This window comes from Sarcophilus harrisii, chromosome 2 (genome assembly GCF_902635505.1).
Source record: "Sarcophilus harrisii chromosome 2, mSarHar1.11, whole genome shotgun sequence".
Lineage (NCBI taxonomy): Eukaryota > Metazoa > Chordata > Mammalia > Dasyuromorphia > Dasyuridae > Sarcophilus > Sarcophilus harrisii.
In genome coordinates, this window is record NC_045427.1 from 219,420,503 (window position 1) to 219,542,398 (window position 121,896).

General features: G+C 37.3%; 1 protein-coding gene across 4 annotated transcripts; it reads right to left on the minus strand.

Annotated features, from left to right (window-relative positions):
- Positions 1-15,886: 15,886 nt before the first annotated feature.
- OGDH (oxoglutarate dehydrogenase) lies at positions 15,887-111,353 on the minus strand. Of its 4 annotated transcripts, none has more exons than XM_031951513.1 (24): positions 111,273-111,353; positions 91,170-91,418; positions 69,856-70,044; positions 66,994-67,096; positions 56,450-56,494; positions 49,495-49,610; positions 45,656-45,810; positions 45,044-45,190; positions 43,770-43,860; positions 42,381-42,560; positions 36,982-37,110; positions 32,469-32,648; positions 29,536-29,688; positions 27,373-27,475; positions 26,138-26,266; positions 25,418-25,568; positions 24,839-24,966; positions 24,515-24,693; positions 23,575-23,646; positions 21,475-21,597; positions 20,148-20,220; positions 17,970-18,133; positions 16,919-17,073; positions 15,887-16,421 (listed from the first exon to the last, which is right to left on the minus strand). In XM_031951513.1, exons 2-24 carry the CDS (start codon positions 91,389-91,391, stop codon positions 16,301-16,303), a joined length of 3,108 nt encoding a protein of 1,035 aa, XP_031807373.1. In that variant the 5' UTR covers positions 91,392-91,418; positions 111,273-111,353; the 3' UTR covers positions 15,887-16,300. The 4 variants fall into 4 exon arrangements, with proteins under 4 accessions (XP_031807373.1, XP_031807374.1, XP_003757785.1 ...); XM_031951514.1 differs by lacking the exon at positions 66,994-67,096 and adding an exon at positions 67,220-67,310; XM_003757737.4 differs by lacking the exon at positions 56,450-56,494.
- Positions 111,354-121,896: the final 10,543 nt, after the last annotated feature.

The following is a 121,896-nucleotide window of genomic DNA, read 5'->3' on the forward strand; positions in this document are numbered from 1 at the left end:
ACCAGAGAGTTAGAAAATAAAGTACTTTAAGAGATCTGAGAAAGAACTTTTCTTTCACTTGAGAGATCTGAAAAGGCTTCAAAGAAAAGCCTTGGATTTGGTAGGAAATCAACAGGTGAAGAGGAGGGAGGAAATAAAATTCAAATAATTGAATATGTTAGCTGCCATCAAACTAAAACATTTCAGACTGTCGATTCAACCAATGCTAGATCCACTACAGATTATTTTTCAGTAGATTAAGTATCATGCCATCTACATTTCTGCTTAACCTGTGAATATATATAGTAGTAGACATTATAAAACAGTAAAGAGCTCTCTAGATTTCAGGTCAGAAGAAATAGAACTGAATGCCAGTTCTCCTGAATCTTCCATCCCAATGACCTGTTTTGATCTTGGACTCACCACCTCTCTAGGCCTCATTTGTAAACTGAGGAGGTTGGACTAGATGACCTCTAAGATCCCTTTGTATAGCTCTAAGTTTTATAAAGAATTCAGTTTTGAATCTCTGGAGCTTGAAGGGACAGTAGTATATCCACATGGAAATGTCTAAGTAGGCCACTGGGGATAATAATAACCAATACTCATGAGAGAGGGCAGGGTTGGAGATGTAATTTGAATAGTCTTCTGCTAGAAGTGATAAATGTAGTCATAAAACTCAATGAGATCTCTAAGGGAGATAGGATAGAGAAGAACAGAGGGTTAAGAACTTAACCTTGGGGATATACTCACATTTAGGTGTAAAGGGGAAGAGGAGCCAGTAAAAAAGATAAAGGGATGGCCCACACTCAAAAGATTAGAACCAGGACAATGTAATATCACTGAAGATAGGGTATATTGTGGTCACAGAACTACTGATCTGAAGGAACACGAAGAGATAAGCTAGTCAAACCCTTTCATTTTATAGATGAAGAATTAGTTGTAGGACAAAAACTTCGGTCCCCTGACTTCAGGACTAGATGTTTTCTAATGTTTTCTAATAATGTAGTATAATGGAACAAATGTCAGGTTTGGCAACCTGGATCACAATGCTGGCTTTTTTACTTAATAGCAATATGAATTAACCTCTTTAGACATAGCTCTCTTATCTGTACGTGGGGGGTAGAGAAGATGGTGGTGTGGTGTGTGTGGATTAGATAATTTCTAAAGTCTTTCTAACTCTAACATTCTGTAATTCTGTGGGGTCAGGGAAAATGAGAATTGAGAAAAGCAAATGTAATCACCTACATATACTTATCCATTTACCTGTGTAATGTGTCACTTAGCTCCATCTACCTCTGATCTCATATTCTTTTTCCAGTTCACTAAAAAAAAATAATTTTCTAAGACACCTGTACGCCAATCTCCCTTTGGCAACAAGATACTTCCAGGTATTCACTTATTTCCAGATTTCCCACCACTATCTGTCAATAGTATTTCTACCTTCCAGGTTCTCCAGGTTTCTGACTGTGTAGTTACCTTTTATCTCTGTTCAATTCACCTGGACTCCCTGATCCCTAAGATTCTTTTCAGCTCTAAATCCATGATTCTTTTACTTCCTATTCCTGGGCCATCTAGTAAAAATTTCATCTATTACTAGAGTCTATTTATTTTCAATACTATTTATTATCTTTTTTCTTTCTGCATTTCCATACTAGTAATAAATTTAAACTTCTATGTACTTTATGTACTTTAAGACCTTTCTCATCATCTGAACCCTCTCCCTTATCTAATTGCCTTCATCTCCTCTTACATGCCAGTCTGTGCTCTCTGAGCCAGCCAAACAATCTGCTTATTGTTCATTGCACACAACTCTGCTTCTGAACCATCATTAATGTTATTCCTCCTGCCTAGAATGTTTTGCCCAAACCATGTCCCTTGCCTCATTTAAAACTATATTAAACATTTACCTCTTCCATAAAGTCTCCTTTGCCTAAACGCTGCATTTTAGTCACTCTGATCTTTCCAGTAATGCTTTAGGAGTCATATTTATGTTTAATATTCAACTGATATTTTTTGCTTACATTATGCATCTAATATATATTTGTCTATATTCTTGGATCCTTAAAGATAAGGGCTATGCTGCCTTCATTTTATTTACCAACATTGTGGTAGGTACTCAAAAATATTAATAACAGAATAAGTCACTAAATAGGTTGGTAGCTATCAAGTAACACTTCTTATTTACTAAAATTATATATTCAAATAAAAATGACATATACAGTGGAATAATATACATATACCAAGAAATAAGTAATTAAGGAAAAAGTTATTCTATAAATATTTATCAAGAATAGTAATAAATGCAGTTATAGTTCAAAAAGCCATTGAATTTAATCAGGTAAAGTCAGTAGAAAATAGAACACATAGGAGTTAAAAAAAAAATTTTATAGTGTTAGGCTGAAAGCTTAAGGAGTCAAAATTTCAGCTTCTAAGAAGTATTCATTATTTTAGTCCACATAGTCTTGAGAAGTGATAGCTTTTATGAAATAATATTTGGAAACAGGGAGTTCAGGTAACCCCTGAAGTGGGATCCTATATAATAGCTTCCAGAGTTAGGAAAAGGTGTAGTAGGGTACTTCCAAATATGTGCAAGAATCTGTTGAGCCTTTACTTTGTCTTTTGCAACTATTTGCAAAAATCTCCATGTTCAGAGGTTAAGTACCAAGGATATGATGCTAACTACTGAATGAATATTCCCAAATGTAACCTTAAAGTGAGTTTAGAAATATCTAAGCAAGACCTTACATTAGCCAATCACAGGAAAGTTTTGACATTTGAACTGGAGAGGAAGGATTAAATAGTAATGGATTGCTGCAAATTTTTCTAGCTGGTTAATATCCATTTTTCTCCTCCCTTCTGTTGTCTTTTGCTCATTTTTCATTAATCATTAGCAACTCCACTAAAGGGAAAATAAATCGAGGGAGTTGAAACAAGCCAGTTACTTCTGATTTTTGTTAGCAACTATAATAAAAATTTTGGTGGGCAAAGAAATAGAATCTATTGGCCAAAAATTATATTTCGTTGAATTTATGTACTTCAATTTCCCATGCTATCTCTGTTGCCTGCTATTGTAAGAAGTCATTTGTATAATTGACACTTTTTGCCAACTGTAGCCATAATTTATCCTAGCCCATTTTCCATAAATCCTAATCATGATCTGATTGGGAAATTTAACTTAATAGATAAAAATTATTCAATATATTTGATACTTATTTAAGTTTTTGGTATAGAGGAATAAAACACACCTGGAAAGAAAGAATCAGAATTAAAAATGGAGTATAATAGAACCAAGCACAAGATGGTACTTTTGAGAAAGAAAAGCAAATTGGTCTCACTCATAGCTGTAGCCTGTACTATACTGATAGGGGCATTCAAGTCACAGTGACCTTTTAGTTCTTATTATCATCTTTTGAGGTGTGGGAAGAAAATTATTTTGGATGACCTTATAGTTATAGTATAGAAAAATACCAAGGGACTGTTAGTATTATAAGAATCAAAGAATTCTCTGGTTAGAAGGGCCAGAGGAGTCACTGACAATTACAGACCATTCTGACCCTTCACCTGGGTAGAAATGGATTTACCTTGGACTAGCCAAGATTATACATCTATTTTCTTTAGAATAATCACATTTGAAAATGAAGAAATCATCAAGTTAGTTGAAAAGTAAAGAATTTTTCAATCACAGAAACTAAAACCATCTACTGAGTTGTAAAGGGGTTATCTATTTCTTATGAACTCATTTGATCTGATGTATTATGCATTATAATTAAAGTATATGGTTCTGAGGTCATCAGATCAAAAATTTAAAGCTGGAAGGGATCTTAGAAGTCACCTAACTCAACATTCTCTTTTTACTCATCAAGTGAGGCAGAGAAGTGAAATGGTTTACCCAACTTCACATAGTTCTAAAGTCCAGATGCCAGGATGCAGAAACAGGTTATATATAAAGTTGAGATTAGAATAACTCTGTTGGCCTCTTGTTAGGTTAGGACTTCAAACCTTACTAGAAAATGAAAAGTAATTCAAGGATTCCCAACTCAAAAGTTGGAGGGAGCAAATTTGGAGAAAAGAATAGAGATAACATTTCCATTGCAAAATTCTCTGGGGAGTGCCTTACTAGAGAAAATGCCTATTATATGTCAGGCACTTCTATATGTCAGGCACTAGTGATATAAACAAAAATAGTTCCTGCCCTTTGTTAGGATTATAGTATTATTACTTTGAAGAACAATAGAGATCATTTGGTCTAATCATCTCATTTTGAATATGATAAAACTGAAGCCCAGAGTATTGACATGTCTTAGATCACATAAGCAAGTATCTAAGAGCTGGATTGGAAGTCAAAATCTCTGATTCTAAAGTCAGTGCCACGGAAAACCACAGACAGGTATTTGTACATACATAAATCCATACATTTACACATAGGTTTAAAAAAAATAGTTGTAAGGTGATTTTCATAGGAATGGTAAGTACTGGCAGCCAGAGGGTCAGGAAAACCTTCATATAGGTGGTGCCATTCATTGTTTCTTTGTTTTATAACTTAATAGTATTTTACTTTATTATTTTTCCCAAATTACATGTAAAAATAGCTTTCAATACTCATTTTTGTAAGATTTTGAGTTCCAAATTTTTCTCCCTCCCTCCCGAGACAGTAAGCAATTTGATATAGGCTATACATATACAATCATGTTAAACATATTTCCATATTAGTCATGTTGTGAAAGAAGAATCAGAACAAAAGAGAAAACCATAGGAAAGAAAAAACAAAATTTTAAAAAAAGTTAAAATTAATGTATGCTTCAATCTGTATTCATACTCCATAGTTTCTTCTCTGGAGGTGGATATTTTCCATCACAAGTCTTTGGAATCATTATTGCAGAGAAAAGCTAAGTCTATCATAGTTGATCATCACATAATGTTGCTTATATGTACAATGTTCTCCTGGTTCTGCTCACTTCACTCAGCATTGGTCTTTTCAGGTTTTTCTGAAATCTGCCTGCTCATTTCTTATAGAAAAATAGTATTCATTACATTCATATACTACAACTTTTTAAGCATTCTCCAATTGATGGGTATTCCTAGTGCCATTCAGTCTGGAAGGAAATTGGACTCTAAGATATTTATTGGTTGTGTGAACTTGGACAAATCACTTAACCTCTCTGCATCGGTTTGTTCATCTGTAAAAATAGGGATAATAATAGTATCTACCTCCAGAGATGTTGTGAAGATAAAGTGAAATAATTGTAAAGTGGTTAGTACAGTGATTGGCAGATGCTTTATAAATGCTAACTATTATAAATATAGCTTCAGAGATGGCCAATACAAAATCACAGTGAATAGAAATAGAATGCCCATACGTGGGTATGGCCAGTACAACTGGAGTTCCAGTTTTGATATGATAATGGGACTCCTTGAACTTGATCTCTTAAGTCTTTTTGGGCTCTGCAGCCATTTTGGGTAATTCTGGCTTCCAATTTTGAGAGAGAGAAAATAGAAGATATCGCCCCCTTTTTAAGTGCTAAAGGAAAAGACTCTGGGAAGAAGCTGACATAAGAACAATTAGCTGTGTCCGTCATGTGTCTGTCCCAAGATTGCTATAAGAGACTTTTGGACACTTCCCCTTAGGGGAGATATAGGATTCTTTTAAGTTATCTTGCTCCCAATAAAAAAGCTCCTTCATTCTATATTGAGATATAATCTCCTATGTACACTTTCTCTGATTTCTGTTTTATAATACAGTTGGATTCATGGGTTTCCTTTCTACTACCTATACGAATTCATTATGGAACTGGTATTTGATGGGGAAGGGGTCCAAGCCTTGGATATGAAGCTTGGGGTCCTGCTTCCCCTTTAATGAAACAATAATCAGAAGTTAGCTTAAACCTGAAATCCACATGCCCTAGAGTAATAATATTTAAGAGAGTACATATAATTCTAGCCCAGTACTCCCATTCTCTGAGGTGAGCAGAATGTCCAAACATTTAGTCCCAATCTCATTTCCCTTGGATAGGAAATGTCTTCCTTTAAGCCACACAATGGCTTGTGGCATGCGAAAGAAAGCCCATGATACTTGAGTTAGAAGACCAGACTGATGAACTAGAAGTGGGTAAAAGGCAAAATGTATAAGAAAGCTGAAAAAGTAGGTTGGGACCAGGCTGTAAAGGGCTTTAAACTTCTAATGAATTAATATTTGACCCTATAAGAGGAAGTGCTGGGATATATTGAGAAGGACAGTGACACTGGAAAATCCTTAGACAGTTTTGTAGAGGATAGATGAAGTAATTGTAATAGTCTAAGTCGTAGGAGATAAGAACCTGACTTAGGGTTATGGCTATGAGTAGAAAGAAGGATACAGACAGGGGAAAGGGTTACTAGGGAGAAATTCAAGATTTTGCAGGCCAATTTGGCTACTCCAACTCAAGTCAGTGGGAGTTTTAGATGAATGATTTCAAGGCTAGTGAAAGAGGCTGGAAAATGAAGGGTCTGGCAGTCACTCAATAAGCATTTAATGCCATCTAAGTGCCAGAACCTATGCCGATTGTCGGGGAGGCAAAAAAGGACAAAACCCAGTCTTTGTCCTCAAGTATTTCATACTGTAATGGAGGAAACAACATATGAATAGTTATTAATAAACAACATGGATACAGGATAATTTGGAATTGACCTCTAGAAGGCAGGCGCTGGTATTAAAGTGAACTGGAAAGATTTCTTGTAAAAGATAAGATTTTACCTGGGACTTGAATCGACAGAGATGAGGAAGGGAATTCGGTGCATGGGGACAGCCAGTGAATATGTAGAGTCAGAATGAAGTGTTTTGCTCGAGAGGAAGAGGAAAGAGGCTAGTGTCACTTGATGGGGGGAGGGGAGAGAGGAAAAGATTAAGGAATGATTCTAGAGGGGTAGGAGGGAGCCAGGCTGTGAAGGGGTTTGTTTTGTAGGGATCCTGGAAGTGACGGGAGCCACTGGAGCTTATTGGATAAGGGCGTGACGGAATGTTTGGGAGATCCCTTTGACAGGTGTAAGGAGAACGGATGGCTTTGGGGGTGAGACTTGGGCAGCAGAGCCACCGGCGGGTTCTGGCAGGATTCCAAGGGCTGAGGGCCGGAACCAGGAGCAAGTAAAGATGTAGAGGATGGGGAAAATCCTTCTTTGGGTAGTTAATGGCAGGAGCTGTCCAGGAAGGCCTTGGTCTTGGGGAGGGCGCCGGCGGCTTTACTCGCCCCCCCTCCCTCCCCCAACGGGCACGGCTGGGCCGCCTCGAGGGTCAGCGGGTTTGGGGACAGGAGAGGCTGCCGGATGTGTGGCTGGGCAGGAAGCAGGCTGGGCTGGGCCCGGCTCTTCCCTTTCCCTTTTCCCGAGCTCAGGCCGAACCGGGCCGGGTCGGGCAGGTCTCGGGCCACGCGAGGGAGCTGGCCCACGCCCGCAGGAAACAGCCGCGACGACGGGAAGCGGCCTCGGGAGGGGTGCGAGCCGAGGGGATGGGCGAGGCGAGGCGTCCCCGCTGGCAGCCACCGCGCTCGGTTCGGTCCAGAAGGGGCCTGACTTGGCTCGGCTGACAAGGTGCCGAGGCGGGAGCAGGGGACCTGGGGGAGGGAGGGAGGTCTGCAAGAGGGCCGCGTGGACGCGGCGGGAGAAGCGTTAGGGAAGGGGTAAAGAACGCTCAGGCCCGGGTCTCCTGTGTCTCCTTCTCTCACTCCCGGGCCCCTCCCCTAGCCAGAGAGTCCGGGGGAGGGGGACGACGACAGGAAGGAAGGGGTTAACCTCAGGCAAGCATCCCGCCTGCCCTTCCCCCCTCCCGGGACCTGGGATCGTGTTTCCATGGCAACCTCGCTCGGGTGGCTCACCCGCCTTCTCTGGGCGAACACGTGCTACACGCAGCCGCAGTCCAGCCGACCTCCCCCACCCTCTCTGGGGAGCTGCATTCTTTAACCCTTCGCTGAGCGGCCTGGGAGACGCCGTCTTTGCTAAGGGTGGCTCGTTACTCTTTACTGGCCCCCGCTGACCTTGGGTTCTGGTCCTGATTGGGGCCCCTCATTCGGGACCAAACCTGGGGAACAAGGGGGACACCTGGTGGATACGGAGGGAAGCACACAGTTCAGGCTCCGGAGCTCCCCAGGAGAGGATGATGCTGCGGGAGACAGCCCTCACTTCTTAGAACTCCCATTATCCATCTTACTTCGCTCAGCTTCCAGCGAGCGCGGGGCCTCAGGGTTAAGCCGAGCAAGCAGGACTTGGGAGGAGGTGGGGAAGCTAGGCTGAAATACAGGGGCCAAGAAAAAGGTGGAGGGAGCCAGGTGGTAGATCCGGCCGCGCGCCTGGACTGCTTTGGCATAGAGAACTCTTTGGAACCCTCGCCACTCCCCCCTCCCCCCATCATCCTCATTTCTCTCTTGGCAGAATCACAGTTTCCCAGAAGGGGGCTTAGAGGTCACCCAGTCTAGCTTCCCATCCAGTGGAGAGCTCCTCCCTGCAGCATCCCTGACAAGTGGTGCTTCCGTGTGGCACGTACAGATTCCTGATATTTTAAGTCAAGGCCCTTCTCCCGGGCTTGCCGGACAAACCCATATATTTTTTTCATCGGTAAAATTAGGATAATGCATGCACTGCAAGGTTGTCAGGAAAGGGCTTAGCAGACTTCAGAGTGCTAAATCGACATTGCTCGAACAATTCCAGTGATGGGAAGCTAATTGCTTCAAACGAGGCGGCCTGTGAAGTTGGACAGCTTTGGTTAGGCTCTTCCTCATAGAGGCCCCAACTCTTTCTCTGACAGTGGCCCTTCTCCACCTTAGAATACCGGCTTCTCCTCTCCTTAGTTTAGTACTTTTGGGCAAATCACTTCGCCTATTTTTTAAAAGGAAATCTCAGATGAATCTTCAGTCCTAAAATCCCTTTAACATGTTTGGCTTCTCCTTACTTTTATCCATGCTTCACAAACCTCTGATCTGATAGGATTCCCCGACCTCATTGCACCTTGGTGGCCTCTCCTTTGGGCACATTACAGCTTATGTTCCTTCCAAAATATAATACCCGAGAGAGAGAGAGAGCATAGAAATGAATAGAACTAGCCTCCAAACCCAGGAGAATTGAATTTAAGTACTATTTTTGACCTAGAAGCAAACTTTCATATTTCTTTTTTTTCCTGAGGCAACTGGAGTTAAGTGATTTGCCCAGGGTCACACAGCTAGGAGCTGTTAAATGTCTGAGATCATATTTGAACTCAGGTTCTGACTTCAGGGCTGGTGTTCTATCCACTGTGCCATCTACCTGCCCTGAAGCAAACTCTTAAAGGGTCTTAGGATGCTTTTACACTCTTAAATCCCCAAGGAGTATTTGTTTCTATTGATTATATCTATTGCTATTTACCATATTAGAAGTCACCCTATACCTGTACCATAATCAGTCAATAATCCATTTCTGGTTTGATCAGGACACTGGATAGACAGGTATATGCATATGACCAAGAATTGGGTTACCTGATTTAGCTGTTATATCAAGATATATATATTTGAGTCAGACCTGGAAAAAATTTCATTTTAATCCATTTAGATTATAAGTCCAAAGCCACTCAAAATCAGAAATAAAATGGTGGAAATTTGGGCTAGACAAATTGGATAAATCATTTCAGTGTTAAGCCTCAGTAAAATGGCATATCTCACAGGCTTATGAGAATCAAAATTTGAGATACATAAATTGCAAATCTTAAAGTACTATGAAAGTACCAGCTCTTATTGATTCAATCTCATTTTATAGATGAGAAACAAAGCCCAGAGAAGTGACAAGTCCAACATTATATGGCAAGTTTTCTGTTTACTACCTCAGTGGCCTTTTCATTGAATATCAGGTGAAATCCCAATTTAATGTGAATTCCTGCAAAAAAAAAAAAAATCAGGGTTTCTCTTCTGAATTCCCTTTATTTCTAATTTTATCTTATCAGTTTTAGTTAAGCATTTTTGATTGTTGATCATTTTGAATCTTCAGTCATCATATTTTTGATTCCCTTTGCCTTTGTAACATCTGCAGTTTCTATAAGTATGCTTTTGTCTTCATCCAAGTCACTGATAATGTAACAAGACAGGCCAAAGGACAGAGTTTTGACCACTAGAGACTTTTCAAACTGACAGACATTAACACTTTTTGATTATGGTGGCTCAACCAGCTTTAAATCAATCTTATTTATACTATCACCCAGAGTCTAACCATTTTATCCACCAGAATATCCCATTATAGGAAATCATCAATCCTTTTATTTGGATTTGGGGTCCACCTTGGAGTGAAGGCCAGACTTGTTTTGGTGACTTCAAGAAAATGAGGTTCTGGTCCACATATCAACCATATACTGGTAAGTGATCTTGGGTGATTCAATTTTGCCTTTGAAGTCAACATTTAAGTATTCCTTCAATGGATAGAAAATCTAGATTGATTTTTTTTCCTCCAAAGAATGTTGCTGAATTCTCAAAAAACCTTTCTAACATAAATATGAGTGTTGAAACTCCTAACAGGCTGGGCCTCTGCCACATTAGGTCTTGGCTCTGCCTGTGACTCATCTTGTGACCTTTGGCAAGTCCCTTTGTTCCCCTAGAGGCCCTCCCTGCCTTTTCTAAAATGACAAAAATGTTTGCTACTGTCCTCAGCCACACAAAGAGCTAGAACTAAGAGGCAGCCAGAAATCTCACTACAAGTGAAAGCAAATATGGACACCAGTTTACTGATTTCAGAAATGTGGCAAATTAAGAGAAGCTAATGGCTATTTCTAATTTTAAAGCATCACAGGATTTAAATTTTAATTCTAATTCTCTTCTAATGTGCCATCTCCTCCTTGTGCAAGAAGTCACCAGGCCCCCCTCCCTCCTAGCATGTTTCCTAAGCTTGGTTTCCTTTTGTTTTAGATTAAGTGCTGGGGGGTTCTCTTATAACTTATAGCTGCTGGCCAACTTCTACTGTCTTTATAAAAAGGTCCAGGTTGGAAATAAGGTAGACTAGATAAGAAGTAGTATTAGGAAGTTTTTAAGATAGGAAAACTAGGATTACTTCCCTCCTCCAAATAAAACCACCTGCTTTCAGTGATTGACCTTTTTTAAGAGAGGGTGGATTCAAAACCCAAAACCCAACACAAACTCTAAAAGTAAAAGTGTTATGGTTTTTGCATGCCGATATAATTATTGTAGCATTCGACATCTTTCTTGAACTATTCTTAGGATAGTTAAATTACCAATCTGATCTCTATAGTTTGGGGATGATGACAGGAGAATTCTAAGAGTAAACTGGATCCTGGTTGTTGGAAAAAAAAAAAAAAAAACTTTAGGAATATTCCCAGATCCACAAGGCCACTCTGAAAATGGAGGGTAAGAAAAAGAATACTGATCTCAAAACTTTCATATTGACTAAGAAGATAAATGTTGAATGTTGGAGGGGATGTAGGAAACCTGGGACACTAATACATTGTTGTTGTTGGAGTTGTGGACTGATCTTAAAGGAAGGAAAGAGACCCAACATATGCAAAAATGTTTGTGGCAGCCCTCTTTGTAGTGGACAGAAATTGGAAACTGAGTGGATGCCCATCAGTTGGAGAATGGCTGAATAAATTGTGGTAAATTAATATTATAGAATATTATTGTTCAATAGAAATGATCAGGAGATAATTTCAGAGAGGTCTGGAGAGACATATATGAATTGATGCAAAGTGAAATAAGCAAAACCAGATCATTGTACACAGTAACAAGATTATGTGATAATCAACTGTGATGGACTTGATTCTCTTCAACAATTAGGTTGATTCAAGGTAATTCCAATAGGCTTGTGATGGAAAATGCCATCCATGTCCAGACAGAACTACAGAGACTAAATGTGGGTCAAAGCACAGTATTTTCACCTTTTTGTTGTCTGCTTGTTTTTCTTGTTTTTTCCCTTTTTGATCTGATTTTTCTTGTACAGCATGATGAATATAGAAATGTTTAGGAGAAATTGCACATGTTTAACCTATATTAGTTTGCTTGCTGTCTTGGGGAGCAGAGGAGGGAGAAAGAAAATATGGAATACAAAGTTTTGTAAAGGTAAATGTTGAAAATCATCTGCAAGTATTTGGAAAAATAAAGTACTATTAAAAATCAACATTTGATAGAAGTTATCTGTAAGAAAAAAAAAAGGAATGTTGAAATAGCAACTAGCACTGAAACAAAAAGGTTGTGGGAGAAAAGGTGTTGAATTCCTTATTCAAACCCAGTACTATCATTCATTGAAATTAAATCAACACATATTAAGCAGATATTTTGTGCAAGATATTGGCATTTTAGGTGCTTTGTTAACATTAGGCCTTTCTCCTGCTTGAATTTTTTTTTTTTGAATACACACAGATGTGGATATATTTTCCTCTCAGAATTCTTGGAGGGCACAACTGTCTAGCATAGTGCCTTGTGCATAGTAGGTACGGGAGAGATTTGCTGACTTGAGGACTGACAATATGAGGCTTCAGCAGCAGTGGTATCCCCCAGTTTCTTTAGGGGAGCCTATATATACATTTTTGCTGAGGCAATTGGGGTTAAGTGACTTGCTCAGGGTCGCACAGCTAGGAAGTGTTAAGTGTCTGAGGTTGGATTTGAACTCAGGTTCTCCTGACTTCAGGGCTGGTGCTCTATCCACTTTGCCATCTAGCTGCCCCTTTTTTTTTTTTTGTCCAAAATTGAAATTTTCTTCTGTAATTATGTTCCATTTCTTGAAAAAAAACATCACTATAAATTCACTAAGAAAGCATACCAAAATAAGATGAGGATAAGTTAGCTCTTCATACCATTCCACAGCCATGAGACAACAACGGTCAGCTTCAGCTGTCCCCATGTTCCAACTATGAAGGCTGTAAGCCTTCATTCTGTAAGCCCAAATGCTTTTTATTGCATTTAATATTAGAAATGCCATATAGCTTGTGTCAGGGCTCCAATTATAAGAGCAATGGTCTTAGCCATTACAACACAAACAGTTGTTGACAATTGCTTCCATCGTATATTGCAGTTAGAGTATCTTGTACTTATTTATGCCTCATTCCCCTAAATGATGTAAAATTTAAAAAGCAGCGATCATTTCTTTTTAAATTCCCAATGACTGGACAGTGCTTGACACATAGCAGGTACATCGTAAAAGTTACAAATGGTTGAATTGAATTAAATTCAACAACTAAGACAATTTTAAGAGAACTTGATGGGGAGCTTGTAGGAAAAAGGGATGAGAAATGTTGGCAGTGGGGAAAGATCGACAGAACATGGGAGTAGAGAATTCATTTTCATGTCAGAAATAATGGCAAATCTTATCTCTGTCTGTCTACCTCCTTTCCTTTTTCCATGCACACTTATCATAGGAGAGCTTCAGATACTACTTTCTAGGTTTTTAGGACTTGCAATTACAACGTCTAGTCCCATTAATGTAGTCTTGACAGCTCTTTGGACTTTAGAATGCAATTAAAGTCTTGGCAAGGCAAACTATTCTGCCTCTACCAGGTCCAAACCTATAATCATTATGAAGAGCAGCAAGATGGTGGGTGAGTATACTAGGATATGTGAAAGACACAGATAATAATATATATAAGAAATACACAAGGCCTCTCCGGACAGAAAGTCAGAGGGCCTTGAATCATATCATTCTGGTTCAATCACTTATTATCTACTTCATCCCCTAATTACCTTCTGAATGAGGGAGTTGGACTCTTACCTTTTGAGTATCTATTCCAATGTTTCTGTCAGCCCTAAATCTATGATTCTGTAAAAGAGGAAGGGGAGGGAGACACACCTGTAAAGCATCTTGTCCGGCTAAAAGTTTTTTTTAATGGCAAGGTCCTGCCTCTGTCTTCTAAAGAAGGGATTCTTAACCTTGAGTATAAAGGGAGGTTTGTGAACTTGGAGGGGAAAAAAAATGCATCTTTATTTGCACTAACTTGGAACTAAAATGTGGCATTTTCTTCAGTTATTATTTGTAAAGAAAAAACATTATTCTGAGGGATTTATAGGTTTGAAAAGACTGCCAAAGGGATCCAGGATACAAAAAAGGTTAAGAACTTCTATTCTAGAACAACAGTATCAGGCTCCCAATGTGTTGGAGTTACATGGAGTAAAAGTGAAGCTTGGTATGGGAAATATGAGGGAAATTAAGAAAGAGAAAAGAGCTAATTGTACAATATTTCAGAGTCTGATTCTTTCTCTACAGCAAAATAACGTTTTGGTCAGGTATACTTATTGTGTATCTAATTTATATTTTAATATATTTAACATCTAATGGTCATCCTGCCATCTAGGGGAGGGGGTGGGGGGGGTAAGAGGTGAAAAATTGGAACAAGAGGTTTGGCAATTGTTAATGCTGTAAAGTTACCCATGTATATATCCTGTAAATAAAAGGCTATTAAATAAAAAAATAAAAAAAAAAGAAAGAGAAAAGAAAAATTTTAAGTCCTTAAGAGTTTGTTAATGTGTTAACATTGTTCCTTGGTGTATGGTTGCATATATATTCATATATATTCATCCAAATGAGCACTGTACCATCTCTGAATTCCAATAAAGGAAATGAGAACCATATTTATCTCACTGGAAAGTTTTTTTTCACAGTGTGGAATATGGATCTATGTACTTAGGAATGATGGCTCTGGAAAGAAAAACATGCAAGAATACCTTATTCCCTATTTTAAATTAGCACCAAGAAAAATTCTTAGGGTGTAACTTTCCCAGAGCTCTGTTACATCTTCCCATGAAAAAGGGGAATACAATGACTTAGGTCAAGTTAGCAAAATTCAGAACAAGGGTTTTCTTTACTTGGCATTTAAATCGAAGATCTAGACAGGCCCCAGGATAATTTTTTATTTTATTGGTGAAGCCAAATACAATGAAAAGCTGTTGTTTTTTTTTTTAACCAAAATAAATAAATCAGATCTGTCACTGTGAAGAATCAAAGTGGTGATGAGGAGCAGTCATCAATTTCTGCCCCTGCTCCCTACCCCTCAGCTCCCACCTCCTGCTACCTTTTGCTTTGGCACAGGAAAGGATGCATCAGAAAGTCTCTATCTTACCCCCCCTCCCTTTTTTTAAATTAAAGGAGGAAGAAGGAGGGGAGGAAAAAAGAGGCATTTGGGAAGGAAAGAGGTGGTAAGAAAACAAGCAAAAAGGCCATGACTAGGTTTATATACCACATCAGGGATCAGAGCAACACATACCAAATGGGCTGCTGAGAAGGGAAGGGAAAACTTTCTGGCCAGAGACTAAGGCTAACTTCAATAGAAAAGTCATTATTCACATGATGTACATAACCTGTGGCTCTATGCTCCAGATTCCACCCCCAAAGCAAAGCTGTATATATATATATATATATATATATATTCTATTTTGTAGTATGAAAGACTTAGGTGCCAGAAAGGGACACTGTTTTGCCAATTCTGTGACATGAAGAACAGTCAATGCTGAAAAAAGGGCAGAAGCAGCAAAGGCTGAAGCTATTCCTGGTCACTAAAGTATGAAAGATTGGGACATGCAGACCACATGCAATAAGCTCAGGAGGGATTGCACAGAGGAAAATAAATGAGGGACAACTATATATCAGAGGAAAGAAACTAAGGGGCCACCTGCTTTGGATTCTGGGACTGACTCAACCTGGACTTATCATCTCTCCCCTTAAGCTTGATAGCTAATGGAGTCCATCTCCCTGCTATGACTGGGTATCAAATGGGTCTCAATTAGAAGAATATGGCAAAATCCAGCTCTTGGGACAGACAATTTCTTTCCTTTTGGATAATCTTTCTGGGTTTAGCTATAGAAAAATCCCAATCCTGAAGTAAAAAGACCTCTTTTTTGACTAGGGATTATTTTCAGCATAAGGAGAACCCAAAGTTCCTCCTTCGCATTGTGAGGGTGAAATTTTACCAAGTCAGGGAGTGGAAATATCTGACATCACCACACAAAGGCTTTTTGCCTGGTAAGGTTAAGGTCTTTAGAAGGGTGCTGACAACAGTAGCCCCTTCCTCAGTGCTACTTCTGCAGAAGGTGCTATTCCACAAAGCTATTCGCCTTCACAGAAAGCCAAGACAGTCATAAAATTATGAACTGTTGAACATTTGGTGGTGATGAATGAGGAAGACTATTTGATAGAGAAATGATAACTTCAATTTCTAAGAGAACAACTTTGGAGGGGAGAGGAGCATAGATAGGAATATGCAGGACAAAAGGAGGAAGCAGAGATTTGGGGCAGAAGCTGGGCACCACACTTTAGTTGATCTAGTCTGGAGTTAAGAGGAGAAGTGAGTGGCAGATATGGATATACAGACAGAAGGTAGGGTCCAAGTAGCTGAGGCCAAGACCTAGAATAAGCCCTTGAAAGAGTCCAGATTGAAAGCAGTATCCAGGAGACGCTGCAGCTCTGTCAGGTGTGTCTTCTTGTTGCCTGTGGCTGGGGCAGCAGCAGGGTCACGCCCAGCATACCTGAGATGGAAAGAAAATTCAGTGGCAGTGAATCCCATTTTGTTCCTTCAATAAGAACATAAAGTTCATTTTTATCAAAAATAGCAATGAGAAGAGCAGCTAATGTTGGTGTAGCTGGAGTAGCTCTTAGAGTTGGCAAAGCTCTATTCATGTTATTTCATTTGATCCTCAAAACATCCCTATGGACAGGTGCTATTCTTACACCTCTCCTCCCCCATATTACAGAATTAGAAATTAAGGATGAGAGAGGTTAAGTGACTTGCCAAGAATCATACAACTAATGAGGGTCTGACTCTTATCACTTCCCATTAGGTTACCTACCTAAGATTTTCTGATATTCACCCCAACAGCACTAAAAAGGAGGACGACGAGAATCCCCTTTAGGATACTAAATAATACTGGATTGGAGTGCCTTCTGGATATGAGCCATATGGAGCTTCTGGAGGGCACCCGCAAAGGATGGAATGTAGCCCAGGCAGGGCAGTAGGAATAATTACCAGACAGGCTTGGCTCGGTCTATGGTCGTGCGAAGTCTTGGCTTCACGTAGTCATAGTAACCCTGATTTTTATGCTCTTCCTGGCACCAGGCCAGCTCTGCATTAGGGTACTTCAGCACTTCCTTCTGCAGGAGGTCGAAGGGGAACGGGGAGAGCTAGGAAGGAAACAACACCACAGCTTCAAACACAGCACATTCTGACAGAGGAGACAGGGACAACCCAACTAGCCCCGTTCTTCCAAACACTCAAAAAGATGAAGTTCTAATGGTAAAGGGTAGAGGTTAGCCCTTACAAAGTCTCATGAAAAGGCATTCCTAGGTTAAAAGGCAACTACCAATCTCATTGTCTGCCTTTGGTAACCACAATCATTCTAGGGTGTTTCTATTAACTATTTGGCCACTATGTCCTAAAAACACACATGTGCATAAAGAGTATGAAGACCAAAAAAAAAAAAAAAAAAAAAAAAAAGAAAGAAAGAAAGAGAGAGGCTGCCCTCAAATAAAGTACCATGCCTACAAAGAAATATGAAATGTAAATAGTCAATATAATTGTGTGTATAAGTTGGTGATGGAGTATGGAGCAAGAATCAGTTAGGGAAGCCTCTCTAAGGTTGTAATTTGCTTCAACAAACATTTATTAGGCACCTGTTATGTGTGTGCAAGGTTCTATCCTAGAGGATGAAGATACAAAGATTTAAAAAAAAAATTTTTTGTCTTTAATTAAAGTTTCCATTCTACCATAGGAAGCAATAAATATATTAGTGTTTTAAAAAGGAGAGAGTATTAACAGCTAGTAACAGGTAGGGAAGAGGGTGGAAATCAGGTAATTCAATTCAGCCACAATTTTTAAAAATACCACCATATGTCAGGCACTAGGCTAGTTGCTAGAGATATAAAGAAAAAAAGTCTACTGAGGGCAGGGACCTTATATAGTACTAGAGATGGATATGCAGAAGGATTACTTCTTTGCAAGAGTAAACAGACACGGGAGAGGTTCTTGCTACTACAGCATATGCCAACATTTACAATTTGTAGTTCATCCTTTTCCCCACCTGCTCAATCCTGGTGATAGCCACATCTGCCTCCATGTTTCTGGCTTGTCGCTCTCGAGTAAGGTCATAGTACACCTTGCCGGTACAGAAAAGAAGTCTCTTGGTTTTCTCTGGGTTCTGGGAAGCAGGACCATTGTCTGGAATAACACGCTGGAAACTGCTACCTGGAACAGAGGCCACAATGGACGGTGTTATCTCTAGAAATTTAGCCAGCAAGAGCAACCAAACATAACTCCAGAAACGCTGACATCTTCCAATCCTCTTTAATTACTAATCAGAAAATTTTCAATAATGACTCTATCATCCATGCATTAACTAAACATCTTCCTTGGAATGATTTTTTTTCATCTGTTCAAGGTAATGGATTATATAAGTTTTAATATCATGGATTTGGATAAACACATTTATATTGTGCTTGATCTATTGTTCACTGTGATTTTACATGTATAATTTTTAATATAACCACAGCAAAAAAAACAAGCTCTTGAGTATCTATCATCCCAGTATGTTTTGTGAAAGGAACAAGACATTTAAAATAGTAGTGCCAAACTCAAATAGAAATGAGTTCCACTAATCTGTATAAAAAGATCCCTGAAGGCTGCACATTAACTTAATTCTAAAATATAATGCTGTCTATGTTCTAATGTATTTTTATTTTTTTAAACATTACTCAGTGACATTTTAATCCAGGCCAGAGTTGCATTTGACACATGTGATCTTACAAATCAACCAGAAAAAAAAAAAACAATTTGCCTAAGATTTCCATGATCTGAAGAAAATTTGAAGTAAGAGCACAGAATTCTTCCTGAAACAGAAAAGCTTGAGGGAAATCCTTTGGTAGATTTGACAAGCCACTGCAGGGGGCTATGTACCTTTTAGGAGAGAGAAGTGGGTTGAGAGTAGAAGAATGGGGATTCCCACCCACTTGCAAATACAGCTAAAATATCTTCCAGTACTGGTTCTCCATTTTAATAAAAGAGAAAGGTTTCTACAGATTCTCATGCTGATTCTCAGGATTGGAAATCTCTGACAACTCTATTCCAAGGGTAAAAGAGAGGCCAGTGGCATTTACAAATTGCTAACAAAATACACTGAAAATGGTAAAGCCCATGGCAAAAATTGAGACTGGGACATCAGAACTCAAGGGCCACAAGTAATTACAGACCCTTACCAAATGCCTGGGTATCTGAAACTCTTCAGACCCTTCAGAACAAACAGGACTATTACTCAGATGCATTTAAGACACTTGAATTAATAATACCTCCCTTACCATTGTTATTATTCTATCTCCTGAGGTTAACTGTTCATTCTTTTCTTAACCCAAATAGCCATCTTGCTGTAGGAAGAAACATTATTTTTCAATAATCTATCCATATCCTAGAATGAACCTTAGAGATTATCTAGTCTTATCTCCTTTTATAGACAAGGAAACTAAAGTCCTCAGAGTATGTCTAAGGTCACACAACTAAATGGTAGAAGACTCCTGACCATTGCCCTTTCTATGAACCTACAACTTGGGCAAGTCTAGGAAGTTTTCTTTACATCAGGCCCAAGCCTGCCTTTCTGCAACCTTCACCCAGTATTCCTAACTGACCCCAAGGATTAAACAACAGGACCAACATCCTTCTGGGACTGACAGTCCTTCCAACACTTACAAGGAGGTTCTCATATTCCTCCCCACCCCCCAAAGTCTTCTCCAAGCTCAAAACTCCCAATTTCTTTAACCATTCTAAAATTTTGAGAGGAATTAAGTTATGCTTGCTATCTTAGCGCCTTTGCAGACTCTATTCTTTTTCCTTTTTTTTTTTTTTGGGGGGGGGGTGGTGGTGGTGGTGGTGGAGGTGGTGAGGGAAATGAACGCCTTCCTTTCTTCAGTTCTGTGGCATGTTTTCCATGCTCTCTCAAAAATCAAAGACAATGGTTTAGCTACCATATTGTTTCATTCTGTAAGAACTCTACCAAACAAATGACCACTTAACAAACAGGAAACAAGGGCAGATGTTCTCTCTAGGCTTAGTCACCAAGGAAGTATCTGGGGCCCCTCCAGTGTCAGGGAACCTGCCTTCACCAAGAGCCCTGCAGCACAGCTGCAAGCTTATCCTCCCTGGAGTTAAGAAAAAGAAAGCAATAAGTCCTTCTAGGACAAGGCCATGGAACCTCTTTTCCTAATGCTCTTACCTGGAAGCATGTCATCAAAGTTGGACCTGGCTTCAGGGTGACGCAGCAGTGACTTTGGAGTGAAGACGATCAACTGAAATACATTGGGAAAAGACTCACGACAGGCTGGATTCAGAGTGCTCCAGGAGGGAGCTTGGTAAAACAACTAGGCTCTTGTTCACTAACAAGATCTTATACATTGCAAATCCCTCCATCTCTTTACAAGAAGTTCTCCACGGAGAAAAGGAGGCAGAAAAGGGAAGAAAGAAAATGCAATTCTATCTCCTCCTCTTTCTATCTCCCACACTATATTAGATTACTAAGCAGACTGAGGGAGATGTAAATCCCAACTTAGATGGAGTACACCTTTTGAGTCCCCTTAACCAACCTAATAAAAGCAGCTGTCGACTTCTCCTACATCACAGTTGTAAGCAGCTGCTTTTGGCTCACATTATGCTGGTTTCTCAATGGCACCATTCTATGTCCCTTAAACAGGATCCTCCTCACATCAAGTCAGCAAGGACCTAGTTGCTTGCACTCAGACATAACTAGTGACAAAATGCCCAATGAGAAAGTGGACCACTCAACATCACCCCTATTCCTCAAGATTGGGAGAACAGAATCCCTTTGAATGATTCTTCTATTTTAAAGAAATTTGGCTGAAGGAAAAAAAAGCCTGATGCAAACAGGCTATATGTAAAGGCTCATTTCTCATTCCTGCATCTTGTCTCCACCTTAATAATTCAACTGAATTCAAATGAATTGTTGCATTCGCTGTGGATGGGAAGCTAATGTGCTGAACTGCAGTGAGAGCTGAGGCAGAATTGAGTTGTTCAAGGCTATCCCATTAAAGGACAAGCTTTGGCAGGCCCTACCAAACTGGAAAGCTTTGAGTATGGGCCTGGTAACAAATGGTTTGTATATGTAGCAGCAGAGGACTATCCTAGACAAATTCAGAGATGCCCATCATCCCAACCCCAACGTTGGTCACTAGGTTTTTTGGGGCCATGAAGGAAACCATTTACTAAAAGCATGAATGAGTTTCAATGTTATCAGTGGAAGTTACACTCACAGTGAATGAAATCACAAAGACTGAAACAGCACCATCCCAAGGTAGACTGTCTTGGAGAAAAAAGTTTTTGCAGAATAGGTGGGGGAAAAAAATATCTTGTGGATCAGATCCCACCTTTGCCCAATTTCCTATAAAGGATGCTTTACTCTCAGAAATTCCATGAGGTCAGGACCACCCATCCAGAACTCTTTCTCTTGGAATGTAAGAGGGTAACCAATTTGGGTTTAGCTCTTGGATCAGAGCCTTTTTTTGGGCACAGTAGGCTCTGTAACTGACCGGCTTCCGGAAGGGCAGCAAGATCTGTCGTCGGAGGACATGGAAGAAGTTGGCAGGAGTGGAACAATTAACAACAATCCAGTTGCAGTCATAGAGTTGACGCACATCAAAGTCATCAAGTTTCTATAGCAAAGAGAACACAGTGAATTGTCAGGGTCCAATGAGTCACTAAAACCACCCCATTTATAGACCCACTGTATTCAAGAAGGGGTCTGGGTCTTTGGGTGGGAAGATTACAAACTAGAAATAAGGATATTCAAGGGCCTTCAGAGATCATGCTAAACAATTCCCTCATCATATAGCCAGAAGATCATAATGGAGGGCTTTAAATTAGCCAGATGCTTCTCTAGATTCAAGTTCTAGGTCCAATCATTAGATACTTTGGGTCTCTAATTTTTTGAGTCCTATTATGGAATTCTGCTTTGAGCCAAAATGCACTTCAGAATGAGGAAAGTCAAAAATTATCACTTTTTAGTTAGGGCTATCTGTGCAACTTTGCTCTTGATTATATACTATCTAGAGTTACTCTTTGGTGGTTTTACATTTATACATCTTGTTGAAAATGGATTATAAACTCTCTGAGGGCAGGAGCATTTTTCTTTTTTGGTATTTCGAAAATATTTGTTGATGAATATTTATTGATTCCATTGTGGTGAGTCTCTGGTTTATTCTCACTGTGTAGTGATTCATTGTTTCTTCAGGAATTATACATTTTATTATTTAAAGATCTGCCCTGATAGGCTTTTTAAAAATAATAGCTTTTTATTATTCAAAATACATGCAAAGATAGTTTTCAACATTTAACCTTGTAAAACATTGTTTTCCAAATTTTTCTACCTTCTCCATCTTCCCCTTCCCCTAGAGAGCAAGTTACCCAATATAGGTTAAACATGTCCAATTCTTCTAAACATTTCCACATTTATCAAGAGCATTTTTCTTTCTGTGATAAAATGATATACAGTAAGAACTTAGAATAATATCTACTAATTAACAGTTTGTTATTGTATGACTCCATTTGTGATTTTTGTTTTGGCAAAGATACTAGAGTAGTTTGCTATTTCCTTTTCTATGAGGAAACTGAGGCAAATGGCATGAAATGACAGGGTCACTTCAGTGAATGTCTGAGGTTGAATTTGAGCTCAACAAGAGGAGTCTTCCTGACTTCAGGCCGGGCACTCTGTGCACTATGCCACCTAGCAATACAGTTAGTCCTTAGTAAATACCTCTTGATTGGTTTCCTTCTCAAAATAAATTATCTTGAATCTCTGGGATATAGCCAGCACACTTAGGTTATTCACTCGAAAGAGAGCTGGATTTAGAACCACTGGGTTTTTAAGTGAAAAATCCAGCTTTAACACCACTTATTCATGTGACTCTGGGCAAGTCACAGAACCTGCAAAATCCTATTCCGTAGAAAGAGGGGACTCTAGTGCTCAGTTTCTTTATTGTCACCCTGAAACAAGTTCTTTAAAAAGATAATTGGAGGGAATTGTCATGGAGTGGTAAATATAATCTACAACTTTCAAATTCAGGTTCCACTGGCAAGAGCAGGAAGTTACAGGAAGTAGCCCTCACATTTCTATTTCCTTTGTACTCTGCTGAGGTCTCTCATTTAGGGGAAAACCAGCAGGCAAAGTGGCCACACCTATCTACCCACTTAAACTAATTAGGAAAACAAGGCACAGTCATGTCATAAGACCCCACAAGTGATTACCAAGATGGAAATTGCCAAAAACAGGCAGATGACCACAAGAATCCAAGTGGAAATTTAAGAAGAGCTAAAGCAGGAGTCCTCAAACTTTTTAAATAGGGGGCCAGTTCACCCTCCCTCAGATTGCTGGAGGGCCGGACTATAGTAAAAACAAAAACTTTGTTTTCTGGGCCTTTAAATAAGGAAACTTCATAGCCCTGGGTGAGGGGGATAAACGTCCTCAGCTGCCGCATCTAGTCTGCGGGCCATAGTTTGAGGGCGCCTGAGCTAAAGGTCTGAGGAGTTCTCTCCCGCCAACTCCCTTCCCTTATACATCATGGGCTGTCTGCACTAAACTGAGTTACCCAACTCAGAGAGTCCTAACCAGTACAGGGGCAACTTAAACTTACAGGGAAGACATCTGGATCATCATTGCACATCTGCAGAAATCTCTCTGGTCTAGCTGATGAATGCTCTGGACCCTAGAAGCAAGCAAGAAATAAGTTTGAGGTCACTCCTATGCTGAAAATCTATGATGCTTGTCACGGATTTGACAAGTGACAAATTGTGTTTTGAGCACTGCTAAGTTTCTCCTCCCCTTGCTGACCTCTTGACATCTTTATCCCTTCTCATACTCACAAATAGGACATGCATCATTAGGCATTCTTATCTGAAACTGCTGTCTGTACCTGGGGCTTTTTGACTCTTTTCCCCCTTAATGAAAGCCCTCATTTTATATGGCCTCAGGATCATTCAACTAGGCTTTCATCTGTTCCAAAACCAGAGATTAAAGATAGTGAGCAGTAGTACAAACTGATATAGCACTGGATGCTCCTAGCACCTGGAGCAGACTGGGCCTTTTAAAGTTGGGGTTAAGAATGAGAGTGCTGAGAGGTCTGAGTGTCAGATTATGTACTGTCAAATAAGACTTATTTTCCATAATGACTCAAAATCAGAAAGTGATGACACATGCACGTCTACATGCCATGCCATGAATACATGACAAAGCCAAAGCTTCCTGTTTTGCTTCAGGAAGGGGGAGTGTGAAAAGTAAAAGGGGAGATTTAGGGTAAGGTAGAGAAATGGGCTCTTGGGGGCTACCACCTAGAGCAACTTCCTCTCACCATCTGCATGGAGAGAATGGAAAGTAGCAGGCTCATCTTTTTTGTTGTAACTGTTACAGGAGACAAGAACTGACTTAATGTCTACAGGAATATCTGGGATAGAGAGATCAGAAGCTAAATATGATGGTCATATGTAAAAGGTGAGGTCTAGAGAGTAGACCATCTAAGCAAAGGGCTTAGGCAGGAGTAGGTACCAGGGTAGACCAGTGGAGAGAGAAATGCTCACCATTCCTTCCATGCCATGGGGGAGTAGCAACACAATGCCATTCTGTCGAACCCACTTGGCCTGTCCTGGGCAAATGAACTGGTCAATGATGCACTGAGCAGTGTTGTGGAAGTCACCAAACTGAGCCTCCCAAAGGACAAGGGCATTAGGACTTGCCATAGCAAAGCCTAGCTCAAAGCCTATGTAGTACAAAGGAAGGATAAAGGACAGATCATTACTTCAGAAGAGAGGAAGAACAAAGATGTGTGCTCAAGGATACATTCATTCAACACAAATATGGTGGATTATGAGACTCCAGTTAAGTGTATATTCAAGGACACTGACCTAAGACTCCATATTCAGACAGAGAACTGTTGCAGACTGTATATGGAGCCTGGTTTGGCCAAAGGTGGTTCATGGGAATGCAGATTTTCTTGTCTACATTCTGGTCATGTAGCACATGGTGACGATGGCTGAAAAAGAACAATGGTTATTAATATCAACTTCCCCTCTCCCCCTCAAATGACCCTGCACGTAGCTTCACAAGCTACACAGTAAGAAACTATGATTGAGGAAGAGAGTTCCCAAAAATCTGTACAAACATAAAAGAACATTGTTTTTAACCAAAGTTGCCCCCCAAAATCAGCTTAACTGCTCTTTTCCTTTCTTTTCTATGTCTTGGAGACAATTGGGGTTAAATGATTTGCCCAGGTTCACACAGTAAGTGTCTGAGACCACAGGAGAACTAAGTTCTCCTAAAACCAGGGCTAATGCTCCATCATTACACACCTCAGCGGCCTCTGTGATTACTCTTTTCAAGCCAACGCCCCACTGAATGAGAGGTCAGTAAGGATGTGCTTGTTAAGAGAGTTCTGATTCTCTCTAATTCCCCTGCCCAAGGTGGTGGAAACTACTAGGCTTTACCTGAAGGTTCCCCGTTCAACATCCTGGCCACTGAGCCGAATATGGATTCCATCTTTCAGGAGTGAGCCGAAGGCCATGTATTCAGCAAGGGCCCAGTCCACTGTTCGATTCTTTACCATTTCTCCACGGGTTTTTAGAATTCGTCTCAAGCCTACAGAGACATTCAATTTGCCTTGACCAAACACTCAGCAATAGTTTCTATACAGGTTGATTCTCAATTGTGTTATATTAACAGGTAGGGAAGAGATATCCCTCTCTAGTTTTGGCTTAGAAAACAATAAGACTGTTTCATTAGAGAATGGGGTTTAAAATTGTAGTTATCTGACTGTTCTCAATACTTACATATGTTATGTGTCTACTAGGACAGCTACAATCTCATCAATTTTTTTTAAAACCCATACACTATTCAGAATTAAAAAGAACCCAACAACTTATTATTTTTGCAAGTCAAAAAATTTTAACATTCATAAAAATAATTTGAGTTTCAAATTCTCTTCCTCCCTCCCATCTCTTGAAAAGGCAAGCAATATGACATCTATTATAAAAGTGGAATCATTCAAATATATGCAAAAGAAAATATGTAGAAAGCCTGAGAAAATTTTAAAAAGTATGCTTCATTGTACATTCAATATTCTCTCTAGAGGTGGAAAACATTTCTTATCATGGTTCCTTTGGAACAGTATTACTGTTTTATTCTACAATTAGTAAAATTATTATTACCCCCATGAATGGTAAAATTCTCTACAGGAACAGAGCTGGCTACATTTCCTATGTGTGTCAGAACCTCTTCAGTTAGACCAGTTGAAGGACAAGACATACTCCTGGGCTGTCCATCTAGAGTAAAAAAACCTAGAAAAGAAAAGTTAAGCCAGAAATAGATCATCACCAGGTCTACTTTTATTAGCCTATGATGAGACACTGAAGGCCAAAGATTATTCTGTTCTTCCCTGAACTGAATAAGAAAATGCAGAACTTTATGGAAGGAGATTCAGAATTAAAAGGTCTCAAGATTCAATAGAACTTCCAAATTTAGGAGGGGCAACTTTTGTACTTACAACCTTCTACCTAGATTTATAGTTCTGTATAAGTTAATGTCTATTAAAATACAAAATCCTGAAAAGCAGAGACTAGAAACTCTTTGTCATAGGATCATAGATCTAGAGCTGAAAGGGACCTCAAAGGCCAAGTCCAAACCTGTTGTTTTAGTGATGAGGAAATCAAGTCCCAGAGAGAATATATGTGACTTGCTCAGTGTCACAGAGATATTTAAAGCACCATAGAGATTTGAACCCAAGCTCTTTGATTTCAGAGGGCAGGGTTTGAACTTAGTTCTTTTGCAGGAAAGGTCAGTGTCCTTTCCCCTGTAGTGGTGATTCTGTATGGCTATGAATCACAGAATACCACAATTTCCAAAGAATGGAGGTTGAGGGAAACCTCATGGGCAATGGAAGAGTACGTGGGAAGCATGAGTAGGCTGGAACATCTCCTCAATGAAAAGCATCACAGAACAAATGGAATAAAGGATGCGTGACCAGAAAGTTAAGAGAGAGAAAGCAAGCTATAACTAAAACAAAGATACCCTATGGCATATTTATGAGAAAACATGGGAAAAATTTGCAAAGGAAAGAAAAAAATGGATACAATCAGCACTATTGGAGGGAATATTCTCATGGATAAGGTCACAAATCCTTTAAACTATAATTTCTTCTACTCTACCTTTAATTGTATATTCGTTATAATGTGATTAATCTTTGAAAAAAGGGTCAAATGGTCCTTATTCATTCATCTCAAATTCATTTTTTCTAATAGGGCAGTTGAAATTTTCTTCTTGTTTACTTGTTATATTATGGCTTCCACCTTCCACATGCATTCTAAGAAACGCCAAATTGTTCTCTTGTCCTTTCACTGTGGTCTGAGAACAAAAAAGCTTTAACAAGTGATCTGTTACTACTCACCAGGCCAGGGTGAGTCAAGCCAATGCTTGATGTGTAGGATCTTCTCATCTTTAGATCTGGCAAAGGCCTCCTCACAGATCTTATCATACTTGGAAATCTCCTCCTAGAAAGTAGTTGACACAGCACATCAGGTATAAGACCAAACACAGTGAGTACACCAGACTCTAGAGGTTGCTCTCTCTCATATTTCAAGGGAGGACAACTTACACTTATGTTCTAAAGCTTCTTAGTAAGCCAAGAAATTCAACCTGTGCTAGTTCTCAGGCTTTCCGGAGTCAAGGTAACAATAGGCCTTCTCTGTCACTCAAGTCAACATGGCTCCCTACTAGAATTTAGAACTTGTTTTCTGGCTACCTTGTCTATTTTTTTCAATATTCCTTAAAGGTTCAGTTTTGACCTCTCAGAAATCTTTGCCATCCCCCAGATAGATTCCATGTGTTGTTATTGAGTTGTTTTCATTAGTGCCTAATTCCTTAGGGTTTTCTTGGCAAAGACACTGGAATAGTTTGTCACTTTCTTCTCCAGCTCAATTAACAGATGAAAAAAAAAAAAAAAGAAAGAAAGAAACAGATGAGAGAAAGATTAAAAGATGAAGAACAGTTCTGAGACTGGATCTGATCTGAACTCCAAGAAGAGTTCCTGACTCCAGGCCTGGCAGTTTGTTCACTACAGTACTACCAAGATGTCCATATATTTCCTTATAAAGTTCTTAAGTTTCAAGTGATTAAAAAAAAAATCATGTCCCATAGTTTGAGGACTCAGTGCTGATTTGACACTTTCTGACCCTATGTTTCTTGTTCTTTATCCACACATTCTGCTTTTGGGATTCATATATGAATTTGTTTTCTTCATGTCGAATGAGAGGGCCAGGGTTTGTTTCATTATTGATTTTATGTCTCTAGCAAGTGCCACATAGTGCTTGATATAGAGCAGATATTTAAAAACTGAATTTAATGTTTTCCTTCCCCCAAACACTACCCATTGTCTTTCCTTTCTTCTTCAAAGCTGTTAATGGTATCATTACTCTCCTTCTCCCTGATTTTCCCAAACTTGGAGTGACTGTTCTTTTTGTCTTTTTTTTTTTTTAATTCAGTCTCCTAAGTTGCTCTATTTGCCATTTAAAAGCTACCATAACCTGTCTTTCCAGACTTGTTTTGCAAAATTTTTTTTAAAAAAAAATCTTATTTAATATTTCATTTTCCCCAATTACATGTAAAAAAAAAATTGCATTATTACTGCCTACTTAGCCCAAGAACTCTTTAGCAGCTCTTACTTTCTGCTGTTATCATAGTAAAAGTCCAAATAACTGTCTTCCTAATGAACAGAAACTTTTAACTAATTGCTCTCCTGTTTACTTGTCTCCTACAAATGGCTCTTCTCTTTGTGCACATATAGCTGTCCTCTTACCTTATCTCCAAACCACATCCCTCTTACTCTTACTCTTTCAAAACAATGCTTGAGTCTCAGTTCTTTTGTGAAATGGTCTCTTTCCTTTGAACTCTTGTTTCTTTTTATGTATTTATTTAATAAATTCAGCATTCATTTATAAATGCCTATGTGGCAGGCATCATATTAGGGCAGTGAGAATACGAAGACAAAAATGAACAGTCCCTATGCTCACCTGGGGGGAAATACCATGTGAATAAAAATTAAAAGGTTTTTGAGGGAGGAGATAAGTAGGGGAAAAGGGTCCCCTAACAATTGGGAGAAACCTGGAAAAACCTCTTGTAGGAAGAAGCACTTAAGCTGAACCTTGAAGAGAGCTAGGTTGTCCAGAGGAAGAGACATGGGGAGGAAGCCTGTGCAAAGGAATGGAAATGGGAATATCAAATATGCAGAGCATCAAATTAGCTGATTGGCCAAAGCTTGGAGTGCTGAAGGCTATTAAGGTATTATCAGAGTCAAGTTGCAGTTAGATGGGAAAGGACTACAAAATCCTAAATAGAAGGGTTTATGTTTTATCCAGGAATCATTGAGTGGAGGAAACACAAATTTCATTTGTGTTTGGGCAGGATCCCCACACTGATTCATTCTTCAAGACAAATGCCATGGCAACCATCTCCTTTTTTTTTTGTCCTGTCCAGGATTTAGGCATATAGTTGGGTGACTAATTTTGAGAGAGTTTGTTTGATGGAGTAAAAAGGATAGCCCAAGTGACTGTACCTCATATTCAGGCTGATTTACCACTCCTTGTGACACTAGGGTCTCAGCATATTTCTGCAACACAGGTTTCTGTTTTCTGATTTGTTTGTACATGAGGGGCTGAGTGAACATAGGCTCATCCATTTCGTTGTGACCATTACGTCTGTAACATACCTATATAGCAAAGGAAAGACATATTAGAAAACTAAATTAAAAAAAATATTTTCCCAGTTACATATAAAGCATCTTTTTTTTTGGGGGGGGTGTCATATATGTACATTCATTAAAAAACAAACAACAACACCACCACACCACATAACCTATTTGCATACAAATTATATGAACATAGCATGTATTAATTTATATTCAGTCTCCAAAGGTCTCTCTCTGGATGTTGATGGAGTTTTTCATCCAAAATTTATTGGGACTGCCTTGGATCCCAGAACCACTAAGAAGAACCAAGTCTATCATAGTTGATCATCGTGCAATCTTGTTGTTGCTGTGTAACAGTTTTATTCTGCTTTTGCTTGGTTTACTCAGCATCAGTACATGTAAATCTTTCCAAGTCTTTCTAAATCATACTGTTGAGCATTTTTTATAGAATAATATTCCATTACTTATGAAAATATACCATAACTTATTCAGTCATTCCCCAATTGATGAGCATCTAACTCACAGAAAACTAAATTCTTTAGTTATATTTGGGAGGTAGAGAAGTCTCAGCAAAAACAAAACAAAACAAAAAAAAAACTGGGATGGAATTCAGGAGATCCTAGTTTTAGTCTCAATATTATATAGCTTTTTTGCAAGTCATTCATTTCAATTAGGATGACTCTCCCTTCTTAATTCTTAGGGATGCTTTGTGAATTAAGGGGAAAAAATTGACAAGCAAGCTGATTTCAGAAAAGTCTGGAAAAGGGGCAGCTAAGTGGCATAGTGGATAGAGCACCAGCCCTGAAGTCAGGAGGACCCAAGTTCAAATCTGGCCTCAGACACTTAATAGTTCCTAACTGTGTGACCCTTGCCAAGTCACTCAACCCCAATTGCCTCAGAGAAAGACAGACAGACAGACAGACAGACAGAAAGAAAAAGAAAAGTTTGGAAAGAGTTACATAAACTGATGCCAAGTGAAATGAATAGGACCAAGAGAACATTATACCCAACAACAATAAGATTCTGTGATGCTCAACTGTGATGGACTTGGCTCTTTTCAACAATGAAGTGATTCAAGGCAATTCCAATAGACTTATTTATGGAGAGAGCCATCTACATCCTGAGAGGACTATGAAGATTAAATGGGTATCAAAGCATAGTATTTTCACCTTTTTGTTGTTGCTGTTGTTGTTGTAATCATTTTTCCCTTTCACCTTTTGATTTTATTTTTCTTGCACAGCATGATAAATATGGAAATACATTTAGAAGAAATGAACTTGTTTAACCTATATTGGATTGCTTGCTGTCTGTGGAAGCAGATGGGAGGGAGGAAGTGAGGGTAAAAAATTTGGAACACAAGATTTTGCAAAGATGAATGCAGAAAACTATCTTTGCATGTATTTAGAAAAATGAAAAAAGCTATTTTAAAAAATGCTTTAAAAAGTAAGCCTCTTTTTAAAAAGGAGAAGTTGAGAAAAAAAATGACAATAATATTGAATGGATTGTGGAAAGAGAGGCATGCTAATACATAGTTGGTGGAGCTGTGAAATAGTATAATCATTTTGAGAAGCAGTTTGGAATTATGCAAATAAGATAATTATAATATTCTCACTCTGAACCAGAAACTCCATTGATAGGCTTATACAATCAGTAAGAAAAAAGTTCCCATATAGTGTTCCAAAATATTTATCGTAGCCCTTTTTGTGAACTGAAAACAAAGTAAATGTCATCAATTGGGGAATGGTTAAACAAAATGTGGTACACGAACATAAGAGTATTATTGTGATATAAGAAATGATGTATGAGATAAATATGGAAGCGCAGAGAACATATGAACTGAAGTAAACGGAGTATACACAAACTACAACAATCTAAATGGAAAAAAGTTGATATACTAAAAAATTAAAAGTAAATGTAACAAAATATAAAGGGCTTCAACCCATTCCTTCCTTCAGAGAAGTCTATAAGTGCTACATATTATACCTATTTTTGTACTTGATTTTCTTTTCCTCATATGGATCACCTTTTTTGGGGGAAGAGAATAAAGGAAAAGATATATGGGATACTATGATGTAAAAAATAGAAAATATCAATAAAAACTTTTTTTTAATCACTTCAACGCTTCTGTTAGTCAGAAATAATAATATATCTTGGAACTTATCTGTGCTAGAAAAGAGGAGAAAATAATCTGTAAACTGGATGACTGGTCCGTGAGCATGACAGATTCCTGGAAACATCTTAGAATGGTTGAGGTAATTTGAGGATATTTAAGCTGGAGAAATGGTGTTTGGCGTAAGGAATCTGAGATGGTCACGACAATTTAAGTACATTTGAAAGGCTGTCGTATGAACAGTTTTGCTTATGTCCAAAATGCAGAAGTGAAGGCAAAGTGCAGATGTTGTATAAAGGCAGATTTAGACTTAAGGTGAAAAAAAAAAATCCTAATAATCATTTGAGCTGTCAAATGAGAAGGAATACCTTGGGAGATGACCCCTCATTAGGTATCTTCAAGGGTAGGCTAGATGACCATCTGTTAAGTATGTAATGGGAATTCTTATTCAAGTATGGGTTGGATCAGATGATCTTTACGACATTTCTAACTCTGAAATGCAAAGACTTGAACTGGATGATTATTTGTATGTGTTTAATAAGAGAGAAAATTCTGAATTGACAAGATAAGCTAAGATTCCCTTCTTCTTTCTCTTAAACCCCCACAAAACGCCAAAAACAAGGACAGGCAAATTAAGGAATGAGATACAAAGATCCACATCAACAATGACTGAATCCCAATGGTTACTTACCAAATCCACAACCACATCCTTATGAAAAGTGCTTCTCCACTCAGCAGCCACATTGCACACATACATAACTGCTTCAGGGTCATCGGCATTCACATGGAAAATTGGTGCATTTACCACTCGGGCCACATCAGTAGGGTATGGAGAAGAACGGGCCATACGAGGGTCTGTGGTAAAGCCAATCTGCAAGGAAAACATCCAGGCCTGAGTCAACAAGGATTCTCCTGCAATAACTTAAGACAATCTCAAAATAGCTCGATTGTTATCATTCTTTATCATTATAATTTTTCATTATCATTATTACTACCACCACCATCACCACCATAATGATCTAATCCAGAGGTTACCAAGGAGTGAACTATGATAAGAAGACCTACATATATTAGACCTAAGAGATAAGAAGCTAGCTATAGGCACTAGAACTATAAGGATTACCTCAATACAAATAATTTCAAACTAACAGTGTGATTCTCTTGTAACCAAACCCCACTGTAACAAGCCTGGAAACCCTGCTATAAACTAATAACATTATTTGGCTAAATGATCCTTTATTTACACTATTTCTATGGAACTGCTCCTGGAATTTTGTTTCTGAAATATTTAATTTTGCAACATAAGCTAATGTCATCAGGTAGAGCATGTCTTTCTATGGCAGAAAAATAAGCTCAGGCTTACCATAGTTATCACCTCAGATGCCAGGAGGACTTGTGGAGAAGGGAGGGAAGGAAGGACAAAGGAGGGTAGGAGAGTTTACTAAACACTGCGCTCCACTCATCATTTGATCCTCATTCTTATTTACACAGACAGACTTCAGACAATTTTCACCCATAGACACAATGTAACTTAATAAAGCACAGGGTTTTATAAAATGACATCCCTGGGAACAATAGATACACACCCACACCCAGGAAGAGGAATGGGGAGAGACAGAAAGAGAAAGAGAGACAAGGAGGGAGGGAGGGAAAGGGAAAGTACAGAATTCTTAAGGGATATCTCTAGCAGGAGAACAATAGTCCCAAATTATTTTCTGGCTCTTTCTTTAGACCCAGAAACACATTCACCAAAGCAGGTCCATCCACTCCTGCCTGTTCTTAAACAATCAACTGGAATCTAAAGGCCATGGAAAAGTCTATTTTGCTTTTGTTGAAAAACCAGGATGAATGCTCATGGGAAGATAGACAAAGACTAAAAATTATAAAATACCTAAAATTGGTTTTTCAATAATTTTCTTTTACTACCCCCCTACAGAGATAGTTTGTACAGTTGGGCAGTAATTGATTAGAACTAAGTACATAGTAGAAAAATTTCAAGTACTATCTATATACCTTTGAGAAAGTAATGTAATCTCTCTGGGACTGTTTCCCCATCTAAAATGAGGGAATTGGTAGATGACCTCTAAGTTTCCCTGAAGCTCTAAATCTAGGATCCTGTGAAATGTCTGTCGAGTTGAGTATTTAAATGGCTCAGTGAGCTCAACATTGTGGGAACAATGCCAATGAATGAATATTAAAAATCAGAGAGGCAGTTGTAAGGCAGAAGTTGTAAGAAGTTGTAAGTAGAAATACCTGGGTTCTAATACTGTCTCTCATACTTACTAGCTGTGTGACCAAAGAAAAGTCCCTTTATCTTTCCTTAAGCTTCAGGCAAATTTTGAATAATATCAATAATAGTAGTAATTGTAATAACAGCTAACATTTATATAGTGCCCACTATGTGCCAGGTACTGTGCCAAGTGCTTTACAATTATCTCATTTTTTCCTCACAACAATCTTGAGAGGTAGGAAGTACTTGTTATCAGTACCCTCACTTTATAGTTGAGGAAACTGAAACAAACAGAAGGTAAGTGACTTGTCTTTGGTCACACAGCTATTAAATATCTGTGGACAAATTCGAACTTGGGTCTTCCTGATTCCAGGCCTCGCATTCGATTCCTTGAACTATTCCTTAATGACTATAATTTATAGAAGATTGCAATCTGCATTAGTTGGAGTTCCCATAATAACAAAACCACAAATGTTTGATATGACGATACTTGTGACATATAGAGGTAGCCTGTGTCCTTATTCTGCTACAGAAGATGAATTGAGGAGGCTGGCCAATCCTGGATACAGCAAAGCACCTCCTATTTGGCTGACATTCCCCAAGGACGCAAGTCACTTTAAAGAGCAATGATTTCACTACATTCTGAAAATGGCCAGGATGGGCTATCATGGATATAAATAATTTTAAAAGATTATCTGTACAGTGGATCAGAAACTCTTCGATGAGAGGAAAAGTCAGCTCTAGTTAAGAATGCAGATATCACCAAATCAACCAGAAGAGAGGTCCAGGGGCATAGTCCAACTATTTTGTATTACTATGTCCACTTATATAACAACAGAAGGTGAAAATGTAACACTACTGGGCAGTTAGGAGTAGAACCTTTCTGCTCTCTCATGGACAGGAGATTTAATCACCAAAGCCTTTCATAACAGTGAAGACTGCAGTCACCACAATTGAACCACAAGAAAAGTTCCCGATGGAATAATCTAGCCATTTTATATTCTTTATATCCATATTCCATCTTGTCCTAATTTTGTTATGGCTCATGAGCTTCCTTATGTCTTATCCATTCCTCCAATCTATGGAAATCCTATTCTTGCTCTAAAGAAAAATTCAGATACCACTGCTTCCATGAAGCCTTCCTTGATATCCTTGAACAGATTCTCCCCTAGTCTGAAGACCCATTTAATATTCCATGTGACTCTTCTAGGATTTTAACATTATCTGAAAACCAGTAAAACACTGAAATTATCTCCAATGGGCCAATGATCAGCCCAGTTCCTCTTCTAATCATCGATGATACCTTATATGCCATTTCTTGTGTCTAAGTCATGGTTGGCAATATGTTTGCAGCCTCCTTTTGTCTACCATGCTTCCCTCTATTGCTCTTTTATGATTTACAGCCACATAGTATCACAGGTGAAGTATAAAAAGGATGAGTTTTTATTGCAGGAAGTAGCTTTGGGTCACTGAAAATGCTTTGCCATTTCCCAAATGTATTTTTTTCTTTCATTGTAGAGTCCATTTGTAGCATGTGACCAAGATATATGCATCAATGGACCAGTTCAATGGTCTATCCATCCAAAAGCACTTTGGAGTTTGGATAAGAGGCATTCTTCAAGCACCCATTTTTTCCTGTGTGTATAGTTAGACTGAACTAAAATGTCTACCATTTTCATTTAGGAGATTCTGTAATACTCTGAGCTTCCTTTATCAGCACAAAGGCATTTGAAAAAAAGACTATCAGGGAAGACTTCAGCATTGTAGGAAAAACTTCCTTCTGATGATTCTTTGTAGTACAACTTAGCAGGGTCAAACATGACCATATGTTTCTGTTTTATGCCTTGTTTGATATTGATAATCAAAAGAGCATTAAACAAATTTACTTCATTGCATCTATCAGGGTTCTGTGGGTTATCTTAAGTAAGCTTAGTAGTACAATGAATAGAGCATTGGGCAGAAGAGTCAGGAAAACCTGAATCCAAATCTGGTTTCAGACACTACCTCCTAGCTGCATAATGCTGAGGAAGTCACTTTACCTCTGTCTGCCTTCATTTCCTCTTCTGTAAACTGGGAATAATAATAGCAGTTACTTTCCAGGGTTGATGTGAAGATAAAATGAAATTATTTTTGTAAAATTATATAAAAGATAACTGTTATTATGATTATCATATGCCTAGGAGATACTCTTTTGGAGGATAGCCTCTAAGGCTGTAAGTATTTTGTTCAACTGAACTCAATACTTATTTATTCTTTTTTTGTTGAGGCAATTAGGGTTAAGTGACTTGCCCAGGGTCACACAGCCAGGAAGTGTTAAGTGTCTGAGACCAGATTTGAACTCAGGTCTTCCCAACTTCAGGGCTGAAGCTCTATCCACTGCACTACCTAGCTGCCCCAGGTAGTATATTCTTATAAAGATTTCAGAGAAATGAGAAAATAGGCATAAAAGACAAAATACAAGTTATATATGTCCTACTGATTGTCTTTTTTGGGGAATGAAGCTGTGTGTAATTTTTTCCCCTTAGTCACTTAGTATTTTCTCCTCCTTTAGTATCCTCAAGATTGTGGCCCCTCCAAAAAGGATTTGCAGGTGATCTTCTAGTCTTTGTCTTTTTTTGCTGTCATTTTCATTTCCCCATGTAACACTTATTAAGCAGTTATCAAGGATCATTTTGTAGTGGTTACCAGTATTTGTGTCACACCACTCTCTTAGAGAGTTAATACCATTAGGACAGGAATTATGTCTCATTGCTGAATTCTGTGTCACTGCTAACTTCTATTACTGGAGTCTATCTGTGTATACTATGCAATAATTTTAAGTGAAATAAATAGAAGTTTCCTTCACTGCTACTGATTATAAGATGATCTCTGAATAGTCAACATGCTAAGGAACATAGCTAGATTTTTCACTAAGGTTTATGTATGGATATAAACAATTAAAAATAAAAGGGATAGATAGGAAAAATCATGTTACCTGATTGTTAACTACCACGTGCACAGTGCCATGTGTAGTATAGGAAGGAAGGTCACTCAAGTGGAATGTCTCATATACAATACCCTGCCCAGCAAATGCAGCATCTCCATGTATAAGGATGGACATCACCTAAAAGATAATAGATAGACCATAAATCCAGAGACCTTAAGACTCCAGTTGGAAAATTCTTCCTTTTAGATCCTCAAATTCTACAAGGATAGTGGAAGCTGATGTGGAATTTTTTTGGCAGAGAATTTTTTTTCTAAATCAACTTCATTTTATTTTATATTTTTAGGAATTGATGTAATTTAGGAACTGATACAAAGTGAAATAAGCAGAATCAGAAGTTACACAAGTATAACAATATGAATATAGATTATAACCAGTTGTAAAAAGTGGAAACTCTGAAATTAAAATGATCAAGTTTGTCGTCAAAGTAGTCAAACATGTATTAAGCACTTATGAAAATACAACCATGAAGAAATAGTCCCTGCCCTTAAGGTGATTACATTCTGCTTCCCCTCACCTCCAACTTCCCAATACGTGTAAAGAATTTTCAACATTCATCCAATTTTTTTTCTCCCTTCTTTTCTTACCTCCCAGCTCTCCAAAATAGGAAGTAATCTGATAAGTTAAACATGTACAATCCCTTTAAACATATTTCCATATTTCTCATGTTATGCAAGTCCAAAAGGGGAAAAAAACACGAGAAAAAGCAAACAAAAAGCTGAAAATAGTATGTTTTGTTCTTTTTGTGGTAGCAAAGAATTGAAAATGAGTAAGATGCCGATCACTTAGGGAATGGCTGAACAAGTTGATTTTAGAAAGACCTGGAAAGATTTTCACAAACTGATGATAAACAAAACAAGCAGAACCAGGAATACATTGTACACAATAACAACAAGAATATGCAATGATCAACTATGAAAGATTTGATTCTTCTCAGTGTTTCAGTGATTCAAAGCAATCTCAATAGACTTCTGATAGCCATCTGCATTCAGAAATAGAACTATGGAGACTGAATGTAAATCAACACAGACTATGTTCATTTTTTTTTTTTAATCTCTCCCATGGTTTTCCCTTTTTCTCTGATTTTTTCTCTCCCAACATGATCTATAAAGCAGTGTATATTAAAAATAAATTTAAAAAAAAGAAAAAAGAAAATACTATGTCTCGATGCACATCTAGTCTTCATAATTCTCTCTCTAGATGTGGATGGTATTTTCCATCCCAAGTCTATTGAAATTGTCTTGAGAAGAGCCAAGTATAACATAGTTGATCATCATGTAATCTTGCTGTTCAATGTTCTAGTTCTGTTTACTTCACTCAGCTTCAGTTCATGTTAAGTCTTCTAGACTGCTCATCATTTTAATAGAACAACAGTATTTCATTATATTCATATGTAATGTTTGCAATAATGTATAATATTTAATATTACATTCAACTTGTTAATCTATTCCCTAATTTGATGGGCATCCCCTCAATTTCAAGTTTCTTATTCAGACAGTGAATTCAGAAAGAATCACATTTGATGAGTAGAGGATCCAGAGAAGTTAGCCAAATTGACATGAGGTAAGATAATGTACTGTAAAGATATAGGAAATGCTGCCCCTGACACATAATCACATCATTTAACCTTTCAATGTCCTAATGTACTTTAAGATGCAAAAAACCATTCATAGGCTTTTGGACATGATGCCTCAAACTATATTTACTTTGTAGATGGTTAAAATCATTATAAAAAGGTCATTAGTCTGAATTTTTACCTTTTACTTTTCATGGCTACTTTTTTTCTCCTTAGAGACTCTCAGCTCTGGTTTTCTAGGCTAATTATTTACTTCATTTTCGGTTGTAGTCTTACTTCTCAATATTCTGGTAGCTGATAATACCTTACTGCTAGATCTCATCACTCCTAGTGACCTTTTCTTGGTTCTCTGGTTATGCTTCAGTGCTCAAACATGAGTAACTCGTTTGTCATTATCATGGCTCCCCACACAGTGAGTGGCTGTAATTGCAGTCTCAGGGACGTGATAAACAGGATGAAAAGATGTAATTACATACCACGCATGTAAATCTGATGGTAACTGTCCACTCTCTAAGGATTTATTTAGCACTGGGTCTCAAAATTGTGGTCTGCTGGGCATGAGCTATGTCTGTGTTCGCTACATTTTGGTATCTGAGAAATGTCTTCAGATACTAAAAATCCCTAAGGCTGCATAAACACTGAGCCAAATTTGGTCAGGACTCACAAATCCTGTACAAGGTTACGTAATCTTTCATGTGTACTGGGTGCATTATGTAATAGATATACTCCAGGTTTCACATTTCTTAACTAAAAAACAATAAATTCCCTGGTAGATACAGGGCAGTAGCTACCAGAAAGGAGATACAGGGATAGGAGGTGGGACAGGACTGTGGAACTAACTGTGCTTGAAAGGGGGAGAAGATAAAGGGGAGGAGAAGATAGATTGGAAAACATAAGAATAGAAATAAGAATAAAAATGTTGAGAAAGAGGACAGTGACAGAGAAAAGGGAATGGAAGCAAGGTAGAACACTTGCTATCTACATAAAGAATTCAACCCTGACTCTGGCTCTATTCCTTTAAAGTTTTAGTTATGATATCTTTTGTTTTTACACGACAGTCACTTCCTGGTATGTCCCCCCACTCCAACCCCGCATTCGGAACCATTCCTTATGTAGCAGAGGCTGGTTCAAATCCACTACACCTTTGTGTTCTGTTACCCCATTCTAAGTGTTCTGTTTCTTTCTGGTTCAAATCCACTACACCTTTGTGTTCTGTTACCCCATTCTAAGTGTTCTGTTTCTTTTTGGTTCAAATCCACTATACCTTTGTGTTCTGTTACCCCATTCTAAGTGTTCTGTTTCTTTTTCTGTAAAACGAGGAGTATGGATCAGATGCTTCTTGAGGTTCCTTCTAGCTCTAAATTTATAAGCTAGGAATAAAACCTACAGACACAGTGATTTCTTGTCTCAGTGAACATCATTTTACATTTGTGTCCTCTAGAAATAAAGAGCAAAAACTATGGGTCTCATTGGCAAAAATAGAGCATAATTTGACCAGGCCCCAAATCACTAATGTAAAGCAGGAAAATATAAGCTCCCTGTAGGGAGGGAAGTGTATAAATGGACAACAGTTTCCTTTCTGTCTTTCTATCTCCAGTACCTGGTACTGTAGGTACCAGGTGCTTAGTAAGAGCTTGCTGTCTAAATGGGTGAGACATTTTCCAGGATTCAAATTACCATTTATTTTTGGCTTTAAGAAGACAGATTATTTAAAAGTGTTTATTCTTTGTCCACCTTCCGCTGTGTGTTGCTCACAATCTCATTATTTTTCAGGGATATAGAAATGGATTGAGAGGAATTTCTGATTTTAAGAAAGATAAGATGATTTCATTTTTCCTTTTTTCAAAGAAATTTTTATATAATATCTTGCCTCCCTCTGCTACTCAGCTACAAATACAATAGAAAGAACATCTTGTAGTCAATATACCAGGGAACTAAAACATCACAGGAAGTTCTATGGCCACAGGAGACAAGAGATATCAGGATTTATCTCCCTTCAGAGACCTGAAGACTAGCCAGATCCCAAGTTGTGTTCTAAAGCACAAGGCTTAGTCACTTCTTTACTTTTGGAGATATGTACTTGAATGCTCTATGGGCAGCAAGTCTATGTTCTAGTTCCATTTCACATCTCTCATAGTATTGATTCCATAGTCAATACATTTCAAATATACCAGTCTTTATATATTACCTTTTACTATTCTTTCATTATTAGTTCTTCTTTTCTATGATCTCTGAAATTATTTTGTATATTTCCTGCATTCTTCCTTGTCAACCACCTCCATAGAATCTGACCAGACCCAGACTTTTTTTTTTTGCTGAGGCAATTGGGGTTAAGTGATTTGCCCAGGGTCACACAGCTAAGAAGTGTTAAGTGTCTGAGGTAAGATCTGAACTCGGGTCCTCCCGACTTCGGGACTGGTACTCTATCCATTGCACCACCTAGCTGTCCCCAACACTCTTTAAGGGTAGAAATAGTTTCATTTTCCTCAACACCTGGGAAATAGTATGTGCTTAAATAAATCTTGTTTACTGATTCCTGCATTATCAGTCTCTAAGTCTGGAAAGGAAGCATAGTGTAGAAGAAAAACTGGATATGGAGTCAAAGGACCTGGGTTTGTATTTCAGCTAAATTCACTTTTCTGGGCTTTAATTTCCTCAGCTGTAAAATATTTCTGCTGGGCTAGGTGATCTCTAGGGTAGAGAATCTTAAGATTCTTATTAGTCATTACTTGGTCACAAACTTACAGTGATTCTTCTTCTGCAAAGCCTTGTAAGGGTCTTTTCCTCCTAACTGGTGTCAAAATCTCCTGGCAAGTCACAGCCAGATTATTTTTTAAAAACAGTTTTACTGTTTCACTCACCAGACATTAGATTGTAACTTTCCCAGTGGCTGAGACCACATATAGGATCTCAGTCCTAAAGCTAGAAGGAATCTCAGATGATACCTAGTCCAACCTCTTCTTTAGGGATGAAAAAGTTAACTGTGAATCTGTACAAGTTCAGTTACTAAAGTGATAGTTATGGCATGGTAGAAGTAGCTGTGGCTCTGGAATTGAAGATGTGAGTTCAAATTCTACCTCTGACATTGCGTTAACTTCTTAACTCTATGCCCATATTTTAATTATCTTTCTTGCCTGATACTGCTAAGTACTAAGCCTTGCATCTTGTAAGACAACATTTGTTGAATAAACGAAGCTTAAGAACCTGCAGTAACTTCCTGTGAACTATCAGATAAAGTCCCAGGTCCTTAATGGGGCTTTTGAAGGTCTTCTGAGTCCCACCTTCTCAAACTCATCTTGCCTCCTGGCTCCTAAGGTGACCCTCCTATTTCAGGGTCTCTGGCTTCCTTGTCCTGCCTTCTGTTCATATTCTCTCTACTCTTTCCCCTGCAACATCCTTTCTTCTTCTTCTGTTTTGGCTGGAGTCTAGGAATTCTGAGATTAAAAAAATTTCAAATACTAAAAAATGGTCGACAAGCTTCCAGTAATTTCTAAGGAGAAAAAAAATGTCACCTAGAGTTTCATATTCTCCGAGATATGGAGAAGATGGCACCCAGAGTTTGACTATGTGTTTCTGTCAATCATATTTATTGTTAACATTTTCTAAAGCATAGCTTCTTAAACTGTGGGTCACGACCCTATGTGGGATCTCAAAACGGAATATGGGAGTCATGAAATTATGATTATCAATACATGTTTGATTTGCATATTTATTTTATGTACTTATATATACTTGGGAGCACGTAAAATTTTCTTGTGTGAAAAAGGGTTGCAAATGGAAAAAGTTTAAGAAGCCCTGTTGTATGGAACCTTACCTTCTTGCCTTCAGTATCCCCACAATAAAATTGTTCAGCTTTGGTTTTTCCCATAACCACTGGATCAGCAGCCTCTAGGTGAGAAGGATTTGCCACCAAGGACAGCGTGATGTTTCTGTCTGTTACTCGGTTAATCCTCCGGTGATACATGCCCAAGTGATACTTCACATCTCCAGAACCCTAGATATATCAAAATATCAACATATTTGGTAGAATAAAATCACACTTTTGTTGCTGGAAAAGCATAATTATTAGTCCCCAAAAGTAGCTATTCTAAGGCTCTTTTCTCAGTCTACTTCTCTCCAGAAGTGTTGTCAAACTTAAATAGAAATGAGAAACTGAGGCAAAATATTTTGCCAAGGAACAGTCTTAACCAGTATGTGGCTAAGCAAGCTGAGAATGGAAAACCAGATCCTCTATATGAGAGACATCAAACTCATGCTTGCCAAGTATAACTGACTCAGATTAAAATACAGTTGGGGGATGGGGCAGTTAGGTGGAACAGTGCATAGAGCATCAGCCCTGAAGTCAGGAGGACTCAAGTTCATATATGGCTTCAGACACTTACTACTTTGTAGCTGTGTGACCCTGGGCCAGGTACTTAACCCCAAAATTGCCTCAAAGGTGGCACTGGGCTTGGAATCAGGAAAACTTATCTTCCTGAGTTCAGATCCATCCTTAGATGCTTTTAATTGTGTGATCCTGGGTTTGCCTCAGTTTCCTTATCTGTAAAATGGGCTGGAGAAAGAAATAACAAACCATTCCAGCATCTTTGCCAAGAAAACTCCAAAATGGGGTGTTATGAAGAACTGGGACATGACTAAAAACAATGAGAGATGTTTAATTTAAAAAAAAAAAAACACCAATATAATATAAATGTTAACTTACGGTTTTCTCGGGGACCTGCTTCTATTTGAGGCTGACATTATTGTTCACGCACCAAAGTGGGACTAGCGTAAGGATTTAGTTGTAATGATGGCAACCTTTGCTATTGGTATCAAAGGGCAGTGTATCAAGGTACTTAAACTGGTAATTCAGCTGCTTAGCCCTTGAGAGGCAGTTCTTTGTATTTTCCATTCCCTGACACCACAGAAAGCATCCTGGTCTTCAGGAGCTCATCTCTACAGATAGGGTAATAGATGTAACACTAAGGATTGGCCAAACCAGTCCCAAGGGAAAGATGAGCAGTAGTGTTTCAAGGTTAAGTCACGTTCACTACCCAGCAAACCAGAATATTCCATGTATTTTCCCCTAGGAAAATCTTAGCAACCAAAGAAGCTGTTAACCTAGCTTTGGTAGACAGAAGTAACCCCCTCAGGTCCCCAAAAGACTCTTTAGAAATCCTGAGTAGTGAGTTTAGTGGATGCCAAGGCAAGACAAGTGACTCACCTCATCAGCCGCCTCCAATTTTGAATCAAATTGACAGAAAATCTGCTCCAGTTCCTTCCTGATCACATTTGCAAGCACATTCAGGCGCCCTCTGTGTCACACACACACAAACAAGGTGGGATCAGCAGACCTGCACTGACAGCAATCCCTGAATCTAGTGACAAAAGCCACCCCTACATTCAACGTCTAGTCATCCTGCAGGTCTTGTCCTCTTCCTTCTGCACCCACTGATACTCATGGCACACAACCAGCTCTCTCTTGATGGCACAAGCATGACATCTATTGGAGAGCTGTCTGACAGAGCACGGAGTCATTGTCTTCTAGTAGCCCAAATTTGTTCAGGGGATTCATGTAAGGAACTTGTCTCAGGTTTTCCATAGTCCACATATCCATACAGGTGTTATTCTTCTTCATATTCTTTTTTGTCCTTCCCCAAAACTGTTACCAATGATTTCTGGCCATTCCCTATAATTCACAAATGTCCCAAACTCCAGAGAAATCTTAACTACTAATCTCACTTTTACTAAATCCTGCCTCTGCCACTAGTGACCTTAGGAAATCTCAACCTCTAAATTCAAAAGTCCCAATCCCAGGATTCTAGAAATTGTTCCTTACAGGAGCATCCTTAATACAAGGAATGGCTCTTACTTCCAACACAAAATTATGTACAGTCAATAATATACTATAAGAATCCTCAAACTGTGAAGCAGGCATTTTGAACAATATGTTCTTCCCTAAAGCAAGATGTTAGGATGTTCTACAAAGGGCATTTTCCTGCAAGCACAAAAACAATAGTCCTGTGATGAAAATTAAAGGGGCAGCTAGGTAACATAGGGGATATAGAACACCAGCTCTGGAGTTAGGAGGACCTGAGTTCAAATCCAGCCTCAGACAACTAAACAATTCCTGGATATGTGACCCTGGACACGTCATTTAACTTCACTTGCCTCACACCTATTCCCTTACCCCCCAATAAATAATATAAAACAGCAAAAGATCATTATTTTATGAGATGCTGGGTTACTCACCACCCAACAGTAATGAGTTAAGCCTATGGACTTGAAAACTAATTTTTAAAAAATAGATTAAGGTACCTATTAGTTTATCTTAACAATAGCTAATGTTACCAAAAAGAGAATTCATAATCTTCCCACATAAGTAGCATGATAGATACCATTCACTCCTTTTTACTGCCACAAAAGGTGTTTCTAAGTGACAGACATGGCTTATAAAGCACCCACTTGGTCCAACAGCATCCTTTCTGCTCAGTTTACCTGTGTGGCATTCCCATGATCACATAATCCACTCCATTTTCACTTGACTTGTCAATTATAGTCTTCAGGGCCGGTATCAACACTTCACAACCTTCTAAGCCAAAACGTTTCTCAGATGACCATTTTCGCTGCAAGAATTCTTCAAACCTGGGAGACAAGGAACCATGTAAACTTGCAGATGGCTTCTTAAGAATGCATAAGATCAACACATGAGAATTTTCTGACTACTCAGAAATAAGATCCAAACCATTACAGAATGGCAGAGCTGGATGACTTAAGCACAAGAGCGAGCCTTCTATCACACCAACATTTCTATATTACTGTTCACTGGCAGCCTGAATTCCTACTTTGTAAGGTGGTAGACAAATGTAGAAATTGGAACCTGGGGTATGGGGAGAATCTGTCTCTCAAGCTTAAGTTCGAAGAAATAATCCTAATAATAGTTTCAAATGAAGCTATGGACTCTTATGTCATCAATGATGGCAAGTAGGATGTGAGGCTTTATAACATGCATCTGGTGTGGAAATTTTCCCTCAAAGGCCTACATTTTGGGAATACCTACTAGAAAATCTTTGAAGCTTCAATCTCTAATATTATGTCAGACATATATACCTGGTAGAGCGAACCAGCCTTGCTAGTAGAGTACGCTTCTCCTCATTTGTAAACTGCATGATGCCTGGAGTCTCAAATTTCCGTCTGATCCACTGGCACTGCTCCAGGTCATTGATAAACATGAATTCCACTCCAATGTGTTGGCAATAAGCCATCTATTTTACAAACACACAAGGAAAGCCAAATACTTAAAAAGGGGTTTTAGCTGAGGACTAAGTGTGGTGACTGCTCAATTGGATAAAAGCACAGTAGTCAACTCTAATATATATATATATCCTCCTTTCACTGGCACCAAGAGAGTGACCTAAGGGGCAGTGCCAAAGATAGGGCCAGCTCCCTTTCCTTAAATGTGATTATAAAATGTTATCTGCAGGAACTCAAATAAATACTGGGATATCAAAATGGGCAGTGAGAAGAAGCAGTCAGAATCTTTTATTTCTAGTAAAGTTACCTATGTATATATCCTGTAAATAAAAGGCTATTAAATTTAAAAAAAAAAAAAAAAAGAGAAGAAGCAGTCAGAATCTTTTATTTCTATACTGTAGCTCCTTACTTTCATGTCAAGACCCCTTGGGTGTAACAATTAGCATCTTCCCAAAATATTCCTAATCAGCTACATTTATGTTAGCAAGAACAGACTATGTTAACTTAATGTGCTGGGTTAATTCTCCAAAGATGATTGCTATCCTTAGGAAGGTCATTTCTTTGGCATCATAATGTTAAAAGGCAAAAAAGACACTTTACCACTGAGTGTAGGATATAGGTTAGGGATGGAACTGACTTAAGGGATGGTTAAATTTAATAGATGTAGAAATAGATGCTTGGAGGGATGAAGCAACTTGTCCAATATCCAAGTCAGTAAAGAGCCAAGCCTAAAATTTAAATCAAAGTCCTCTGGTTCTATTTCCATGGGCTGCCTCTCTTGATCAGAATATTCATTGTGTCTCTTTTTTAGATAGGATAAAAATATTAGGTAAGATTCCTTCCACCATAAATTTCTAATAGCTCTGGATTTTAGGTTATTTTATCAATGGGGTTAAATACCTTTAACCCAATGGTTTCACAGCTCAATACTATTGCCTCTTATCACTTAGCATTCCCCATTGCTGCAGAATTGAATCATCTTATGTATTTTTTTTCGGCTTAAAATGCAGGTAGGCTGGATAAAAAACATATGTGCAGTTTTTAAGCACATAACATTGTTTATACTATAAATAACCCAGAAATTCAGCACCATATCTCTTACAAAAAAATTTTCAGGACACATGAAACATGCTGCTCTAGACATAGGGACAGAAAGATCCACAGACATTTTGGGGATAACAGTGGTAAAGTGTGAGGAAAAGGAATGAAGAGTGTAGGGGGAAAATAGTATGAGATTGCAAGTGATTCCATTTAGGAGGCAGAAGAACATCAGTTAGAGAAGGGGAAAGAACATGCAGAGGAAAGTTAAAGGGGGGGGAGGGGGAGGGAGGAAGAGAGAAGAAACATTATTGAAACTTCACCTGAATGGCACAATGCCTTTTAAACACATTTTTGCAGGGGCTATGAGAGGCATGGGGACAGCCCACATCTGTCATCCTTAGGATTTCAATGCTTATATCAATTTCATTCCCAGAACACATATTGGATAATGAAGAGAGAAGGCAGTGGTAACAAGGCATTCTCTCCTTTCTCCACCATCCTATGATCTCAAGTCTTTTAAAGGTCAAAATGAGTATTCTGCTAGTCTTTGACTCATGTGTTAAATTAATCTAATTTAAAAAGCATTCATTAAGCACCTAATACTTGTAAAGCAAAGAGGAAAATGAACTCTTATAATCAAAGATTATAAAAACTTAAGAAACTTCTTCACCTTGAAAGCACTTGGGTATAATTTCTTGGAATCACAGACATTTAGAATTGGAAGAGAACCTCAAAACTGTCATGACTAACACTTTCATTTTTTTAAATGAAACAACAGAGACAAGGAAATCATAGAAACAGAACCCACACTGCACTTGTAGCAAAATGCTTCTACAACTTTTCTTTCCTTCTCATGTCTTTCAAAATATGAGGATTCTTATCACTATCCATGGGGTGAGTTTTAAAAGATGATACAATATTCACCCACAATAAAAATTAAAAACAACTGAAATCATTATCCAAGTTAAGAACAAGAGAACCTTTCCCAAGCATAAGAGACATAATGGAGAAAGGAAGAATCCTTGGTACCCTAATTTTGGGAAGGATATTTCATATAACCCTAGTGGCTTCTTTTTCCAAACCAATCTAAATGACAGATCTCAGGGTACCTACCACCTACCATAGCTACCGATGATGACAGAAAATGTACCTGAAGGCATATGCCTAAGAATATTAGGAGTGATTAGAGATTACATGAATCAAATTACTGTTGACCTGAAGGGAAGGATCATGTTTTGAAGTCTTATCACAAGCTCCCATCAGTCATCTTAAGAATTCATAGTTTTCCCCAGGTTCAGGGCTGAAATTTATCACAGTGAAGTTTTAGTTCCTTGATTTAGCATGTCATTTGATATTGAATCCCTTTAAGAAGTAAATGGTTTAAAAAAAAAAAAAAAAGAAGTAAATGGTTTAGTTCAGATTCTTTATATCTTCCTCTTATGTGAGAATATCCTTGTTAGAGGAGATCTAGAATTAGGTCAAGGTTGAGATTTCCCTTCACCTCTTTAGAATTTTGGTGACAAAAATCTAAATTCTATTACTGAATAGTCAAAGTGCAAAGGAAGCTGTCAGCTTAAACATTCCTGAAATGATTTGCTACTCTCATTTGTACTTACAAAAAGGAAAACCCAGTTTCTTTCAATTCTTGGTCTAAAAAAGATAGGACAGTCTCCAGGATTGGTTGTCATTTTTTCAGGTTGATGTAATAAAACTCAGAGAATCATAAAGTAATGTTACCTTTAATTTTTTAAAGTTGTGAGTAGGATATAATATAGATACAGAAGAAAGTATACAGAAAATTTAGCATAGTAATCAAGTAAAACTTACAATGAAAAACCTGGAACGTATACAGAAAATTTGGCATAGTAATCAAGTAAACTTACAATGAAAAACCTGGAACATAGAAAGGTATATCTAAGAGATGTAGAGAACAGGTAGAAGAGCACCACCATGAGTTTAAAAACACTTTCATACAAGACACATACTCATATACACATAGAGATACACAGATACAAACTTCTTTAGTCTAGACCTGTGATTTCATTAGTGTTAAGAAATTCTCAGTGTAAAAACTTCTTCCACTGATGCATTTCAGCAATTTGCAATCTTGAGAGTGTTTGTCTAGAACATTGAAGCTTGCCCATGATCACACTGCCAATATGTATCACAGGGAGTGCCAGAATCCAATTTTTCCTGACTACAGGGTCATTTATTCAATAGGGCATAATGCCGATCTATAATAGATTATAAGAATCCACCTCACAGATCTATTATGAGGATCAAATAAGATGATGTACGGTTTCTTACAAATCTTAAAAGCACTGAACAAAATGTGAGCTGTTAAGATTATATGGATATATAATGTATATATGGTAAATAGTTTGCCTATTGTTCTACACATTTTATTCCTCATTTAAAAAATAATTCTTATAAATTTAAGTATTTTAAACAAAAAACAATGTAAGATCTTATGATCTGAAACAAGTCTCTACTACTGTATGAAATGTTTCCCATTTGCTGACGGAAGGAAAAGAGAACTCTACCTATAATTTATGAAAAGTTAATGGGGGTTTCTATGCCTTTTTGTTTTAAAATCCATGAATAACCCTATCCTGAAGATTCTGCTGCTGACATGTCATATATATGTCTCTTACCTCTAGCCGTCGAATGATCTCTCGGAGTGGGAGGGCAGACTCCTTTCCTCCAATGAAAGTAGTAGTGGGCAAGTGGAAAACCTTGTCGAGGTCCGATTCGTCCAATCCATAAAACCCTGCAGGATTATCGTGGGTAGGACAAGCCAGAAGAGGAGAGATGTGTTTGCAGAATATGGGACAGTCACACAGGAACCAATTATTTATGGAAAGGGGGAAAGGATTCCTCCCCTCCCCCATCCGGGGAGAAAAAAAAAATGAGAAAAAAAATCATACCAGACCAAACATATAATTAGGGGACAACTTTGCATGAAAATAAGTAATAAGAATATTCAGAGCCAGGAATGCAAAATTCAGCAGGGGGAACAAAAACAAGGAACAAAAATTAATGGGAAATGTCAAAAGAGACAATCTGATAAAATAAAAAATACACGTATGTATACAAATGCTCCCATAAGAAAGCCATTTGTAACATTTTAATTCCATATCCACAAACATTTCCAGGCCCCCCATTTGGGGTTATGGGTGAGACAAGAGAAAGATCACAAATGTCCTTTAAACAAGTTAGCCATAGATGGTTCAAAAATAGTTAAGGGAGAGAGTAGAAAACAAGGGGTTAATGGTCCTTGTTAGATAACAAAAAAGGTTGTAAGAAGAATAAAGAATGAAATAGGAAAACAACCAGAAAGAAACAGGCATTAAAGCTGTGTATCAAGAAATCTGAATAGAAACAATTGGCCCTAAAGAGAGGTAAATAGAACAATACTGTGGGGAATACTTTAGAACAGAAACAAAAAATAAAACAAACTCCCAAATTCCTACTTTCTTTGGCTAATCTAAAACGTTCCAAATTAGAAAAAGTGAATTTTACTGGCAGATTTCTTTTTTTTTTTCCTAATTAATAAAATTACTTATTGAACACTGGGCATCTTCCTCATGAAAAATCTGGTGTACTATTTACTAGCAAATGTATTCAAAATTGATGAGATTCTGGGTAAAAAGAAAGCATGAAGTTCTGATAAGATTACTCCCTAAAGCAAGCAAGAAGGCACTGATGGGGATCAGTTCAGCCTACAATTCTACCCCTGTGGAGATCTTGGATAACTCTACCTTCCTGCATCCAATAGAAAGCCAAGTTGTGATGTCAAATCCCTAAGGTTAAATTTGCCCTATATCATCTTTGCTAAATCCCAGAGTGGGTTAGCCCACCATAGTGTTCTGCTTCGTGGTGTCTTTCTTCTTATCCCCTTCTCTGTGCCTCATGGAGTTTTTCTCATTATAGCTAAGTAACTCTTTTAGGGTGATAAACTTCTCTATGGATTTAGTCTGCCTGTCAACGGCACACTCTCATATAATGGTATATTCCCTTTCTCACGGTTAATAGTGAAACTTGTCTGTTCCGTAGTTAATTGTGAAAATTCCTTTCCTTACTTACTATATGCTCTCCCAAATCTATTTCATATTTATCACTCCTGGTGTCTATTCTACCTTTTTGTTTTGACTCTAACCTCTTCTTATAAACAAAGATACCAACATTATAAAGAGATGGGCCATTCTGAATACATCACAGGACCTAACCCCAACATTTGGTGCCCATCATTTAAGGACAATTGCTTTCAACATCATCAACATGACTCCCTCTCTACTTTCTACAATCCTCTAGGATAACTCTCAAAGGAACTGACTGGCAAGATTTGGTAATGTACAAAATGACACTGGGAGCAAATTTATAGTTTATTATCAACACCATGAAACAAAATGATAGTTGGTTTTCAAATGAGCCCATCTTCCAAGATTATCACTTGAGCTCTTGGGCTTGTAGAATATTTTAGTTCCTCATCTTAGAATCCACATAGAAAGGAGAAAAGAGACATCATCATTATTGGATAGGAGTGCTTGGAAAAGTATTTACTATATTGAAAATCTGTGCAATGACTATGAAGAGACTATCTTTACTAAAGGCCACACCCACATTCCTCAAAGACTGATATTCAGTTCTGCTTCTCCAGGAAAGCAAGTTTTGAGTTATAAGCTCTGGAAACTGGAATTCTGACACCACCATCCTGATCCCCCAAAGACTTGCTTTTTCCAGGGCAATTCCTCTGTGTTTATTTATCCTTCTCATTTGTCAAGAAATGGACATCCCATTTGTTTGGATCTGCCCTTACCTGAGCATCTTAAAAAGCCTACCCTAGCTAGAAATTAAGCATTTTGCTATATGACCCAGCTTCTCAGGGACATCCAAACCTCTAAAACACAACAATTCAAAATTTAACTAGCCAACCCAGGCAAAGTAGGTTTGTTGAAGGGCTGTGGTGGCAGAAACAAAGGAAGGTAATCAGATGCTCTAGTTAATTTATTCTCATTCTTTTCTTTTTTTCCTAAGGAACACTGAAGGGGAGGAGTAAGGATTCTCCTCATGGAGGCAGTCCACTTCTATAGATGGGTAAGTAGGTATGATTCAGGACTTGGTTGGTAAACTTCTTCAGTAAAGCAAAAGGGAAGAAGGAAGAGCAGACTCAGCAATAGTCTTTCAGAATAGCAGAAGGTGTTTGGTTTCTTCTACTATCCCCATTACAGGGCTCATACCACTCATATGCACATTATGTTAGGTTGTCCTATCTTCCATTCCAGTGGCACTGGAGTGGCTGTGATGGAATAAAGCTTCTAGGGGAGACAGCAATAATTTTAAGGTCTTCTGACTGTAGGGAGCTTTTCTTCTAACAATGTCAGTGATTCTAAATCTTCTGGTTTTGGAATCTGTGATCCTGAAGCCTTCTGATCTAAGTATGCTATTGTTCTGTCAATGACTGTAAAAGTTCTAGGAATATAATATTTCTTCCCTTAAACTTTAGGGAACTTGTATTAGTGATTCTGACACTCTCTAACCTTAGAATTCTATTGTTCTGACAATCTTGTCTGTCAATGACTCGAAAGTCTGGCTTTAGAATAGTCCTAGGTCTGCTGGTCAGTTATAAGCAAATTCTTGAGCCTACTCAATTCTACCTCTAGGCCATAAAATTAGCATATCAGTGACATGAAGACTAACATAAATGTGTCTCCTTGCTCCTGACTCTTTGCTCAATTCTCTGGACTTTAGCCAGCTTCAATTGATGTTATAATTTACAATAAACTTTGCCACCTGACTTGGAGATGGGATCAGGCCTGCAAATTCTTTTGAGACACCTACCACCGGTCTGTGACCCCCAACCTTTTGGGGTCCCTTCCCAACCTCAAGAGCTGGACTGCCTGATTCGGAGCAAAAAATTTTTTCTCCTTCAGAGAATTACTACAGCCAGGGGGAACATGCACAAGTGGGAAACAGAATGATAGTCTCTGCTTGAAGCTCCATGGAAATAAAAGGGGAGAGATGGGATTTACTAAACTTAAAAACTATCAGTGAAAAGGAGATGAGATAAGGTGAAGGAGAGGACATCTGCCAAGGACAGGACTTTCAATTGCAGGTGGTTTTCTTCCATAGCAGCAAAGAAAAAAGGAAGGCAGTAGGCTGGGGAGAATTGCAGGTGTGGGGAGAAAAAAACCCGAACCAACCAAGTAGCTGAAGCAAATGCAGTTCCAAGTGGCCTCTAGGCATGTGGATTCATTTCCAATCCACTACTGCCACCTACCTGGGTACAAGCTAAGGTAATTGCTTGCAGCAATTGGAATTCCTGGATAGGAAATTGAAGCTCATGGCTAGGAAAGGACAGAGTCAGGTTGAGGATGTGAGAGGCACTGATTCCTCCCAGCATATATTCTGCTATCAAGCATCAGTACTTACAGTTATGGTTATACACACTGAAACTTTCACTGTACTTGCCAAATAAAAAATGTTCTGATTAAAAATTCTGCCTTAAAATACAAGAATTTTGGCCCTAATTCTGTTTAGAAATTGGGTACCTTTTTCTTGGTAAATAGGGAAAATCTGAGACTGGCAGGTCAGGAAAAGAGCGTGAGGCTCAGAGGAAAGCTGACCTTCCTCGTGGTTGCCCCATCTAATAAAGATGGCTAGGAAGCAAGGAAAGAAAAGTTCTCCACAGCATGGTGTGCAACAGAATCTTGAGCTGCTTCCCAGCCCCAATATCCTGACTACAAAAGGACCTTCACCATCCTCTGCTTGGGTGCCCCTCTCCCTTAAGGAAGCCTGCAGGGTGTATCACCTGCTACCCCAAGTAAATGTCCAAATAAATTCCTTTGATTTGGAGAAAGCCTAAGCCTGAATTCTTTCAGAGACAACACTGCAACCCATACCCTGGTACCTGAACAGTGTGCACTCCATCAGCAGGGAGCCTAGGAACTAATTATAATTTAAAATCTTAGCATGCTGAGTCTCCTGATAAGGACAAAGACTCAAAGGCCTTGTCAATTTGGAATTTAATATAGTAGCCTGCTTCTACTAAAGCAACTTCTCCATTCTGACACTGCAGGACTCTAAAAATCTAAACTGATTTCACCAGAAGGCTTTGGTTATATAGACATTGTGAGGACCCTAGAAATGTAATAAACATCCCTTTTTTTGATTCAGGAATCAAAGGGGGTCAATTGAATTATTCTTAACTTCAGAACCTGAATAAACACATCTATAATAATTGCATGTTTTAATGGTAAGAAAGAGATTGAGAAGCACTGTGACATAGAGTGGTTTGTATGAGTTAGTTTCTGACTCAAACAAAAAAGAAATGGATTTAAATTCCACCTCTAACATGCAGTGTATGTAAATCATAGCAAGTAATTTAAACTCTCTTGGCCCCAGGCAACTCTCTAAGTTTATATTGCAGATCTCTTTGGTTAGGGGGAGTTTTCCCCAGACTAAAGAAATCACAGGTCCTCAATAAAAACGAGACAAGAAAAATATCCAACAACCCCAGATGGCAACCTACAAACTTGGGAGGAAGTCTGGGGGCAATGAAGTAGCCCAATGGATAGAGCACTGGGCTTGGAGTCAGGAAGTCTTATCTTCATGAGTCTAAATCCGGCCTTGGACACTCACTCACAATAAACTTGTAACTAGCTGTGTGACCCTGGACTAATGACTTAACCCTGTTTACCTCAGTTTCTTCATCTAAAACGATCTAGAGAAGAAAACAGCAAAGCATTGCACTATTTTTGCTAAGAAAACTCAAAGTGGGATCACAAATTGTTAAACACAACTGAAAAATGCCTAAACAACCACAACATGACAATATCCCGTACTACTTTCTTTTATCATGAGCCAACTATCTAAAATGGAAAAAATCCACCTAGACCAAGTGAGCTTTCCCTCCCCAAACACTAAGTGCCTTCTTTTTCTTAATATAAAAATCAAAAAGATCATAAACCTGTAAGTTATTAAATTAAATTAATTTATTAAATTAGGTCTGCGAGGAACCTTAGAACATTTTACAGACATTTTACAGAAATAGAAACTGAGGCTCAGATAGGAAAAAGGATTTCCCTTCACATCATATAAGAAGTGACAGAAGCAGGATTTGAACTTTGATCTTCATACTAGAAACTAAATGCTCTTTCCACCATAGCAAAGTGATGGAAATTTAACCAAAAAGAGTCACAATTTTACAGCAGCTATTTAGAGGGAATAAAGGGAATAATATTTAATTCTTTTACTTAGTAGAGGGCTGGCTCTCTCTCACATTGTCACACTGTCACATAATCACTCAGCCTTGCTGAAAAGCAGGTTGTACCATAGGATAAAATTTTAAACTTTAAAGCAAATTGTACCTTCCTCAAGCCCTTTTGCTAAGAAATAGTTCATGTCCAGTTCTGTTCTTTCAGCCCTCTGGTATTTCCTCTAGAAAGGGAAGGACTGGAAGGGACTCTTAAAAGTATGTTCTATGGATAATGGGCAGTAGGGAATAAACAATATTACTGGGGGAGTTTTTGGTTCTTTTTGACAAAACTCATTCCTGAGGAGAGCTTATCATAATTCAAAACAGACTGGCCCATGGATAACAATGTGCTTATGGAATTAAAAAAAAACAAATATTTATTCTTTGAAAATCTCTTTCAGGATAAGAACCACCTGAATAACATAAATGCTGAGCATCTAAGCATCACAGAAATCTCTGGAAAAGGTTTTTAGATTTATGACTTCTTTGGTTTCCTCTGACTTAAGTCTACTATTACCTAGAGGTATATGGCTAAATGACAGAAGGATTGGCTTCTGCTTTCTAGTCCTTCAGTCAAATTTTAAACTCTGGTACTTAGAGAGATTGGATTCTTACTGATGTTATGTCTACGACAAGATGGGGAATTCACTAGAGATTACCTATATAGGAATTTGGAGAAAGCCAAGGTTCAGGAAGAGACTGACAGATTTAAATAGGATGGTGGGTGAAAGCAGGCCAAGAGTATCTTAAAAGCCAAACTAAATTCTATATCCATTGCTCCTTTTCATTCTCTTAAATGAAGAGAACTTGGGAACCAAAGTTGTTCAGTCAGGAAGAGATAGATACTATCCATTCTAACGAAATCTTATTATCAGTTCTTTTGCTCCTTCAGTTATGGGCAACACCAAGAAAAGGATCTTTCCCCAAATACTGAGGTGCCAGAACAACAGAAGCCAGAAGAGTCCCGGGCTGAGAAAGAGCCACAGAACAGAACATAAAGAAAAGAATCCACTAACATGCAAAACTTAACATGACTACTGCTTAGCTCTTGGCTAGTGACACCAAGAAGCCTAGACAAACTATGCCAAAGAGCAGAAGCTCAAGATGAAGCAAAGATGATGGAAAATGATTTTGCAAAAACACAAAGGATGGGAAAACAAAAATGAGATCACATATGACAGATGAAGGGATGGGAAAAACAAGTTTTGAAACAATTTGCAAACAAAAAAAGTAATGAACAATTGGGAAGATCTGCCAACTTTCCCCAAACTGTGCATGCCCAGAAAAGTTGAACATTTGATTTGAATAAAGTCCTCAGCTCCAGAAGGGTGAGAGACTTGTTCTTTGCATACCTCCTACAGTTAGCATTCGGAGTCGCTCCTGGAAAACTGCGAGATCTGGGAGGTGAGGGGAGAAGGGAGGAGGTGAGTGCAGAGGGAAAAAGACAGTAAGAGTTAGTTAAAAACACTACACCATGAAAGCAGTAAGGGAAAGCACAGTTAAATAACTTTAAACATAGTCACATCAAAGGAAAGGGGGTTAGTGGTTTGTACTGTGAAATGGAAGATGACTACTCTGGGAAACAGAGATGGAAAATCCGTTGTAGAACAGCTGGAAATTCAATCAATAAAAATGAGAAGGTTGGGGGGAGACCCAGTTTTCACTGGAAAGTATTTTCATGGAAGCAATCAGGCAGCCTGGTTTGAGAAACTTTACCTACCTACAATTTCAAGTATGTTAAGGCAATTTTCTTAATTAGTTGAAAAGACCCATCTAGGTTGCTTTCAATAAACACTGGAAAAAAATAAATACAAAAATTTTGGGGTTTTGGTGTACCCTTTCTCCCCCAAGGTCAGTTTAATAGATAAAGTAAATCATTCTTTAAGTCCCCAAGATGTTGAAAGGCTTTAGCAACCAGTACTAAGGTGGAGGAAAGAGAGGAGGATTCTTGACTTCCAAAGTCAGAACACTTCCTCATCGTTATTCCTAAAATGGTGCCATAACCAGCATAGATGTTTATTGGTGAAGATTCTTCAAAAAAGAATTTTAAAAAATGTAGCAACAGATGGGCAGTTGTACCGTTTCCTCCCCAGTGGGCTTTTGACTGAGCATTCAACACCATCTATATTTTCCTTAATAAGCTTTATCTGTCAAGAAAGAAAATCAGGATGTTAACTTTTGCTGTACAACGTATTTCATATCTCAATTTAAACTGCTTGGAAGTCAAAAAGTGAGGTGAGACATGTTGATGAGAGAAGGAGAGGGAAAGAGAAAGAGAGAGCGAGTGCAAATGTCTGTATATATTCTGAATTGTATTGGAGTAAGAACCTGGGGACAGTCCAGGAACCACTCTTCAAAGGTAAGCTCCATCTCCAAAAAATGCTGAAAACTGGATATTTTTGATTAAAATTGATTGATAGAGATCAGTTAAATGCTCTCTTAGATGTCAAAACTGAGGCTTACCATTTTAGGGAAAGACTCTAATAATAGAATATGACCAGATTCTCCATTACCATCTTAGATTGATGCAACTTTGGCCCTAAATGAAATCATGAGAATAGCCAGTTGTGGGACTCTAAAGAAGCAAACACTACTTACACTTGGGCTCTCCAAAGCACAATATGACTTGGGAAGGAGACCTGATCTTGCCTCTATTCCACAGAATCTGAAATCCAAAGGCTTCTTAAATCATCAGTGTCTTTCTTAATTTTTCTTCTATCTTCTCTAAAGATGGAAAACCATAAGATTTCTCTTTCTACACAATACAAAGCATCAGATCTCATGACAATGCCATTATATCCATTGCAAAATTTCCCTGAATTTATGTTTTATTATTACCATTTCAAAGGCCTATAGCAAAAAAAATGAGCCTAGGGAACATTGGAAGATATAATTGTAAGCCTCATTTATAGAAAATACTCATTTTCTTGAATGTAATAATTTCTTCTTTTTAAAACAAATGCCAAAAGAACACATCTTTTTAAAATAGGTAGTTGTGTGATGCTATGGACTGCAATGCAGTCCTCAATGACTCAGGGCAAATTCCACTCAAGTTTGTTTTGTTTTGTTTTGGCTTTGACGAGAAAAAGCAGCAGAAGTCCCTATCAATCAAGCTGGTTCCTGCTCAGATGTTTTGTGAGGAAGTCAAGAAATCATGGCAAAAGCTTTCAAAGATGCAAAAATGATGGAAGGGTTGACAGCTTATTGGAAGTAAAGTCTGTGCTAAAGCTACAAGGAATGAAAAAAGGATTTTTGACTGTGTCCAGAGGAGCAAATTCATGGGAGACAGAGCAATGTTGTACATAACTAAGCAGTGGCCAAATGAGATCATTGTTCCTTGTCTTTGCACAGTGACAAGACAAGAAAGGATGTGAATCCAGGTGATTTTGCAAATACCTAATCTAGAGCAGCATCTGAAGAAAAATGAGCCTGTCGTTCCCTCCTTCCCTCCAGTTCATAATATAAATATTCTGTTCTAGCACCATCAATTAGTAACCAGCTAAGACTTACTTTCCTCTACATCGACTACAGAGTTTTATTTCTTTACTATTTATTTCCCAGCATTAGGGTAGCTAAGCTCTGTTAACCATCCAGGGTACCTACAGAAATTAACTAGTTACAAGGTAAGAAGAATTCTAGTAAAGATAGAGGGTCAAGGAGATTTTCTGGTGCTTTGATGTGGTTAGTGAAGTAAAGAGCTTGATGTCATAAACAAGAGAAGCTATAAGAACCAACTCACATGAGTTGATACAGCAATTAGCTAGATTCAACATTTAGAACTTTAAAACTTTTAAAGAGAAGATACTGTCTATTTTTATGGATCAGTTTTTTCAACAAATCACAACTTTGCCCCTACCAAGTATCTTTCTATAAAAAAGGTGAAGTACCACATTGACTGCTTTAAGTAACAAAGTTTTATGAGACCTGTGATTTCATTGGTATGAGGAGATCCCTTTAGAAGAATATATTCTTTTACTTGTTCAGAGCAGTAGCTATTTCACAGCCATAATTGTGATTTTAAGTTTTAGAGAGTTATCTGGTATATTAAGAGGTTAAGGATACACAACCATGCTTACTGTGGGGGAAAGGGCCTTTATTTTTCAGATGAGGAAAGTGGACCCATCATCTCCCGGGGTCCCAGTTTCTTCATCTTTAAAATGAAGGTCTTTTTCATCTCTAATTCCAACACATACCCCATTACTATGTCACAATCTTTTGGATGTTGGTCAGTACTTGCCTACATTTAGCAGACATGGTGAACTTTAATGGAAGGCACCTATTGACAGAGAAAGGATGAGAAGTCAAATATCCTGACTCCTAGATCCAAACTCTTTACAATGTATCATTGTTGCCTTATCTAGTGACAAACAAGCCAATCAAGGAACATAAGCCCTGAGGAAAAACAATGACTGTTAAGTTTCTGTTTCTAGCCAGTTTGTGACAAGATGACAACAGGGGGCAGTACGACACTGACAAAACTTTTAGCCATCTGCTGAATCTAGAACTCAATGCTTTTTGGGCATTTTTATAATTATGGCCTATTATTTCTTGTGACAAGGCCTTTATGTATATATAACACTGTCAGAAAGATCCTGGGCACTTAACTTTAAAATCACCTGTGGCTGGTTGGATGTACTTCCTTATCTTTTCCATCTCAAGGATGAGTAACTTTTCTTAGCAACACAAAACAAACTAGAAGACTAGGATATGAGGTTTTCAAAATTTGGTTAGGGAAAGATTTGTCTGATGCTTATGATAAAATTTAGATTTCCACAGTTATTCCACTTTGTTAACTCAATCTTTGAAGAGGGAAGGATGACCACAGGAAAGCTAAAGGAAGAACAAAGAGGCAAAGAGGTTGAGGAGTAGGAAGAGGAGAGGAGGTACCCAAGGTGACATTCTGAGGGGAGGGGAGGGGGGGGAAGGGAGAGGGAGAGAAAGAGAAAGGAAAAAGCAATAATATCACAAACTCCCCTAAATGCTGCCTACTTCATTCCATATCAAGAAGCAAGAATGCAAGGTTCTATTATCCTTGAATAGCAACTTCAAGTCACTCCTGGAAGAGCTCTCAAGAGAATCCAGTTTGAAGTATTATTCATTTGGCTCACTATAATAACAGAAACAAAAGCCACAATTTATGAGCACTAGCCACCAATACCAAAGGGAATTTCATTTAGCACTGTTCCCCTTACTCTTTTGGGATTTGTAAGTGTACTGATCTGAGGGAAGATAACAAAAGGGAGAAGAACCATTTTTGAGTACAAGTGTGGCTCCTGTTTTTGCTATGATAATGACTACCATCTAAGTAAGACCTTGGGTACAAGTGAGCTGGACATTTGGGGGCTTCTGTGAAACCACTTTGGATAGGAGATTAGAGATCTACTGATTTAAGATTTTAAGCAAGGCTATTATTAAATTATAATAGTTATATAGTAGTTACAACTAATCAAGTGATAGTAAATTCCTTCCATAGCTGTACTTTCTCTATTTTTAGGTACAAAATTTTTTTTTAAGGCATAGAAATCTTTTGCATATCTCAATACCTATCAGTACTTTATTCTTGCCAAATTTGGCCAATTTAGGCTTCACTTTGCTACTGGCCAGGAAAGTTAAGGCATCCTGAACATGGCATACAAATTAAAATAATCTCCAGATTCCTTTCCACATGTGGCTTTACATGAGTGTGACACATAAATGTGACTGGAAGAACAATTTAGAATCTCTTGATTCTTCAGAAAGATAGATGGAATGGAGTATTCCAATTCTATCTTCATTACCTTCACATGTCATGAGTCATGGTATCACTGGCAGACAGTGAGAGCATAATAGATCAACATGTATTTCATCTCTAGTTTTTGTTGGTGGTTAAAATTAACTTTCCCTCTGATCTGCATCACCTTACTTAAAATGCTTTGTATGCAGGTTATTATTGTGGATGTCAGTAATCACATCAAGTTTCAATGATCTAAGTCCAGAATTCTGCCTTAGAATCTGAAAGCAGTGACCCATACTTTATACAGTGTACAGATATGTGCTTTATACATTTAGTTTGAGTGAAAAGTCTCATGAGGAGCAATACTCCCTGACAAAGGGCTGTCCAAAGAGTTAAGACTTAGTCTTGCTTTTGACACACACTGGTTATGCTACTCTCAGCAAATTCCAACCTCAGTGATGCTATGATAATTTTGGCACTTTAACAAATACTAACAAAGCAATGGTACAAGGTCAATCTGAGCAATGAGTAGCAATATGAGTAGATAGCCTAAATCTAAAAAAGGGGCTCAACTTATCAGAAGACAACAATTCAATACTTTTCCCTCAAAAGAGCTAGAAACAGGGATAGGAAGACTAAGAAAATTCCATTGAAACTAAAAATGGTAGTTGGACTTCATACTCTAAAAACTTCTTTGATTGATAAGAACTACAGAGGAGTTTATGTGTCCTACAACATTCTTCCCCCTTCCTCTCCTTCCCTTAAGATTCTAGAAAAATCTACATAAACTTTTCCTGACAACAATCTTCCTATCTCTGATTCAACAAATCTGTAGTAGGGGGAGGGTGACAAGATATTCACAAGTGTTTCTCTCTCTCTCTCTCTCTCTGCAATTGGGGTTAAGTGACTTGCTCAGGGTCACACAACCAGGAAATCTTAAGTATCTGAGATCAAATTTGAACTCAGGTCTTCCTGATTTCAGGACTGGTGCTTCATCCACTTCACTGCCTAGCTGCCCCACCTTTCCAAAGTTTTCTTCAACTGGGCACCACAAAATTCATGTGCTTGTGTTTACTTGGTTAAAAACACGTTAACCTTTATTTCCTTTAGAGGTTCTCACTTTACTTACTTTAGAGGTTCAGTGCTAAAGATGGGCTACTTCTGTTTCAAAAATAAACAGAAGTATATAATTAGATAGTGCTTTGAATCTCATAGTAGGGGTCATGTAACTGTCAATTACACCAAAAAAAAAAAAAAAGCCCACAACACTATTTCATTTAATTAAAATGAGTTCTCTCAGTCACCTGTTAAACCATATTATGTTACTGGTTTGAAAAGACATCCAAATTTATAAGTGCTCTAAGCAGAAATTTTTCTATAAGAAATGATGAAGCTGCTCTACAAAACAAGTCTTTCCTTGATTTAAAAAAATAACACAATACCTTCCAAATTTTCCAAATGGAGAAAGGAGAAGGAAGGTTCAAAATGGCTAGTGCAGGATAGCTTCTCTTTATAATCTATAATGATTTTTCAAAACAAACACAAAAAACAGCCAAACAAACTCCCTGCCTCCCCCCCCCCCAAAAAAAAAAAAAAAAAAAACTACAGAAAATACAGATCTTCAAAGAAGGTCAATTAGCTTGGCTCTTCTGCTATTTAATTTCACTCACTCGGGTATCAAGACTCTTATCCTCACAGGAAACAAATACTGCCTTAACTACCCTTGCCCTTCCTCTTCCATCCTCCCAACACATCTATGGTAGTTTTGGTTTGTACTTTCTTTTTCTTGAAGAGTTATGAATTGAAATCAAAGCAAGAACCCTTGAAGTGGGCTGTTTTTCATATCATGACCAAATCAAGGCTGAAGATTCTTTGACTTAGAGGTTGATGGCATTTAATGTGTAAAAATGCCATTAGAAGCAGGCAGAAAAAAAAATTCCAGTTTATAAAAGACCCATAGAAACAAGGTTATATAGTGGTTGTTTTTTCTGGTTTATTTAACCCATAATATATTCAAGCAGAGTAGGATAGCATATTAATAATACCATAACATCTAGTCATCATATATAACAATATTTCTATGGGAAAATACATTTAAAGTTTCAATTTAAAATTAAGAGAACTGAATAAATTTTCTCTTCTTACTTCCAAGCATTGCTAAGCAGCAGTAGTGCTTGAGGAATGAGGTCAAGTAGTTTGGGCAGGAACTACCTTCTGCCTTTGTGATGCTCTATTTCTCTATTTACTCTCTTCTTAGTTTCATGTCTGACACTAATTGTCTGTGTTCAATATGTCAATTCCATTCCAGTATGCTCTGACAGCTTGCCCTATAACATCCTCTCTGATAGCCAACCTTTCCATGGTCTATTGGGTTTTTCACTGCCATTGCCCACAAACATTTCCAAATGAGCCTTATACTTAAAACACACACACACACACCAGTTGACCGTATAATCTCATCAATTATCTGGACAAGAGTGCTGTCAGAAGAGTGACTATGAGATTCTGGGCAAGTCACTTAACCTTTCTGCTTCAGCACCTACTTTTCAGGAATTGTGGTGTGGATCAAATGAAATACTAGCTTTGCAAAGTACTTAGCAGAGTGCCTTGCACATAGTAGCTGCTATATGAATGCCCTGTTTTCTTCTGGTTTTCTGGCCAACCTTTATTAATCATCCCCTTTGTTTGAGTTGTCCTCAGGGGTCTATCTTGAGCCTTCTTTTCTTTCTTTCCTCTCTCCTGGTGAACTCATTCACTTCTGTGGGTTCAACTATCATGATTATCTAGATGACAGCTACATTATCTACTATGCCTCAACTTTCCTAAGCTCCCATTCTGTATCATCAACTGTCTGCCAGACAATTCCAAAAGCTATGTTCAATGGGCAGCTCAAATTCAACATGTCCAAAAGAGAATTTGTTTCTTCCAAAGGTAGAATTCTTCTTAACTTCCCTATTTCTATTGAAGGTACCATCATTCATCCAGCAATCTAGCAGTCATCCCCAATTTTTCCCTCTGTCCACTCATTTTTCATCAGTTGTCAAGTCTACTTCACTCACACCTGTCTCCTTCTTTCCACTTACAAGATCCCACTACCTTAGTCCTTATCACCTCCCTGTCTATTGTACCCTAAATGATATCCCTACCTTCATTCTCCCCTCTCCAGACCTCAGCTTTGACCATGTTACTCTTCTCCTTTCAGTGACTTCCCCCTTGCCTCTAGGATAAATCAGAGACTCCTGTTGGGCGTGTTAAATAAATTAAATATAACCTTGTCTTTCCATATTATTCTTCTTTGCATATCTATACTCAACCAAGGCCTACTTCCCCTTCTGACTTCCATCTCTTTACTTTTGTAGATGTCCATAATACATCCTCCTTACATTCTAAAAGGGAGAAAGAATTTATATATTTAAATAAACATGTAATGATAATAAATTCTAGTTTACCCCAAGATTCAGCTCAAGCTGTACCTTTATTGATCTTCACATATTAAAATTTGTCTCATTTTTTATTTTATTATGTTATTTATTATTGTTATACATGTTTATTTAAATATATACCTTCTTTCTCCCTTATAGAATGTAAGTTTCCTGATGGCAGAGATCAGTTTCATTTTTGTTTTTATGCTTTCCTTCTTACCTAGCACAGTGCCTGCTACTTAGTAGGTGGCTTTATAAATTCTTGAATGAATTGGAGTTTCAGTTCCTTATCTAGAAAATGAGAAGCTTGTAGGTGACTCTCAGTCACCCTTTTAAGTTGTAACATTATAATCCAAAGTAAAATGTACTCATATTCCAAAAGCAGAAGCAAATTAAATCTGCCCTGAATATTTCATTAAGAGAATTAAGTTCTAGTCTGGATCTGACTAACTGGTTACATGTCCTTGATCAAGTACCTTAAAACTCCCTGGGCCCTTGGTCCTTTATCTGTAAAGTGAGAGGGCTAGCTCTAAAATTCTATGTTTTGTGATTACTCATCCTATATTTACTTTGTACTATGATGTTCTTCATTTACAGCAATGTCTTTACTGGGGCAACAAAAAAATGACCCAATAATGCATAATTCTCCAGCCAAATGAATGGGTTAAGCATTTACCAACTTCAGAGTTCCTTATTCCAAAGCTTGGGAACGGCTCAAGTGTCTCTGATTCACCCAAAAATTTAACCTTGGACCATTGGTATGAAAAAACGAACACTTAGCCCGTGATCTGAGAAAAGAGGCTATGAATGTGGTCAAATATGCCACCTAATAGAGGTCGCAAATATGGTATTAGTTATATCAAGAACTCTCCAAAGCAGAGCTGACTATTCCCTGCTCTACCCAAGACCCACTGACTTTTGAATACTTTCCAAATTTCAAAAAGTATACCCTACAATGGCTTCATGTGCCTGCAAAATCAACCAAAAGTTTAGAGGGAGTATCCTGGGAGTGCTTAGCAGTTTGATGCTAGTTATCAGAACAACCATCACTTAAGATTAGGATGGATTGCAAAATTCTCTACATTGGCAGAATTGTTACTTTTTGGCTCACGAGGTTGCTGTCATGGTACAAAAATAGTTACATCAATTACATGCCCAGCTCTACCTCAGATGACAGGAATCAGCTCATGACCCATACCCATAGGCCAACTTGAACAAAGGTGATAACCATACTTATAGCCTTGTTCTGGTGATGTCTATGAGGACACTGGATAAATGACATTCAGAAGATTTCCTATATATATATATATATTATTATTATTATTATTATTATTATCATTTTTGCTATGATTAAGGGATTGGAGGTAAAATGAAAAGGAAATCCTCTATCATGCTGAGAGTCAAGAAAAAGGAACATAATGACAAACAGATAATGTCAGTTTTGGAAACAAAGATCTTGCAAGCTTAGATGCATGAGACATTTCTGGCATTCCACATCTGCAATGCACTTGTGTTTGAAAGAGTCCACAAAATTCCAACAGATTGAGGTAGAAATTTTTTCTTCTGTATTCCCTTCCCTCCCCAAAATGCCAATTTCCATGGCAGGACTGAGTAAGCTAATGCCTTTGTTGTAGCTGTAGCTAAATAGATAATCATCAGACTGTTAGCATGCACAATGCTTTTCTTGTGGGGCACTTCTGCCATTTTTGTTAGTGATCATTATGATTGCTTTAGCACAGGTTAGCATGCCACTTGGAACATTTATGGATTAACCCTCGGAAAGCACCTGTGGTTAAGAGAGCTCAGCAGTTATTATCCTGCATTGAACTAGTCAAATGCCAGCTTTCTGATTCAAGTGAAATTAAGAGGAAGGGGTAAGGGATGCAGTGAGGGCTCACTCAAATACCTCAGCAGCCTTTTAATTCTAGCAGGATTCCAATTGTGGTGCACATGCATATCTCCCAAATGGCTTGTTGATTCCAGCCTCTCTATACTCTGGGAATGCATTCCAAAGTTTCCTCATTGTGATCACTGACATTTAGGAATTCAAAGACTCAAGCTGCACATTCAACTTGCAATGAGACTGATACCTGCTATAATGTAAGTAAGGGATGTGAAAGGCCTCCAGCCCAATAAGAACTGTGACATGCTTCAGGCTCAAAGAGCATAGGAAGAGAGGGTTCTAGGGCAAAGCCCCAAATCAAGCAAAGTCCCTACTTCTGGTACTCATCAAGTTTTTGCTCTAGGCCAAATAAGGAATTGGATTTTATGGCCTAGAAAAGGGAAAACTGAAGGCAAAGGAACTAGTCTTTGAAATAGTCAGCTATTACATGTTGAAAATTTCCTCCCCTAGCACAACTAGCCTTTTTTTTTAACAATAAAAAAATTGATTTTAATGTCATTTGAGACTATTACTTATCTCTTTCCCCTAAAAATAATTTATAAGAAGCTCAACTTTAAAGAATAAAATCAATTAAATTTTCCTTAAAAGTAAACTAAATAAAAAAGGTTCTTCAATGAACAGATTTTGATTATTTCTTTAAAATTGAGAAAAAACAATGTGACCAAAGATCACATATGAAAAGCACCAAAATTGGACTGAGGATGTTCTAATAGTCTCACCTATCAATTTAGAGTGATCAGTACAAAGGAAACTTAAGACTCTTCCCTACTTATCTGTTAAGCATTCTGGCTCCCATCAGCTGTGAAAGGGAGAGAGGAGCTCAAGCAGTGCGGCACTAACTGCTCTAGGAACCCTCACCAAGTTTGTCTGTGGATGAGATAATATCAGCTGGAACGGAGGAGTCCAGATCAGCATCCAAAATTCCCAGGGGATCCAGCTGTGCTACATGGTGCCCTCGAATCTATGAAATGGGCCAACAATGGAAAGGAAAGGACACATACAAAAGGACAAGAGAAAAAAAAAAAGAGGGAAGGGGTAAAAAAAGTAAAATTACATTAAAATTAGTTTGCAGAGTAATTCTCACCAACGTTTGAAGAAACAGTTACTGGTGCATCATCAAAATTTACACAACTAATGCCGAGGGGATCAAGTTTTGCAATGTGATGACCCCTGACCTAGAAGCAACAACACAAATCAGTCAATAAACCGAATTTTTAAAAAGGCATGCATTTCATACAAACCTGGAAGGACTAAAGCCCTAAGTAGGATCATTAGCACCAGTGATTTCATACAATAAGTATTACCCTTACCCAAGAGGCTCCCAGAATTTGTCAATCAGCAAAAAGCAGGTACCAAACACATTTATATATTTTTGGAGATAAGGGGACATATACTTCATAATCAACTATCACATTCCTAAAGGTACTATCCCTAAGTTCCAGACTTGGCCTTCTTATCCAGTTGGCTAAGATCAACCAGAATACAAATATGTGACAACTCAGCCATTCAGCAACTTACCTTGGTTTGGAAGAGGAACACCCTACTTTGACTAGCTAGGCGGAAATAGGGGAGGGTCATAAAAAGCCAATGTCTGATTCTTCTAATGGACTGAGGGTTTCTCCAGAACACCAAGACCCTTTAATGGGATGAGAAAATCCTTTGGTTTTAAGGTTCCTGTGATAATGTGCTATAATCAGAGTTCTTTACCCATGGCTATAAAGAGTAGCCAGGGACACTCAGAATCAAGTAACAATCAAAGCAAGTACAGAATAACTTCTGGTCTGGATTGCAGAATTTCAGTATCTAAAAAACTACTACTAAAACAAAAAACAAATCCAAAACATTCTTTCAAAATTTTAAGTTCCTTTAGGCTTTGAACATTTCATATATAATTTCTTACTGGTGATTTGTAAAGGGGGATTGTTGATTCGTTTTTAGAAATTCTGATCAAGTTTAAATTATCCCCAAGAGCACTTGATAACATGGCCAACAGGCAATATGTCAAGGCATACTTACCATTTCTTAACATTTGCCCAAGCAGTATTTTGGAATATATATATATGTATAACCATACAGGTTATACACAATGAGGGTATGGCAAAGAACTGTTCACACTTTTTTTTGAGAAGGTTCTAGGGAGGGATCTAAGAACTCTAGATCCTAGATCCCCCAATCCCTAAGGTGTCATATTCTACCACCACTTAAAGAATCTTGGAGTTACAAGGGACCTCATTCCATACTTGGGCAAAAAGATGCACTAAAACATCCTGGACAAATAGTCACCTTATATTGTGTAAAGAGCTGCTGTGAGGCAGAAATCACTACTTCTGAGGCAGCTTGTTAATTGTACTTTTAGAGAGTTCTAACTGATAAGTCTCTTCTTATACTAAGTCTGAATCTGATTCTTTTTTTTAACTTCTACTCATTGTTCCTGGGAAAAAAAAGTAATTTCCCACATATCAACAAATTTAAGGTGTAGGAAAACATAGCCAAACTCCTGTATTAATAATAAGACAGATAATAATTAATAAGAAAGATCAGAAAGGGATCCCTTAACCTTTTTTGGTCATGGAGGCTCCAGCAGTTTAGTGAATTTTCTGATCAGACCCATTCTCAGGATTATTTTTAATGAATAAAATAAATAGCATGGAATTATTAAGGAAACTAATTATAAACCAGGTTCAGGTTAAGAAACTCTGATCTAGAAGAGTGTTGAGGAGAAAGGGTCAACAATGTTACAGAGTTAGAGCTGGGAGTATTTTAGTAGTCATTGAGTCTAAGAGCAGTGAAGTCAATCACCCAAAATCACACAGGTAAGTAATCCTGTGAGTACAAATTCAATGCTCTATCCATTTCTTAACAGTCTTTAACTTAATGTAATGTAATGTAATGTAATGTAATGTAATGTAATGGCTTTAGGCCTTAGCTGTGATGCTTAAATTAGGCCAAAATGATATTCTAAGCAAAACCTGTTAGGGATGCTGTGACCTAAAGAAAAGAAATCCCCAAAATAAAACCTACACACTTAGATAATATATATGTAGTCAAATATTATTTCCCTGCACTCTGCCACCCAAATGAATCCTATCTCTGCTCCTCTTATGTGTTTCTTCTGTTTGCTTGGTTTTTCCTTATTTTCTGTATGTATCTTCCCTATGTTTCATTTTTCTTTAACCCTTTCACTCCAAGCTAGTTTAACATGGTACCCATGTAACTGTGACTAAAAGGGGAAAGAACCTGTCTTAGCAACCTGACTTTGGCAATAGAAGATGAATGATAGGTGGCAAAAGTCTCTGTGTCAATGTGTCACAATCAGGTCACTCTAACCTGTCTCCACTTTGCTTTAATATAAAATCATGTTTTAAGTTAATGTTGGGCTGGCTCACTCACACAATCTCATCATTGCCAACTTATGAAAGTAAGAGAGCTGAAAAGGGGGTACTTGTTTATCAGGTACAGAGTCAACAAAGGAAGAGTTGGTTTCTGGGCCTATGGACATTCTCTAAGGTTCAAGCAATTTTAAAAATCAATGATAAACTAGAATATGGGGATTATATTAGGGTAGGAAATATATGAATCAGTGGATTCCCTAATAACATTACCACCACCAAAAAAAAGAAGGAATATTCATAACCACATTTACTATTTTAAAAGCAAAGAAGGGTTTTGACAACCTTCCTTTTCTGCTTACTATCTGTTGGAGAATTCTAAACCACTTACCTGATATGCCCTGATGAGAGACTGAACTGCAAGATGGTCTTCCACAAGCTTATCTACATTCGGCTGGGCATGAACCAAGGATTGGGCTTGGGTCAGTGCTGACAAGGCACCACTCAGGGGTGGGGGGCTTTGGTAGGCAGTGCCAGGCGGGGCTCCAGCATTGGCATTTCGAAAGAATATGTCCCATGACTAAAGACAAGAAGACAAAGAAAGCTAAGTTTGTACCTGGCAGAGGAAGTTCACATTCACAATTATTTAAAACAGAAATCACAGGTGGAGATTTTCTTCAGAGACATGGGAATATTTGAGCTGGTCTTTCATAATGTCATAAAATTGAAGCTGGAAGGTACCTTTAAAACTACCTTAATCTCCCCCAAACTTTCTATTTTACAGATGAGGAAAACAAGACCCAGGGAAGCTAAGTGACTATATTCAGCTTTCTCTATGGTAATAACTCTTTCTGGTTCTTCTTTATACAATTCAAATCTTTTATGGCTCTTACTGTCTCCATTTCTTATCCTTCTCTCCCCTTGCTTAGGTAAGCAGCAGAGTGGTCTAAGAGAGAAGTGAACTTGGAATTAGCAAAACGTGAGTTTGATTCTTTCCTTGAAAGAGATAATGTCCACACAGCACTTTGTAAACCTTAAATGACTCTATGTAAATGATAGCGCCTATGATAAGAATTGAAGAAGTTGAATTAGCTAGTTAATATAGCGAAGAGAATGTTGGGCCTGGAGTCAAAGAGATATGAATACAAACCTTAGACATTTACTAACTGTGTAATCTTGACTAAGTTTCCTCCTTGGTGGAAGGAGGATAATAATAACACCTATCTTCCAAGGTTGTTGAGGATTAAATAATTTTGAAGGTCTTAGTATAGTGCCTGATAGTTGGTGAGCACTATATAAAAATTATTATCAAAATGTGGCATATGACTCTTTAGCACTTCTTTAGGAATCATACTTCATTATCTATTGTTTAATCCCAAATCGAAACAGTAGCTGGGTGGTACAGTTGATAGAAAACTGGGCCAAGTCAGGAGGCTTAAATTCAAATCTAATTCTAATACTTATGACTCATATAACCCTGAGCAGGTCACTTACCCGCTCTCTGCCTTAGCTTCCTAATCTGTAAAATAGATAACAGCACCTACACACTCATGTTATTGTGAAGATGGAATGTTATCCACACATACAACCATAACATGTATGTATTAATGTATGTGTATATATGTAAATAAAAATAAATGTAAAAAGCCTACCACAGTTGGCATCCACTGAAATGCCTGTTTCCCTCCTCCCAATAGTTACGGTCATCTCTCTAGTCCTCAATTTCCCCACTGAAAATAGGGGGAATTAGCCTTAAGCAGTTATAATGTCCCTTCCAAATCTAAATTTATGCGTGACTGTTCCCAAAGTTCAATCCTTGGCTCTCTGCTCTTGTCTTTTCCTTAATGCCTAGTGCAATTCTGGGTAGAATAGAGAGCTCAATAAATGCTCTTTAAATGCAACAGAAGCTCATGAACCTAAAAAAAACCCCCAAAAAACTTTTTTTTAAAAAACCAGAGTAGAAGGGCCTCACCATTGAGTACAAGCCTTTTCCAACGCTTGAAATCCATCTATAACTATCCTAACAAATATCATTAGAAGTACTAGAATAGTTTTCTCAGGAATTTACAAAATCTAAGCATGGTTAGAAAATTTTTGAAACTACTGAGTTTTAAGTTTTTCTTGTACTAATAGTAATTGGTCGACTGTTAGGTATTCTCTAGTCTGCTAACCCATGATTCACAAATGTGAACCCAAGTCCTCAGGAGAGTCGTGGAGTAGGCTTATCAATAAACAATTCCTCTTTTATTCAGGATTATACAGTAGAATGGCATGTTACAATAACTGAAAAGTCAATCATAGAATCAGAGTCATAACTCGAAGGTCATATGGTCCAACCTCTTCATTTAAAGTATAAAGAAACTGTAGCTAAACTAGAGTGGCTAAATGATAGTTCCAGGCTAACACAGGGAGCTAGCAGAGATAGATTTAAATTCACAGTTCTTTGGCTCCAAATAATGTGTTAGAAAAAAAATTTTTTTTTGTGGGTGAGAGAAAACTACTGAGAATAAGATGAAAGGAGGAAGCTAGATTGTGCAGTAGATAGAACACTGGCCCTGGAGTCAGGAGGCCTTGTGTTCATGTTCAACCTCAAAACACTTAAAACACATTTCCTAACTGTGGAACTCTGAGCAAATCACTTATCCCCAATTTCCTTGCTTGTTGCATATGAATTTATATATGAATATATGAAGAAGAAATATATTGACTCAAAGATGGCAAAAAAGTCAGACATGGGCTCTTAAACTTTATCTTTAATTACATTAAGTATAGTTCAAAAGGAGGAATTTTATATCTGAAACTAGGAGACATACCTAAGAAATTAAAAGGTATTGTCCCTAAAGAAAGAACTTGCAAATATGGTTTATAAAAATTACTGAATCTTTTTTTTTAAACATCATTTTGATTTCTAAATATATTCATTTATCTTCCCATATTCATCAAGCCATCTCTTGTAAAAGAAAGTAAAAATGGGGGGGAAAGTTCAACAAAACCAACCAACATAATATTGACTTTAGTTAACTCTCAATATTGCTCAATTACTGAGTCTCTATTCAGTTTTTTGGGCATCTCCACCTTAAATTAAAATCAGAGAATTTTTCAACAGAGGGAGACTTATAGAGAAATGTAGTTATGCCCCCTCCATTTTATAGGTAAAGAAACATCTGTCTAGGCCTGTGAGGACACAACTTGCCCAATGAGTTAATTAATGTCTATAGGACAATGGTTCATAGTATTTTTCCCTATTAAGGAAATCTTACAAAGAACAGCCAAGGAAGTTTCTCAAGTTTTCCATTCTCTAATACCTTTTTTGCATGTATACTATTATGAGATGTCTACTAAGATGTACTTGTTTGTAGGAAATGGCTAAATGGCATCTGCTGCTAAAGGGAAGACAGATGGGATAAGGAAGCAGATACTATTAATTATATAGGCAAATTTTAATACAGCAGCTAACATTTACTTAGTGCTATAAAGTTTGCAAAGGTCCTTTATATATATTATGCATTTCATCCCAATAACTCTTGAGGGAAACATCTATTTTACAGATAAGTAAACTGAGGATGATGAAAATGCAGTGTTCAAAGTCTTAGAAGTGAACAATTTTTGGAAAAGTTAATACTTATTCTATTTTAAGTCCAGTTTAATGGACAGAGTGCTGGACTTGGGAGTCAGCAAGATTTGAGCTCAAATACCACATCAAATATTTATTAGCTGTGTGACAGGGCAAATCATAAGCCCTTTGAGCCTCGATTTTCTTATCTATAAATAAGGACACCAGTTGCTATAGTACCTATTTCATAGGAATGGTGTGGGGGTTCAAAATGAGATCATATATATAAAGTGTTTTGCATGATACAAAATCCAAATAAATAATTTTTTTTTTATCTATATGGCTGCTGAGATACAAAAACTCCCCCCTTGCAAAAAAAAAAAAAAAAAGGCTTATTTTTAATTCTGCATGCCAAACAATATTTCATGAGGAGGTCACATTAGTACCTCCAACTTTAGTCCCCCCCAAAAGCAGACTTCTAAAGGGTTAAGATGAATCACATGCCAGGACCACTATGAAACAGGCAAAAGCTTCATAAAATTTTTTGCTTACATCGTTTAAATCTTCTTATTAGTGCAATGAGGCTACTGACCTAAATCCTTCAAGTATCTATCATCTCATTGGTGTAGGGAACCTCCTCTCCTGGCAAAGTTCTGTCTTTGTAAACAGTCTTCCTGAGCACAGGGTTCGAAAACTTCCTAGTTACTTTCAACCTGAAGTGGATGAGCTGGTCTGCAGATGACAGTATCTACCACCATGGTCACCCTCGAAGCTATGGGAGTATGGTAGACTGCTCAAATTTCTGCTCAGCTGGTACAGTTCCTGAGAACCCAGAACACCTGATGCTACAGGAGGTATCAGGCTTAACATTTTAGTGAAGGAAGGAGATCAGTATTAGAGGGAAATAGCAACAGCATTCTTTCATGTTTATGGCAATACAAAAACAATTTAGTAATTATCTACTAGGTTTTCTGTAAAAAGTTTTGACTATGACTGCTGGAGTAATCTTGATTTTAAAGTATTAATTAATATTCTTAATTTACTTTATTTAATTGGACAAAGATGAGCATTTTATTTTCTTGGCTTTGTATACTTTTTAAGCAAAGGTGGTTTACTTACCATGTTTCTTTTTTCTGAAGTTTAGTTTCCAAAGTTAATGCCACTGAAGCAAAATCAATTTTCCTACTGATTTCCATAGTTGTCATAATTTTTGTCTGGCTCTGAGATTTTACTGGTGCCTGGAAAGGCTAGTGAAACTTCTGTCAATGGAGATGAACCCTCTCTTAGTGACTTGGCTGTCCTAGCCACAGAGTTAAATGGCCTGCTTGGAGGTGGGACCTGGGTCATCCTGACTTAAGTCAGCTCTCTCTAACAACTCCATAAGATATTCTGATACACTAAACATATGTCTATGAACCCATTAAAAAATCAAACCATTGTGCTTACTTGCATAATTCTCTTTTCCACTTAAACCATTTTTATTTTAAAATGGTACAAAGGAAAGATATTTAGAGTTGGAGGATCTAATTTCAAAAATCCAGTCTGTCATTTACAACCAATGTGATCTTCAGCAAATCAACCACTTTCTATGGTCCTCTAGTTTTCTTATCTGAAAATGAGAGCTTGGACTAGATAGCTTCTAATCTCTCCATCTCTAAATCTATGATTCTATGCTTGCTGCTTACTGGTCAACATAATGACCTATATGCTGTGGTAAAAATGAGTTAAGCTTTCTAGAATGGATAAAAAAAAAGGGGGGGGAGAATAAAGCCAAATTCTCCTTAAACTCAAAATTTTCTAATGATAATAGTTGAAATTTGCATAACCCTTTAAAATCTGTAAAGTGCTTTATATACATTATATTACAACAGTTTTCTTCAACACACTCTCTGCAGATAGACATCAGGACTTTTTAGGATCTAATGAAGGTAATGAGGAGCACAGTAAGATGAAAACCTCCATGACAGATTGGCTGCTCACTCAATCCTTACCAAGGCTGGAAGAATAACTGCCAATTGAGAAAAATAGCAATAGGAAAATGGAACTTTCACTATCAGCCTCCTGCTCCCCAAATATTTCAATTTCCAAGGAACATGTCATTGCATTGCCTGAATACTTTTTTTTGGTAGGGAGAAAGGGAATGTATATGCAATAAGCCTATCAGAATGGGGTCAAGCTTATTCATGTTAATGTATAATGTATCTAGGACAGGATGGCAAAACCATGACTGAAAAAGACATAGTAACTTAAGGAGCTCCGTATAAACACAGAAATATGGTCATACAATATTTAGAGCACTTATTCTGGAGACAGCAAGAATTGGGTTCAAATTTTACTTCTGATACTACTGGTTCAGTTTAGCCAGATCATGGATAAATGAAAGGGAATAATAAAAACAGGATGGAGACATGTTCCAAGTTACATAAAGAAATGGCAGACCAGGGGTGGCTAAGTGGCGCAGTGGATAGATCACCAGCCCTTCAGTCAGGAGGACCTGAGTTCAAATCTGGTCTCAGACACTTAACACTTCCTGGCTGTGTGACCCTGGTAAAGTCACTTGACCTCAAATGCCTCACCAAAAAGCAAAAAAAAAAAAAAAAAAAAAAAAAAAAGAAATGGCAGACCTAACTAAATTTCTTTATCATCAGCCAGCAAAACTCTAGTAGCAAGGATGATGACTTGGAGTAATGATCTGGTTTACAATGTCACCTTTGCAAGTTAGCTCTAGATGATCTTGGGAAAGTCACTTAAATTATTAGGAACCTTCATTTCCTTATCTAGGAAGTATTGGTAATAGACTACCATAAATCTATGTTCACATTTTTTTCCAATCTCAAAAAATACTGGGCATATTTGGTATCTGACTAACCAAGAATCTTTTATCCAATAACAATCTTTATTTGTCTTTGTTCCTGAAAAACAAATACCCAGAATACTCGCACATATACTATCTGGCACCACAATTAATCAAGAAAAAGTCCTCTGTTCCCCGCTTAACTAGGGCCTTTCTTGCCTCTACTAAATTCTTCATGATCTTACTCCATTCCCACTCCTAACTGCTATAAATTTGCTTTTTTATGTAGGGGTGGTTTTTCCCCAGTAAAATGGAAGCTTTCTATTTTGCAAATGTATATTAGCCACAAATTCAGATACCTCACAAATACTATAGAATTAAACTTCTTTGAATATAATACACTTAATATCTTATTTGCATCAAAATGAGGAGCTGCTCCATTGGTATCTGTAAATCAATTAGAGACTGGTTAACAATAAATTTAGCATACTTATCATTATCCTATTTACCCTCTGTAGTGGGGGAGAAACCACTGGTGCATTTTAGAAGGCTCTGATGTTATCACTTTTTTCTCACACACAAAGAAAGGAAATCTTCATCAATATTATAATCTCCAAATTAAAAGGCTGTGCCTTTAAGCTCATAAACCCTGAACCAAAAGGTAAATTTTTCAGACTTTAGACTCCTTTTCTGTAAAAAGAGGAGATTGGAGTTCATGGCTTCTATAAAGTCCTTTTCAGCTCTATATCTATTTGCCTATATATGACCCAGAAGGCTGATTCCCAGCTCAATCTCTCTCCAAGGGATGACAACTCATTCTCTGGGGTTCTGTCTTGTCAACTATACAAAGAAACTTCCGTCTAAGAGGCTGGGTCAAGCACATTATTTTTTTAAACTCCTAAGGAGGTGCTGTAGGCTTTAGAGAACAACAGATTAATATCCAAGGCAGGAGCAAGCAGCCTTTTGCAGAGTCCTACCTCCTCCTTAAAGGGAGACAGGCCCAATCCCTGTGATCAGGCTTCTTCTCTCTGACCTTCCTTTGTACTCTAGATAGACCCCCAGGTGCTTTTCAATTGGCTGAGCACAAATGTAATGACGAAAGTTTTGCTCGAGCAGGAGGCTGTCAGAAAAAACTGGTTTATACCAGTATCTTCAGGCTGCTGGGAACCTCCTAGAAAGGAAAAGCATATATCCTGGAAGTACAGCTTTGTATAGTGCACCATAGCTTTACCAAGGACAGATGCTGCCTTCTTTAAATCTGCCACCTGCCTCTTTTTCTTTACTGTTTATGTGGCTCAAGAGAACATAAATAAAACCAATGGAAAAAAAAAAAACAAAAATAAAACAAGAAAATCTGGCTTTGATATTTTATTCTCTGAATACCCTGGTTCTTTTCTCTTTGGATTTCTTTGGACCCCACTCATTTGATTTTATTTCTATATAGCATTGCAGGTAAATAAATATCAATGGCACAGGAAAGCGCTATTTTCATCCTGATCTGAAAATTACTTTCTAAAGGTAAAAAACTGAAGGTCCTGGGTTCTATGGAGCTGGAAACTCTGGGGCAAGGCTTTTTAACCGTTTTGATGTCACAAGCCTCTTTTGACAGATTACTAAAGCCTTCTCATCATATTTTTAAATTTGGAACATAAAAACAATTATCAAAATATTTTAAAACAATTTCCAGAACCACAGTTAAAAACCTTTGCCTTAGAGGTTGTCCAGTCTCAACCCTTCATTTTACATTTAAAGAAACTGAGGATTCATAGGAATGAGATAATAAACAAATAATATCATCTCTAAAGCACATTTACTTTTTGCATGATCTAGGGGTAAGAAAAGGATCATAGAACTGAGACTGGAAACCTTTAGAGATACAACCCAACCACTTCATTTTAAAGATGAGGAAACTTGAGGTGAAATGATTTGTCCAAGGTGACACAAGTAGCAAGAAAAGTTGTGATTTCCAAACCAACATGTTTTAGTCAAAAAGGTTAACATGTCAGCACTGGCCCATACCAGTTTAGTGAACTTAGCATAAACTATAAAATGCTATAAAACCATGAGCTTGTAGGATTAGCCTAATAAAATTCCAATTTTGGCTAATTTAGCCCACCACTTACATTTCTTCCTCTTTTTTAAGATGACTACAGCTCCAGATATTATACTACAGCTCCAGATATTATCTAAAATGGCCCCACAATCAAGAGTTCCTTACAAATGAGGTGATGATCTGGTTGGATAGGGTCGCAGATTGCAGTTAGGTTTCCCAACACTTCAAATTAGTTAAATCCTACCCATTGTCAGGCTCATGAATTTGGTACCAAGGCTAGAGCTTGTTTTCTCAAGCTATTTCAAAACTTAAGTACAACTGAGATTTTTAAGAATAAACAGTTTTATGGAATAATTTCCAAAACTTTATATGTAATTTGACTTTTTCAGTTAAGTTAAGGGGGACTATATGGTGGTTGAATTCATTAGCTTCCTGCTAATGTTAAATCAATAGCTAATGCTAAGTTAAAAGGGACTCAGTACAGGCTCTGGACCCTGTAGAGCTGACAAAGATCAGCAAGATCAGGAAATAGAGCTGAGTGGCTCCAATTTTCTTCCATAGAAGAATGAGTGATTCACTTATTTGCTCAATTTTTCACTGAATGACACAGCATGGTTTTGTCACATCAACTGTGATATTCAAGGATACTACATATTTTGTCCCTACCTCTTACATCAAGAGTTAAAAAATCCAAAAAGGGACTACATCTTCTTTCCAGATAACCAGGTCCTAAAATTCACCACAGACAATAAAACAACAGTTCTATTTTTTGGTGAGGGATAACAGAAAATGACCCCACAGCAGTCTAAATCCTTTCTGGGGCAGAGACAGGATGATATTCGTCATCTTTAGTGCAGCCTGGCCCCTTCCAAGACTTACCTCACCATTCCAATACCGAGCCCACTCACTTCACTCCTGCTCTACAACCTTGTGCGAAGCAGCACTGCTTGACAGTAATTCCCACCTCAGTGTTACCACTCTAGCCTCTGCATACAAAGTTTTCTCATGATTTAAGAACACTTCCTGAAATTTGACCAACCTCCAACAAATCCTTCAGGATGTGGATATGGACTAATTATTATTTCCCTCTATCCCAATCCAGCCTAGAAATTAAAATTCTCATTTTATTGTTGTGCTCTCACTACTTCAAATATGTATTTGTGCCTCTTCTTACTCCCAAAGATATTGGTAAAAGACAAGAGTGATGCTTTAGCAGCTCCACTTTTCCTCCTTAGCAAGACTGACTAGTTTAGATATTTGTCCCATTTCTCAACTGGATTTTTTTCCCTATAGCACTTCAACAACCATTAAGTACCTATCATGTAGTAGACTAGACTAAGTGTGAAATACTGGGGATACAAAGACAAATAAAGTCAAAATAATAACAGAGAAAAAGGAGGGTATGAGACCTTACATTTTGACCAGTAAAGAATGTCACCTACTAAGCTGGTACATTGAAAAGGCTTAATGTAATTATTGGCCCTATATGCCAAAGTGCTTTCCTAACACTGTAAGTTCCCAGTAATAGAAACTAGGTCTATGCAGCTCCTAAAACAGTACAAGTTATCAGTAGACTTATTCTGATAAACTCAGATATTGTTTGAAAGACATTTCTCAAGAAATCAGGGCCAACGAATGATACTTGAACAGCAGTTTCTAAAAAACAGGAATGGCTGACTCATGTTAATTCTGTCAAGTTAGAAGGAGATCTCAATCCAAGGACACAGGTAGGGCTGATTTAAGCTGCTTAGAGGATATCGTCCCCCATGGAGAAAAGGCAATGTAGTTCTGAAAGAAGTATGATTCTATCAATGTCTATAGCCAGTTTCCCTCCAAGACTAGGAAAAACACCAGGATGATAAAATTTATTAGACCCACTAGGCTCTAAAGACATAACAGAGATTATCCCCTAACTCTAAAGTTTCCTATCTGCTATTCCAAAATAAGATAGACTTATTTTCTGATTGATCTCCTAGAGCATAATATTCAGCCATCTCTTTCCAAGAGACAACATTAATCCTCCTTCTCAAATGCCTACTGATGTATTACAATATTTCAATGAGCAAGAGATTTCTTTTGAATCCCTAATACTTGTTAAATCTTTGTTACAATACTAATTCTGACGTGGTATTAAAAAACTAATAAGATGAGAATTTTGCCTTAAGGTAACAGAAATTCAACATGCTAAAAATAAAGCTTAAGATCTGAAGGAAAAAAAAAAAGTTATTCTAGTTATGATGGCACTCTAGTTTATATTTCAAAAGTCCAGGAGGAAAAGTACCTGGAAAATAAACTGGAATTACTGACCTTCTCAAAATGATCTAAAAGTAAAATGTCAGTATGCACATAGCAGTATATACTAGATAAAAATAAGCTATCCCAGCTCCACCTCCTGAAATGTGCTGACTTCAGAAAATGACTTTAGAGATAGCAAACCTCAGGGACTTTGCTTTAGATCAAAGGTGGCTCTAAGGCACCAAACAATTTTAATTAGGATTATTACACCTGCAAAAAAAATTTGTGATCAACATCCAGAATGAATTCTTTAAAATGTTCTTTCAACACAATGAATAAAAAGTACAAAGTCCTGTGTAATCTAGTTCCATTAAGTCCCCCACATTCATTTTACCTAGTCTTGGAATTATGGATTTAGTAGAAAAGAAAATTAAGAGATTTGATCTAGCTCCTCTCCCTATGCCTCCACCTCCTTCAGGTGGATAAGGTAGTCTCAAGTTCTAGTGTAGTGGTTCTCAAAGTATGGTCTGAGGACTCCCGGGGATCTCTGAGACCTCCAAAATTATTTTCACAATAACTTTGTTGTTCAGTCATGTTCAACTCTTCATGACCCCATCTGGAGTTTTCTTGGCAAAAAACATATTGGAGTGGTTTGCCATTTCCAGCCAGTCTATAGATAAGGAAACCGAGGCAAATAGGGTGAATTGCCCAGGGTCACAAAGTAGGAAGTGTCTGAGGCTGGATCTGAACTCAGGTCTTCCTGACTCTAGGTCTAGCATTTTATTCACTGTGCCAACTAGCTGCAACTTATTAAGAATCAAATAGTAAGTTAATTTGAGAATTGCATTTAAAAATATTATTTTGAAGACTCCATAGACTTTGACAGACTGTGATGACACACCCATGACATAAAGATTACAAACGTTTGGTCTAAAGGTTAAAAAGCTATTGTGAAAATCAATGACACATTAATTTCATCTGTTCTATTAAAAAAAAAAAAAAACTGATATTGCCTTCTTGAAAACTTGAACTTGGAACCACAAGATTTATTAGTTGTGTTAGTATGGGTAAGTTACTCTCTTTCACTTGGTTCCTCATCTGTAAAATGAGAATATTAATTATATTAGGTTAAAAAAAGTATACTTCCCAAGATTGTTGTGAAGAAACTGCTTTGTAAACTTGAAAGTGTTACAATGTGACTGGTGATTACTGGTACCCAATTTTATGTTAAAAGAGTCACCATTCTAAAATTATAGAAGCATAAAATATAGCTTCTACTCTCTTCCATCCTCCAAAGGGAAAGAGAAAAAACATACCAAGAAACTCGTATCATAGACATAATTCAAAATTACTCTTTCTGGACTTCTCAGTTTCCTCAACTATAAAATAGGGATAATAGTTAACACTTCACAGGATTGTTGTGAGGATCAAATATTTTCAAAGTACTTGGTATAGAGGAGCTTCTTAATAATAAATGCTTCTTCCCTTCTCTCCCCCATACTTGTCCATTGACCCTATGCTATATTAGTTCTTTTCTACATTATATTTTCACACTGCTAAGTGTGCTAAAAAAAAAAAAAAAATATATATATATATATATATTACCTAAAATACAAACTTAAAAAACCAGAAGATCCAGAGAGTGTATAGCAAAAATGGAGAGCTGGACTCAGTGTGGAAGACCTAGGCTTTTGTGACACACTCTAGGCTGGGTCACCTTTAGCTAGTCAGCACCTCTCAATGCTGAGGCAACTCCTGGGGGTGAAAATCAGCTCTATACTGAGGGAGTTTTATCACTGGGAAGTCCCTACTTGGATGAATTCATAGTTCCAGATTGAACACCCCACTCCCAAACAAAACCAAACAAATAACAGAAGGAAAAACAAAACCAAAAACAATCTTTACTCAGGGTCCACTGATTCAGTTTAGAAGGCCAGGGTTCTCTCTTCCATTTGTTGTCTCGTTTCTCACTATTTTAGATGTTTATTAACCCCTTCACAGAGAATGTAAAAGAGACCCTTCAACCTGTTCTTGGGATCATTCTTTCCCATTTGCTGAAGAACCTTGCTCCCACAATTATCTTTTCCCTCTCTATCGGCTTTCTCAATCTCTCCTCCATGGACTTCTTTTCTTCTAATTCAAACATGCTCAGTTCTCCTATTATCTTTAAAACAAAATAAAAAAAATACAATTTTATTTGACCCTATGGCAATAACAGCTAACAATTATATTGTACTTTAAAGTTAGCAAAGTATTTTACAATATTACTTCATATGATATTCATAAAACTTCTTAGAAATAGGCACTATTATTTTCCATCTCCTACAGAGGAAGAAACTGAGCCTCAGCAAAGTTAAGTGATATGTCCATCTAGGATTTACAGCCAGGAACTGTTAAGAGGTAGGATTTAAATGCGTCTCCTCTCATGCGGTAATCTCTCTAGCCTGAAATAATGTTCTATAGCCACTGATTCTACTCTGTCTCTATTCACCCCTGATGGTCTATAATCTAGTTTTCTCCTCTCCCATCCCCAAGAGTGTTTGATTAGTAACTAATAATCATCTCCAAGACAAATATAATGGCCTTTAATCATCATCCTTTGAATTCTCTGTATTATCACTGAGCATTTCTTGAAACTCTTATTCCTCTGATACTGCAATTTTTTGATGGTTCGCCAACATTTTAAACTATTTTCCTCTGCCTGTTTTTATAATTTTTTCCAAGCTGTGTATGTTCTGTCTCAGTTGTCTTCTCTGTTTATGACCATTTTACAAGTTCACTCTGAGCCAATCTACTCTTAAGACTTCCAGTAGTCATTTCTGTTCCTGTTGTGGCCTGAATCCCAAGCCCTTATTTCCAAATGACTAGAAAACATCCCTTCTTAAATGTCTTTTAACCTCAAACTTATAGCCAATAAAAAACCCCATAGTCCTCATGGCAAAAAAAAAATCTCCATTTTTTCCTTTGAAGGATCTTTGTGATTTGCTACTGACCCTTTATTCTCCATACTACTTTCATATTTCCTCACATTTAGATAGCTCTGTCTCCTGGCAGGACTTTCTTAACACTGGTCTCTTTGTTACTATATTTCATGCTTCACATTTCTGCCTTATTATTTCCCTTATGCTCCATTTTTGTCATCTCAAAAGCCCTAACCCAATCTTACATTTGGCTTTTAAGCCCTCTATAATCAATTCCAATCCTACTCCCTTCAGCCAATTTTATTTCCCACCAATTCCTCAAATAGACATTTCATTCTATTCAAGGTTCCTCACAGTCTCCAAACATCTGATCATGTTTCTCCTCTACATTTTTGCTCACTCTATTCTGCTAGCCATAAACACTTTCTTTTAAGTGCTCTATCATTCAAAGCCTAGGACAAATTCTACCATTATAAGTATTTCCCATCTTGTATAACATTTACAAGCTTGTAAATTATTTCATATTTGTACATTTTTATCTCCTCCATTAGACTTTAAGCTCAAGGAAGGACAAAGATCATCTTTCTTTCCACTGCTGGCATTTGACTCATTCAAGAATTTAGCTATCAGCAGGTCTTACAAGATGAGGGGAATGAAAATGAGGAGGAGGAAAAAAGATAGCTTGATGGATTACAGGGAGGGTCAATTGGCAGGAGTAGACTTTTGAATAATTTAAGCAGAATCTAAGTGAGCCTTTGCTACAATGGGTTCTACCTATTAGAATTTTCTTAACTACACCCTGAGACAGGCAGAGAGCAACATTGACAGGATCATGACCCTACAGTCACTGTATTCAATCAGGTCAAGTTATGATGTCAACCCCCCACAGTTATTTTTCTTGAATAAAAGCTTGTACCCAACTTCTTTGTGGATTCATTACAAACTGCCCTTCTTAAAGCAGCAAGTTCTCTAGTGACTTTGCCTGTTACCACCACCTTTTAAAAAAAGTATTAAGCCAGTTTCTTCAACAATGAGATGAACCAAATCAGTTCTAATTGTTCAATAATGAAGAGAACCAGCTATACACAGTGAAATAATTATGGAAAATAAGTGTGGACCACAATATAGCATTTCTACTCCTTCTGTTTTTGTCTGCTTGCATTTTTGTTTTCTTTCTCAAGTTATTTTTACCTTATTTCTAAATCCGATTTTTCTTGTGCAGCAAGATAACTGTATAAATACATATATACATATATTGTATTTAACATATACTTTATAACATATTTAATGTGTATTGGGTGCTTAACATCTACTGGTCATCCTGCCATCTGGGGGAGGGGGTGGGGGGTAAGAGGTGAAAAATTGGAACAAGAGGTTTGGCAATTGTTAATGCTGTAAAGTTACCCATGCATATATCCTGTAAATAAAAGGCTATTAAAAAAAAATGTGTATTGGTTTACCTACTATCTAGGGGAGGGTGTGGGGGTAAGGAGAGGAAAAGTTGGAACAGAAGGTTTTGCAAGGGTCAGTGCTGAAAAATTACCCATGCAACTGTCTTATAAATAAAAAGCTATTTTAAAAAAAAAGTACTGAGCCAGTGACATGTATCCTTCTGCCTATGACAATCTCTTTCCCTCCAGAAATCTTGTGGATATATTTTCTAGTCATTATTTTAGTTGCCAATTACTCCCTACACTCATATTACTGCAGTAGTCTTCTAGTTAGGTACTCTGACTCAAGTATTTTTCTTCTAATTCATATTGCAGACTAATTTTTTTTTTTTTAGCATTTTCTTCATTTAATTCCCTCTATCAGACACTTTCTATAGTTCCTTTATCTCAAATTTAAATGTATATTTGTTTTACACGATTGTCCACAATAAGATTTTACCTTAAGTGATTTCCCATCATTTCCCCCATAAGTACAATGTTCTATCAAATTCCTAAGTAACCTACAAATATGAATCATCCATTCCCAATACTCAGCCCTCAATTCTCTCTTTATCTATTTAAATCCTTGCTCACCAAAATAAATAAAACAAAATAATAAAAACAAAACTTAAAAATAAATAAATTTCTGCTTATCTGGCTTAAACTCCAACTGCACTTTGAAACCTTCTTAGCCTCTGCCATCATCAAAACTCTCTTTTATAATTTATAACTATCCTATACCATTCGATCTAGTACTTAACTTTTCATTGTCTCACAGTTTGCTCCTTTTTTAAAAAATGTGTTAGTATGTTTAATATATATTGGATTACTTGCTGCCTAAGGAAGAGAGAAAAATTTGGTACACAAGGGTGAATGTTGAAAACTATCTTTGCGTTTATGTTGAAAATAAAAAGCTATTATTAAAAAAAAGTGTTAGATTTACCTCTTTGACTAGACTGTAAACTCTTTGAAGATGTTCATTCTTAAGAATAGTTCTTCCCACAATGCTTAGTACAGAATAAGTACTTGTACGCATATTTTATCAATTAAAAACAGAAATTTTAGATTTTTCTCTTCCCAAAGATGAAGACTGCCAAGGCATAGTTTCAAAAATGTATTGAGTTGTAATTAAGGGAATTCCCACATAAGAGAACCACATATACTATTTTAGAAAAAAACTTCTAATTTAAAACTATTCCCAAGGAAGCCTATAAATCACACACACACATACATTTTAGGAAAAAGCAATTAAAAGTATCAGTGGGAGACCCAAAGAAAAGTACTCTTATTTACTATAGGCTGTCAAAATCAAGTAGCACAACATAAAGAGCAGATTACTTTGCAAATATCTATTCAAATATCTATTCATTTTTCCTGCAGAGAGCAAGTCTTTGAACTCTGACACAAAATTGGATTATAATACAAGTCTACATGGCATACTTAACAGATTTCAATAGTAACTAGCATGGCAATAGCCTCTACTATATGCCAGTGCTGTACTAAGCTTTTTACAAATATTATCTCATTTGAATTTCCTGACTCCTGGCCTGGCTCTCTATCCATTGAACTGACTAGGTACTTTTAAATCACACTCAAAAGATAGGTCAGCCTTTCTTTTAATAAACACATTTGTGTAAATCAGTATTTTCTGCCTCTATTGAGAAACCGGTGGCTTCAATTTCTTCTTAGCTGCTTTGCTTGTTTGGACTCCATAAATATCAAGTTCCCCAGCATAAGCTCCTCACTGAAAGGCTTAATGACTGTTTCAGCTGTGCTACCCCACACCTTCTTAGTACCTTCAGTTACCTCTCTCTTCTAATTGGATGGAGGACAGAGCAAAAAAACTTACTCCTAAAACATCCCTTTATGAAGGGCTCAGAATTCCTAATCAATTGTTCATCTTCTATAAGCTACTCTCTTGATTATATTTCCCCACTCTGGACAGTAAGCTTCTTGAGGTCTTTTTCTTTATTGTATTCCTATCCCAGTGCTTAGTACAGTGCCTGATGTTAATGTTTATTGACTGATGATTGGTGCCCCATAATTCAGTTTTTTCTTTTATAACTGGAGAGGCTGAAACCAATGGAACTTTTATGAACATGAAAGAGTAGTAGTACATGTCCTAGGTTTAGAATAGCTGATCACCTAAAACAGGCAATTCTGTCAAACTCACTCCATCCATTGCAATTTTTTCATACCACCTGCTTAGATGCCTTACCATAATGGTAGAGTTGATTGTGAATTTTTAAAGGGTAAGCCAGGAGAGAAAAACAAGACAGACTTTTCAGGGTGCTTTCAGACTGTGTACATGTCTAAGAACCAATCAGTCTAGCTAAAGAATAGGAGGGTTCACCATTAACAGGTTGACCAACAAGTAATGAATTAGTAAGCCATGAGGACCAATTTTCATACATGCTGTTGCTAAACTAGTTTAAAAATATTTTTCCATGTCCACATATTGTACAGTAAAATGATGCTTATTAAAGTATTTATGGCACTTTTAGAGGATAAGCAAGAGATATTAAGAGTCAGAACCAAGAAAAAGAAAAGCACTAAATTAACTCAATAAGAACAGGAATAAAAAGAAAAGCACAAAATGGAAGATGAGAAAACAAGACAGAAAGGAAAAGTCACAAAACAAGGAGAAAACATAAAAGAATCAGGACAGCAAAGAGATGGAAGCCACGGGGAAAAAGTGTGATCCAAAGTACCTCATCACCTAATCTAATTTAACCGAAAGTAGTGAAATGGGCAGGAAAAAAAAGATTTCAGAGCTTTCCAAATCTCCTCCTACCCTCAAGCCTCAAAGGTTCTAAATATGATCCCCTCCATTTATATATTATATATATGATTTTTAAAGAATCAAACATTTAGAAAAACCCCTGCACTTCTGCAGGATTAGAACTTAGTAAATGAGTTATTTAAAAAAAAAAAAAACAAAAAAAACTACTAAAGTGGCTTTTTATCCTTTTTCGTTCAATCTTTGCACTTGTACCTCTTCATTTTATTTTAACATTACCCCTGACCCAATCCTGGAATCCTCATTGATTTCTTTAATCATCTTTCTTTTCTTTCTAACTACTGGTTCCCTCCCTTATCTTTAAAAAGCCTTTCCTTAACTTAGGTCCTATGGATTTAAAAGTAAAACCAACAAACAAGCCCCTGCCCTCAAGGGTACCCAAAGATAATACAAGGCAATCTGAGATGTAAGCATTAAATATGAAGAGGAAATCATGAAAGGCCCATCATAGGAGGTGGCATCAGGGTTGAGGCTCAAAGGAAACTATAATCCTTTATTTTATGGGAGATGAAATGCTGACTTCTTGTGACAAGTATCTGCAAAGTCCCATCGTTCTACCTTCACTATGTATCTTATAGTTCAGGTATTATCTTTTCCATGAAACCTTCCCTGAGAATTTTTTATTCAAAAGCATTCTCCTTTACCTCCACTTTTCTTAATGCACTTTTATCTGAATCTCTTTCTCTTCTGGTTCCCATCAAACATTATTTTGCCTATTACAGAATAAATTTCTGAGGGTAGGGACTGCCAATTTTTTAATCTTTATAACTCTAATACTTAGCACACTAACTTGTAAAGGAGAATTTAATAATTAAATTGCTGGTCCAGTTAACTGAAGACCACAGCAAACCTCCTCTAAATTTCTTGTCACACAGAGCAGGATAGGGACATAAAATCAAATGAACCAATTACTCCGTTTTTAATCCATGTTAGGGCTATCCTCCATTACAGCAGCAGTGACTCCTATTCCTCCTCATTCCCTGACTCTTAAAACATTTTTGGTCTCTGAAGTTTTAAAGAGCTAACTTCACCAAAGAGGACAGAAAGCTCATTTGGTTGTTTAATCCCATAGGACTTCTGTTCTTCCCTACAATTACCCCTGAAAATGTAAAGCAAGCCCAAAATAAGGATTCTTAAAAGAAAAAAACAAAACCAAATCAGGCAGTTCAGTTTCAAGTCAACAAGTATTATTGGACAGCTTCTATTTCCAGATTAGTGAAAACCAGATGAACATAAAGAATATCTACATATTTAAATGGCTATCATGCTTACCAATTGAATTGTCAATTTACAATGCTCATGAAGAAATATACTTTCAAAATGAGCATGACATATGGAAACCTGGGACATATTATTCACAATCTCAAAATAATTTGCTTCCTTCAAAAAGCAAAAGTAAAATCCATTTAATAAATCATTCACACCAGCTGGCTCTCAATCAACTGCTCATTTTGGCTCTTGGTAGAGAAAAAAAAAATCCCATTAAGTTTAAATTCAGATTATCTGTGTATGTATGCTCATGTAAACACAAATATTGAGTCTTTTAAAATTATTTTGTAGATATGCTTTATGTATTGCACCTTAAGTATCTTAGAAATTTTATCACTATTATATGCTGTCAAATATCAAAGAAGTATTTACCAATTACCTGACTCCACAAATACTATATGGCCCTTTCCTTATCTAATAAACCTGATAAACTTGATTAATAAATCTGACTTTCCAAAGTTCAGTTTTGCTTTTCAAAGACTTGAATTTGGGTATTGGCTTCAGAATTACCCTCACACAAAGCACTATATAAATGCTAGATTTGATTACAATAATAATAATTATCCACATAAACTATATGTTACACACAATTAACCTTAACTCTTTACCTCTTCTTTTTTATTCTAAGGGATGGATGGCTCTCTTAGAAGAGGAAGGAAGGAAGAATTACTGGAAAATATAAATATCAGAAGAAAGCCAGCAAAATGTTTCAAATTTTTAAAAAATGTGATTTATGGCTTAAAAATCTTTTTTTTTTACATGAAAGTATCATTGTGCAGAAAATTATTCCAAAATCATGGTTCTGAAAAATTCTTAAGTGTTCTAATTTCATATCTTCATATCTTATGAGAATAGGCCAAGGGAAACTATTGAACCCTAATTCAGACCCTAAATTGAAACCAAAGTTCATAACAGAAAATCACAAAATATTCTGCTTCCCCTTGCCCCCCCAAAAACTTTGTATATACTTTTTGTAAGATGATAAAGCTTGAGATAAATATTTTTACAAGTTTTTTTCCCCCCCCTGGGCAGGTGATTTGTTTATAGACTGAGCAAAACTACTTCATCTCATTTGAAATGATCTAAAATCCACTCTTTTCAAGGGAAACTGGTGGCTACAGGTAATTTTCTACTCATTAATACAAAGCTCTTACTTTAAAATCCTAGCCAAGTTTGTTAACTCTTTATGTTCTTCAAATTGCTTGAGAGCACACTGTGAATATAAATATTCTATTTATGTGACGTGTCATTTCTGGAAATTTGAAACATTTATCAGATTCGCAAGCAGACCAGATTATTTTAAAGCATTCTGAATCCTGGAACTATGGCCTCAAACCTCCAGGTGTAAAAGTTTTATGATAGTTGCCATGAAAGTATGTATACATGGCTCTCAACCCTACCAATGCCCCAAGAAAAAGATGGAAATCCTAACAAGAGCAGATCCCAATACTACTAGGCAGCTATTCCTAGACATTTTGAAAGCAGATCCATTTTTAAAGAGCAGGGAAACTTCAATATGTAGAATATGCCCACTAGTTCAGGGTGAATGTGAGATTGAGGAAAGAAAAGTATCTTCTCTGTAACATCTAGGTAGAGAGCTGCCCAAAAAGCTATGAGGTTAAGTAACTTGCCAAAGGTCACAAAACCAGTATGTGTCAGAGGCAGAATTTGAATCCATGTCTTCCTTACTCCAAGGCAGGCTTGCTATTCACTATGCAATGCCTCTTTAATTTGCATTATATATATATATATATATATACATATTGTATAAATATATTGTAAATTACAAGTATTATAAATATATGTAATTATATTTATATAATTCCATTATGAAATCAGAAATACTGTTTACTTGCATAATTTCCTCCCATTTGTCCCTTCTATAAATTTACACATAAAACCTAAGAAATGGTCATTAAATGTGAATTTAAATCCCCACCCTTGGAAGAACTTAAAATGTAATCTTTATCTGTCAATAAAAAGTTGTTATTAAAAAAAAAGTAATCTTCAGATTTCTATTACAAGAATGCAAACACAGATCCTTCCACTTGTTAATGCTGCTTGAAATTATTTGCTTGTTACATAGTTTTATGTGTACATATTGTTTCCCATTAAAACATAAATTCCCTTAAGAGTAAGATCTGTTTCTTTCATTTTTCTCTTTGTGTGCCTAATAGCACATAATAATTATTTAATACTTATTTGATTGGTTATAAGGAGATTCTGAAAAATATGAAAATGCACATGTTTTTAGTACTAGGGGAAAAAGGCCTCCATGAATATTCTATTATTTGCCTTCTTTTTATGACACATCACCCCAACAGCAAACCCTAAGAAGTAGAAGTAGAAGCACTTTCTTGTATTCTTCACTGACAAATCTGAGTTTTCAAAGTTGAATATTCCAAGGCCTTAGTACTTCCAAAGCTCATATGACTTCAACCAGGCCTCTAGGAGCTTGTTCATCCAGATGCTGAAGGATCCAAGTGTGTTGTCTGATGTACAAGAATTGAATGGTGCAAGACTTCCATGCTGCCTTCTATTTTGTGACTCCTTTAAATAAATGCACTTACCTGAAACCAATAACTGAACTGTTCAAATCAGTACATCTGATATGATGAAGAAAAGTTGATGCTGGGGTGCTCTTTCTTACCTTATGTACACTTTTGGGGTTTTCCAACCAAGCATAGTACATTTCCTCCACATAATTTGAACTAGTCCCACTCAAAAAGGGCTCAGCAGCCACAGGTGCACCATAGCACCTAATTTGTTGAAACGTCCTAGCTGCTGCTGGCCTGTTTTGTGAAAGTGTCTTAACAGTCTGTGAGGCCGTCAATGGCCTCAATTTAGCAGCACAAGTCCGTAAATGAAACATTTTTGTCCTGAAGCCTCACACGAGCTCCTGTTGAAATAGGAATAAAATAATATTTAAGCAACAAGACAACTGGAACAAGGGGGGAAATACATATTTTTAGACTTTAAATTCTATTAACTTGGTTGTATCAGAGGTCCTACTCTTAATCTCTACCCTCAGGTTGTAGAGGTGAACCTGGGGGCTTGAAGGCTATGCCAAGAGCACACAATAATTGCTAAAATTCACACAGTGCTCTGTGATTTACAAAAAGCTTCACATAAATATACAAAGGGTAAGCAAGCTGCTCTGGGTCAAACATCTGGTAAATATTTGAAGCCAGATTTGAACACAGGTCTTTCTGACTTCAAATCCAATGGTCTATCTAGTATACTACCTAAGTGCCAAGATCTAATAATTCTTAAACTTATCGAATGAATCTCTTAAGGGCAGAGGGCATTTCATTTTTGTCTCTGTATTCTCAGTTTAACACATGGTAGGGGCTTAATAACTACTTCCTGATTGATGACTGATAAGTATAGGATTGGCCATACAAATGCGCGCACACGTGCACATGCACACATGCGCACACACACACACACACACACATTCAAGGACCAGCATAACTAAGCTGAGAAAGATCTACAGGCTAACCACACAAATCTCAAAAAAATCATCTATTAAACCACAGAAGAGAAATTTACATTATCATCAGGAAATTACAGTTCCTTTAAATATTACTTTGGTTATTCAGGAGAAAAATGATGATCTCCAAAATTGCCTGTATAGATGTGATACCAAAAAAAGGGAAAAAGAATCCAAAGTTATGGTAATATTGGAAAATGACTGAACATATTGTAGTGAAACACTTTTGTACATTAAAAAAATACAGATAGGAAGACTATAAAGGAATATGAAAAGACAAAAGATAAAGAATAATTTGAAATATATTGCTTTACATATGATGATTTAAAAAATTGTTTCATTGGATATTTTAGACACCCAAGGTTGAAATAAAACACGACAGAAATAAAACCTTAAACCCAGCATTACCTTCAGTAGTAGTGTTTAGTCTGCATTTGGCACACTGGACAAGATGAGGAGCAAAATAAGTGATTAAGTCAAATCAAAATAACACATTTTGAGAGTCTACTGTGTAGAAGGCACCATATTAATGCTCTAGAGAGATAATATATACATCTTTGTGTTTTTTATCAATGCTTTACTATATTGATTTTTTTTTAACATTTTAGTTTTTTAAAAAAGAATTTGTACATACAGGTTTCAAATGAATGACACAGCCACATTTTAAGAAGCAAATCCATTACTCATACACACAAAAAAATCAGTCTCACATATAAGGGAAAGAGAAGGGAAAAACTTATGGTTTGGGTCCTTTGAAGAAGTATATAGGGCAAAATAGGGTTTAAAAGGCAGAGAAGCCCCAGACAAGGAAAGTTAAGTTCTGGTAGCATCAATGGTTTTCAAGCGAATTCACAAAGGACCTGAAAAATCGGATCATAGCAGCAATTATTTCACTGGTTAATGTGGGAGAATATTAAAACCCTTTTTAGTTTCTTTAAAATGTTTTCCTCTAAAGCCCTTTTCAAAATCCTAAGAAAACCTCATTGGATCAAAATGACTTTTTCTCAGGGAAATGGATTAAGGGTAGTACCAAATCTTTATAAAGAAAAACAGAGCAACGAGATGATACAGAGGATAGAGTGCCTTGAAGTCAAGAGGACCCGAGTTCAAATCCAACCTCAGACACTTTGTAATACTTTCTAGCTGTGTGACCCTGGGCAAGTCACTTAACCCCAATTGCCTCAAGGGAAAAAAAAGAAAAACACTGGTTTATATCATTGTCTTCCCCACTTAAAAGTCCAATGATTGGTGATAGATTGGTCTAATGATAGAAGTGATTGGTGGGCTAGCACTCATTCTACTAAAGTATCAATGGAAGGGAGAAAGTTCTTCATTTAACTTCAGGAGTAAAGGGTTAATGTTTTATTTGCTCAGTTCTAGAATGTTAACCCAGATTATCACAGAGTCAATAAACATTAATAAATGATAAATTACTATATGCCAAGTACTGTGTCAAGCAACAGAGAAACAAAGAAAACCAAAGTCCCTATCCTCAAGGAGCTTATAATCTAATAACAACATGAAAACAACCATATACAAAAATAAATAAATAAATAAACTGGAAATAAACAATAGAGGGAAGATATCAGAATTAAGAAGGTTTGGGAAAGGCTTCCTTTAAGAAAGGTGAGACATTAGCTGGGGTTTGAAGGAAGCCAGGAGGTGTAGATAAGAGAAAATGCTGGCACAAGATGTGTGGTACACAAAAAAATAGTTATGTGACAATGCAAGAAACAAATGTCAAGTGTTGCCATTTTAGAAGAATATCAGTGAGGACTGGAGACAATCTTAAAAGCCCTTAATGGAAGAGATAGGAATTGAGCTGGCTGGAATGACTAGACTTTGTATAGGGGAAGGGCATTTCAGAGAAAAAGAGCACTGCAAAGGTTTTGAATCATCACTGCAGTAAAAAGGGCACTGCACCTGAGGTCTAGAGTTCAACTACACTGCAAGGGTCCTCAAACTTTGTAAATAGGGGGCCAGTTCACTGTCCCTCAGACTGTTGGAGGGCCGGATTATAGTAAAAACAAAAACTTTGTTTTGTGGGCCTTTAAATAAAGAAACTTCATAGCTCTGGGTGAGGGGCTCAGTCCTCAGCTGCTGCATCTGGCTCGCGGACCGTAGTTTGAGGACCCCTGAACTACAGGGTATAACACTTAAATAACTAAGATAATATTACTTACTCCCTTCCAGACTCAATTCTCTCATCTATAAAATGGGAATAATATTTATAATTATCTCACCACCCTATTATACAAAAAAGACTTTCTAAACTTTTAAAGTGTTATGTAAATATAGGCTTGTTAATAAACATGGTAGTAATAATAATGATAATCATAATAGCAGCTGGCATTCAAGGATTGCAAAGTGGTGCACAAATATCTTATTTCAAACTTACCACAATCTTGGAAGGTAAGTGCAATTATTACCCTAATTTTATAAATAAGGAAAGTGAGACTCAAAAGAGGGTCAGAAAAAAAACGGGCATCAACTTAAATACAAATCAAAGAAATACAGCAGTATTATTATTTCCTCCATCTAAAACTCCCTTTTCAAGGGAGATACAAAGATAACTTTGGTAGTCTTCTATTCACTAGTACAAAGTTCTTATTTTAAAATCTAAGCCAAGTTATCATGTATATGATTTTCTTTATGCTCTCCAAACTACTAGAATGCACATTGAGAGGAATGAAGGTTTAAGAGTTTTAGTCATCAAGGAAAGATAGTATCTTATTAAGGAAAGAGAGCTAATGATATAAAATGATCATGAATTCAGTGAATGTCATATGAAACTATGTGAAAACTTAGTTACCATAAAGATACAAAAGTTGCAACTTTGCTCATAAGTATAAAACATGAGATAAGTCTCAAATCTGGAACATATAGTTCTTATGGATGTCAATTGAATTTATAAAAATGCAGCTTTCAATTCATATTTAAATTACAAAGCAAATATGGAATTATAATGACCAAGCTTGGCATACAGAAAAATATCTTACTTCTTTCAAGAGAAGTGGAGGACTATGAATGTGGTATGAACAGATATTCTCAGAGTTGACTGGTATTGGTTAGTTTTATTAACCTGCCCCCCACCCCACCCCACCCCCGCTCCCCGCTTTTGTTTTTATACTTTGTTAGAAAGGATAATTCAGTTAATAGGAGAAAAGGGAGAGAAAATATAGGAAATGAGGGCGAAATGGAAACAAAAGATATCAATAAAATAATATTTAACAAATTAGGAAAAACTAAACATTTGATCAAACAGGAACAATTCTGAATATTTTTCCAAACATGTTTTCAACTGATATCTTAAAATGTTCTACACTAAAGAAAGGCCAACTGAAAACAAATTTAGTATTCCTATCTATAGACCTTTAGAGATTTGTCTAACAGAAGAGGCCAAGAATTTTTAAAATGTGCCTTCCATGCACACTTTTTTTTTTTTTTTTTTTTACTTTATCATAAAGTTTTAATGGCAATCTACTATTTTTTTTTTTATTTAATAGCCTTTTATTTACAGGATATATACATGGGTAACTTTACAGCATTAACAATTGCCAAACCTCTTGTTCCAATTTTTCACCTCTTACCTCCCCCACCCCCTCCCCTAGATGGTAGGATGACCAGTAGATGTTAAATATATTAAAATATAAATTAGATACACAATAAGTATACCTGACCAAAACGTTATTTTGCTGTAGAAAAAGAATCAGACTCTGAAATATTGTACAATTAGCTTGTGAAGGAAATCAAAAATGCAGGTGCCATGCACACTTCTAAAACTAATTCCTTCCAGTCTGAAATGCCCAAAGTATGTAGGCTCTTTTTAAATATCATGTTAATGATGTGGAAGATAATATCCACAAAAGCTACCCACTGATAACTGATAATGGGTGAGCTATTAAGAAAACACGAACCCAGTTTATATCCTCTAAAATGCCAGTTCAGCATATCACTACACTGACACTTGACAAATCACTTTAGTAAAGAGGTCAACTTCATTTCCATTTAGTAGTCATCCATAAGGCTCTTACTGTATGGTTCAACATTTTCATTAAGAATATTCTAAAAAGGTAATTGGGAACCACAGAAGTTATCCTAATTCTTTAAAAACTGCACAGAACTTTTTGTGATGTTAAAATGAAAATATCTCTTCACTTCAACTTTAAAGATCTCAAAGCTGTTTAACATACACGTGACACCTTTAAAGACTCAAGAAATATAAGCTGAATATAAATCAGGGTTGGTGAGAATTTCTTTACTTATATTACTCTATATTTTACAAAAACAATAATCACATTCACTCAGTGCTGGAAAAGATTTTTGTCTAATCCAATTGAGCATGATCTTGGCTTAAAGTGCAGATCTACTACCTAAGCATAAATGCAGCCTTGTCACTTAACTTGGTTGGCCCTGGGTTGTCCAATGTGTAAAATGAAGTGGACTAGATAACTTGGGTTTTTCCTGTTCTAAATATATGATTTTATGATGAAATCCCAAACCTAATGTATAAGTTCTGCCACCACTTCTACCCCACATTCTTAATAGGTATAATTCAGTTTCTCCCCATTAATACCGCTATCAATGAGGAAAAGGCAGCCTAACTCTTTCTCTTCTTGTTCTAGTTACTAAAAAGCTCTCTTATACTGAGCTGTTTTTTCTACCTTTCTGAAAATTCCACCTGGCCTTAGTTCTTCCTTATGACCTTCCTTATAGATAGCTGTGATGTCTCCCTAATTTCTCCTGGTCCTGGTTCTGTCCTTTGGAGACATAAAGAATAAATATATTTCCATTACATTCCAAATATCTGAAGAGAGAAATCCATTCCCCTTCACCAAATTTCTCTACATCAAATAGTCCAAATTCCACAAACAGCAAGGCCTTCAGAATTCTACCCACCCTATCTTAGTTATTGTTTTCTTGGATAAAGTCTATAAATGTCCCATTTTAAGTAGCTACATAATTAGAAACAATTTTCCACCTACAATTAAGGTCTAGTACTATTTCCAGCAATCTGGACATCATATTCCTCATGAGAGGGGCAGTGTGACAGAGTGGAAAAAATGCCTCTGGGAAAAACTGGATTAGGCTCCTACCTATGATATCTACTAATGTGACTATGGACAACTCAGAACTTTGGTTCCCTTCTATTCAATAAGTCATGAATTTAAAATTAGAAGGAATCTCAAGAGGCCATCAAGTCCAGTGCCCTCAAATAAGAGAACTGAGGCCCATTAAGTGAGGTGCCCAAGATCACATAAGTAGGGAGCATTAAATGGTAGAACTGGGGTTTAGATCACAAGGTCTTCTGATTCTGAAGCCAACTCTCTGCACTGCTTTATTATTATTATTTTTTGCTGAGACAATCGAGGTTAAGTGACTTGCCCAGGGTCACACAGCTAGGAAGTGTTAAGTGTCTGAGATCTGATTTGAACTCAGTTCCTCCTGACTTCAAGGCTGGTGCTCTTTACACTGCACCACCTAGCTGCCCCTGCACTTCCTTATTCTGTGGGTGGTTGTAAAGGAGTTTGGCCAATCCTAACCTGTTAAGTAAATATGACTTAGTAACATAAAGTAGCCTCCCATTGCCAGGTCTATAAACTTGGGCTGCTTAGCCCGAAGAGGCAACATAGCCTACTAAAGAGCAGGTTGGCCTCAGAATCAGAAGGCTCAGAGTTTAAGTCCCACATACATGATACATCCCAGTTGTATGATCCTGGGCAAGTCACTGAAACCTCTCAAAACCCAAAAGCAACTGTCTTAAGACTACAAATTGAAGGCCTGCTAATATGCAGGCTAATATGCTAATATGTTCAAGGAGTTTCTTTACCAAACCTCTTAAATTACTAGTCTTCTCCAAAAGGAAAAAAAAAAAAAAAAAAAAAAAAAACACGAAAGGGGCAACCTAAGAATATATTAATAGGTCATAATGAATTTATGGTCAGTGAAAACTCTTTAAGTATCTTTCAAAAGAACTGTTATCAAACCAGGTTTACTCCACCCTATTCTGAAAGAAATTATTAAATGTAAGGTCAGATTTACATTTACGTTGACTGAATTTTATTTTGTTGGCTTTGGCTCATCATTCTAACTTATAGTCATTTTAGGTGTTTTTTCCCCCGGTATACAACATTTTAGCCATGCTTAACTATGAGATATCTACAATGACTATAATGTTTTCAACTAATACCTTAATAAAAATGTTGGATACAATAAGGCAAGACAAAGGAGAAGCCTACAGACAAAGCATCAAGGATCTTGCTCCAGACTCGCAATAATGCATTAATCAAAAATCTTAGGATATGATGACGCAACTAATTGTAGAGCTACCTAATTATACTACTGACTACAGTCTCTACTCTGTCCATAGGAATATCATGAAACTTTATTAATTGCCTTGCTGAAATCTTCTATCAAAAAAGGAAAATTATTTGGCCATGACATGTATTTCACAAATCTATGATATAATTGCCCTAGTAATAACACTTTCTTTTTTAGGAAAAAAAGTAAAAGATGAAGTATCTGTGATCTCAACTAGAAAACTATTTCAGGTTATATGGAAACTTATACAAATCAAGGTCTTAAGGAGTTACTAAAAAATGCATACAAGTTAGGAGTCACATAGCTAGGAAGTGTTGAAAGGAGTAGTCGAAGTCATATTTTCCTGATTCCAGACCCAATATTCTATCCACTAACTAGTCTTATTACATTGCCTCTAGAAGTATTTTACAAACCTTAAGTTTAGCAATTCATTCTAACTTACTTTTTTGTAATTTGTTAAATTTACCTTTTTCCTCCTACTTGAAAATTTGAATACTTCTAGTCCACCTGGAGCATTTTTTCTCCCCCAATTAATCAATAAGCATTTATTAATCTTTTACCATGTTTCTGATACAGTTCTATGTACTGGAGATCATTTATATTATTAAAATTTTTATTAAAGCTTTTTATCTTCAAAACATATATGCATGGATAATTTTTCAACATTGACCCTTGTAAAACCTTGTTTCCAAATTTCCCATTTCTCCCACCCTCGATAACAATGTATGTTAAATCCAATATACGTATACATATTTATACAGTTATCGTGCTGCACAAGAAAAATTAGATCAAAAAGGGAAAAAAATGAAAGAAAACAAAATGCAAGCAAACAATTTTTAAAAAGAGTGAAAATGCTATGTTGTGATCCACACTCAGTTCCCACAGTCATCTCTTTGGGTGTAGATAGATGCCTTTAGCATTCTCATACTTTTCTCCTACCTCTTTTATTCAAGTAATATTTTCCTCCCAACTCTCCCAGAAACTTGGGAAATTATTATCCTAATGTTTTTACATTTACAATTTCAAAGAAATTTTCTTGGAAGAGAAACAGAAAATAGGAGTTTTTGCCTTTTCTCTGTACACTTTGAGCCAGAGATTCAAATGAGATATGGCTGGCCTTGAGATGGTAGGAGAATGAAGCACAGCAGTGCCTGAACTAAGGCACGAGTTTCTGAAGACTGATTCCCTAGTTCTCCAGCAACTTATTGCTATTAGAGTCTAGGGGAATTATCAATGTGTTCCCTAAATTAAATTCAGGTCTCTCTTGACTCAAGACATCCCCTGCTTTTATATTTTCACACATGTCAACCTCCACTAGGCATGGATTGGAATTTGTAACACCTGAAGTCATTATGTATGTAAATTAGGGTTATATCAGTTCCAGCCCAGTGGAAATATGCATTTGGAAATCAAATAATGTCACCATCTGGGACTTCTTACTTCTTTCTAAGCTCAGCTCAGGTACCAACTTCTCTGGGAAGCCTTCCCTCATACCCCTCCTTTCCTAAGTGCTGTTTTCTTCTGAATTAAATCAACTTGTATTTACTTATCTGCGCACACGTTATATTTCCACAACCTCTTCCCCCCAACCCTAAGAGTAGGAAAAAGTTCATTTTTAACTTTTTAATCCCAGTTCTTTATATAAAGATGTTTAATAAATGTTTGTTGATTTAGTTACATTATTATTTGTGTCTCACTGAAACTCATTAGTATAGTGGATAAGAACTCAGGAAGCCCTGAGTTAAAATCAACTTATCAATCAACATTTATTAGATGCCTATTATGTACCAGGCAAAGTGATAGGTAAGCACGGGAAATCTGGTTTCCAATACTTAAACTAGCTGTGTGATCTTGAGCAAGTCATATAACCTTGTCTGCTTCAGACTTCTCCATCTTAAATAAAATAAAGATTATAATAATAGCACCTACCTGATAGAGCTGTTGTAAGGATGAAATGAGATAATATTTGTAAAGGGCTTAGCACAATGTAGTTATTTAATAAATCTTATTCTTTTCCTTTCTTTAATCATACATAGACTAATAAACACACACAGAGAGACACAGACATACACACCCAAATACCTCTCATGAAATTAGCTAAGCAATTTCCAGTCCTCCCACAAGGGATTCTAACTAGATACTAATTAGCTGCTTTAACTTAAAAAACTAAGATCTTTGTGGGAAACACATTTATAATACTTACTGCAGAAGAGACTTGTATCCAATAACCTACTAGTAATGCTAAAGTGGATTCTTTTAAAAATGACACATAAATGAAAACTAAGAATCTGATGCACAAAGGCCAGAATGTTGTCAATTACCCTTGCAAGGGAATTTTTAATATTTATCAAATTCTTAACTGTGGTTTGAGGATCTGGGTTCAAATTCCATCTTTAATAACTTGTAACTTTTCTTGTTACTCCATCTTATAACTTTTCTGAACTTTCCTTTCCTTATCGGTCACACAGTGGGATTGGACTAGGGAAAAGTCAAAGGTACCCTATCCTTGTTGATCTAAAAGTCTGAATGTCCAAGTTCAAACATACCCAAATCACAGCTCACAGAATTTTAGACCTGGGGCATTAGAGATGATCTAATTGCTCTCTCTGCCCCATCGTCTTATAGATATAGCTACTAAGACCCCAAAAGCTGAAATGGCAATTTCCATTGCCAAAATTAATTACAGTGCCAATTAAAAGACTCTTAGTTAAGTGCCTTTTGTTATAATTCTCTAGTCCTTCATAGGAATATATTTTGTTATAATTCTCTAGTCCTTCATAGGAATCCTGTAGTCTACAATTCTAAATTGACATGATTCTGATATTAAAGAATTTTTTAAAGCCAAGATATCAGATTAGATACAAAGATTTTCTACATCATCTAATCAACAGGAATAATGTGTGGTTTATTATGTTTGTCTCACATTTTGGAAATTATGTTTATCCTAACTTTGTAAAAGCAGGTTGGATCAAATGATTTTCAAATTACTTTTTACATAACAATTAACTTAAAAAACCAAATCTCTCACCCTCTTACTATAGTAAAGCATGAAATTCATGGCATCTTCCAGAATTGAGGATTCTCTTTTGTTTAACAGTACAATTTAGGGGATAGCTATTTGGGAATCACATTTATCATGTCATAAAAGATGTTATGAAAAAACTGAGAAAGGAAAGGAGGAAGATAGTACAACTTAAAGGAGCTAAATCTTCTGTCAATCAAAATGGTCTAGGAACAGGAATCTAAACAGTCAAAAACTCCCCCCCTCAGTTAACCTCAGATACTTAACACTTCCTCCTGGTTGTGTGGCCTTGGGTAAGTCACTTAACCCCAACTGCCTCAGCCAAAAAAAAAAAAACATACATACAGAAAAGATATGACAGAGGCCAAAACCAAAAGGAAAAACCAACAAACAAAAGGAGTGGGGTGAGTGGAAGGGACCACTCCTTAGGATACATAAGGATGAAATTTCTATATTCATTTGGATCTAAGATCCTATGAAATGTTTTTTGTTCTGAGGATTTGAATCTGGCATTACATTGAGTCAATGTGATAAAGCAGTGGTGTCAGAGCCAAATAGAAAGATTCCAACAGGCTGCATATTGACTTAGAAAACCACAAATTATCTTATTATCTCTACTGTATTTATTATATTTTTATTTATTTTGTTATATGTTTTTCAAAGATATTTTAATCTGGTTTGGGGCACTTGAGTCTTCCTGATTAAGCTTGAGCTTGGGGCTTCAATAAATACTTAACACAAACCACATTATAAAATATTGATGCCGTAGAAGAGTATAAACTATAGCTTTAAATAGAAAATACACCAATTAACACATAATTAAGTAGCACTATATAATTGAAAGATTTCAACAACATACACAAAGTCTTATGTTGAGATCTGTATTAGTATGAAACAGTCTGTGCTCTTTCCTGAGAAGACATACCTGGCAAGCAAGTTGACCAACTCCAACTTTCCAGCCTTACCTTACACTAGTTCCATTGTTACCCAAATTCCAACTAAACAAGATTGTTGGTCCTTCCCTCTACAGGTCCCTCAATTTCCTATCTCTTTGATTTTATTTATGATTACCTACTTATGCCGTCCTTCTTTCTTTCTCACTTGTTACCATCCTATCCATCCATTTATTGCCTAGCCCAAACTAATCTAGCCAAAAGGGCTCTCTCTCACTCCCCAAAGCAATAGGGCTGACAAATCAACTTCTACTTTGTGTCTTTCTAGATGCACTTGGAACAATCACTGGTTTATAGATGTCAACACTCAAATGTTTGTTTGATTAAAAAAGCCACTTGAAAATGAATAAAAGCGTGTGTGTGACTGCGCATGCGTGCATGCACGTGTGTGCACAGTAGTGGAATGAGAGCTTGAAACTCTCTGGCTATGACCATGGGCAAATCACTTAATCAGACTAAGTTATAGAGAAGGTTCAAACTTGCATTGGTGCATTATTTTCTTCCCCTAGGAGTTCCTTATACCAAAGAAATCACAGGAATGGTAGATACATTAGATAGACCTTTTGACAAAACCAGTCATTTTGTTAATATGGGGAACTCCCCAAATCTCCCTCTATCAATGTATATATGTAATTTATAATCCACCAGGTTACATCCTGTTTTCCTATTGATATGATTATGTGTGACATATACAACAGATGCTCAGGTTCAGCATTTTTAGGACACCTCCTATTTATGACCTCAAAGATTAATAGGATTTGAGGCTGATAGTTTTCAGTCTGTAACCAAAATGAAAATCAAAATCAAATGAAGTTTTGTCTTTCTGCAGGGCAGGAAAATAATAGAATCTAAGTTGGTTCAAAAAGGGAAAAACTTTATAGAAGATGTAGGTCTTGAGCTAGCCCTTGAAGAAAGTATAGGAAAAGAAAGTGGGATGATATTCTTTGTTGGGAGAAATACTGTGATCAAAAGTATTAAGAAGAAATGCCAAAATATGTCCTGGAGGCAGTGAGAAATAAAGCCAGACTATAACAGAAAGTTCATATTGGAAAAGGGTGGGGGGTTAAAGATAGTTATTTTGATAGGTTTGGGTCCTCCAATGACAAAGATAAAGTCTTATGGAAATGCACCTCAAGTACCTGAGCAGAAGTAAATGATCATTTTGGAATTTTAGTATATTTTGGTGCCAAGTGTTTAAGTCTTAATGGAAAGGGAAGGAATTACAGATAAGCAGGCCTCCCTTACTGCCAACAGTGATATATTATATTTTTCTTTATATTATATATATATTTTATATATTATATATTATATATATATAAAACGTGTGCGCAGATAAGTAATATATTATAAAGAGCTCTGGATTTGGATTCAAAAGACAAGGTTTAAAATTTGGATTCAAAAACCTGTGTGATCTTGGGAAAGAGGGATTAAAAACCTCTGGGTTTCAAGTTCCTTTTTTTTTTTTTGGCTTTTTTTTTTTTTTTGCTGAGGCAATTGGGGCTAAGTGACTTGCCCTATCCACTGTACCACCTTCGCTGTCCCTCAAATTCCTTTTTAATTAAATTAAGGGGTGGAAGCAAATGATCTCTAAAATTCCTTCCAACTCCAAATCTTATGATCTATGTATGATCCAGACAGAGAAGTCAAGAAACTATTATAATAGTCCACGTGTAAAGGCAATGAGGTCCAAACTTAAATGGTGATAATGGAAAAAAAAAAAAAAATAAAGACATATAAAAAGAAAAATTAGGAAAAATTCAACAGGATTTAATAACTTAATGGCTATCAGGGACAAGGCAATGATATCATTATACACAGCATTCTTGATTTGCAAAGCACTTAATAAATATCTTCATTTTAGCTACAAAACAACTTTGGGAGGTAAACATTATTATTCCCATTATGTGGGTGAGAAAACTAAAGCATAAGTGAAGGGACTTGCCCAGGATAGTATACCTTGAAAATGTCCAAAGCTGGATTAGAACAAGTCTACTCAATTCTAGTTTCAGATCTCTATCTAACATCATAAGGCTGCTTCTTGAGAGGAAAGATTCAAAATGATTCAGGTTTTGTTCCTGAGTGACTCTTAAGAATTATCCCATCACTGATGGGTATAAAAAAGTAGAACTAGTATGGGAACAAAATAAGGAATGCTTGATTCATAAAGAAATGTGCATTTAAAAAGTTAATATACAGAGGCAGCTAGGTGGTGCAGTGAGTAGAGCACCAGCCCTGAAGTCCAGAGCACTTGAGTTCAAATTTGACCTCAGATACTTAACACTTCCTCCTGGTTGTGTGGCCTTGGGTAAGTCACTTAACCCCAACTGCCTCAGCCAAAAAAAAAAAAAAGTTAACATACATGTATAACCAGAAAAAAAATAAAACAATTAATAAAGGACTTTAAAAAATAAGGAATGCTATTTCAGACATGCTGAACACTGGGAGAGATATCCAAATGGAAATGTTCAAAAAGCAGCTTATTGGTAACTAGAACTATAAATTTAGGAGTCATATGCATTTGTTCCTTTATTCAATGAGTAACTACTATATGTAAAAATGCTGGAGATGTAGACAATTAAATTTGTTCCCTACCCTTAAAACATTTATAAATGAATGGAAGAGAAGTAATACATAGGCACAAACAACAATACTATGCATTTTGTAAAAAGTACTTTAAGAATTCAGAAGAGGCTAGCATTACAATTTGATTTTGTGGGGAGCCGGCACTAATCTACAGCCACATAAGGCCAACCTTGAATAGGTTGAATCTCCTAATCACATTATACCAAAGACTTCCTGAATAGGAATCGCCTAATCACATCAACTTTGAATAGGCAGATATCTAGACATCCCCTAATCGCATCATAGAGCTTCCTGCCACCAGAAACATCTGAGCAGCTCATCCTTGGGCGGGATACCAACCCTTTGTCATGGACCCCCACCCTGTACTGTGTTTGTACAACCCTGCCTACTCTGCTACTGCCATATATATCCTTACTATTGCATCCATTTAAATGAGGCTTGATCAGAATGATTTGTCTTTCCTCCATTTTGCCCCTCCCCTCTCTCTTGCCCTTATCTCTTTTCTTCCAGGGTCCACACACACTGCCTCGCGGGCCAAGGCAAATGGCACCCACACGTGGGTCCCGGAAGATTTTGGGGAAAGGAGTAGCCATTGCTAGATCGAACCTCTCAATAAGAAGACTGCGCAGTGCTGGAGGATTTGGAGAATTTAGAGAATAAGGAGGTCGCCATGGGTCCACCTGCCCCGAGGAACAGAGACCTGGGTGTGGTAAGAGGTTTCGATACCAAGAGAGAGAAGAAATTAGTGTATATGATAGATTTGTTGAGGATTTCAAGGATTTATTAAGGACGCGTAGAGTAAAGGTTAAGAAAAAATGAAATTGTAAAATTTTTAAGCTTTCAGAAGATGTCTGCCCATGGTTCCCACAGGAAGGAACCATTGATGAGAAAAGGTGAAAAAGAGTTGGAGATTGCTTTAATCATTTTTATGTAATTCAGAACAATGCCTCTTCTTAGAAGGTGCCCTTAAGCACACCAATTCTAGGCTCAAATTAGGCTCCCAAAAACAATGAAAAGGATTCTGTATGACCCTCCTCCCAAAGCTTCAATGGCTTTTCTTCAGCTTCCCCAAGTGAGAGCCTTTATCTCCGCTGACTTGAAGGAAGCGGTTCTTCAGCTTCAATCAGGCCTACAGTGGACAATGATATTGATTGGGCATTTGGGAGAGTAAGTCTGTCTGAGTGCCTTTTGGCGTACCCTTCTGGTTCTGGTTATTCTGATTCTGTTCTGGGTAAAGTTCTGAAACGGGTATTTTCTGGGACGCTGGAAAATATCCTTGGGTATGTGTTATATGTTTAATATTGTAACTGTGTTCTGTGTGATTTGTCTGTTGAAAAATTTTTAAGTACACCGTTGCAACTGTGCTTAGTAAAATGGAGCTCCATGTGTGTCTGTGTGTCTGTGTTAAAAGTTTGTAAAAGATAAGAATTCAGCCTCTGTGTTTCAGGCTTAGAAAATATCAAGAAGTTTGAAAAATCTCTCTCCCTTTCTCTCTCGTCTCTCTTGTGTGTGTGTGTTTCTCTGGCTGACTGCAGTAGCCTGAGAAAAAGGGAGAGAAGGGAAGAAATTAAAATGAATGAATGAATGAATAAATAAATGAATAAAATAAAATAATAAAAAAAAGGGGATTTGAAAATTTGGAAAGTTAAAAAAAAATCTAGAAGAGCAGTGTGCTAACATTTAAAGAAAAAATTTAAATGGAATATCTAGGCCTTCTCTGAAGGCACAAAATGGGCTTGGAAGTTCATAGAAGACTCTTTGGATTCTGGAAGGGAAAAAGGGAATTCAAGGTGAAACAAACTTCTCCCCCAGGGCAGAGGTCTTGGAAACAGCCCCTAGTCTGTTTGCCCATGTAAAAGCTTTTAAGTTTTTAAGAACAATGATTAAGGGATTTGGGAATTTGTTATTTGAAAATCTGCTTGTGATTTTAAAACTTTTAACCTGATGTACTAATTTTGTAAGTAAATGGAATTTAGATATTTTAAACAGATGGGAAAGTTTTTTTCCCCTTGAAACAGAGCCCAGCCCAAAGGAGCATCTGAGTGTTCAGGTATATAGCTAGGGAGAAAGAAAACTGGAAATGGGTAGATTTGGGAAGAAAGTAAATAAAATTGATGGGCTAAATCTTGAAAAGGATCCCTATGTATGACACTGAGCGGAGAACCTGAGAAGTTTTTTCCTAGGGGACAGGAGTGGGGTAAGAGTCCTCTCCTCCTCTCTCCCCACAGTGCAGCAAACTGATTTAAAGGAACATGCTTACTTTTAGGTTACTTGATTGAATATTTGTTTCTTGATACATAAGTTTTCTTGGTTGAGGAATATGGTCATAAATGTGATCCATTCTTTGGTAAGAATATTTCTAAAAGTTAATTACTATTTTTAAGAAACTTCTTGAATTCTTATAATGGAATTGGGTAGTCTGTATAAGTTTAAATTGAATGTATTGGGTCATCCTGAGGTTATTTAAAGGGCCTCTGAAAATTTTTTCTTTGTCCTTTTGGGAAATGTTTCTGTTATGGACAATATGCAATTTGGGATATTTTTCTATGTATTGGGCATTTTAAAAGCAAAATGATTTGTATGTATAACGTTCACTTATGTAACATCTACCTAGATATAATTGTTTTTAAGTTGTGAACTTAGACAAAATTCCTGTTATTACTATAAGGTTATGATGAGTCTTTTAAGATTTATCAGAAATTTGATTTGTGAAATTTGTTATTGAAAGTAAAATTTCTCGGACTTATAATTTAGTTAATGCTATTTGGGAGTTTTAAAGCTCCACCCTCTGACAGTTACTGGGACAATTGATTGGAATAAAACTGGGTTAAGGCTATTTTATCCTATATGTGCTGAAGGTTGAGTTTTAACTGCTTATGTTATACTTTTTCCTCCTGTAACTGATCTATGATCAGAGCAATTATCAATAGAAACTGTTAATTCACTTATGTCATACTTTTGCTATTTTCAGTCTGGTTATATGTAATCATTGCTTGGGCAACTTAAGTATTTTGCCTGGTCATCTCATGTTACTGGATATTTGTGTTTCTTTAAGGTTTCTACATGATAAGAGGACAATTAACAGGGGTCTATAAGACAGCAGCCGTTTGCCTGGCAAACTCATCTCTTCACATAGGAAACAATTTATTTTGGCCTCCTCATATTTTGCAGCAGTCTGGTGAACTGAGTCTTTCCATCTGAGACTGATCTAAATCTGTTAAATTACAGATATTGGCTTGCTCTAATTATATCATATATATAATTATATTAATATATAATTAATATAATTATATTAATCAGAGAAATGCAAATTAAGACAACTCTAAGATACCACTACACACCTGTCAGATTGGCTAAGATGACAGGAAAAAATAATGATGATTGTTGGAGGGGATGTGGGAAAACGGACATTGATTCATTGTTGGTGGAGTTGTGAACGAATCCAACCATTTTGGAGAGTAGTTTGGAATTATGCTCAAAGTTATCAAACTGTGCATACCCTTTGATCCAGCAGTGTTACTACTGGGATTATATTCCAAAGAGATTATAAAGAAGGGAAAGAGACCTGTATGTGCACGAATGTTTGTGGCAGCCCTTTTTGTAGTGGCTAGAAACTGGAAACTGAATGGATGTCCATCAGTTGGAGAATGGCTGAATAAATTGTGGTATATGAAAATTATGGAATATTACTGTTCTGTAAGAAATGACCAACAGGATGATTTCAGAAAGGCCTGGAGAGACTTACACGAACTGATGCTGAGTGAAATGAGCAGGACCAGGAGATCATTATATACTTCAACAACAATACTAGATGATGACCAGTTCTGATGGATCAGGCCATCCTCAGCAACGAGATCAACCAAATCATTTCTAATGGAGCAGTAATGAACTGAACTAGCTATACCCAGAAAAAGAACTCTGGGAGATGACTAAAAACCATTACATTGAATTCCCAATCCCTATATTTATGCACACCTGCATTTTTGATTTCCTTCACAAGCTAATTGTACAATATTTCAGAGTCTGATTCTTTTTGTACAGCAAAATAATGTTTTGGTCATGTATACTTATTGTGTATCTAAGTTATATTTTAATATATTTAACATCTACTGGTCATCCTGCCATTTAGGGGAGGGGGTGGGGGGGGGTAAGAGGTGAAAAATTGGAACAAGAGGTTTGGCAATTGTTAATGCTGTAAAGTTACTCATGTATATATCCTGTCAGCATGGCATACCCAGTCTGCATGGAATGAGAGCCTCCTATCACTTCATAGCCTGAAGCAGTAGTTTTTAAAATGAGACCATGGACTGGACCCTGCATCTACTGTACTTTGGACTGATATGAGGGACTTTGGGAATGTTTGACTGACTGTTGAACCTTGCCTGGATCATCTATCACTCTGTTTAAGATTTGGGATGGGATTTGTTAAAACTGTAATTATTGCTGTTATGTTTGAAGGATTTTTAGGAAATGCTACTGTACTAGTATGTTTGTAATTATTGCTGTTATGTTTGAAGGATTTTTAGGAAATGCTACTGTACTAGTATATTATGTATAGGGATTTTGATTCACTCTTGGGATTTATATGGGGAATAGTCATTTGATGATTCCCTTTCTGTGAAAAAAAGGGAGGAAAAGATACAACATTTGGAAACTGGTAGATCTCACTAGTTTAGATTGAATTTGAATGCTTTAGCTTTAGAATCCCTTATTTTGTTAAAATTGCCCTGGCAGACTCAGTTTTGGGGATTATTTTTTAAGCTTTAGAATTAATTAGTACTTCAGAAGTTTTACTTTTGTCTTTTGGACCCTGGGCCTTCCGGAGAATCATTTCCTTTGTAAAATCCCAAGTAGATAAGTGTACATGAATGGGTTTGGCCAGCACACTATCACCGCCTTAGAGAATCGACGAAAGGTCACCTTCGCTTCTTCCTTTAGGATCAGAGATGAAGATTGGAAGGGTCCTTGAAGGCCCTCACGTGACCTTTCAAGAACATGAGGAAATGTGAAATCTTTTTCCAAGGTCACACATAGGTAGCAGGTGGAAGGGTCTGGATTCAAAACTAGATCCTCTTGTTTCAAAATTACAAATCTTTTTATTACATCATAGCCTTGTTTGAAAGGTCAACCTTATAAAATTTTGTTGCTGTGTCATGAGGATATTTTTGCTAGAATTCACAGGCTCCATGAAAAGGAGCCACTTAGTCCGGAGGGTCTGTTAAAAAACTTTATACCCTAGTTCAAAAGTCCTATACTTTATACTTTTTTTAGTATAAAAGTTATACTAGTAGTATAACTACTAGTTTTCTCATCCCCAAAAGCTTGGAAAGTGGTAATATTCTAACAACTTAAGAGAAAATTAAAGAGCAATATGCTAAGGGTTAAGGTCAGGGAGGAGAGGTCAAGAAATAAAGTCCTTGATGAATCTGGTCCTTCCAACATTTAATGGGCTTTAAACGAGTAACTGTACGGTTATAAAAACATGACTCCAGCCTCGTCCGGACCCCTCCTTCCTCTCCTCCCAAGCACCGAAATCTAAGGAGCTGAAGGTCCGGGAGAAAACGCCCACCCGGGGCGCAGGTTCCACTAGAGAACTTCTGTTTTGCCAGACACAGGTACAAACAGGATCCGAAGGCGGCTACAAGGAACCAGCCCGGCCCAGCAGGCGGCTCTAACAAGCCGGGCTAGACAGCAACGTGGGCGGGACTCCCGGGTGGGATGGGGCGGATCTCCCAGCACTGGGGAGGGCCGGTTCCACCCCGAAGGAGGCAGCGCTTTGGAAAGATCTGTAGGGCGTGACCGGGAAGGAGGGGGAGCGCGTGGAGGAGCCCGAACTAGACTGAAAGAAGGAAGGGACAAACAGCGTCCGGACAAGATCACCTCCACTCCTCTGCCCACGTGACGCTCTCCCCTTGACCCACAAGGTCAAGGGAGAGGAGGCAGCAACTAGTTCCCTCACATCCGCCCGCCGAAACAACCCCACCCCCTTATCCCAAGCGGCCAATCAGAAGCCTCGCCGCGCCCGCGCGGGATCCGCCGCGCGCGCCGGCAGCCGCCAATCTCCGCCTGCAAACCGCTTCGGTCTTCCCCATTGGCTCCAAAGGTAGTCTTTCAGAATTCTTCCATTCCCACCCGTCCTCCCTCCGCCTCACTGTGACTCCGACTCTCCTCCCTACCCCGTTTTCTCTTCCCGCCCCCAATTCCAACCCCCCCCCTCCCCCTCCAGTCCGCAGGCCAAGTCACCCGGGCGGTGGCTGCAAGGACGTGATGGCCATGCTTCTTGGTCGCAGCTGCCCGGCCCCCATACCCCCCGTGGGGCAAAAGTCTCTCATTTCTGGTCCAAGCCCAGTTCCAGGCAAACAGAAAGAGCAGAGGAATTACCTGTCTCCAGCTCCGGCTCCACCCGGGAATGAGGTACCAACTCCCCCACTCTCGGCAATACCAGCGCCTTCGCCCCGCCCCCGCCCGCCCCTGCGTGTAACGTCACTACGCAACCTGGCCCGAAGGAACCGAAGCACCGCCCCTTGGCCCTCGATTTTCCTCCTCTCCGTCACCCGTTCGCCCCACCCCCGAGCTCTAGACTCCCTGGGCGTGAAAGCGGTCAGCTAGCTGCCTCTCTAGAGGGCCTTCCTCCTTAGGGCCTATTTCCTTTAGGCCCTGCCGTACCCTGCTAGGCCTAACCTCCCAGGTACCCTCTAGAGATTGAGACGGCTCTGCCCGAGTGTGTGACGTCACAGTATCCAGCACCTCTGAGACATCTGGAGCCCATGGAATGTTATGAGAGTGGAAGGACGAGTACCAGACCCTAGTGCAAACGGGAGAAAGGGGGAGAAAAGATGGAGCGAAGCAGGGAGGCAACTGGAGGCCCCAACTCGCGTGCGTTCTCAAGTCTTTCAGCACAGGCCTTACAGCGCTTAGTCATAGTTCCTTGTACCCTGCCCTGCCGGGTGGGGGGACCTACTTTGACGCTGACTGCAAGGGCTGGCTGATAGCAGGGAACCTCCTTGAGGATGAGATAACTCCTTAGTCGATTAAATTCAACAAGCATTTACTTGATTCGTGAAACAACAATTCTTTCGTGAGATAAAAGGAATAAGTACATTTAGCAGCAACCTCTTTAACAGGGGTTTTGAAGGTTTTTTTTGTGTGTGTATGTGTTATGGTATATACCATTTTAATATAACTGCTTCCCTTTATAATTCTTCGTATTTTATTTTATGCACATACAAACTTTACTCCTAGAAGGGGTCTACAGGCTTCACTATAATGCCAAAGGGATTCGTGACATATAAACAAAACACACCGTAACAGAGGTGTCCTGGTGTAGTGGCTAGACAGCTGGACTTATAACTCAGGAAATTATGGATTCAAATTATTCTTGGGGCATTCATTAGTTGTGTGACTCTAGGTCATTTTATTTGTGTGTGCTATTTAAAAAAAAAAAACTTTGTTATTCAGTCCCAAACTCCGTGACCCCATTTGAGATTTTCACAGCAAACGGACTAGAGTGTTTGCCGTTTCCTTGTTCAGCTCATTTTACAGATGAGGAAACTGAGAAAACCAGGGTTGAATGACAACGCATTTATTAAGTGTCTGAGGTCAAATTTGAATTCAGGTTTTCCTGACTCTAACCACTGTGCGATCTAGCTGTCCTGAATGTGGAAAATAGCCGAGGAAGAATATGGTCTACCAGGAAACATTATGGGTATTTTGAATCATAAACTATACCCCCTTCACAAAACCTCAATAACTCTAGCCAGTGCTAAACTCTGGGATTTATAAAAAAAAAAAAGAACCCTGCCCTCAAAAAGTCTAAAGGTGGAAGACAACACAACAAAATTGGAGAGTTGGGAGGGGAAGAGAATGAAAGAGCCTTGAATCATTGCAGCTGCAGAAGCCAAAGAAATCAAAAAAATTCAAACGACTCATAGAATCTTAGAGGTAGAAAAGAACTTAAATATCTTTTGTTTAATCCCATATTTATAAACGAGGAACTGAATCTCTGAGGCATGAAGTGATGGAAGTAGAAACAGCAGACAGGAAACTGGTAAAAGGAAATGAAATAGAAGGGGACAGAGTTGCAGAAAATCAATAACTTTGTTTTTTAAAAAAACTTAAATTCCAATATAGATAAGCACAGTATGATAAATAGCAGACAAATTTGTCTGGCAGATTTTCTATCCCTTGTCTTTCTTGTGATGGAAAGTGTCATCCACATCCAGAGAGAACTACAGAGAGGACTGAATGTGGATCAACGCATAGAATTTTTACCTTTTGTTATTTGCTTGCTTTTTTTTTCCTTGTGTTTTTTCCCTTTTGTTCTAGAGAGGGAGAAAAGTTTGAAACACAAGCTTTTGCAAAGATTAATATTGTACTTTTGCATGTATTTGGGAAGAAAATACTATTTTATTTTTTATATTTCATTTTAAAAGACTCTTTGTCTTTCCGCACTACTGTAATTGGCTCCATCATATATTTTGACATCTGATTCTGTGTTGCCTTATATAATAAGTCGGTTTCATCTATGTAAAGATCTATGTAAATGTTAAGATCTGAAATCAAAAAACATGAATTCAGATTCTGACTGTACTATTTATTTATCACATGTTTGACTTTGGAGAAGTCAATTAATCTCTCTGGGCCTGAGTTTCATCTGAAAATTTACTAGATTCATTCATTCAACAAACTTCTAAATGCAAAGTAGGAGATAGCAAAAGAAAAATTGTCTTTTAGCAACTTACATTCAACTGGGAGTAAATAACACCAATTCAGAAAAATAAAAACAAAAGATTAAAAACAATTACAGTGGAATAGGATACTAGCAATTGTGGAGAGATGTATTTGTCTTTGGTAGCTAGGGGGGGTTCTTTTCCCTTAATTATGAGTTCTACTAGGGAATTTAGCTCTAGACCTTTCCCTTGTTAATGACTAAACTTTTGAAACTTAAGCCAGCCAGTTATAATATCTTTGCCTCTTAATTTGGAGGTCAAAGTCTATAAATTCTTTTGACACATCCCATGACACCAACCTTAGACTCCAAATATATTATTGGCGTTTGATACTTCCATAACCTTATACCCCAACATAAACAATCAAAAGAACCTGATTTGTAGAATTTGCTAACTGAAAATTTAACAATTGAATCTCTTCTAGGAATCTGATTCTAGGAAGGAGAGTAAGGAATATAAGATAATCACTTGCCATTCTAAATATATAATCCTATTTTTCTCTTGTTTCAAGTGAGTTTGAGGGGGGCTAAATCAAACCTTCAAGTCTCAGGTACCAGGGAGAGTTATCAGCCTGAATTATAATAAAGAATCTGGAAGCCTACCTGTTCCCCGAGGCAAGCGGAGAGGAACACTTGATAGGAGCAGTTGCCTTACGTCTCCCTTTTGTTTAAGTGGATTTTATTACTGTGCTAGGAGAGGTCCTGGGGTGGACCTCTCAGGTAAAGTTATGAAATCAAACCTCCCAAGGTTATATTTCCTCTATAAAAGATCTCTTCATACTGTAAATACCTGCAAATTCCTTTTTAGGGTTCATTCACCAATTGATGGCATACTTATGCCTCATAGTATCTTTCTATTTGTTATAGCTAACTCATTTTAGGGTGCTAAATCCCTTTTAGAGTTAACCACCAGTCAATGACATAATTCCCTACTCCTCTTTCGAAACCCCTTTTTGGCATCAGTCCATTAACTTCTCTTGGAATTTAGCCAGAATTTTAGCTGGTAATAAAAATCTTTGTCCCTTAATTTGGAGGATATTTAAGCTTACACACTCTTTTGAGATAATTCATGACCCTGGCCTTTGTAACATTACCCCATATATACTTTGGGGGGTATCATTTCATACCCCATCATTTTTGTTAGTAACCTAAACATTTTGGTGTTCTGGTACAGGGAAAGTCTGATTGCACCCTGTAACCTTTGACAAGTTTGTTTGACAGGAAGTTCCCTAAGGGTCTGTGAGAATTACCCTCATTTTTTGGTATCCCTCCCCTACCTACACAAAAAAAAATAAAAACAAAGACCAAAGTGTTTTACTGTCTTAAGAGTCACTGAGACAGCTGGAGAAAAACCCCAAAGCATTTTAGAGACTGTTCAACAATGTACTTATTTTACAAATGAGAAAAGTATGGCCCATCATTATATGATTTGCCCAAAGTCATACAGATTGTAATTCCTCTGGGGCCAACATTATAAGTACCGTAGTACCATGATTAGATTTGCTTGAAGTAGTCTTACTGAATGTTATGTAGTTACTGGAGCAACCTGGTATAGCAAGATATTAACATTTACTGACCCTGAGCAGTCACAAAATTTTTGTGTCCTGGGCAACTCTATAAAACTTAAGGAAAAATAGGGTATTTTGGTGGAGCAGTGGATAGAGCACCAGCCCTGAAGTCAGGAGGACCCAAGTTCACATCTGGTCTCAGACACATAATACTTCCTAGCTGTGTGACCCTGGGCAAGTCACTTAACCCTGATTGCCTCAGCAAAAAAAGAAAAAAAAAAAGAACTTAAGGAAGAAGTCATAGATGAGTGATTGTCCTATATTATACCACTTAAGGACTAGAAAAAAGTTTGAAAAACATCGAGAGCAAAATAATACTTTGCTTATTGCTTCATAGTTTTTCAAAGGACTTTTTACAGTATCTTATTTGATTTTCACAAGAACCTTTTGAAGTAGATACTTGCTTCAATCTAATAAAGTTTGATGACATTATCCATTACTGTCCAACTCTTAATTCAGACTATAAATCAAGAAACTTTTTTTTTTAAAGCAATTAATCCAATTAGACTTTTTGACTGGACAGTCATACTTTGGTCCTTTCATTAGTTATATAGATATATAGATATATCTGAGGCAATGGGGTTAAGTGACTTGCCCAGGATCACACAGCTAGGAAGTGTTAAGTGTCTGAGGTCATATTTGAACTCAGGTCTTCCTGACTTCAGGGCTGGTACTCTACTGCGCCAGTTAGCTGCCCCTCTACAGTTTTTCATTGTACCTTAACATGAACTTTTTAGCTAATTCCATTAGTCAGTCTCTTGAGTTCAGTTAGTATGTATTAGTCTTCCCCTGTTTGTTAGCCGTTAAGTAAAAAAATAAAATGAAGTTTCTATCCTGGCAAATCTGAGTATTAGTCATTGGAAATCTGATATCCCTGAAGAGATCTTCGATGTTAGATGAGGTTAACAAAGGAATTGATAAAAATTAGTCCCTGAGGCAGGCAGGGAGAAGCCTCCAATAAGATCAGTCTAGTTCCTTGGTCCCACTCTGTAGGGAAGTCATCCAATCTGAAATCCAAATTATGTCAAACCCCTGAGATCTACCCTCTGTAGAAGTTTCTTGCAATCTCATCTTGCCATGCCCTGTCAAAAATCCCAGTTATGTCCCTAAGACTAAATTTTCCCTATAAAATCTAAGGGCCATCCCATGGCTGCTGCTTTCCTTTGTCTCAGTCCACCATAGCACAACTTGCCTTGTGGTGTCTTTCCTCTTACCCTTCCCTCCATGCCATGTGGTATCTCTCCTAACTCCATTATAACTCTCAACCCCACTTCTCCTCTTAAAGTTAACTAACTCTTTTGGGATTCTGTGTCCCTTTCAGGATTTAGGGCATGCCCCAACCTCATAGGGTGTTTCCTTTCTCCTGGTAAATGGCAAGTTCCCCTAGGAAACTTGTCCTTTCCATCATTAATTATTAAAATCCCCTGCTATGCTCTCCCAACTCTTATATTTATCATTCCCAGTGTCTATTGTATCCCTTCATTTTGTCTGTAATCGCTTCCCTATAGAAATCATTTTGCCAAAAACGAATGATCATTGTGACTTATTCACATGACTGAATCCCAACTTTTGTTGCCTACCATTATCTAGGGTCTGTATCACTTACATCATGTTGGTTCTGGAACCACATCATTTGGTGCCAAACCTCACATCTTAAACCACATCATCTCCACCAAAGTGCAAAAAGATAATTCAAAAGGCTCCAAATAATTTATACTGCTTTCTACCATCTTAACAACTCCAGTATTCTTTCCACCAAAGAACTACAAAGAATGAGAGATTACTTCAGTATGTCATCATGCATTTCTCCCAGTTGATTATTTTCCTACCAATTTTGCTAATAATTGCATTACAAACTATTTACTGTGAACTTGAACCTAGAGAAAAGTTACTGGCAAGAAATTGATGGCCATTTATTTGGTTTCCACAGTTATAAAAAATTAAATTGGAAAAACCCATAAGGAGATCAAAGAATAATCAAGCATGGAGTTTATCTTCCCCCAAAAGAATGTAAGTTCCTTAAGGGCAGAGACTGACTTCTGTTATCAGGGGTAGTGGCCTGAGATTTGAATATAATCTTTTGTTCTTTGAGACCTTAGTCTCTCCACTATTATCTTCCCTCTCCCCCTCCCCCCTTATAGAGTATAAACACCTTGGGAGCAGGGACTGTCTATGTCATGAAAGATGCTTCTGTGACATTAATGGGGAATCCAGGGAGGGATTTGTCCTTCAGGATAGAAAATAGAATACTGCCTTTGGAATTTCAAAGGTGGGTCTATTAATGTAGGCATTCATTCTTGCAAGAATGTAAAATCTTAACTTCTTTCATCTGTGATTTTGTCAAGTTCTTGGTAAGATATTTTGTTTTTTATAATACCTTAAAAATTTAAAGGAGTGAGAGGTCTGGTCAGAGTAACAAGCATCTAAATTACTTTAGAGTGATCAGAAGAATTGAGTATATGGCTTGTAGAGTATTTCTTGAACATCAATCATTTCCCCCCCATGGCTTTTTCATGGTGTTATTGCATAATATATTGAGATGAGTAAGGTGAACATAAGAAGACTGAAACCAGTTCGTATTGAGTTGTTTGCCAGAATAATTTTGTTCTGGCCCAGTGCAATAATATCTTGCGATATTAGGAAAAAATCTAAAGTGGAAAATTCCATTTCTAGTACCCTAATGAAGAGAGAGCTGTATATAATTTTTAATTGTTTGAACTAATAAATGCATTTTTATAAAATTCCAAATTATGTGAGCTATAATTTTCAGGCATCTGATAAATTATAGTTTTAAGAACCAAAGCAAATGTAAAGAAAACTTTAGGTCAGTGTTAGATAAAAATCTTTTTCTTAAACTCTAACATTGGGAATGGTTTTTTCATTTCAGTAACAGTTTTTAACAGTGAAAAGAGCAAGGCTGGTGGAATAATGGTAAATCAATAAATTATCAAGCATTTATTAATACCTGTAATTTGCCTATCATTATCCTAGGCATAAATGTATCATTACAAAAATGAAACAATCCTTGTCCACAGGAGTTTTACATTCTCTTAGAAGAGAGAATGTATATATATATAAAAGTACATATAAGAAATGTTTCATATAAATGTTACATTATTTTGAGGGAAGAAGGCACTACTAATAGGAGAGACTAGGAAAAACTTTAGGTAGAAGATGACCTTTGAGCTGAGTTTTAGGAATAACTAGATTTTTAAAGAGGTGTATCTGAAGAGAAAATACATTCTTTTCAGAAAAGAAGTGGAATTGGGGGAAAAGATAAGTTTGTTTGGAATAGTTGAATTTGAGATGCCTGTGGAAAATCCTGTTCTGAATGGTTTAAAAGGCAGTTGGCAGTCTCAAGAAAGAGACTATGGACAGATTTGTGTGTGTGTGTGTGTGTATTATATTTCTTAGTGACATCTTCATATTGATGATATATGAACCTAGGGGAATTGATGAAATGACAGAGGGAAGGTAACAAGAGAGGAGAGGCTCAAGTCAGAACCTTGGAATACACTTCTCTACTTGGGGGCAAGGCTATGGATCACTATTAAGAAAGATATTTTCATAGTGTTTTAAAATTTTCCTCTCCAAGAAAAGTATTGTCTAATATTGTGACTTAAAGAAATCCTATCAGTTGCCAGTATTGTCTGAATTCTGGAAAACATTGTCCACTCAGAGATTTCTCTGAAGGCGCCCATTTAACCAATAAACAATAATTTGTTGAGCAGTCTGCTCCATACTGCGCAATAGACTAGGCACCAGTAAAACAAAGACCAAAATAAATTGAGTCAACCTCAAGAAGCTTACTACTGAAGAAGATGTAGCAGGGTAAAGCAGCTTGGTGGAAAGAATACTGATTTTAGAGTTAGAGAAGCTGATCCTGGCTGTGATTCTTTCTACTGTGGCAAGTTGTTGAACAATCAATCTGTAAATATTTATAAAATATGTATTTTCTATGTGCTGGAATACTATGAGTTAGATATTGAAAGAAAAATTGTAAGCTCCTTCCCTCTAAGAGCTTACAAATAAGGGGTTAGAGGATGGAGTACAATCTGTACACAAGTAGATATATCCTGTAGATACAAAGTAGATGAAAGGTAGCCTTAGAAAGAAAGAAAGTAACAGATGGGGGAATTGGGAAAAGTCTCCTGCATAAAACAGCACATAAACTGAGTATTGATGGAAGTGAGGGATTCTTAGGATCACAAGTGACAAAGGGAGTGCATTATAAGTAAACATGGCAGATAGCCAGGGCAAGAAATAGAGTCCCAATTGTAAGGCTAAATTGATTGAACTCTAGAAAGCAAAGACTTCATCAATTTTCTACCTGTTTAGCTATATATTGTCTTCCCTGACTAGATTGTTAAGAGCCATTACATAGCTATAAACATACTCATGGTCATGTAAAAATTTTTTAGGTAGAAAGGAGTCAAGAGTGGAAAATGTATAAGAAAACCAGATTTAGAGTATAGATTGGAGGGGGAGAGAAACTTTAGGGAAGGAAACCATAAGTCTACACATGAGACAATGAAGGCTTGAATAAAGTTAGTGGGTGATCATGTATATAAAAAGAGAAATGATACTTGATAATTCAATGAATATATGGCATGAATGAGATGGAGTAGAAGGAGAAAATGATTCCTAGGTTATAAATCTCGATGGTGTTGGAAAAATTGAATCCATTCACTGAGAGCTCCTTCTTCTAATCTGTTCCTACTATCCTTTCCTCTTCTAGTCCATCTTACATCAAAAGGGCCCTTCTCTATGCAAAGGCAAATCTTCTATATGCACAAGTGATCCCATTCTAGTCTGTTCTCTTTAGAAGAGAGGATTGCCCTACTCATTTTAAATCTCTCCCTATCTATTGGCTACTTCCCTACTGCATGTAAATTTTCATGTTTCCTTCTCCAAAAAAAACCAAAACATCTGTCACTTGATCCATTCTGGCTAGCTGTCATCCAAGATTCTCCTTCTCTTTTGTGGCTAAACTCCTTGAGAAGACCTTCTATAATGGGCTCTCATAATGGAATGTGAGGGTCTTGAAATTTTTAATAATTTATCAGTAAAGTTTTGCTGTGGGAGAACATTTGGTTCTTGGTTCTCCTTTCTACAATAGGTGCTTCTACTTTTTATTGCATTGTCTTTTTAATCCTCACATATAACTTCAGACCTCAAAATTTAATTGAAATTTCTCTCTCCAAAGTTATTGATCTCTTAATTGCAAATCTAATGGCTCTTTCTCAATTCTTAGCTTTTTTTATTTCTAAAAGATTTTTAAATTAATTTTTAATACACATTGCTTTTATGAATCATTTGGGAGAGAAAGATCAGAGCAAAAGGGAAAAACCATGGGAGAGATAAAAAAAAACAGAAAAAAAGAAGTGAACATAGTATGTGTTGATTTACATTATCTCCATAATTCTTTTTCTTGATGCAGATGGCATTTTCAGACCAAAGTCTATTGGGATTGCTTTGGATCGCTTTGGATCACTGAACCACTGAGAAGAATCAAGTCTTTCTTTCACAGCTGATCATTGCACATTCCTGCTGTTACTGTGTACAATATATTCCTGGTTCTGCTTGTTTCACTCAGCTTCAATTTGTATAAATCTTTCCAAGCCTTTCTAAAATAAGCTTGTTCATCATTTCCTAAATGGAACAATAATATTCCATTATCTTCTTATACCACAACTTGTTCAGCCATTTCCCAATTGATGGGCATCTACTCATTTTTCAATTCTTTGCTACCACAAAAAGAGCTGCTACAAACATTTTTTGCACGTGGGTCATTTTCCCTCCTTTATAGACACAACAATGCCACTTCTAAATCAAAGGGCATGCACAATTTCATAGCCCTTTAGGCATAGTTCCAAATTGCTTTCCAGAATGGTTGAATTATTTCACAACTCTACCAACAATGCATCGGTGTCCTAGTTTTCCCATATCCCCATCCAACAATTATCATTATCTTTTCCTGTCATCTTAACCAATCCGAGAGATGTGAGGTGGTAGCTTAGAATTGTTTTAGTTTGCATTTTTCTAATCAATAGTGATTTAGAGCATTTTTTTATGTGACTATAGATGGCTTTAATTTCTTCATCTGAAAATTGTTTATATCCTTTGACCTTTGAACTGGGAAATTGTGTTCTCATAAATTTGACACAGTTCTTTATATATTTTAGAAATGAGACCTTTACCATAAACACTGACCATAAAGATTTTTTCCCCCAGCTTTGTACTTCCCTTTTAATCTTGGTTCTATTGATTTCGTTTGTGCAAAACCTTTTTAATTTAATGTAATCAAAATTGTCCATTTTGCCTTTCATAATGTTCTCTAGTTCTTCTTTTGTCATAAATTCCTCCCTTCTCTAAAGATTTGATAGGTAAATTATCCTTTGCTTTCCTAATTTGTTTATGGTATTATTCTTTATGCCCAAATCATGTACCCATTTTGAACTTATTTTGGAATGGGATGTAAGATGTAAGTCTATGCTGAGTTTTTGACATATTATTTTCCAGTTTTCTTAGGATTATTTGTCAAATAGAGTCCGCATCATTCTTGATCTCTATGTAGCCTTTGATATTAAATCAGCATTTTCCTTAATACTCTTGAAATAGGCCCCAGCAGGCCTTTGTTAGGTTCTGTATAGGCAGGCAGAGGATGCTGTTGTTCATTCAACCAGGTGTAGAAAGTTTGGGTTGTGCT

Coding starts and splice junctions, on each gene's coding strand:
- OGDH (XM_031951513.1), bottom strand. CDS start 91,391: ATGTTTCATTTACGGACTTGTGCTGCTAAATTGAGGCCATTGACGGCC. Junction 29,689..32,468: donor AGGATGTGGTTGTGGATTTG/GTAAGTAACCAT, acceptor TTTGCTATATAG/GTATGTTACAGACGTAATGG. Junction 27,476..29,535: donor TAAATCAGCCTGAATATGAG/GTACAGTCACTT, acceptor ACTACTTTCTAG/GAGGAGATTTCCAAGTATGA.